This window comes from Notamacropus eugenii, chromosome 1 (genome assembly GCF_028372415.1).
Source record: "Notamacropus eugenii isolate mMacEug1 chromosome 1, mMacEug1.pri_v2, whole genome shotgun sequence".
Classification (NCBI taxonomy): Eukaryota; Metazoa; Chordata; class Mammalia; order Diprotodontia; family Macropodidae; genus Notamacropus; species Notamacropus eugenii.
In genome coordinates this window covers 700482757-700626935 of record NC_092872.1, presented here as the reverse complement: position 1 = coordinate 700626935, position 144179 = coordinate 700482757, and the positions used below count along the sequence as shown (strand labels likewise).

The following is a 144179-nucleotide window of genomic DNA, read 5'->3' as shown; positions in this document are numbered from 1 at the left end:
AATCACTTGAAGGCAAATCATTTACTAACTATGTGAACCTGGACAAGTCACTTAACCCTGTTTGCCTCAGTTTTCTCATCTGTCAAATGAGCTGGAGAAGGAAATGGCAAACCACTCCAATATCTTTGCCAAGAAAACCTCAAATAGGGTCAAGGAAAATTGAACACAACTGAAATGACTCAACAACAAAATTCTCATGTCCCCCTATCCCAGTCTTCTGTTTTCTAGTCAAAGCATCTCCAGTTTCTTTAACAGATCCTTAAATGATGGGGACTGGAGACTCATCATCATCCTGGTTGCCAGCTCTGAGTATCTTTCTGCTAATTAATTCTTGGGATACAGAACCAGATCAAGGGGTTCTGAAGTGGAATTGTATATATTGTCTTAGAATTACAAACACCTGTTAAATACCTAATGCATGCAGGGTCCTAGGTTAGGTGCTGGGGAATGATAAAATGGTTTTTTAAGAGAATGATGAAGCGGTTTTCTCACACTGATGCAAGACATTTTATCCCTTATTATGTATACATTAACCTGATGTTAGGTGACCATTTTACTCCTCTACTAAATAATCTCCAGAGATTCCCTACTCTCTACAGGATAATACATAAAAATTCTCTGCTTGATTTTATGCTGGAAAACTAGAAGCCTCAAATATAATCTTTCTCTGGTCACTCATCATGGCCCAGAGATGACACTGAGCTCTTGAAGGCCAAGCCAGGTGGGCACAAGCTCTGACAGGTCCCATCAAGATGGAAAGGCTTAGATGGACCAACTTTGTATCTATTGTCCAAGGTCTAGCTTAACCAAGTTCATTCATTTATCTAACATTCTACATTTGAGGACTAATCATTATCTTTCCCCAAAAAACCCTCTTCTCTTCTCTCTGCTACATCCTCCAGTAACTTCTCTGTTATATTCTTCTCTATTCTACATCCTCCAGTCACCCTGGCTTATAATCTTGGTATCCTCAACTCACACTCCACGTATCCAATCTCTTGCCATTTCTTGTCACGTCTACTTTTAACACATCTTGTAAAAATCTACTCTCCACTCACCTAAGCACCACCCTGGTGCAGGCCCTCATCCCTTTATCTTAATCTATTTCAATAACTTAGATTTCCCTGCCTCAGGTCTCCCCCAACTCCAGTGCGTTCTCCACAAGACTGACCATTTCACTTCCTTACTCAATAATCTTCATTGTCTCCCCATTACTTCCATAATGATATAAAAATTCCTCTGTTTGGCTCTTCAAGCTCTTCCTACCTTTCCAATCTTCTGACATTTCACTCTCTTCCATTGGCTCTAAATGTTCACCAATACTAACCATGTTGTTCTTCCTATACAATACTTCATCCACCAACTCTATGTCTTATCACTGGATCTCCCTTATGCCTGGAATCTTCTCCCTCCTTATCTCTGTCTCTATCCCACTTCAAGATTCAACTTAAAGTCTATCTTCTGCCAAAAGCTTCTGTTGTTCCCTTCTCAAAACCTCTCCCTCTAGTGCCTTCCCTTCTGCCATTACTTCCATTGACATCCTATTTTATGTATACATAATAATGGTTTGCAAGTTGACTCTCTCTAGAGCATATACTTCCTGAGGGCAGGGATCCTTGTTTTTTCTTCCTTTTCTCCACACTCAGCATCCTGTTAACAAGTACAAGTCTAAGCTAAGGAAGCAGACAAAAATAAAGGCAATCCCTTTGCTCAAGGAGCCTACCTTCTTCCTGAAAAAGAATCCCCAAGAAAACATGCCTGCCATTTGGTCACATTCACTGCAGCTGGAGAGTTGGGCAATATTCCCAAGAACTACCAAATCAGTACCTTCTTGGGGAGCCCACTCTCATCTAGTTTGTATTGACCTTTTCTCTGGACTCCTTAACTTTAAAGGGTGAGTACAGTGGATAGAGCAAAGAGCAATGAAAGGGAAATCAGGGAGTTTGACCCAAATCCTGGCCCTACCTCCCATCACCTGGGCAACACCATGAAAGCTGTTCAAACCTCCTTACTCCTCAGTTCTGTCTTGTACAAAATAAGGTGAGGAGAGGGAGAACACAATGTACACAGAAAATTAGGAGAAGCGCATTTTCAAATTGATGAATATTTTCAGCCATAATATCTCAGGGAAGACAGAGAAGCTAAAATCTATGTCAGTGGGGAGGTCTGTTGTCAAAATTTCAGGTGCTTGAAGTGAAACTTCTGAAGGCATTTTTTGTGTGGAGCTCCAGAGGGCAACATTAGGTTTACAGATTAAGAAGTGGAAAAGATTTCAGAGATCATCCAATTTGGCCTCTCATTTTACAGATGAAGAAACTGACTACCAGAGTGGTTGAATGCTCAAGAATAAGTTTCAGAGACTGGAATTTATGCCCAAATGATCTAATTCCAAATGTAACCCTCTTCCCACTTATTATGTGCCCAAAATCATGTAATTAATAAGTGGTAGAGGAAGAATTCCAAAGCAGATCATCTAACTTGAAGGTAAATGCTCACCAGCATACAATACTTGTCACATAACAGGAAGATTGAAAACAGAAAGGAACTTCACTGACCATTCAATCCATCCCCTCCCTTTCCTCCTGCTTTTTTAATAGATAGCGAAAATGAGACAAAATTAGGTTGTTTTTTTAAAAGAAAGATAAAGTCAGAATGAAAATGTGACCTTTGTTTCTTGTTTCGAAGAACATCTTGAAAAGTAATAAAAGTTTGTTGTTCTATTATAATTTTAATCCCATGTATCTTTGATGACCTTGACTTTGGGTTTGAGGAGGGCTATGCCTCAGACATGGAAGTGTGGTGAGATTTCACTGCTCTTCTTAAAACTTTGTCTAGTTTTATTCCTGTATAAAATGGGATGAGGAGCAGATTACTTGAGACTAGATAAGTGGAAGAGGAGGAGAAGGAAAAAGAAAAGGAGGAGGAAAAAGTAGCATTTACCTGGCATTTTAAGATTTGCGAAGCATTTTACAACTACTATCTCATCTTAGTCTTACAACAACCCTAAGAGGTAAGTTCTATTATCATCCCTATTTTATTAATAAGAAAAATGAGACTTAGAGAAATTACATGAGTAACCTAGTGTCTGAGTGAGCAAATGAACCAAAAGGCATTTAGTTACTACTTACTATGTGCCAAGCACATAGTAGGTAAGGTTTAAGGGGTTATACACAGAAAAGATGAGACAGTGCCTATTCTACAGGAGCTAAATTCAGCTACAAAGTAGATGGAAAGACTCAGAAATCCTGTGGGATCAGTAGCAGGATAGACCATACATCCTTAGCTTATAACAGCAGATCAAAGTGAGTCTGCCAACAATGTATTTTTTTTTCTAAAGCACAGGTCCACCCCTGTCAACCCCTACTCAGTAAACTCCACTGGCTTCCTATCACTTCCAGGATCAAATACAAAATGCTCCAGGTGGCAGAAAAAGCCCTTCATAACCTGGCCCCCACCTACCTTTCCAGCCTTTCCACCTACCTTTGGTCCGGTGACACTATCCTCCCAGCTCTTCCATGAACTAGACACCCCATCTCGTGGCTCCAGGCATTTTCTCTGACTGTTTTCTCCTGCCTGGAATATTCTTGGTCCTCATGTTCCCTAGATTCCTCCAGGTCCCAACTAAAATCCTATCTCCTTGCAGTAAGTCTTTCCTACTCCCTGTTAATGCTAGTGCCTTGCCTTTTAACTTATTCCCTATTAATCCTGTATATACCTTGTTAGTATATATTCATTTGCTTGATGTCTCCCCTGTTAGACTATATGCTCCTTGTGGGCAAGAATTGTCTTTTGTCTTTTTTTATATCCCCAACAATTAGCACAGTGCCTGGCACATAGTAGGTACTTAAATAATTATTGACTGATTGTGGTCTTGGGGGGCTTGGAAAGCCTAAAGACAGGTTAGATGGCAAAGCCTGTTGGCCACCAGAAGTAATAGAGCTGGTGACTCATTATCTAAGATGTTTCTTAACCTCTCAATTTCCTCAATCATAAAATCAACATAACTACCCCTTACTACCAGCCCCAAGGGGCTAATTGGAAAAAAAAAATAGTGCTTTGTAAACATTAATGTGTTATAGAATTGGGAATTGTTATTAGTATAAGGGACAAAAGATCTTGAGCTAGTCAGAATAATACTAACATTTAGTATAACACTGTAATACTAACAGAATAAAGCTAACATTTAAATGGCACTTACGAAGTACCAAGCCCTTCACAATGATTACCTAATTTAATCCTTACAACAACTCTGGGAGGTAGATGTTCTTATCATCCCTACTTTATAAACGGGAAAGGTGAAGCAAATAGGTTAAGTGACTTGCTACCGTCATATAGCTAGCAAGCATCTGGGGTCAGATCTGAACTCAGTTCTACCTGACTCCAGGCCCAACACTATCTGCTGCACCATCTAGCTGCCTAAATTACTAGTGCTCTGTCATTTTCATACCTAAGTCTTTGAATTCCTTTCAACCTTACTCCAAATAATATCTTCTCTTGAATTTATTATTAGGATATTGATAATATTTGAATATTTATGCTGTTATTTCAATAAAGGGTTATTATATGTATATGGAGAAAACCCCAAATGACTGGAGCACATGCTAAATGCTCTCAGACAAGTATTGATGAAAACTAGCCAGTGGTCTATGCAGCTATAACCCAAGTTACCACTCTTCAGGTGGTGTCAGCTACATGAATTTTACACACAGAGTCTAGCAGGTGTTGCCCTTTCACCCTCAAACCTACAGAAAGGAAACAAGCACAAATCTTGGTTAAAAATCATCAAACAGTGAGTTCTGTGCACTTAGTTCACATCATCAAATTATGAAGTCACTCTACTGTAATTGAGTTCAAAAAAGCACGGGACTTCCCGTCAAAAGATTCAAAATGCCAGTGTGTGAATCCAGCCATAACTACTTACTTAGCTAGGTCATGATCTTGAACAAAGTGCTTATCCTCTCCATACCTCGGTTTCCCCATCTGTAACAAAAAAAAAAAAAGGAGAGGTGCTAAATGCCCTCTAAGGTCCCTTCCAGCTCTATTATTCGGAGTGGCCTAAGACATCATTTCACTGAAGAAAGTAGACTGTCCCCATGTAGGCCGATGGTTTATAAATAAAGAAAAATAAAGCTTGGTTCAAAATTAGCACAAGACAGACACTTGACAGAGACAGAGAACACAAGACATGGTTTCCTGTCTCTCTTTCTCACTTTTTTTTTCAGGGTTTTTTTTTAAGAGTTCTAAGCGAAGGTTCCGCCCTCTGCACTAGCAGCTAAGACCCCTGGCCGGAAGACTCAGAACCCGAAAAAGAATATGAGCCCAAGCATTGCACAATCCTCCTCCATTGTCTTTATACAGTGTGGGAGAAGAGAGGGAGAGGAGGGGGTAAGGAGGGAGGAAAAGGATAAGGGAGGGAGGAGAGGGGGAAGGGAGAACACTCAACTGTAGGTGGACTCAGTCTGCCATAGGATTAGTTTGGAGTAAAAAATGTATAATATTAACAGCTCAAATTTTATGGAGTAAGGTCTGCCAAGCACTTCCAGCTCAACAAGTCTGTTAATCAGTCAACAAGCATTTACCAGGGGCTTACTTTGAGCCAGACATCACACTAAGTTGTGGAAATAAATGCAAAGAGAAATAAACCCATAGTTCTTGCTCCCAAGGAGTTCACCCTCTTATAGGGGAGAAAATATACAACTTCCTGTCCTTTACTATTTCTAGTATACTGTAAGCATCTGTGGGAAGATCTAGCAAGTCATGCTAACTCTATTCAAATATCTGATATTTTATGAGAAAGTTAAATAGAATGTTGGATTTGGCATCAGAAAGACCAGAATTTGAATGCTTCCTCAGACTGAGATCCAGATCAAATCACTTAACCTTCTTCAGTCTCAGTTTCCTCATCTGTAAAATGGTGATAATCATAGCACCTGCCTCCTAGGGTTGTTGAATAGAGTGATGAGACTGACCACGGAACATACTGGCTCATGAGGATGCAAGCCACTTGTTACCCAAAGCAATCCAACAGATGCCTGATGGGATCTGTTAAGGGATGCTATAGAAGGAACTCTTGCATGGATTGCAAGGTTGAACTAGGAGGCCACTAAAGTCTCCTACCAACTTTGAGATGCTATAGTTCTGGGAATCTCTGGATTTCCTTCAGTTCCAGTTTCTTTTTGTATCAAACATAAGGGTGTCAATTCCCTCTAAGATAGAGCCAGATAGGTCTCTCCACCTCCAGATGATCAGGATAAATAGAAAGCTTCCATCCTGTAAGGCAGAGCCAGCTTTGAAAGTGGGCTGAATCAGAAGTTACCTACAGTTTAATGGAATGAGCAGAAGATGTGGAGTTCAGGGATTTACATTATATTCGAACTTTTCTGATTATGTGATAGTGTGTATAAAGTACTCTGCAAACCTAATAGTACCATGTAAATGTCATTAATCATCATCATGATCATTATGAATACTAACTACAAATAATAGGCAGATGGATAGATAGCAGGTCAGAGGTCATTGCCCCATTTTGCAAATTACATGTCCAAAATTGTAAGCAAATTTTTGTCATTTTGTTATTTTCAGGTTACTGCTGGCCATATGTGGCAAGTAACCTGACACAGAAAGAGCAGCACTGAACACCCTTCCATGAAAGGTCTCTACTTCCCAAAACAGCTCCATTGTGTTTCTATTCCTCCATAAGGAGCATGACCAGCCAATGCTGAGATTCCTCTGGAGTCACGTGTTGACTCTTTGGTCAACAAGTGCATATGCATCTCAGTGTTTGATAATTTCCTATTTATCCTGCATGTAGCCTGTTTGGATACTGTTGTTTGTATGTCGTTTCCCCATTAGACTATAAGCTCCTGGAGAGCAGTAGCTGTCTTTTGTCCTTCTTTGTATCCCCAGCACTTAGCACAGAGCCTAGCACATAGTGAGTGCTTAACAATTTATTTTTTACTAACTGACACATAGTGGGCACATAATAACTGTTTATTGACTGAATAAATAAATGAATATGTATACATGCTGCATTTGACTTAAGAAGTCTGTATTCGGGGGTGGAGCCAAGATGGAGTAGAAAGATGCATATATTCTAGCACTTTCCCCACAGCCCACAAAATACCTGTAAAAAATGACTCTCAACAAATTCTAGAGCAGCAGAAGCCACCAAACAACAGAGCGAAAGAGGTTTCCAGCCAAAGGTAATCTAGAAGGCCAACAGGAAAGGTCTATCTCATGGAATGCTGAGCAGAGTGGAGTCCAGCCCTGGCTATACAGCACTGGGAGGAACAGGACCTGAATAGGCCTCCAGGGCAGAATCTCCAGCAGGGAGGGTCCTAGATCCCTCAACCCACAAGCAACAAAGAAAGCTCCAAAGGTCAGTGTGGGAGAACTTTCCCAGCTGGGTAAGAGGGGAACAGGTTTCTCACAGCACTGGCCTCAGGCTGTGGCAGCAGCAGCAGCAGGTGGCAGGCAGCTATGTGGAAGCAACCTGGATCTATTGTCCAGGCAGCTTAGCTTAAAGCCTCTGGGTGAATTGAGCAGCTGATTTGAACCTCAGCCCTCAGTGGCAGCCCTGCCCCCACCCAAAGTCCCTGGGGGAATAGAGCAACTGATCTGAACCTCAGCCTGGAGCACACTACTGGGGACAGGAGGAGCAGTAGGACCCTCCTCTTGACAAAGGATTCAAAAATCAAGTAATTGGCTGGGAAAATGCCCAAAAAAGGGAAAAAAGATAAGACCACAGAAGGTTATTTTCTTGGTGAACAGGTGTCTCCTTCCATCCTTTCAGATGAGGAAGAACAAGGCATACTGTCACAGGAAGTCAAGGCCTCTGCCTCCAGTACCTCCAAAATGAATATAAAATGAGCTCAGGCCATAGAAGAGCTTGAAAAGCATGTCAGCAGCCTGTTAAAGGAGAACCAAAAAAATGCTGAGTAAAATAACACCTTTAAAAAGAGGCTAACTCAATTGAAAAAAGAGATTCAAAAAGCCAATGAAGAGAAGGAGGCTTTAAAAAGCAGAATTAGCCAAATGGAAAAGAAAGTTCAAAAGCTCACTGAACAAAATAGTTCTTTAAAAGAGAGAATTCAGTTCCGGTAAGCTAATGACTATGAGATAAACCAAGAAGTTTGAAAACAAAACCAAAAGTTTGAAAAAATAGAAGATAATGTGAAACATCTCATTAGAAAAACAACTGACCTGGAAAATAGATCCAGGAGAGACAACTTAAAAACTATGGGACTACCTGAAAGCCGTGATCAAAAAAGAGCCTACATATTATCTTCCATGAAATCATCAAGGAAAACTGCCCTGATATTCTAGAACCAGAAGGCAAAATATTGAAAAAATCCACTGATTACCTCCTGAAAGAGACCCAAAAAGAGAAACTCCTAGGAATATTGTGGCCAAATTTCAGAGTTCCCAGGTCAAGCAGAAAATATTGCAAGCAACTAGAAAGAAATAATTCTAGTATTGTGGAAAAACAATCAGGATAACACAGGATCTGGCAGTTTCCACATTAAGGGATTGAAGGGCTTAGGATAGGATATTCCAGAAGTTAAAGGAACTGGGATTAAAACCAAGAATCATCTACCCAGCAAAACTGAGTATAATACTTCAAGGGAATAAAAGGTCATTCAATGATATAGAGGACTTTCAAGCATTCATGATGAAAAGACCAGAACTGAATAGAAATTTGACTTTCAAACACAAGAATCAAGAGAAGCATGAAAAGGTAAACAGAAAAGAGGAATCATAAAAGACTTTCTAAAGCTGAACTCTTTACATTCCTACTTGGAAAGGTAATATTTGTAACTCTTGAGACTTTTCTTAGTATTTGGGTAGATGGAGGGATTACACACACACACACACACACACACACACACAGAGTACAGGTTGAGTTGAATCAGAAGAGATGATATCCATAAAAAAAGGGGTGAGGGAGGAAAATACTGGGAGGAGAAAGGGAGAAATGGAGTGGGGCAGGCTATAACTCATAAAAGAGAGAAGAAAAATCTTGTTCAATGGAGGAGAAACTGGAGAAGGTGAGAGGGGAAAAGTGAAGTTTACTCTCTTCACATGTGGCTTAAAGAGGGAATAACATGCTCACTAAATTTGGTATGAAAATCTATCTTACACTACAGGAAAGTAGGGGAGGAGGGGATAAGTGTGGTGAGGGGGATGATAGAAGGAAGGGCAAATGGGAGAAGGGAGTAACTAGAAGTAAACACTTTTGGGAAGGGACAAGGTCAAATGAGAGAATAAAAAAGGGGGGGACAGGGTAGGATAGAGGGCAATACAGCTAACGTTACACAACATGATTATTATGGAAGTCTTTTGCAAAACAACATATATGTAGCCTGTATTGAACTGCTTGCCTTCTCAGTGGGGAGGGAGGGAGGGAGAGAAGTTGGAATTCAAAGTATTAAAAACAAATGTTGAGAATTATTATTGCATATAACTGGGAAATAAGAAACACAGGTAATGGAGTATAGAAATTTATCTTGCCCTACAAGAAAAGAGAGAAGATGGGGATAAGGGAAGGGTGGGGAGTGATAGAAGGGAGGGTACATTGAGGGAAAAGGTAATCAGAATGCAAGGTATTATGGGGTGGGGGGAGGGGAGAGAAAAATTGGAACTCAAAATATTGTGGAAATGAATGTCAAAATCTAAAAATAAATGAATAAAATAAAATAAAATTTTAAAAAATTAAATTAAAAAAGAATTCTATACTCTTGGCAGAGTCAAGATGATGGAGAATAGGCAGCAACTTAGCTAAACTCTTTCAATATTCCCTTCTAATCAATTTTAAAATAATGCCACAGATTGAATTCTGGAGTGGAAGAGGCAACAAAAGATTGGAGTGAGACATTTTTCTAGCCCAAAACAACTTAGGAGGTTGGCAGGAAAAGTCTGTGGTACCAGGGTGGACACCAGCTTACAACTCAGCATGCTTGGTGGCAACATTAGCAGTGGGCCTTGGAGGTAGCTGCGACAAAAGTAGCAGCACCTTCTGGAGCTCTCAGCCTAGAGACTGCTGGTCAGAAATAGATTACAAGGGACCCTTTGTTGGCCCCAGGTGCAAAACCCTGTTGCATTGCCCATGGGCAGTTCCAAGTCACAGCTCCAGGGTTAAGAGAAGCACAAGTGCCTGTTGCTGTAGGGGAGCAGAAGCCCTGGTCACCATACCAGGGTAGAGAGGGGCACTTATGGTGGCTCACAAATGAGCAGGGGCCTTGGTCTCAGTTCCAAGGCAGAAAGAAGCACTAATGCTTGTAGCTGCAGGAGAGAAGGGAATTTGGTCACAGTTCCAGGGCCCAGAGGAGCACTGGTTCTTTCAGCTACAGGAGAGCAAGGTTCCTTCCTCGGTAAAGAATAGAGCAAAGGTCAGGGAAAACGTGACCACACCTCTCCTTCAATCGTAATAGCTTGGGAGTATCAAAAACCTACAGATCCCCAGAACTAGCTCTAAAAACAGCAGCACAAAAAACCCTGAAGCTTGAGACAGTGCCCCCTCCAACATGAAAGCAGAGATCAATTTTAAAATAAAGTTAAAAGTTAAGAAATGGACTGAAAAATATGAGAAATAAAAACACCACAAAACAAAACAAAAGGAATCTGACCATAAAAAGCTGCTATGGTGATAGGGAAGATCAAAACACAAACTCAGAAGAAGACAGCAAAGTCAAAACATCTAAAAGTGAATTCTCAAAGGAAAAATGTGAATTGGACACATGTTCAACAGGAATTCCTGGAACAGCTCAAAAACTATTTTAAAAATCAAAAAAAAAAAAGAGGTAAAGGAAAAATCAGGGAAGGAAAGAATGCGAGTAATACAAGAAAATTACAAAAAGAGAGTCAACCACTTGGTAAAAGAGGTGAGCACGTGTATGCGCGCACACACACACAAAAATAAGACCTTAAAAAACAGAATTGGCAAAATGGCAAAAGAGGCACAAAAATTCACTGAAGAGTGAAGTTCCTTAAAAAGCAGAATTGTCCAAATGAAAAAAGAGGTAAAAAAGTTCACTGAACAAAATAAAATAATCATCTTGCTGGTATTTTTTTTAATTTTTGCAAAAGATATTTATTAGGGAAATTAATCTATACTTTTCTTTCCCTGTTTTTGCTCTTCCTGGTTTAGGTATCAGCACCATATTTCTGTCATAATAGGAATATGGTAGAATTTTTTCTTTGCCTAGTTTTCCAAATGGCTTATATAGTATTGAAATTAATTCTTCTTTAAAGCTTTGGTAGCATTTACTTATGAATTCATCTGGTCCTGGAGATTTTTTTGGGGGAACTCCTTTATTACTTGTTCAATTTTTTTTCCCCTAAGATAGGACTATTTAAGTATTCTATTTCTTCTTCTGTTAATTTGGGCAACTTCTATTTTTGTAAATATCCATCCATTTCATCCATTTATTTGCATATAGCTGAGCAAAATAGTTCCCAATAATTCCTTTATTTTCATCTTCATGGATGGTACATTCACTCTTTTGATTTTGATACCAGTACTTTGGCTTTCTTCTTTCTTTTTTAAAATCAAATTACTAGTTCAAAAGTGTTTAACTTTCAGTTTTATTAATCTTTCCTTTAATTTTCAGGATTTCCATTTTGGTGTTTAATTGAGGATTTTTAATTTATTATTTTTCTAATTTTTAAAATTGCACACACAATTCATTGATCTGCTCTTTATTTTATTGATGTAGGCATTTATAGATATAAATTTTTTTGCATGTTGTCTCATTGCTTTCATTGTCTTTAATGAAATTATTGTTTCTAAGATTTGATCTGTTTCTTTGATCCACTCATTCTTTAGGATTATTTTGTTTCCAATTAATTTTTAATCTATATTTCCACAGCCCCTTATTGAATGTAATTTTTATTGCATTATGGTCTGAAAACGATGCATTTAATATTCCTGATTTTCTCCATTTGTTTGTGAGGTGTTTGTACCCTGCAACATGGTCAATTTTTGAGAAGCTGCCATGTACAGCTGAAAAAAAGATATGCCTCTTTCTGTCCCCTTTCAATTTTCTCCATAGGTTTATCATATCTAACTTGTCTAAAATTCTATTCATCTCCTTAACTCCTTTCTTATTTATTTTATGATTAGCTTTATCTACCTTTGAGAGAGTAAAGTCAAAGTTCCCCACTAATATGGTTTTACTGTCCATTTCTTCCCATAACTCATTAACTTTTCCTTTAAAAATTTGGAAACCATGCCATTTGATACCTAAACCAGGATGAGTAGAAGCAGGAGAACTATAGGCCAATTTCCCTAATGAATATTTATGCAAAATTTTTAAGTAAAATACTAGGAAAGTGATTATAACAACATATTACAAAGATCATACTGTGACCAAGAGGGATTTATACCAGGAATGCAGGGCTGGTTCAATATTAGGAAAACTATTAACTTAATAGAACATACTAGTAACAAAATCAACAAAAATCATCTGATTATCTCAATAAGTGCAGAAAACTTTTTTGACAAAATATAACACTCTTTACCACTAAAAATCCTAGAAAGCATAGGAATAAATGGAGTTTTCCTTAAAATAAGTGGTATCTATTCAAATCAACAGCAAGCATTTTCTATAATGGGGATGAGCTAAAAGCCTTCTCAGCATGAGCAATGGTGAAGCAAGATGTCCATAATCATCACTGTTATTCAATATTGTACTAGAAATGCTAGCTATAGCAATAAGACAAGAAAAAGAAATTGGAGGAATTAGAATAGACAATAAGGAAATAAAACTATCACTCTTTGCAGATGATATAATAGTATACTTAGAAAATCCTAGAGAATCAACTAAAAACTAGTTGAAGCAATTACCTTTAGCAAAGTTGCAGGATATAAAATAAATCCACATAAAGTATCAGCATTTCTATATATTTCTGGCAAAGTCCAAAACAGCAAGATATAGACAGAGAAATTACATTTAAAATAACTGCAGGCAATATAAAATACTTGGAAATCTACCTACCAATACAAACCTAGAAACTATGTAAGCACAATTATAAAGCAGTTTTTCCACAAATAAAGACAGTGATAACCAATTGGAGATATATTAATTGTCCATCAGTAGGCCTACAATAAAAGTTAAAAATGACAATTCTACCTAAATTAATTTACTCATTCCATACCATACCAATCAAATTACCAAAAAAAAAAAAAAAAGCTAGAAAAAAATAATAATAAAATTCATCTGGAAGAACAAAAAGTCAACAATATCAAGGGAATCAACGAAAAGAAAATTTAAGAAAGGTGGCTTAGCAGTACAAGATTTCAAACTGTATTACAAAGTGGTGATCATAAAAATAATCTGGTACTGACTAAGAAATAGAATGGTGAATTGGTGGAATAGATTAAGTACATAATACACAATAGTAAAGAACTACAGTCAATCTAGTATTTGATTAAACTCAAAGATATAAGCTTTTCAGACAAGGACTTACTATTTGACAAAAATTTATGGAAGACTGGAAAGCAGTTGGACAGAAGCTAGACGTCAACCAATATTTCACACCATATACCAAGATAAGATTAAAATGGGTACAAGATTTAGATATAAAAGGTGATATCATAAGCAAATTAGGGGAGCATGGAATAGTTTGCTTGCCAGGCCTATGGATAAGGGAAGAATTTGTGACCAAAGAAGAGAATCAGAGTAAGTAAAATGGATAATTTTGCTTACATTAAATTTAAAAGATTTTGCACAAATGAAACCAATGCAGCAAAGATTAGAAAGAAAGCAGGAAATTGGAGTAAAATTTTACTGCAAGTCTCTCTAATAAAAACCTCATTTCTCAAATATTAAGAGAATTGAGCCAAATTTATTCAAAAAAATAAGAACCATTCACCAGTTGATAAAAGTTCAAAAGATATGAACAGGAAGTTTTCAGAAGAAGAAGTCAAAGTTATCTCTAGTCCTCTAAAAATGCTTTAAATCACTATTTATTAGAGAAATACAAATTTGAACAACTCAGTTACCATTTCAGAACTGTAAGATTGATTAACACAACAGAAAAGGAAAATAACAAATGTTGGCAGGAACAAGAAAATAAGGACACTAATGCACTGTTAGTGGAGTTATGAACTAATCCAACCATTCTGGAGAACAATATAGAATTATGTCCAAAAAAACTATAAAATTGTCCATATCCTTTGACCCAGGAATACCACTAATAGGTCTATATATCCCAAAGAGAGCAAAGAAAAAGGAAAAGAATCTATATGTATAAAAATATTTTATAGCAGCACTTTTTGTGGTAGCAAAGAATTAGAAATTGAGGGGATATCTATCAACTGGAAAATATTTGAACAAGTTGGGGTATATGATTGTGATGGAGTGTTATTAGAAATGATAGGCAGGATGATTTCAGAAAAACCTGGGAAGACTAATAGAACTGATGCAAAGTGAAATGAGTAGAATCAGGAGAACATCATACATATTTATAGCAATATAGATGATCAGCTATGAATAACTTAGTTATTCTGATCAAGACAATGATTCAAGATAATTCCAAAGGATTCATGATGAAAAATACTATTCACCTCCAAACAAGGAACTGATGAACCCTGAATGCAGTTTGACGCATAATTTCTAAACTTTATTTTTCTTGGTCTTTTTTGTAAAATGGCTAATATGGAAATGTTTTGCATGATTTCACAGGTATAATTGATATCATATTTCTTGCCTTTTCAGTGAGTGGGAGAGGGACAGGAACTCTGAGATATCTTTGAGCTCTAAAAGTATAGGATTCTTTTGTCCGCTACAATTTATTATTCATTTTTTTAAACATTTATTTTAAAAATTTAGGATTATATTCTTTGACCATTTATCAACTGGGGAATGGTCTATATTTTTATAAATTTGAATCAATTCTCAATGCTCAATGAAATGAGCAGAACCAGAAGAATATTGTATACAGTAACAGCAATTTGTGCAATAATCAGCTATGACTGACTCAGCTTTTCTCAGATCATATAATGATCCAAGATAAAAGACTCATGATGGAAAATGCTTTCTGTGCCCGGAGAAAGAAGTATAGAGTCTGAATACAGACTGTCTATTTCACCTTTTGGAAAGTTTGTTTTTCATGGCATTTACCTTTTGTTCTATTTCTTCTTTAACATGACTAATGTGGAAATATGTTTACATGACTGCACATGTATAATCTATATTGAATTGCTTGCCATCTTGGGGAGGGGAGACCTAAGAGAGGGAGGGAGAAAAAGAGTTGAAACTCAAAATTTTATAAAAAGTTAAATTTGAAAACTATTTTCACATGTAATTGGAAAATACTGTTTCTAGAAAAAGAAATTGAATCAGTTCTCTAAATATTTGAGAAATGAAGCCTATTTTCCTGCTTTTCTTCTAATTTCAAAGAGAATTCTATACTCTTATAGCTCAAAGAGATGAGAGATTATCTCGTCCAAAAGTTCTTAACCTTTGTTGTGTCCAGAACCCCTTTGCCAGTCTGATGAAGCCAATAGGTCCCTTATAGGAATTGTGCTTTTTAATGCATTTTTTTAAAAAAAACTGAATAGAATTACAAAAGAAATCAATTGTGTTGAAATACAATTAGCTAAATATGTTTTCAACAGGTTCCCGGGACCCAGAGTAGGAAACCTGGATCTAGTCCAAGAATCCTATTTTACAGAGGGGGGAAAAGGCAGAGTATAAAAGCACCATTGCGCAAGGCCCCACAGTAGTTTCTTGACTAAGGCAGAAGTAGAAGACATCTTGCCTCCAGGGTGTTTTTCCCTGACTTACAATGCCTCGCTTATCGTGGTACGCCTCTGACTGTTATCAAGGAATACAAGGTAGGGTTGTCAAAAGAGATAACAGAAGAGATAACAGATAGCATACCGGGAATTTGGATCATATGTGCCCACAACTCTGTTTCAAGGGAAAAAGAGGTGCAAAACGAGGTTAAAGGTCCCTTGGTCAAGGTTAGGGTAGAGGTGGGGAGGAAGTGAAGACGCCATTCAGCTTATCCTCTCTGGTCTTCAGTAACCCCATCTGCAAAATGAAAGTGTTTGAGTAGATGGCAACAAAGGTCATTTCTAGCTGTGATGTTATGGAATATGGGGTTTGCTTTTTATTATCTGCGTGATCTTGTGCAAGTTACTTCCCTCTCTAAACCTCCATTCCCTCATCAGCAAAATAAAGCACGATGGACTTGACAAAAGGATCTCTAAAGTCCCTTTAAATCCTATAAATAACTCTTAAGAATTCTGGTTAAAAAAATATGAATTATAAACCAATACAGTTCAGAATAAGGTCCCAGAGTTCAGAAGAATAAAGCAAGGAGGAACTGTGCATTCATCACATCTACTAACTTACACCTATTGGATTCAAAACACCATGTTCATTTCAAGTCACCAAGTATTTATTAAGCACCTACCAAATGTTAGTCACTGTGCTAAGCTCTGGGTATACAAAGAAAGGCAAAAACAGACACCTTAAGGAGCTCACATTCTAACAGGAGAGACAACATACAAACAACTCTGGGCAAACAGGATATGTTTACATATATATAAAAATACACATAAATACATATACATACATATACACACATACATACATGCATACCATAGATAGATAGACAGACAGACAGACAGACAGACAGACAGACAGACAGACAGACAGACAGACAGACAGACAGACAGATAGATAGATAGATAGATAGATAGATAGATAGATAGATAGATAGATAGATAGATAGATAGATAGATAGGATGGATGGATGGATGGAAGGATGGATGGATGGATGGATGGATGGATGGATGGATGGATGGATGGACAGATGGGTAGATGGATGATAGACAGATAGATAGACAGATAGATAGATAAACAGATAGATGATAAATTGTAGATAATCTCAGAGGGAAATTCTGGCGTTAAGGGGGAACCAGGAAAGACCTCTAGTCTAGGGGGATCTTAGATGGGACTTGAAGGAAGTCAGAGAAGTCAAGAAGTGAAAATGAAAAGAGAATTTTAGGGAAGGGAGACAGCCAGTGAAAAAGCACAGAGTCAGAAGATAGGAGGGCAATGTGTAGAGGTGTGCTGATAAATGTTTAACAATTTTCTTTCTCAAAAAATGTATACATGACTCACTTTCAATTCAATCAACATTTTTGAATTTCTCTCAATCACTTTCTTAAGTCTAGGCAATCAACAAAATGCTAAATCAGTCCCTGATTCGAAACATTTGCCTATTTCCCAGGTGTAAATGTTCACAATGAAAATTTAACAACTGACTATCTAGCCCATTGAGCTGCCTCCAACATATCCCCGGTTGTGTGCAAGAAAAGGCAAGTAGGCCGATGTAGATGTATCTTAGAATAAGAGGACTCAATGGAAAATGTCAGAATTAGTATCTTAGAATAAGGTTTCAGAAGACTGGAAAGGTAGGAAGGGGCCAGGTTATGAAGGGATTTAAAATCCAAAGATAGGATTTTATATTTGATCCTAGAGGGATAATCATTTGATTTCTCTCTAAGGGAAGCTGAGCAATAGCTATTTCATATCTAGCTCTTGAGAATTAGTGTCATTTGAGGAAAATGTCATTATTACCTGGTCTAATGGCTAGGGGCAGCTAGGTGGGCCCAGTGGATAGAGTGTTGGCCCTGATATTAGGAAGACCTGAGTTCAAATTTGTCCTCAGACACTTAGTAGCTGTGCAATTCTGGGCAAGTCATTTTACCCTGTTTGCTTCAGTTTCCTTATCTGTAAAATGAGCTGGAGAAGGAAATGGCAAACCACTCTTGTATCTCTGCCAAGAAAACTCCAAATGGATTCATGAAGAGCAGGGCATGACTGAAGCAACTGATCAATGATTGCTTTAGAAGGCTGAATTTGGAGTCAAGAAGACATTTTTTATTAGAAGGGGAGAAAGACCCCTAACATCGCTTGACCTCAATTGTCTCATCTGTAAAATGGGGATAATATAGTACTTATCTCACAGAGTGTTGGTAGAATCAAATTATCCTACAAGTGTTTATTATTATATGCTGTGGACTTGCTAAGCTCTGAGGATATAAAGACCAAAAAAAGAGATGTCCTGTGGTCAAGGAGCCCATATTCTAACGCGAGATGCTTTGAAAACCTTAAAACAATACATAAATGTCAGTAATTATAAGTCAGTTTGAATGCCCTGCGGAATTTATTTGATTGAGTTTTCACCTATAATTCTATAGTTCACATAGTGAGGTTTGGGACACTTTCCAGCATCTAGATGAGAATTCCTGGTCAACTCATTGGCACAGATTCACTAAACATTTTCAGGGATTTTGAAAAAATAAATCATCAGCTCCTGAATCAAATCTACCCCAATCCAAGATTTTTTGCTCTTTGATGTCTTCTCACTACTCAAAAGGCTCAATGACGAGCTTGAATGGGAACATCTCCAGGATGACATGAAATCAATGACTGAATCATCCTCAGTCCTGCTCCCCCTCTATCAACTTGTTGTTAATAACAGGATCACCACCACTATCACCATCATCATCATCTTTCATATCTTTTGCTTTTATTCTAATGTCTCAATGTGGCATTAAGATGACCATGGGCCCTCTGAGGCTATGCCAGCAGAGCAGGGGCCCTTGCATGTCCTGCCAAACTCAGAGACTTTGGGTATAGTCTAATGAAGAGCAGTACACCTGTTGGCTAATCACCAACTTAGGGGAGATCAGAGAGACTAATTACCAAATTGGCAACAAAGCAATCAATTCCACCTAGGAAACTTCTGAAGACCAAGTTGTAGAAGGGTGGGATCTGCCTTTGTATGTGTGGGGGGAGTAGGGAGGGGACAACCATACCACAAATGAAATTGTAGCTTTTGAAAAGCTGAAGAAAGTATTGGATTTAATTTATTGTTTTTACCTAGATCAGACATAGGATTTCAGTCATAAGAAATTCTCAATATGGAAACTGTCATCATCAATACAGATTGGCAACTCCTCCATAACTTCTAGGAAAGTCAACTGGACCGCTTTCCTTCCTTTGCAGAAGTGGAAGGACTGTGGTTATGGAACATTATGTGTAATGTCAGACTTTGCTAGTGTATTTGTTAGTTTTGCTGAACTGGCTTTTCTCTCTATCTTTTTTTGATTTTATCCTATTATTCAGTCAACAGGCAACAGTACCAATCCACTAACAACTCTTTTTAATTAGATGGTTTTCATTTATCAAGCATTCAGTTTTTTCCTCCCTCCTACCTTCCCCTCTAACAAAAGGAGGAGAAGGAGGAAGAGGAGGAGAAAAAGAGGGAAGAGGAAGAGAAGAATGAAGAGAGGAGGAGGAAAAAAGAAGAAGAAGCCCTTGTAACAAATGTATATAGTCAAGCAAAACAAATTCCCATTCAGGCTGTGTCCAAAAATGTAAGTCTCATTATGTTTATTAGTCCATCATTTCTCTGTTAAGAAGTAGGTAGCATGTTTCATTACTGATCTTCTTGAATTCTCGTTGATCATTGCATTGACTAGAGTTCTTAGCTCTTTCAAAATTGTTCATTTTTTAAAAAATGCTATGTATGCTATAATATAAAAAAATAACAAACATTATTATTAAGCACCTACTATGTGTCAGGCACTAGGGATACAGATAGAAAGGATGAAACCGTTCCTACTCTCAAGAAACTTACATTCATCACATGTGCATATATACATATAAATATGTATGGAATACTTAAATACCAAATAAATACAAGATAGAAGTGAGGGCACCAGCAGGTGAGGAGGATGGTGATGTTAGCATCAGGAAAGACTTTGAATAGAAAGTGTTATTTTCTAAAGAAAGAGAGAAATTCCATGAGGAGATAAAGAAGGCATTCCAGATATGGAGATTAGCCACTGCAAAGATACAGAGACCAGAGATGCACTACCGAGAGTGGAGAACAGAGAGAAGGTCAGTTGATTAAAAAGTATGACTTTTAATGGGGGTGATGTTGAGAAGTTTAAGTGAGAGTAATTTTTTAAGATATCAATAAAGTTGTTGCTGCTGCTACTATATAAGAACAGTTACCTAGAGTCCTGAGAAGTCAGAGATGAGAAAGGAGAGTGATAGAGGCTTGAAGGACAACACCCCCATAGTGCCTTATTATCATCCCCCAACTTTTACAAATGAAGATACTGAGATTCCAAAAAGTCAAAGGGCTCACTTAAGGTCACAGAGCATGAACTAGAAACCAAGTCATCATAGTTATTTCTCATGAGTTCCCTTTGCCCTATTTATAGACAGAGATTAAAGAGTCAGGGAGAGGAGTGGGTGACGGTTGAGAACGAAAGGGGCAGAAACCAATGGCTGAGTCACAGTCAAAACTCAAAGAACAGAAGGATTAAAAGCCAAGAAGAAACTTCCATTTGAGGCTAAACCCATACCAAGCTACTGAGCATGCTTAGTAAAGGTATGTGGTAAAGTCACCATGACAGCCAAACCACTTCTGGTTTGAAAAATGGTGGAAAATGGAAGCATCAGCCAGGAGAATCAGATTTTCCTATGACAAAACCAAAAGAAAAGGCTCTCATAAGATGTTGGAGCTAGAAGGAAGCTTTGGGATAATAGGCTCATAGATTGAGAGCTGGAAGACACTTGAAGATCATCTAATGAAAGCCTCTTAATTTTACAAATGAAGTAACAAAAGAGAAGTGACCAACAGTCACAAAGCCAGGATTCAATCACTGATCTTATAACTCCAGACCCAGAATTCTTTTCCTTATACCAAGTATGATTCCCCTTACTTTACAAATCAGGAAACTGACTGCCTCAGTTTCTCCCACTGTAAAATAGAAACAAGAACACCTTTCCCCCAAATCATGGTGAGGATCAAATGAGATTTTGTAAAGTTCTTAGAGGAGTGCTTGATGTATAATAGACACTTAATAAATTCTGGTGTCCTTCCTTCCTGCAATCTAGTCAGACTGGTTTAGTCACTGTCTCCTGGACATACCCCGCATTTTTCAGGCTCTATCTTTTGCTCATGTCCTCTCCTATTTTCCCTCTCATCTCCCTCTATTGAAAGCTAACTAATCTTCAAGATTCATCTCAAATGCTATTGTTTTCTGCAGCCTTCTCTGATCCTTTCCTTCCCTTCAGTAATGACTATTCCTTTCTTAATTCTCACATAGAATCTGGCTTACACGTCTTTTATCACATTCTATTTCCTATTCTAATTTCTTTTTTTTATTATTTTATTTATTTTTTTTTAGTTTTCTACAATCACTACCATAAAACTTAGATTTTTACCCCACACACACCTATCCCCCCCACCCCTCTCCCTCCTCAGGATGGCATAAAATTCTATATAGGATCTACATATACTTTTCTATTGAATACGTTTTCACTATAGTCATGCTATGTAGACGAACTAAAATAAATGGAAGAAATCATATAGCAAATCAAAATATAACACACACACACAAACATGATCTGCTACATTCTGAGAATGAATTCCATAGTTCTTGCTCGGAGTGTGGAAGGCATTTTGCCTTAGAAAACCACTGGGAATTTTTTTTTTAAATTCTTGCATTATTATGAAGTTCCAAGTCTCCCAGAAAAAACTCTCGCACGCTGTGGTCGTTGCTATGTACAAAGTTCCCCTGGTTCTGCTCCTTTCATTCAGCATCTCCTATTCTAATTTCTTTGTGTCTAGGTTGTATGTACTTCCATTCATCTGGAGGTTCTTTAAAGGCAGAAAAAAGGTCTTATTCATCTCTGTATTCCCCCAGTGCCTAACACGATGATGATGATGAAGATGATGATGATGATGATGATGATGATGATGATGATGATGATGATGATGATGATGGTGATGATGATGATGATGATGGTGATGATGGTGATGATGGTGATGATGACGTTGATGGCAGCTCATGATTCTATAGTATAATACTTTGCAGATAATAAGTGTACAGTTCATTTCAATAAATATATATTAAATTGGATAGAATTCAAGACAAAAGTTCTCTGTCCACATACAGTCACCTCTGACACCAGCCCAGGTATCCTTTTCCAGCAGAAAGTTTCTTAGGTCTTTCCTTGTACCACACTGCTTCCTGCCAGATTTCTCTATCCTCCCACTCTGAGGAACTGAGATGGTGGTGGCTAATACACCTCTCTGGATCCTAGCATGTGTTCAGGATCTGAATCCTGCCAAATAATATGACTCATGTTACCCCTACTAAATAAACTCAAATGGCCCTCAATTACCTCCACAATCAATTTCAGTCTTCTATTTAACTTTAAATGCCTTTCCCCACCCTACTCCTTCCTACCTTTCCCATCTTCCCCTTTACCCCTCCCCTTGTAGGCCTAACAACATTGGCTTCTTTGCTGCTCCTCGTACATAGCACTCAGTCTCCAAACCCCATGCTTTTCATTGGCTGTCCTTGGTACCTGGAATCCTCTGCCTTCCTTACCTCCACCTCTTGGCTTTTCTGCTTCCTTCAACACTCAATCTGAATCCCATCTTCTGCAGGAAGTAGTAACACCCCTCCCCAACTAATACTTTTGCTCTGAGATTACTTTCCACCATGTATATCTTTTTTTATATGTTTGCTTATTGTCTTATTCATTAGATTGTGACTAACTTGCCTTCCTTTGTATCCCCAGGGCTTAGCACATAGTAACCTTCTAATAAATACTTATTGACTTTTAACTGGCTGACCATGCTTCAGACAACTTAAAGACAGTCTCCTAAAGGTAAATACCTCCTTAAGACTTGGAATGTTTGTGTTTTGTCATAAGCAGAGATATACAAATCAGAGTCCCAACAGTCATGATCTTGTGAATTTCTGATGTCCAGAAGTATAAAAGAAAGATCGATGATCTCAGAATCTGGTTACCTGAAGCAAAACCTTGGACTCTACCACTCACCATGGCCATGGGCAAGTTGCCACATTTCTCTATCAACTGTCTTATCTCTAAAGTGTTGAGGATGGACCAGACTCCTCCTTTCCACATCCCAATCCTACCATCTTATTTGAAGATAACATACAGAGAGAAAGTAACAGAAGGTTACAGAAGGTAACATACGTTGCAGAAAGGAAGAGGTGATGTGATGATCAAATCTGAAGATTGATTTGTAAGATGTCTTAGGGCACCTGCATTCAATCAAACATACCATTTGTGACTTAATCTGATGGCAGTAAAAAGGGACCATCCCACAAAAACCTGAGGGAATATGTAGCCTGCCTGGCCCTGAAAGCGTAGAGTCAGAAGATATTTCACATTCTTAACAATGAAATCAACCTGAAAGTAGATTGTTTTGAAAGGTAGTGAGTTCCCCATCACAAGAAGTCTTCAAGTGAAAACTAACTGACCACTTGTCAGGGTAAATGTCTGAGGAAGGATTTGAACTCAGATCTTCCTGACTCCAAGTCTAACACTCTATCCACTGTACTATCTGAAATGTTGGTCTGTGACAGACTCATCTATCAGAACAAACCTCAGGGTGGTTCTTTTCAGACTATCCACCTTGGAGAGCTACAGTGATTCCAGCAAAGATGTCATTGTTTCTAACACCTGTTCTGAACACCCCTCTGAAGAGGGGTATGGGAAGGGCAGAGAGCACATTGGATGATAAAGTCATCCATTTCAAGAGCAAAGAGATCTTGAAAGACTTGAACACTGGACCACAATTACTACCATGTGGTTCGGTAAAGTTTATAATGGGTTCAAAACTTCACTTCGCAAGTATGATGGAGGAGACGTGACTAGACAATAGTTTATATTTTGAAATATCTATGGACTTGTGGGGAAAGGAGAGGAGAAAAGAGGAAGGGAGCAAATGGGAGAAGCAAGGGAGGGACAGGAAGACAGAGGAGAGGAGGGGAGGTATAAGGATATTCTAAAAATATTCAGAAGAAGGCAGAAGAAATTCAAAAGGAAACAGAGAAGCAAGGCTATGTTTATACTATTGTGTTAATTTTACTATATAATTTTTTTAATTGTCCATGATAGAGACTCACAGTTTCATGGATGATTCTCTGTCTGTTGTTCTTTTTACAAGTTCCTGTTTGTTGATGTTTGTCAAGTTCATGATAAAGATAGTTTCATTTAGTTTTGAAGGACCTTGGCATTTCCAAATCCATTTATTCTGAGATCTGCCAAACCACTCATCCCTGGAGCCTTCCCCACACTCATGCACAAAATAACAAGATCTCACTTATGTTCATCTCATGAGGTTCCAGGCTCAAGTGGTAGGTTTAATACATACTCCCATAGTCCAGTGAGACGATGCCAACAGCATAGAAGCGGTGGTGGCATCAGCAACAGACACTTCTGCAAAGAGTATATTCATATGGAGGAGATAGGTTTGGTGGAAAAGGAAGCTAGGTTGCCTGTTAACTGTCAGGAGCAACCAGGGAGTAAGTGAGAGATGATAATTTATCATAATAACAATTGCTAGCATTTACATACTGCCTTAAGATTTGTTTCAAAAAATATTACATTTTCTCCTCCCAGTAATCCAAGGAGGAAGGTACAATTGTTATTTCAATTTTATAGTTGAGGAAACTGAGGCAGACAAAGGTTAAGTGACTTGCCCAAGGTCACACAGGTAGTAAATGTCTGAGGCTGGATTTGAATTCAGGTCTAACACTCTACTGTGCCAACTAGTAGCTTCTAAAGGGAACCTCTTTCTTTGATGGAGACAGTGAAAAGCAAAAGGGCACTGAGAGGATATTCAGATATTACATGAACAGGTCCTCCCAACTCTTGATCTAGCCATACAGGAGTCATGTGTAATGTTCTCCCCATGTTATCACTTGGGTCTTGGAAGAGATGGCTTTCCCCGCTGTGACTCCAGAGATCAAACCCTAATCCCTAGAGTATGTGTATTGAAAGTACTTTCCTATTCCTTTACTGATTGTTTTACTTTCACAATACATTTTTCCCTTTCTGATCTATTAGCCCTTTTGAGCTGAGTTTAGATGACCTCAGAAATTCCCAAATGAATTGGGATAGGGTAATCAGCCCCCTAAAGTACACTTATTATCCAATAGATCCCTCACTGAGTCCAATCTTTTATTCAAACTCAGACTTCACAGACTCATAGGATCATAGATTTAGAGCTAGAAGAGATTTTTTAGACCATCTGGTCCAACCTTCTCATTTTACAGATGAAAAAGCTGAGGCCCAGTGAGATTAAGAGGTCAGACAGTAAGTTATAAAGTAGTATGTTAGCTACCTGAGCCTCTTAAGAGGATGTAAAACATGGAGCTGGGGGAAAGGAGCTGACTGCCATCTAAGTTTGACATTTCAGGTTAAATGAAAAAGACATAAACCTTTTTTTTTTAATTTCCTTATAACTCAAGACAATCTGTTGGTGAATTTAACTCAGATTTTCCAAATGAGAACTCACCTTTGGATGGAATCGAAATTCGTAATTCAGAATAATAGGGTATTTTCTTTTAAGAAAATTCTGAGCAACTGGAAAACGTGGTTTTTAGTGGAAATCTCTTTTCAGCCATGACTACATCACCACCCAAAATCCAACCCATCAAGAGGAAATGCCAGGTTTAACCTCAAAACAAAGAGGAAGATGGTCAATGAATAACTCCCTAGAGCTGTTTAGGATTGTGTGGCAAGTATTCATAAGGAGAGATTTCTCAGGCAGCAATCTCAGCTAAGAGGATAAAATAAAACAGATTGGAAGTAGAGTGCACAGTCAAAGGAGGAGGGAAGGGCTTGTCAGGACAGAGAAAAAAGAAAGAAGAGACTTGTCACTTCACTCTAGACAAAGCGCGAATGAGGTTGGAGTGAGACCAGGCAAACTATTGATGACTTTCCCTCTCCAAGGCCTTCTAAATACATCTTGAATGTACCTGGTTTTTCTATGTTTTCTCTTCCAGTAGAAAATAACCTCCTTTGGTGCAGGACTGGGAGATTTTTTTCCATTTCTTTGAATCCTTATAATTTAATCCAGTGACACATAGTAAGCCTTTAATACATGCTCATTGACTGAATGACTATTAGAACAAATTACAGCCACCATTTTTATCCTGAGTTCTCATTCTATCATGCCAAAGGACTCCCTTCCGAGGCAGCCCTCCACTTAGGCTCACCATGGCATGGAGACCTTGAATGCTATGCCAGTAGACCACAAACTCTCTCAGGTCCTACCAATCTGCTCAGGCTTCAAATAAAGGCTTCAGCCTTTCATCAGTTTGGTTCATATTGGAAAAAACTCATCGCAAAAAGAATGGTGATAACATTTTCAGGCCACGATAACCTCAACTGTAAAATGAAAATAATAACAACATCTACCTCAAAGAGTTGTTATGAGGATCGATGAGACAATATTTGTACAAAGCTCTTAGCCTACTGTCTGGCACATAGAAGCTCTATAAAAATGTTTATTCCCTTCCCTGCCTCCAGGTGCCACAGTCCCTTCTCATTCCAAGAGTCTGGGCTAAATTCCCTTCTGGTTCTGATGTTCTACATTCTAAGAACTCTTTATAGCTCTACCAGTCAATGGTTCAATGACCTTAAGAGGAAAAGCCTCTAACGGTTTAAAAAAATCCCAAATGTCCTGGCAGCTCTAAACACCCACACCCTGAGTAGAGGAAGATGCATTTCCTACTAACTTTCTGTTTGAAAGAAAGGCAACACACTGGCTATGCCCCGAGAGTGTCAAGTGTTCCATTGGTAAGGGAGAGAAAAGAATGAGCTTGCCACTGTTAACTGGGGATTGCCTCAAAATTCCTCAGTCCTACAAAAATCCATCCACGTGCTTTTGCAGTGGATTTCTGAAAATGATACGCCTTCCTCATCTGGAGTTGTCCTCATCCTGGAACTCCCCATTACAGAGTACGGAAGGAGATTCTTAGAAAATCATCAGATGTAATCTGAATGGTGCCAGTGACCCTGTGGGCTCTGCCACTTATTTCACTCTTATAGCCGAGACTGAGAAACTGCTTTTGATGGTTACAGATGGAATCTGGATCACTGACAAAATGGAATTAAATAGAGGGAGATGATTTACCCAAGGTAACACAAGCTAATTGCGTTTTCTATGTTACATTCTTTACATCATTGTGTATTCTCCCAATGGACCTTGAGTCTATATAAATGTAATTTAAGCCTATGTAAATGAACTGCAAACAGTGGACAAGAGTCAGGGAATAAGATAAAGTCAAAATTGCCTAGCAACATAGTAAGATGGTATGGGGACTTTAGAGAGCATGGAAGCTAAGTTGGATTCAAAACCATTTATTGTATTTGATCATGAAAACTTGTGACTTCTCATGGATGGGTCATGTTATGTTCAGTTGGGAGGATTTTTTATAAAGAGTGATTTTTATTTTGATGATTTCAAATCCAATTCTGCCTCCTTTTAAAATTGGGAAAACAAACATACAGAAAGGGGAAATGATTTATTTTAGGTTAAGTTAAACATTGAGTTCATTGTCAAAGAGGGACCAGAACTGGGTTCATTCAACTCTTTGCTCTGACTCTGGCTCCCCACGTGATCTTTTCTGAAACTCTCTGAATCTCAGTTTCCTAGCCTGTAATCATGAACATTCGTATTGTGCTTTAAGGTAGATGAAGCATTATAGATATAGAGATAGAGATAGATAGATATAGATATAGATATAGATATATTGTCTTATTTGATCCGCACAATAACAGTGAGAGTTAGAGGCTGTTCGTTATTCCTCTATTTACTGATGAGGAACCTGAAGCTAAGAAAAGTAAGGATACTTTCCCAAGACCACTCAGTTAGAAAGAATTTGGAGTAAAATTTGATATCAGGACTTCCTGCCTCCAAGTCCAGCGCTCTATCCACTGCACCAATTCAGTTGTTCTTCACTCATGTCCAATTCTTCATGACTTGAGAGGCAGAGGTGAGGTGGGAATATATTCTAAAGATGACATAGAACAGTCCAAAGACACAGACATGACTAGACCATTGAGTACATGGAAGGAAGTACTAAGCAAAAAAGAATGAAAAGGGGGAAAGGAATTAGGCTTTAAAGAGCTTTAAATGACAAACAGGAGTTTATACTTGATCTTAGAAATAATTGGGAATCAGTTTTTGAATAAAACATTTGTTGAGCAGAATAGAAATATGGTCATGGAAGCTAGGTGGCGCGGTAGATAAAGTGCAGGGCCTGGAGTCAGAAGGCCTGAGTTCAAATTTGGCCTCAGACACTTAGTAGCTGTATGACCCTGGGCAAGTCACTTCACCCTGTTTGCCTCCATGTCCTAATCGGTCATAGGATCTTGAAAAGGAAATGGGAAGCTACTCCAGTATCTTTGCCAAGAAAACCCCGAATGGGGTCACAGAGTCAGACACAACTGAAAAACAACTGAATAAGTTGACTGAAGTCATATGGTCAGATCTGTACTTGAGGAAGTTGGGCATTTGTTAACAAAGTGCTTCAGACGTTGTTGTTGATGTGTTTGTCTTTCGTTCTTAAAGAGGATCATGACATCATCTTTAGACCTCTATAGTTACATTAAATATATAGATATAGATATAGATAGATATACACATACACATAGTTACGTTGTAGAGAGAGTCAAGATGCCTAGGGTTCGAATCCCATCTCCAACATTTACCAGATGTGGAATACTTCACAGGTCACTTAAAATCTATGCATCTTGGGTATTTTCTCTAAGACTAATCTTCTAAATTATAGATAAGATCCGTCTTGGTAGGATCAATTATGCTGCCTGGACCCAAGTTAATGAAATCATAAACCATTGGTAAAATCATGACAATAATCCCTGCTACTAGAATTATTATTTCCACTTGATAGATGGGAAAACTGAGACCCAAAGGGATAATATAACTTGCTAACGATTACATAAAATCAGTAGTTGAATCCAGTCTCTTGGCTTACATTCTGGTGCTATCTCTACTATATTCTGCTGTCTCCCTCAGAAAAGCTAATGGCTAGAATGAGCTGTGGTTTGTGAAAAATGTTTCAGTCTACAAAAATGGAATTTTAAGCAATGACAAGAAGAAGTAAGGGATAGACCCACTGGGCAGAAGGTGTCATGTTAACAGATGGCAGACAGAAAACAGAACTACTCTATTCATCCTTTATTTGTTCCTCCATCAAGGAGAAAATCATTAAGCTATAAAAGGGTATAAGTGATATCATTAAGAGAGGATTCAAGCCCAGGAAAGGTGAAGTAATAATAAGATGCCCTAGCAGATTTAATTGAGTACATGCCTGCAACTCCCAATGGTCTCCCAATGGTCAGAGTAATAACAGAAATTGCAGGGATGAGCAAAGCACTACTCTCCATAATATGAGAAAAGGGATCTCAAAACACTTACCCAAGTCTAGAATGGTTAATTAAATGGATAATTTATGAACTCTTGAAAACACAATTACTAGGAATCAGGATGGATTCAATAAGAATAAATCATACCAGATGAATACTTTCCTTTTAAATGAGCTACTATGCTGGTCACTCAGGGGAATTCAATAGACATAATATATCCCATAGCCATCAAGACATGTATCAAAGTATCCCACTGGTTTTTGTGAATGATGAACCATTGAATAGATGGGGGAACATCTAGGTGCTTAGAACAGTGCCTGGCACATAGTAGGCATCTAATATATGTTTGTTGACTATTTGTTGAAGTTCACATAGTTAAATGAAAAGTTGGACTGGTAGGGAGGAAAATCTGGGTTCAGATGCTAATTCGGATATTATATGAGCAAACCATTTAATCTTTCTAAGCTGCAGTTTCCTTATTTGTAATAGTAGTACCCATCTGGACTCAGATGACTCCAGAGAAGAGAGTGAGGCTGGTGACTTTGCAAAGTCCTGCCTCACTTAAATCCAATCCACTTGCAAGTCATAGCATCACCCTTCTGATGTTATGGTCCTTTTCCAAAACAAAGAACAAACAACAATGACCCACTTCAAAAAGTCTTTGTAAGGATTAAATGAGACAATATATGCGAAATGCTTTGCAAACCTTAAAGCACTATCATATATTATCAATAAAATCAGGAAACCATTAAAGTGTTGATGTCCTAAGACTACAAATACTCTTTGTGTGTCGGACCAATGAGGTTCTTTGGGGGTTTTTTTACATTCAATTTTTTTTTTAATTTTGAGTTCCAAATTTTCTCTTTCTCTCCTGCCCCTTCCCCACCCATTGAAAAGGCAAACAAAATTATATCAGTTATACATGTGAAGTCACGCAAAACATTTCCATATTAGCCATGTTGCAAAAAAAAAGGAAGAAAAATAAAGTGGAAAATTATGCTTTCATCTGCACTCAGAGTTTATCAGTTTTCTCTCTAGAGGTGGATAGCATTTTTCATCTGTGAAGTTTTTGAACACTAAAAAGGATTCCATATATCTGAAAAGGCTGACCAGTATATTAAACAATTTCTTAGTTAACTCCAGTACCATGAGTCTATCATCCTATGATTTACATGAAACACACAGAACGCATTTGTCTTTTCTGAATCATTGATGATAAAAATAAAGAGAGAAACAATTAATAAATTGTATTACAGAAGCAAGATACAAAAATACATTCACAGACTGAGATGCTAGATCAAAACCAACAGGATGAAACTTAACAGATTTCTCTAAAGCTTTCAATAAATCTAGAAATCACTGGCACAAAAAAAAGCGAAGTCCAAAAGAGTCAATGAGGTTTAATGAGGAGCACACTGGATGGCACAGAGGATAGAGGGCTAGACTTGCAGTCAGGAAGACCTGAGTTCAAATCTGTCCTCAGATACATCCTAGCTATGTGATCCTGGGCAAGCCCTTAACCCCATTTGCCTCAGTTTCCTCATCTGGCAAATGATCTGGCAAAGGAAATGGCAAACCACTCCAGTGTCTTTGCCAAGAAAACCCCAAATGGGGTCACCAAGAGTTGGATACAATAAAAATAATGAAAATACAATGAAATACAATACAAATACGACGAAAAATAATGCCATGGCAAAAAAAAAGGGCTCTTTTCACCAATGGTGTCTAAGACCAAACAAACGGGACAACTGAAGGATACATAAGGATACCTATCAGTCACATATTGACTTAGAAAACCATAAGTTAATATTATCTATATTTTATTGCATTTATAATTGTTTTATTAAATATTTCCCAATTGCATTTAAATCCTGACCTGCCAGCACTGGGGAGCTTAACTGGCTTATATGCAGACAGCAGGCAGTATGTCTGACACTTCTGCTTTTCATTAGGCCAAACTGCCTCCTCCCCACCCTGCCAAGCTGTCTAGTTACATGAAGAAATCTAGCATGAGAAAAGTCACCACAAGAGACAGGATATGAAGCCATTCTGAATCAGAAGAGAGTCAGAGATGATGCTTTCTCTCCAATCAAATATATCACCATTCACCATCTAGACCCATGCAATATCAATCTCACTTTTTGCCCAGCCTCACAAGAACTGTTCTGTCATAGGCTTAAAGTTTCAACCTGACCACCCCATGCCTTTTCCCATAGCCACAATGGCCCTTCACTTGCTAGGTCCTTTCCTAAGGGTTGAATATGTGTTGGATAGGGGAATTACATAATACCAGGGCCTCCCTGAGTCTGGTCGGTTCCAGGAGAGCTTCCAGACAATGAGCCAAGCCTTCATCCTTATCTGCAACCTGGGATCCCTACAGGGCATGGCTTCATTTGAGCTCAGAAGATAAATATTGAACATCACACATTCTGTGGTCAGCTGGGAAAGAGGAACCGAGAGAGGGTGTTCAGAGAAGAGCCTTTTACCAAAGGCTCAGGAGGAGAAGAGGGCTCTGCTCAGAACTCCCAACAACTCCACATCTTTCTTTTGTAGTTCTGTCCAGTTGGCCAAGAACTACTCCAGGCAAAATTGGAAATGGATCCTGAAGTTAGTGTTCATTCTGAATCTGGGGAAGAGGGATAAAATATGTTTGTTGCTAACCCATCAATCAATAAGCATTTGTATGCTCTTACTGTGTGCCAGGCACTGTACTAACCAATGAAGATACTAACTCAAATAATTAATGGAAATAATACAAAGAATGAAACAATAGCTATCTTCAAAGAGCTTACAATTGAAAAGCATTAAAAATCAAATGAAGAAAAAAGATTTGGAAAGAGATTCATGACCTGGAACAAGAGGTACAAAACCTTACTCAAATTAAAAAATAAATAAACAACTCCTGAAAATTAGAATGGATGGAGTAGAAGCTAATGACTCCACAAGACAACAATGAGTAGTAAAACAAAGTCAAAAGATTGAAAAACAGAAGAAAATATTAGGTATCTCATAGCAAAAACAAATTGGCTATGACAAATGATTATTAATAACCAATAATTGGAGGGGGGAAGATTCAGTGCTCTCCCCCTTTTTCTGCGTTCCTTTAAAAATTTAGTCTAAAGAGTATTACTGATAATGAGATTATATTGATTCTCCTCAATTTGTTCAGACCACATCCAACTTTGCAAGGAATTTAGTCTAGGGTGAGGAAGCCCCAGGTGTTCTGCTCAGGTTTGATAGCCTGTGGGTAGTCTGGTATTCAGATACTTTCCCCTATTCAAGAGATGCTCAGCCCTTAATTTTAATACAGCCCACCTCCAATCACTTAACCAATTAGATTTAATTGCTATTTGATGGACCACCTACTGTTGTGAAGGGTATATAAACTGAGTCTGCAGCCATGATTGTCTTTGGTCTAATGGCCAAATGACCATTCTTTTATTAATAACCTGCTGGCCTTATTAATAAAATGATTAAATTACTCAGACTTTTTTTAACATCACATTAAGCTAAAAAACAGATCAAGGAGAGATAATTTAAGAATCATTGGATTAGTTGAATACCATAACAACAACAAAAAAGAAGCCTAGATATCCTATTTCAAAAAATCAAAAAAAGAAAACTGCCCAGACCTCTTAGAACCTGGGGACAAAGTAGAAATAGAATTCATTGATTACCTTCCAAAAGAAATCCCAAAATGAAAACTCCCAGGAATATCATAGACAAAATCCAGAGCTTTTAGGTCAAAGAAAAAATACTTCAAGCAACCATAAAGAAATAATTCAAGTACTGAGTAGCCACTGTCAGGATCATACAAGATAAAGCAGCATAGAAAGAAGCATAGAACTTGAAAAGTGACATTCTAGAAGACAAAAAGAAATAAGTTTATACCAGAGGATATCTTATACAACAAAACAGTATAATTCTGAAGGAGAAACAAAATGTAAGAAGATAGAAGATTTTCAACCATTCCTGATGAGAAGACCAGGACTAAGTAGACACTTTGAAATATAAACACAGGAGTCAAGAGAAGCATAGAAAGGTAAATACGGCATGAAATTATTGAGGACTAAATATAGACAAGAGCTGGATGTATTTTACTGAACAAGAAAATAAGAGAGAAAGGGAGGATAAGACACAGAGATTAAGGAAAGGATTAGTCTAAAGGAAAATTTTAAGGAGGGTAGATTTCAAAAAAGGGCTTGCTTAAAAGAGAAGAAAGGAGAAGAAGCTGTAATTGGGCTCTGGGTAAAGGAAAGAGAGGGGTAAGAGAAAGAGAAAAGGATAAGTAGATATAGAGAACTGGTGTCACTCTTCTCTCACCATCATCTTCTTTATAAAAAGGGAATAGGAGAGCTAGAAGAAAAAAATGCAATTGCTAACAATGAAAGCACAGTGAACAGTGGAGGGGGCAGGGAACAGTTCATTTCTATATCAAGAAGTGGCTTGATAGAGCCACAGAGAAGGGATTAACTCCTCATTTAACCTCCTCCCTCCTGACATAAGGGTAAAATAGAACTTGGATGAGTTGGACAGTTAATGTGGGTAAGGTGGGTCCTCTCTCACCCTGAGTGAAAATAAAGAGAGGTGCCCAGGATCAGTGTGAGTACAATATGTTACCAACCATCACTCTCACATCTCCGCCTTCTCTCTAGCCTTCTAACCCCAGGACCCCAAGGCAAGAGCTTAAGTGCCCAGTACTCAAGGAAAGTTGAAACATGAGAGTATGGTATGAAGATGGCAGAGGAGCAGGACACTAGATCTGCATTGCACTAAATATTTTAGAAGAACCAATCAGAATCCCCAGAGTTCCAGGGAACTAGCTGAGGTGCTAGGAAGGAGGTGAAGGCTGGGGCATCAGCACTTTTTCTGTAAGGAGGTAGCCCAACTCAGAAGATCTGAGGAGCACACTGGGCTACATCTGTTATAGTACAGATAAGGAGAATTGAGGCCAAGTAGGTAACAAGTAAGAGGAAGAACTATAATTTAAACAAAGGTACTCTAACTCCAAGCCAATTGTTCTTTCCTCTATAGCACTCTGTCTTGTGGGGAGGGAAGCAACAGGCATCTCCCCGCAACATTTAGAGGATTGTTCAGGTTAACCTGTAGAGTCAGTGTGACATATGGCAACCTACAGAGGACTTAACAGTTCAGGGTGGAAGAAGTGTGGTCATTACTAAAGAGGAATGGGGAAGAGAAAGAGCCAATTTAGGGAATTACCTTTTGTTTCACAATTGCCAGCATCCCTTACCTGCACTCAAACAGGCCTTTGCTGCAATGTCCTTCCTAAGTGAATCTGTTTTCTAAGCTAAATCACTGAAAAAAAAAAACCTTGTGTGCTTTTGCCTGCTGGAGGAGATGCAAGACTTTTGAAATCAGTTCCTTCTCTTGTAACTGCTCCAATTTGACTCAAATTTCTTTTTCTAATAGGGGAAGGGGACAAAGGGGAGATTTATACCCTATTTGTACCTAAGTAAGTATGATATAAACAGGAATGTGATGGTAAATATTTAACAACCAGCTTTCCAAGAGATAAAATGAAGACAGATTAAGTTTATTCTGTAGTATTAACATTTTCTCTGCCACTCTATTAAATCTAAAAAATGAATTAAGCTCTGTCTTAAAGGATTTTCTGATTTCTAAGGTGTAAATGTTCATGCTGAAAATTTAACGCTTTCTCGGTCATTAAGAACACTCCCCTAGAGTGGAATAGGAGAGGATAAATAGGAATAGGAGAGGATAAAATAGAGAGCTAGACTTACTCATTTAGGAGAGATTATGTTCAACTGAGAGGATGAGGGAAGGCTTCTTGGAGGAGGCAGTGGAGTGGAATTTTGGTGTCAAGATACTTGGAATCAAACCTCAGCTCTACTGCTCACTAACTGTATGGATTTATGGAAGGACATGGATAAGACTTCCACAAGGATGAAACAACAGACGAAGGTGAACCCTGAGCTCCACTGGGGAAGAGTCAACACATCTATGAGATTCTTAATCCTTTGAATTATAATACTCCCCTTTGATTACAGGTCATTAGGATCAGATTTGACCTGACGATAGAATCAGAGGAGGAAGGGACTTCAGAAACACCATCTAGGCAACTTACTTTGTTTCTTGGATCTCTGTGGCAGTCTGGTGACGTCTACAGATCCCTTCTCAGAACAGTGGCTTAAATGCATAAAATAAAATACACAAGATTACAAAGAAAAGCAATTATAATGAAACAGTTATCAAAATATTTTCAAATAAGTACATGAACAGCTGATGTAGACTAACTCCCTTATTTTATTAATGAGGAAATTGAAGCTTTCAGAAAGAAAGTGAAATGCCCAAGGTCACACAAAGACCTTGGTCTAGGTCTAGAACACGACCTCCAACTCAGTGGTCATCAGTTACTTCCTCCAAATCTGCCCATACAGTTCAAAACTATCCTCCTTTTAGAGGAAAAATTTCACATCACAAAGTAGTTGAAAGGTTGAAGATTAAAGGTAAGGAAAGGGTGGTGGAGAGAAGTTGGTTGTAAAGCCACTTAAAATATCTTTCTACCCTTTTCAAATAAAGTAGATGAGGTTCTTACACTTTTTACTGGGGATATCCAGAAAACTGGTTTTTGGGTAAACTAGAGCTAGAGATTTGTTAATCTTGTAAATTACTGCAACCTTTGGTCTGGCTACTTCAGATAATGAGCCATTTCCCAGGCCAGAGTTCCATCCAATTTATGGTACCTGATGAGGCCCCAGCTTTCCCCTAACATGTGCAAGCTAGGCTGATCCAAGCATTGAAATCACTTTGTGACTTCTCTTTGAATCTAGCCATGTCTGGAAAACAGCAGCAATGGTTAAAATACCTTGTTTTCCAGCAACATTTTCTTCTGGGAGCCCCACCAATCTTTCCCTCCCAACTCTATTTGCAGGAAGGTCTCCACATTCCAAATGAGAGCCACTAGCAAGAGGAAGAATGGCCCTAGGGTCAGACCACATCTAGAGTATTGTACTGTCTTCTGTGCATCACTTTTTAGAAAGGACGTGGACAAACTAGCCTAGACAAAGAAGAGCGACAGATGTGGGGGCCAATCAATATGGCCACAACTGAAGAAGCTGAGCCCAAAGAAGAGAAGGAGATGCAATCTTAAGGGAAATACAATCTCAGTCTTCGGGTATGGAAGAAATGTTTTACGAAAGGTAGCTTTGACTTGTGTACACATGTACTTTATGAATAGACCTTGAATTTGTTGAATAGCTCAGGATGGCCCAAGTGGGAAGAGCTAGGTTCCGCTCGATGAGAAAGGTGGATTGTCTTCTGTCAGAGATGTTGTTGAGGAAAATTCTATGGAGGTAGGAAGGAGAGAGTAGATGGTTTCTCAGGTCTTTTCTAACTCTGAGATTCTCTGAGGCTGAAATTCTGAGAAGGCCATACCCCTAACTGATTAGGAAGCAGTCCAGGGCATGAAAGTCTATAACTGCTTGAGGTTTCTGAACATAGACCAGCAGCATTTCATCAGTCTTAGTCTCTTGAGCCAATCAAATCTCAAGAATGATTGCAATACCTCTTAGGGAGAAAAAAAAAAGACTAACTTGCATGGGATAAAGGTGAGGAGGCACTTGGGATAGTTCTCTCACCACTACATCAAGAAGTTTTTCTGATCATTTTTGGTCAGAAATTATTTCAACCCTTTTGCTTTACAATGGCATTTGATGGACAGAATAGACACATTTCACCAGTGCTATAACTAAGGTGGGGGAATTAGAGTTTTATCTTAGGGGACCAAAAGCTAGAAGGGAAAAATCAATTAGAAGTAGTGATTTTTTTTAAAGATGGTACAGTTTTTTGAGTTGGCTGAGTTTATATTTGAGTTGAGTCTGGCACCTAGTTAGAAGACAAATTAAATAAAATAGGAAGCTATCAGAAGTGGCATTAATCACAGGTATAATTATAACCAACATTTATGGAGTGCTCACTTTGTGTCAGGCACTCTGTTTAGCACTTTACAATTATTTCACAATTCCTGGCTCATTCAAAGACTCAGAATATTTTCTGACCAATAAAGACTCCTGATCCACTTAAGCAGTAGAGCAAAGATATATAATTGTCAGAATTTGCCATGGCCTTCATTTTTTCTGTAAAGGCTTAGTAATCCCAAAGAGAGAAGATGGTACAAAGTTGGAGGCTTGATCTAAGAAACTCCAAACTCCTGCATGCTTCTCAGGAAAGTCTGTTCCCTCCAGCCAGACACCTATCCAATGACCCTGGCCTCAACTCCATATCATGGGTGATGGGTAGAGAAGTCCCTTATCTATTTTTGCTACCTGGGACAGGCTTGGGTAGCAATATGCTAGTAAATATTTAACAATTGGTCCTGAGAAACAAAATGTATGCTCAGTTTCAAGTTTAAATTTCATTATTATCATTTTTTCAATCATTCTTAAGTCTAGACTATCAACAAAACAATAAAATCAAGCCCTCATTTGTAGCATTTGCTTCCTTCTGAGTTACAAATATTCCTACTGAAAACATAATAATTGACTCTTGGTTTGAGGTGACTCTGCCACCTTCCCTGATTGGCCATGGCCAGCAATTGCTATGGATGGCTTCCGATGCTGGCACCCATGTTACTAATAATCTGACTCCCTAGAAGCCATGGGAATACCTTTTTCTAATTCAGGAAGCCAACATATCAAGCCAGGAAGTGTGCCAACTGTCAGGAGAAGCTCCCAATCTGCTCTGTTCTGAGGAAGTAAAGCCCTCTGAGGTCTCAGATACATGATCAAGCAGTGGTTTTACTCAGGTAGATATGTGAGTCCATCAACAAACACTTATTAAGTGCCAGGCACTCTCCTGGTATACCAAGAAAGGAAGAAACAGTTCCAACTCTCAAAGAGCTCACAGTCTAATGGAGCAGATAACAAGCAAACTCCTATTTACAAACAAGGTATAGAGAGCATGTATCTGAAACAACAGAAAAAAGACACTGAATTGAGGGATCAGGAAAGGCTTCCTAAAGAAGATGGAATTTTAGCTGGGTCTTGAAGGATGCCAGAGAAGCCAGGAGGTAGAGATGAGAAGGGAGAGTATTGCAGGCTGGCGGAAACAGGATACGGATTGTCTTGTTCAAGGAACAGCAAAGCAGCTGTTGACACTGGACTGAGGAGTACCTGGGGAATATAAGGTGTGAGAAGACTGGAGAGGTTTGTAATGAATGTGGCTGCCCTCAACTTTCTACTGTCTGGAGAGGTATGCTGAGTAACCCCAGAAAGGCAGCCTATAGGAAGGTGGATGCTGGTTCTGTCAGATCTAGGGAGCTCCAAGGGTCATGTGACCCCTATATGCTCCTCAAATTGGCCCCTCCTCCAGATGGCTGCCTATCTGAGGGCCCAGATCTGCACCTGGGAGGAAGTTCCTTATCAGCTTTTACCAACTGGTCATGTTTAAGTCAATTTCTAACCTACATACTTCCTCTCTCCTGTGATGGAATCTCAGGTAAGCCCCTCCCCAGACCAGCCCTGACGTTCCTCAGTCTTATGGTTAACTTCCTCAGCACTGGCCTTGAGGTGTCTGTGGATTTCTGAATGGCTGACCCTTTGCAGGATGTGGCCACCCCCACTCCCAATTTGAGTGATGATACCTCAAGTACTCCCCTCCTACCCAAATGGATATAGGATTTCAGGATCACAGAACTAGAGTTGGAAATGACCCCAAATACATTATGTACAAACCCTCATATTACAGATACAGAAACTGAGGTCCAGGGCCTCTGATTCACAGAGACCCACATAGCTCATTCCACTTGGCCCACACCCTTCCATTTTGTCCATCTTCTTAGATGACTTTGCCCACTGTGATGTGATGGAAAGAATGCTCAATTTGGGGGCCAAAAGGCCTGTGTCCGAATCATGAACTGCTACTTCATATCTGTATGACCTTTGGCAAATCACTTTTCATTTTTTCAATTAATAAGCATTTCTATTTTCTCCTTTTTCCTTCCCACCTTCCAATCAAAAAATAAAATAAAATTTTAAAAGAACCTTGTAACAAATATGCATAGTCAGCACAGCAAAATTCCATACCGGTCATGTCCAAAACAAACGAGTCTCGTTCTTCATATTCATCCATCAGTCTCTATGTCTAGAGGCAAGTGACATTATTCATCAGGGAGATTCTGGAATCACACTTAATCATGACATTGTTCAGCTGAGTTCTTCAATCTTTAGGAGTTATTTTAACAACGTTGTTGTTATAATCAAAAGTGTTCTAGTTCTGCTAACTTCACTCTGTGTCAGTCCACACAAGTATTCTTGGGTCTCTCTGAAAGTAATACCTTTGTAATTTCTTACATCACACTTCATAATTAGTTCAACCACTCCCCAAAAGACGAGACATATCATTAGTTTCCAGTTCTTTGCCACCACAACAAGAACTACTATAGATTTTTGTTTACATTATTTTTACAAATTGTTCTCCAAAAGAGCTGAACCAATGCATAGTTGCATTAGGCATTTTTTCCCATAGTCTCTCCAACAATTATTAATTTTTTTTTAGTCAATTTTGTCAATCTAATGAGTGAGAAAGTAATATAAGCATCCTACATCTCAGAAATCTCTGAAAAAAATAAAGGATTTTAAAAGCCAAAGGGAGGATTTTATATTTGATGCTGGAGGTGATGTCACTGGAGTTTATTGAATAGGGACATGGCATGGTCAGATCAAAGTGTGAAGAAGATCCACTTGGTTTAATAAGAATTTTTAATAGGAATACAATACAGAGCCTATATCAGATTGCATTCTGTCTTGGGGAGAGAGAGAGGAGAGAAAATTTCAAACTTATGGAAGTGAATGTTGCAAACTAAAAATAAATCAATTAACTTACTTAAAAAGAAGAAGAAGATCTATTTGGCAGCTGAATAGAGGACGGACTGAAGTAGGGAAAAATCTGAGGCAGAAAAACCAACCAGCAGCATGAACCAGGGTGATAGCAGTGTGAGAGGAGAGATAAGGTTATACACAAGAGATATTATGAAGATAGAAATGACTAGATTTGACAACTTAGATATGGTGGTGAGCTATGAGAGAGAAAGTTAAGAACAGCAAGGGTTTGAGCTTGAACAGCTAGAAGGATACTGGGACTCTCAATAATAACAGAGAAATTAGGAAGACAGGAGGGCACCGGGGGAAAAGGTAATGAGGTCCATTGGGGACATATTGAATTTAAGATGTCTACGAGACATTCAGTTCAAGACATTCAATAGGCAATTGGAGATCAAAGATTGGATACTGTAAGTCAGAAGAAAAGTTAGGGACAGATAAATTGATCTGAGAATCATCTCCATACAAATGATCATTAAATCAATGAGAGGTGATGAGATGGACCATTTTAAAAGCATATATTTGGGAACCTTGATTTTAGGGAGATGAGAAAAATGGATTTGAAGATGGAGAATCTAGCTTCAAATCTTCTTTGCTGTTATTTGCTACCTGAGGTCAATCTATATCTCTTCCATTTCCTCATATAGCAAATGAGCTGTCAATACCTCATAGCACTGTTACCGTGGAAAAGAGCACAAATTCAGGGCTGTCATTTAACTTCTCAGGTCTCATTTCATCATTTGTAAAATAAGGAAATTGGGGCAAAGACTAGATATTTTCAAAGGTACCTTTCAACTGGAAGGTCTATGATTCTATATGAGTCTTCAATTAGATGATCTTGGGGGCCACACACCCCCACTGTCCCCTTCAAAGCTAAACTTAAGCTCCATCTGCACAAAACCTTTCCTGGTCCCTCCTCTCCCCAACCTTCCTGTCCAAGGTCCCCTCACCTTTAGGTTGTATATATCTTGTCTATACTTATATATGTATGTATTGTCTTCCCCATTTGGATACAAATTCCTTGAAGGCAGGGATTGTTTCCAATTGTCTTTTGTCTTTGTATTCCCAGAGTTAAACACAGTGCCCATTGCATAGATAGCACTTAATAAATGATGGTTAATTGATTGATTGTACCAATAAGGATAATTACCAGGGGGCCCAGCCTAGAGCCTTGTCTAGTTCAGTGATAAAATAACCCATGAGACTCTTACAGTTGAGATATTCAGAAACAGACCTTAGGTCAAGTCTATCTACCTCCTCCACTTTCTGTCTTCCCTTTGACTCTGGCCTCCATCAAAGTTTGGAGAACATGTGCAAGAGTTATAAAATAAATAGCTATATGTATTTCTAGGGACACAGTTTTCAATGAGCTGGATTGCTCAATACCTTGTTTTAGCAAGGGAGACTAGGAGTTGCTCCTTGCAGTGAATGAGGGGTCCTGGGCTTCCCTGAAGGTAGAAGAGCTTTGCTGTCACAGAAAGGAAATACTGAATGAAAAGATAATAATCTACTTGTGACATACAAACTAGGATTGTTTTTCCCAGATTCAGAAGCCTTGGGATCATGTCCTTCAGGAGGGATTTTTCTTTCCATCTTCTTAATTCATTAGAATATCTAGGCTAGAAGGAGCTTTGTTCATAGCATAGAATGCCAGAAGTGGGAAGGACCTTAGAACATATGGAATGTCAGAGCTGAAAAGACTTAATTTTCTATATCCTTTGTCTTACAAGTGAAGAAACAGAAGCCTGAAGACAGAAAGTGATCTTCCCAAGGTCACAAAGGTAAAAATCCAGACCTAGGTAGGCTTACTGACTCCTCATCTAAGCCACTCTCCATTCCTTCCAAATTATGTTCCTTTTCTTGGGCTAAGTCTAAGGTAACTTGCTGGGAAGTTACCAATGGACCCTCTCTAAATATGGGCACATCCCTTATAACACAGTAGGTAGGATGGTTTAGTAGATAAAATATAGGAATGGGAGACCTGGGTTCAAATATCACCTCAGACATTTACCAGCTGTAAAATAATGGAGAAGTCACTTAATCTCATTTTCCTTCTCTATAAAATGGGAATAATAATTCTCGTCCTACCTACGTCATGGAGTCATTGTGAGAAAAGTGCTTTGCAAAACTTGTTATTGGTCCTTCCTTCACAAAGAGGACTGTGACATCAAGAAAATGATGCCATGACTTACAAGTGAATTGGATTTAAGTGAGGCAGGGCTGTGCAAGGTCATCAGCCTCACGTCTTCCTCTGGAGATATCTGAGTCCAATGGCTAGATATAGATTAGGGTGACTGGAGATGGCCCAGGATGCAATGGGAGACCTTGGCCACTTTAAGTTAAGGTCTTTCCCAGGTCTCTGTTTGACTAATGGACAATGCCTTTTCAGTGATTAAGGATAGGTAAGAAATGAGGCAAAGAATGGTCCTTTGACCATCTCTCTTGAAGGACTGAAGAAACCTGAATTATTATCAATATGTGCCTTTACTCTTTACTGGCCACTTGGAGAGGTTTTAAATCTGCTTTCAAATTATGATTTCTCTATCTCTTTCACAATATATCCAGTGTGGGTGAGTGTCCAGGGGAGAGCGTGATTAGAGATAAGAAGAACTTTCAGAGTTTCCTGGACCACAATAAAGGTTTTATGGTTGTTTCTTAATATACCCTCAATCACTAAATACTGTGGATAAAATGAAGCAATCCATAGATGCATGTTACCATGCTTCAAGAAATGTGTAATTTCATACTCTGTGTGCTCCCTCCCTGAGGCAGACCCCAGGCATCCCCACTCTAGTTACAGGTTTCCTAATAACTCCAGTCCAGCCTCCACTCAGCTATAAAATTGATCTTCCTAAAGTTCAGATCCAACCATGTCAACCCCCACCTTCCATTCAAGCAACACCAATGTCTCCTTATTGCCTACAAGATCAAATATAAAATCCTCTGACTTTCAAAATCTTACGTAATCTGACTCTCCTCCACATAATAACTAGCATTTATATGGGACTTTTGAGTGCCAGGACTGGACTCAGGAAGATTTTCTGAGTTCAAATCTGGCTTCAGACACTTGCTAGCTGCGTGACCATGGACAAGTCTCTTAACCGTGTTTGCTTCAGTTTTCTCATCTGTAAAATAAACAAGAGAAGGAAATGGCAAACCTCTCTAGTATCTTTGCCAAGAAAACCACAAAGGGGTCATGAAGAGTCAGACGTGAATGAAATAACTGAACAATGACAATATGGCACTTTAAAGTTTGCAAAGCACTTTACAAATATTATCTCGTTTTAACCTTACAACTACTCTGGAAGGTAGATGCTTTTATTATCCCCATTTTACAGATGAGGAAACTGAGGCAGGCATGGGTTAAGTGACTTGTCCAGGATTACCAACCTAATAAGTATCTGAGGTTGAATTTGAACTCAGGTCTTCCTGACTCCAAGTCTTTTGATCTATCTACTGTACCACCTAAGCTACCACATACTCTGCAATCCAGTGACCCTGACCTCCTTGCTGTTCCTTGTGCAAAACACTTCACCTCTTATCTTAGGGTGTTTTCTCTGTCTCCCAAGCCTGAAATGCTCTCCTTTCTCATCTCTGCCTCTTGACTTTCCTGACTTCATTTGGGTCTCAGCCAAAGAAGCTTTCCCCAATTCCCCTTAACCCCTTTGCCTGAGATTTATCTGTCCAGACCTTGTTTGTCTATGGTTGTTTCCATGTTCTATTCCCCCCAACCCCCACTGGACAATGAGCTCCCTGGAGGCAGGGGCTTTGTTTTCTCGTAGTACTGAGCACAGTGCCAGGAACATAGTAGGCACTTAGTAAATACTTATAGACTTGGCAACCTAGTTACTGTGGCCAAAAATGAATACATAGATAACATCAGCTGGTGGTCTGTCTTCCTCACTGACCCTCTCTGTACTTTGACTGGTCCTTCAGGGTCTGACACACAGTCTGTCACTAGCCTGCATTTATGGTCTTTCCAGTTTGATGGGAAACTTCCAGAGATTGTTCTCTGCCTTCAAGAGTCAAGACCCACTTCTGCGGGAGATTTTAATGGAGAAAGTGATAATTACTCTCATTTATATGGTGCTTAAATAATAGTAGTCAGTATCTATATAACCTTTTATGATTTGCAAAGTGCTTTACATATCTTATCTCATTGGGTCCTGTCAATAATACTGAGAAGTAGGTGCTTTCATTTTCCCCATTTTACACAAGAGCAAACTGAGGCTGAAAGATGATAATTTACTTGCCCAGGTTATGCAACTGATAAATGTCTGATGCAGGGTTTGAACTCTGATCTGGCTGACTCTTAGTCCAACAAATTCTTATACATATATGTGTGTATGTATATATATATATATATATATATATATATATATATATATATATATATATATATATATATATATATATATATATGAATGACAAAAAAAGAGTCTGGTACAGTGCACAGGATGCTTGGGGCTCAGATACTACCTCTGACAGTTACTGGTAGTGAGACACTAGACAAGTCATTTAATCCCTATGTAGCTTAAGTGACTTGTTGAGTCACAGTCTGGTGGTAATCTGCACTGGTGGAGGGAGTTCCCAATTGGTGTTCTGTTTTCTTCTTGTTGTTGTTCAATTTTGTCCGACTCTTCATGACCCAATTTGGAGTTTTCTTGGCAAACATCCTGAAATGGTTTGCCATTTCCTTCTCCAGCTCATTTTATAGATGAGGAAACTGAGGCACGTGGGGTTAAGGGATTTGCCCAGGGTCACATAACTAGTCAGTGCCTGATGCTGGATTTGAACTCAAGGAAATGAGACTTCTTGATTCCAAAACCTAAACAGGATCACAAATGATAGTGATGTCTATACAATGTCTTTTGGCTACTAGTTGTTTAGGAAAGCAATCACAGTGCCTCATGATCCACTTCCAACAGCCACAGCTTTGCTGCCCCAGCCTCTTCTCCTTTTGGAATCTTTTCTCAGAGATTACCTTCCATCTAAATGAATCTCAGATATACAATTCTTACACAGTACTTCCTCTGTTAGAATATGAGCTCCCTGGAAGCAGAGATTGTATTTTTTTATCTTTATAGCCCCAAAACTTTATCACAGTGCTTGGCATATAGTAAGCACTTAATAAATGATTGCTGACTGACTGATTGACAAAAATCCTAAAAAGATGGATGCTCGACACTTTTGAGCAGTATCATCTCATCAAGCAGAGAGAAGCAGCAGACAATAAACCAGTCAAAAGAGACTTGTTCGGCTTGGTCCCAGAGGGCAGATCCAGGCACAAAGAGCAGAAGTTAAAAGAAGACAGATTTGGGAGTTCAATAGAATATAGAACTTTGCAACAACTAGAGTTATCTTGCTGCGGAGACAGTGAGCTTCCTGTGGCTGAGAGGGTTTAAATGTAGCATGCATGAAGTGAACGTCTACTAGGGTTACCGTGGACAAGATTTGTGCATTGAACTGGTTGATCTCTAAAGAGTTTTCCAACTCTGGGATTCTATGATCATTTATAACCACTCCGGGTATCAGGGAGACCTGGGTTCAAATCTTACACCTTTCATGTGTACTACCTATATATAGAGAGAGAGAGAGAGAGACAACAACTCAATGAACTCCAAGTGCCCCAGGTAAAACTGGGAGATTCTAAGTTATAGGCAAGTTGTCTATCTAAACCATGGTGAAGTGTGGCCCAAAGGGAAGGAATCCAGGTCCTACTTACTTGTAAATGAGACTGCTAAGTCCTGCTGAGACTTTGAGACATGCACAACAGCTTAAAGGCCACAGAAATGGGAAGTCTGACGATGCTACAACCACAAATGTGTGGGCCACCCCCAGGAGTCATAGGTCTGTACACAATGTTTGTAGATCTGAGCAAGGTCTTTGATGCAGTCACTCATGAAGGATAATGGAAAAATATGTCAAAATTTGGTTGCCCAGAGAAGTTCAGCAGCATTGTGCATCAATTTCACCATGTCATGCTTGTCCAGGTTCTATTAAAAGGGCCATTCCCTAATTACTTCTTAAAGAAGTAATTAAATGGGCACTACTTCACTCTAAGTGAGTACCTGAATAGGCCAAGGTTTCCCATTGCATCCTGGGCCTTCTCCAATCATCCTGATTAATATCTGGTCACTGGATCCAGATGGCTTAGGGGGAAAGAGAGTCTGGTGACCTTGCACAGCCCTCCCTCACTCAAAACAAAGTCAGCGCAAGTCATGTCATCATTTCTCTGATGCCATGGTCTTCTTCAAAAACAAAGGACGAACACAGACAGATAATGGGCAATGCTCTCAAGCCTTCCCTGTCACCAGTGGAGTGAAGCAAGGCTGTGTGCTTGTTCCCATTCTTGTTAGCATGATATTTTCAGCTAGGTTGTCAAGTGCCTTTAATGAAGGTGAACACAGCATCAAGTTCATCTATAGCACTAATGGTAAATGCTTCAACTTGAAAAGGCAACAAACCAAGACCAGCTGAGGGAGCAATAATGCATTATTTTCTGTTTGCAGATGATGGTGCACTCAATGCAGTCTCTGAAACTGAGATGTAACAAAGTATAGATCAATTCTTTGTTGCTTGTACAAATTTTGGCCTAACAATTAACACCAAGAAAACACAGGTGATCCATCAGTCACCACCACACCATCCATATGTGGAACTATTGGTTATAACCAAGAATGGAGAAGTTGTGAATGCTGTGGATAAGTTCACTTACCTTGGTAGTGTACTTTCCAGGGATATACACATTGACAGTAAGGTTGACACATGCATTGTCAGAGCTAGCTCAGAGTTTGGGAGGCTCCAAAGAAAAGTTTGGGAGAGAAGAGGTATTAGACTGACTACCAAACTGAAGGTCTACAGAGCCATTGCATTGACCTCATTGTTGTATGCCTGTGAAACCTGGCACCATGCCAGGAAACTGAATCTCTTCCATTTGCATTGTCTTTGGAAGATTCTGAAGATTACCTGGCAGGATAAGATACCAGACACTGAGGTGCTTTCTTGAGTGTCAAAGCAATTTACTGATTACTCTGCCACTTGGCTCCCAGAAGTCTATGAGTCTGTGTGTATGTATCTACACACACACACACACACACACACACACACACACACTTATGGCAGAAACCAAACAGCATCTTCTCATTGGGTTTGGAAGGGTTGCATTACATTACTACACTATGGATTTAAATTCATAAAGCTGAGGATTGTTTTTGCTTGACTGTTTACTAAATCAGGGATCTAAGATAGATACTTGGGCAGGACACATTCCTTTGTCTAACACAAAGGACTGAGAACTGGGTCTGTGCCCAGACTGGATAGGGTTAGGAGTCAGAAAATTTCTGATAGCACAACCTATTAGCTTTTCACAGAGTATGCACAGTCCTTCATTGCAGAAATGAACTCCTCATATCTATCTCTTTGGAATGCAGCCTTTGGCACTCACACATTTCTTATGAAACCTGCTCTGTGAAAATGACAATTGACCATTGGCCTCTGCAAGTTCAAGAGAGCCTTGGGAATTCTCTCCCAGCCCTATTCTCAGTCTCCTTTCCTTTTCCTCCCTAAATTTCTCTCCAGATTTTCAAGAGGAAAACAATATTTAAAATGTCACCATTCTCATTTCTCTGTAGAAATTCCAGGGACTTCACAAAATAATGTTAATAATGATGATGCTGATAACAATGATGACGATACATTATGATGCAGAAGTGACTTTGGCTTCCTAGGAGTGTTGCCAGCAGAGATTAATTTATTTTTTGTTTGTTTGTTGAATTAAATATTGTATTTTCAAAAGAAGTTCTGCCTTCTCTCCCTCCCACCTCCTCTTCCCTCCCCCAATGACAAATCAATCCTATGACAAACAAGCATAATCAATCAAAACAAATTCCTGCATTGGTTATATCCAACAAATATGTCTTCTTCTGCGTTCTGAATCCTTCACCTCTCTATCAGGAGATGGGCAATATTTTTCACCATGAGTCCTTCAGAACTATGGTTGGTCATTATGCTAATCAGAGTTCTCAAGTCTTTCAAAGTTGCTTGTCTTTACAATATTGCTGCCATTAGGTAAACTGTTCTCCTGGTGCTGCTCACTTCTATATGGTTCTGCATCAGTTCATGGAAGTCTTCTAGATTTCTGTGAATTTGTCATTTCTTACAGCACAACAGGATTCCATCACATTCATATGCCATAACTTGTTTAGCCATATCCCAGTTGATGGGCACTCCCTTAATTCTGAATTCTTTGCCACTGCAAACAGAGCTACTATAAATGTTTTTGTGTATATGGTTCCTTTTCTTCTTTCTTTGAATTCTTTGGGATATATACCCAGTAATGGCATCACTGGGCAAAAGGGATAGAGTGTTTAATAGCCACATAGTCCCAAATGCTAGTTCATAGTTCCACCAACAATATATTAATGTCCTTGTTTTTCCACATCCCCTTCAGCATTTGTCATTTCCTTTGTTGTAGTTGTTAACTTTGCCAATCTGATGGGTGTGAGATGGAACCCCAGAGTTCTAAGGTTGGAACCTTAGAAAAGCATAATTTCTGGCAATCCCTACCAAGTTAAGAAGGCTTCCAATAGGATTACAGCAAAATGCTCTTTTGTAAGGACATCAAAAGACAAATCTTGATGAATTTGGAGATGATCTTCCCCAGGCTAGCCACACAGTGATGAATTTTTCAGTGACAAAAAAAATTCTTGAAGACTACGTTCTCTGTCCTTGGATCAATGAAGTGGCATAGGAGATACTGGACTTAACATTAGGAGTACCTAGGTTCAAATACCGACCTCTGACACAATAGCTGTACAAGTCATTAAACCTCTGAGTCTCAGTTTCTTAATCTATAAAATGGAAATTATAATACAAGGTTGTGAGTTTCAAGTGAAATAATCCATGTAAACCACTTTGCAAATCTTAAAGCACCATAGAATGTCAGGTTGAAGCATATACTTTTTTACAGAAGCATCCTATTATAATGCTGTGTTATGTAATAAAATGTAACACTATGATAATCAATGACATTGCCACACCTCTTTATGGTTTCCTCCTTGGAGCTACATAGCAACTTTGTGAGATTTCTAATAATACATGGATTTCACCTGAAAGAGCATACATTTCAGACATGTAACACTATCTCCTCAAGCCTCTTTATTTTTCTCTCCCTCCTCTCTTCCCTGTGCCCTTGAGGGGAGGAAGCGAAAGAAAAATAAATTTTTTACATCAAATGTGTACAGTCAAGCAAACCAAATTCCCTCAAAGTCTGTAAACTAATTATACATATACATTATACTACACACACACATATATAATTTGTATACACACACATATGCATATATGTGTGTATGTATGTATGTATCATTCTATACCCTAAATCCATTACTTCTCTCTGAAAAGGATAGCATGTATGATCACCTGTCCTCTGTGATCTTGGAGGATCTTTGTATGTTGTTCAGTATTGTTACAGTTTTCAAAGTTGCATGTCTTTACAGTGCTGTTACTATTAAATACATTGTTCTTCTTAATTCATTCTTCATGAGTTTATTTTAAAAAATCCAAAAAATTGCTCATTTTTATGATACTGAGGTCATCATATAAATTGTTTTTCTGGTTTCTGACTTCACTCTGCATCAGTTCATATAAGTCTCTCCACATTTCTTGAAATCATCTACTTCCTCATTTCTTATAGCACAATAGTACTCCAACACATTCATGTATACCACAACTTAGTCAGCTGTTCCTCAATCAATTGGCATTCTCATAGTTTCTAGTTTTTTGTCACAACAGAAAGAACTGTGGTAAATATTTTTATACACAAAGATCTTTTCCTCTTTATTTGATTTCTTCTGGGCATAGGTTTAGCAGTATTATAGCTGGTTCAAATGGCATGTACTACCTAGCAATTCTTTGTGTATAATTCTAAATTACTTTCCAGAATATTTACACCTATTTGCAGGTCTACCAACAATGCATCAAGGTGCCTGTTTTCCCACAGCCCTTCCAATATTTATCATTTTCATTTTTTTATCATCTTTTCCCCTTTAAATGGTATGAGTAGAATCTCAAGATTCCTTTAACTTTTAATTAATCGTAGTGGCACAAAGCATTTTTTTAAATATGGCTGTAAATAGCCTGGGTTTCTTACCTTGAAAATCGCTTGCTCATTAGACCATTTATCAACTGGGGAATGGTTCTTACTCTTGTAAATTTTAATCTAGTTCTTTCATTTCTTGGAAATGAGATTTTTATCATAAAAACTTCTCACAAAGATTTTTTCTTTGTAACTGATTTTTATTTCCCTTTTAATCTTAGTTTTATCAGACTTGTTTCTGCAAGGACTTTTTAATGTTATATAATTAAAATTATCTGTTTGATCTTCTTTGGCCTTGTCTATTCCTTGTTTGACCTTGAACTTTTCTCTTGTAAAGCTGATAGATATTTTTTCATATTTCTCTAATTTTTATGAGGTAACTTTTTATATCTAGGTCACATATCCATTCAGAATTCATCTTTGTATAAGGTTTGAGGTCTAAGGCTTATTTCTTCCATACAGATGTTAAATTATCCCAGCAGTTTTTGTCAAATAGTGATGATTCTTATCTCATTACTAGGATAGGAAATTATATGAATTTGTTTCTGCATGCTGTGTATCTAATCTGTTCCCCTCACTGATCTCTCTGTTATTTAAACTAATAATAAATTGTTTCAATAATTACTACTTCAGAGTTTAGTTTGCCACTGCTAGATCTCCTTCATTCCCATTTGTTTTCCTTATTTCTCTTGAGATTCTTGACCTTTTTTACCTCCATGAGAATTTTATTATTTTCTCTAGTTTTATAAAGCAATCCTTGGGTAGCTTGATTGATATGTCACCAACAAGTAAATTAATTTAGGTTGTATTATTATTTTTATTCTACTGCCTTGTTCTACCCATGAGCAATTGATATATTTCTAAATATTTTTGGTCTGTATTTTGGTAAACAATTGTATTTCCATAGTTCTTATGTGTATCTAGAAAAGCAGAGTCCCAGTATTTTATACATTTTGTAGTCATTCTAAATGGAATTTCTCTTAATTTGTAACTGTCCAAATCACCTGATTTGGACATAAAAAATATAAAGTTAAAATTTATATAAATATATATGTATGTATGTATGTATGTATGTATGTATGTATTATAGAAAAAAATAATTCCAATTCACAACAGTTTGAGCTAGTACTGAGGATCAATCCCTCATCCTCAATCATGTGTGAATGGACCAGGCCTAAATAATATCCTCAGCCTCTAAATGGGAACTATTAATGGGTGTGTTGTTTCACATATGTAGGGAGATCATAATCAAAGTTTCCTTATCCCACCCCCAAAAATGGCTCAACTCCTAGTAACTTCATCAAGTTGATTAGGCTGCCCTATGAGTCAATGATTCTGTCCCCATAAATCCTAGTCTTCTGACTCTAAATAGTTCTGACTTAAATGGTAGTAGCAGATCCTTAGGACACTGGGGATAAATTCAGTAGAATGTAAGTTCCCTGAAGGCAGGTACTGTCTTTGAATCTTCAGTGACTTGTACAGTGCCATTCGTAGAATAATTAGTGTTGAATTAATTGAAAAGAATTAGCTCTATATCATCAACCCTGATTCATAGGATCAGAGATTTAAAACTGGAAGGGAAGTTGGTGGTCACCTCCTCATTCTGCATATGTGGAAACCAAAGCAAGCAGAGGTTAAGAGACTTGGCCAAGACGGTCACACAGTTGGTAAGTGACTAAGGCAGGATTTGAACTAAGGTTTTCCTGAGTTTAAGTCCAGCAAACTATCACTGTGCCTAGATGCTTAAGTAGAATTGTGTTCCTTAGGCCTGTGACAGCCCTTTCAAACATTTGATGACAACAACTCTGTGTCCCCACCCTCCTCACTTCTTTTCTCTGGGCTAAATACCCCAAATTCCTTCAACCCATTCTCATAAGGTATGCTATTGAACCTCCTCTCATCCTGGTCATATTCCTCTGGGGCAGCTAGATGGGGCAAATGGGTAGATCACTGGACCTGGAGTTAGAAGGCTCTGAGTTCAAATGTGACCCCAGACATTTACTAACTGTGTGACCCTGGGCAAATCCCTTAAGTGCTGTCTGCCTCAGTTTCCTCAACTGCAAAATGGGGATCATAACAGCACCTACCTCCCAGGGTTGTTGAGAGGATTAAATGAGATACTGTTTGAAAAGCAATTGACATAGGCCCTCACACCTAATAGATGCTCAATAAATGCTTCTTTCCTTTTTTCCTTCATTTCTTCTTTCCTTCCTTCCTTCATCTAGAAATCTGTGTGAACACATCTTATCTCCCCTACCCTCCAAGAAAGAAGGCATCAGGTCCTAGACTTCTTCATATTCCCTGGTGTCAAGTAGAGAGGATTGTATAGAGCAAGTGCCTATGAAACATTTGTTAACTTAACCATTTGCATCTTTAGGTCATTTGTCTTGAGAGCATTCACGTTCTTTATTCCCTGGGATCCCTGAGGGAGGAAGCATTTTATCAGTTCCCTGGGTGTATCTCTAACTTGGGTATCCATCTGGCCAGTGACATGAGACACGGCTCCCAGCCCACTCTGAGGTTGCAGTGTTTGTCATCCAATTCCTTGCCAACACTTTCATTTTCTTGAGTTTCATTTGGCCCATAGATGTCAGAAAAGGGGAAAGAGGCCAAAAATAAGCTTGAAGAGGTGTTTGCATGACAAGCTCTTCATGTTAAATAGCTATGTTTTATCAAGGGGAGTGCCAGTTACTCAAACACAGATATTTCACTAGGTCTAAGCAGAAATCCTTTTCCTTTAGAAAACTCAAATGCTTAAAGCCAAACATCTTTGTAGCTTCTTATAACATCTAATAAAATCAACACACAACTCCCCTTGAGGCCCTAAATCCAGGTCCTGAAGCCAGGGCAATGCAAAAAAAAAAAAAAAAGCATGTGCTTAGGAAATCAGTCTCCACCTCTGAAATTTACTACCTGTGTAACCTTGGACAAGTCACTTAACCTAAACATCAGTGGCCACCAAGGACCTTCTGGGACAAGTCATTTAACCTAAACATCAATGGTCAGCATATTCCCTTCCAGGTCGATGACACTATGAACTAAGACGAATGGTCTAGATTGAATTCCTTTCAGTTCAACAAAGACTATTATATGCACAGCACTGAACCAGTCACTGAGAATTCCAAAATCAAAATGAAAACAAAGGCTTGTTCTCAAGGGGTGATACTGTAAATGCTGAAAGATAAAAAAAGGACCCAGGATTCTGTGAGTGAGATCCACTTCAAAAGCCAGGCATTGTTTGGATTTGGCCATAGGCAAACTTTTAGCTGCCATGACTCAGTTTTCTCAACTATAAAACAGAAATAATAGAACCATTTAATGATAGAGCTAAAAGATCTTGAAGATCACTAAAATCTTCATTTTCCAAATGGAGAAACTGAGGCTCAGTGAGGGGAAGTGACTTACCTGAGTACCCATGGTTAACTGGTGACCAAGCTGGGTCTAGAACCAATCCCCCTGAATCCTAGACTAATCTCAGATGCCCAACTACATCACTCAGTACTCCCCCTAATTAAATCCCAAGCAGGACAAAAGATGAATCAAATAGGGAGGATTGGTTAGAAGCTTCAAAGGGGTACTGCATCCCTGAACAGCATGTGCCACACAGAACTTTGGTGTCTGCCATCAGTTCGTGCTGATTGAATGGTCCATAAACAGTATTCTTTGTGTCAGTGTCCGAGAGTTAACCTGGCTTACAGCAGCCGCAGAAAACGTCAGCCCCAACATACTCTGAGATAAAAACTGCCTCAACCTCTCTTCTCCCCAGTCTGAAGGCTTTAGGGTTCACTTCCCCATAAACTTCTCTCTGTCTCTCCAAATTCAGAAGACAAAGACCTATGACATAAGCCAAACATTTTGGGGAAATTATTGTTACTAGTAGTAAACTGTCCTTGGTTCATCTTCCATCCAAGCCAAGTAGGGAAATAACATCTCACCCATTTGAAGTTGGTCTCCCTTCTTCAATCCTGTCTCAAGCATTCATGGTCAGAAAAACCAGTGTTTTTCTGGGTCATCTAAGTTTTAATATCCCTCTCAAATAGCATAGAAGCAAGACAGTAATTAAGAATATCATAAATTCAGCATGTGATTTCCAAAGCTATCTTATTTGTCAATGGTCCCTTCTAGACTTTCTTTGCTTCTCTTATGCATATTTTCTTAAATGTTTCAGTAATCTTTTTTTTTTTCTTTTTGGCAACCCTACTATAAGGACAGAGCAGCTAGGTGGCTCAGTAGATAGAACACTGGACTTGGAATCAGGAAGACTCATCTTCATGAGTTCAAATCCAGCCTCTGATCCTTACACATCATGTGACTTTGGCCAAGTCACTTCACTCTGTTTGCCTCAGTTTTCTCATCTGTTCAATGAGCTAGAGAAGAAAATGGCAAACCCCTCCAGTATCTTTGTCAAGAAAACCCCAAATGGGGTCACAAAGAATCAGATAGGATTAATCTACTAACCCTACCATAGAATATGATTCAAGACTCTTCTGTGGGCCAAACAGCTAACAAAGCAGTCTCTCCTCTAATCAGCACAGCTCCCAAAAAAAAAAAAAAACACTGCAAAGTCCTCCTCTTAGCTCTACTTCTCTTGACTTCTGTATTCTGCCTTCTATAAGCAGATTTTCTTGTTGCCTTTCATGTCATGTCTTTTCTTCTTCTTTTCTTCATCCACTCGTCTTCTGTCTCTATCTTCTAACATTTCAAATCAGACATTCCTCATGATCAGTGACTCATCTATAACACATGCAAAATGCAAATCAAAACACCTTTCTGTCAAGTATGTCCACAGAAGTTTACATATAATCTTTTCCATAGTCCCTAAAGATTTTTTTAATTCACAGTTATAAATTATAATCTTCCGTTATAACCTTTAAAACTCTGAAAATTGTCATATTAGATGAGCTGATGGGTCACAATGTGCTACAGCCAACATGACATCAGTCATGTTATGGACCTTTCTTCAAATGGATTCCCTCAGTGTATTTACATGAGGAACAGTTCTCTGGTCATCAGGATAATCTGTGTCTCTCCCTAACGTTTTATTTCTGTTTCTTCTTAAGCTGGTTTTATCCGTTTTCCTTATACAAATGCTGTTTTTCTCTCCCTTATAGCAACTAAAATATTCATAGATGAAAGGGATAGTACCTTAAAGAGATATGGAAATTGGTGCTGAGAGACAAATGATTTGTTCGTGAACACATAACCAATAAGTAGAAGAACCATGCATGAACAGAACCTAGGTCTTCTGAGCTTTCTTCAACCTGCCTCCTCTTGAAGCAAGGGATGATCATTGTGGGTTGGTGGGATGGAGGATGGCTTTAAGGGAAAAGTGGAAAGGAAGAAAGGCAGTGGAAAAAACATAAGACTTGCAATCAGGAGACCTGGGTTTGAGGCTGGAATCTATCACTTGCAAGCTATGTGACCTTGGGCAAATTACCTCCATTTTTGAAGCTATGGTTTCTCCAAGAATCTTTCCAAGCGAAGGGGATTGGACAAGACAGTCCCTAGGTACCTTTCATCTCTAATTTTCCATGATTACATGATCTGGACCTTGCAGAAGCGATAGGGCTCATATCATCCAAGAACAGTATTCTATGGAGGAGTAAATAATTTGTTATTGAGAATGTGAGACTGAATGAATGTTGCCTTCACAGGGATAGTGAGACCTCACTGGTAAGATTCCTGCTCATCTGTCCTTTTTCTTTTGTAATTCTCTTCAAAATGACTATCCACCTGTGCATGTTATTGATGGAGGGAGATGTTCAAGAACAGCAGTAGCCCACAAACAGAACAAAGCTGATTGGACCCCAGAGAAATAGAACCTATGACCTTTACCTCTGCCCCACAGCCACTAATCACCTGAGCCAACAAGCAAGAGGCATCATTCAATGAAATTCCGAGGTTCTTAACTTGAAGTCTATGACCTTTGAAAAATGTAGATTTTGATAACTATATCCTTTTCATTTGTAATCATTTAATTTTACATTTAAAAGCATAATTCTGAAAAGGGATCCATGGACTTCTACAGACTGCCAAAGAGGGTCAGTAACACAGAAAAGATTAAGAACCTCTAGAATAGAAGAAATATTCTGAAGAGCATGGGTCTCCAGCAGGAATGGGGTCTGCTATTAGCCAGATATGCCACTTAGGCCAGATCTGACTTTACCAAACCTAAGCAATGAGTCAAGGCAATTATCCAGATATTGCAAGCCCAGACCTGTCCTTATAAGTGCCTTCCTATGATGTTAAGAGATTTTTAAAGAATAAATCCATTAGGTTGAGATGGGATGAACCTGTAATTCATTATACGTAAGTCAGCATTTGGTTCTAATCAACTGTCCCTTCCTTTATTTGCTCTTGAGTCCCTCAGCCATTTGGTTTTGAAGCCCAGACTTCATAGGCTGCTACGATCTCTGATTACTAGGTTATTCAAACAGGTTTATATAAAACAACTGAGAAGACTTCAGAGGAAATTATTTTGACTATCACTGCTCTTTGTACCTGTATGAGAATAGGTTTGAATAAAAAGTAAGGCAGAAAAAGGAGGCATATTCATTCTCTTCTCTGGCCCCCACCTTTGGAATGTGCCAGTTCTAATCATACCTTTTCTCCTTCCATGAGTTTGTAAACCACGTGAGGGTAAGAACTGTTTCTTGTCTTACTTTGTATCTCCAGTGTTTAGCCCAATGTCTGGTGAACAGTAGGTTGTTAATAAATGCTTGTTGACTTGCCTCTCTCGCCACTCCTCTTCTTCAGAAAACAGTGTAGAGGAAGGAAGAGAAGGCAGATCACATGCCCCCACAGCCAGCATTTTCCCAGATACCAAAATGGTGCTCTGACTCATTTTTAACATAGGACTGTGGAAGAAAAATCCTGGATCTGGTTTTAGTCTACCTTTTGGGAAGTTCATAAAAAAAAAAAAACTAAAAAAGCAAGACTGTAGTATTCTCTCTCTCAATCTGAATCAGCCCTCAGGCAGGAAAAAGCTTGGTACTTTTGAATCAGGGCTGAAACTTTGGTCCTTTCTATATTTCTGTTTACCAAAACCCAAACACTTTTCCCTACCTGCTGTAGCCACCTGTTCACAGTTAAGGCAACACAGAGGTCTACAGCAATTAGATTTATTTAGAGGGCAAAAGAAACTTAAATCATTTAAACCAAAATTATAAAAGTAGCTTTTCTAAGGAGGGCAGGGAACGAAGAGGTATTTTATGGTCTAGTACCTGTTTTCCTAAATGGAAAGTCAGCAAACCCCTCCACCAAGATTTCTGCTGACCTCCGCAGTTCCCAAACACTTCCTCCCTATGTAAACCCATTCTGACCTCTTAACTGAATGCAGAGACAGCCACCCCACCCAGGGTTTAGTCAGCTGACACAGGCTATTGCACCTCAGATCTCAGCTACACAGTCTCAAGTCTCTCATCTCTGCCTCTGACATTCCATTTCCTCACAACTGTGGCTGCTGCACCCAGTAATCCCTTCAGCCACTGCATGCTCCTCCGGCTTCCATTCCCAACACTACACAAATGATTACCTGACCTAATATAGCCCGCTCCAGGCTCTCCTCTGGGTTTCATTCCTACATTATCATGACCATCATCATCAATTGACTATTGGACATTTCAAATTGAATATCCTGAAGACATCTTAAACTCAACGGGTCTAAAATTGGATTTATTATCTTTTGTTTCAGTCCTCCCCTCTTCCAAATTTTCTGCTCATCTGTTGTTGAAGGTTGCTGTTGAAGGCACCAACATCCTTCCAGTCATCCAAGTTTACAGTCGTGCATTAGGCTCCTCACTTTTGCTCCCTCCATGTTTCCAATCAGTTGCCAAAGTTCACCTTCCAACCTTCAAAACATCTTTTGCATCTGACCCCTTCTCTCTATTCACGCAGTAACCACCTTTATTCAGGTCCTCCTCACCTTTCTCCTCCCCAAGACTATTGCAACAACCTCCTACTTTGTCTCTTTGCCTCAAATCTGTCTCTACTCTAGTCCATCCTCTATACTGCTACCAAGATAATTTTCCGTACGCACGTTACTGGCCATGGAACTCTCCTATTAGATAAACTCTAGTGGCTTCCTATTTCCTCTTAGGATAAAATGTAAACTGTGGCACTGAATTTTTAAAGCCCTACATAAGCTGACCCCAGCCTATCCTTCTAACCTCACTCAAAAATGCTCTCCTGTCCTCCTAAATTTAGCCAAAGTGGTTTTCTCTGTGTACTTTATACACAGTACCCATGCCCCAGCACTGTCTGTCCCACATGCCCACAATGCATTCCCTCCTTACCCTTCTCTCAGAAAGGTCTCTCTCTTCCTTTACCACACAGGTCAGGGACCACTGTCTTCCCCAGTGGCCCCCCCCCCCAACTACTAGTGCCCTCCCTCCCAAGTTGCCTTATATTTAACTGCTTTGTGTGTATTTGTATGTATTCATCTCACATTTTTTGCAATATCTATTTTTATATGTACTTCTTTTCTGCCTCAATAGCATATAAACTTCCTGCAGTTCAAGATTGTTTGATTCTTTGTGCCTGAATCCACAGTGCCTTGGCTCCTAGTAGGCACTCCATAAGTACTTAGTGATTTATTTATGGCGGAACCAAATTCCTGGCACACAGATCTCTGTGCCACTGCCTGACTGTCTCATAGCTCAGGATAGTTTCAGTCCCTCCCAAGGAGGAAAGTAAATGTCATCTGTCTGAGATGACATTGTCCAGAAAGCCCCATATCCAGGATACAGAACGCTTCTCCATGCCGGCAGAGATCTGCCTCAAAAGCTGGCTATAGGTACATGCAGAATGTATGTGTGTATATAGAGAGGGATGGAGGAAGAGAAACAGACAGAAAAGAGAGAGAGAGAGGGAGGAAAAGAGAGGGAGAGGCAGAGAAGGAAAAGAGAGGGAGGGAAGATGAAAGAAACAGAGAGGGAGAGGAAAACAAGAAGGAGGAGAGAAAGAAAAAGAGAGAGGGGGAGAGAAAGAAACAGAGAGGGGATAGAGAGAGAAAGAAAACAGAAGAAAAAAGGAGGGAGAAGGCAAAAGGAGAGAGAAGAGGAGGCAGAGAGAAGGGGAGGGAGAGGGAAAAGGAGAGAATTTAATCAACAACCCAGTGAGGTTGAAAATGCAAATGTTATCATCCCAGTTGTATTCTATAAAACCGGCTTTACTTCATTCCTGTTTCCTCTCCCATTTTTTATATGCAGAAGATACCTAAATGACTCAAGCTCCCCCACAAGAAAAGAAAGTCCCACAGCTAGTAAGTAGAGGGTTGGGGGCTTGAAGACAAGCCTTCTAATTTCTCTCTTTCTTCTTCTACTCTACCACTGTGTGAAGAGGTGAATGGAAGGATTTTTTTTTTTTAACCCTCATTTATAAGGGTTTAGAGGTTAGCAGCTTTGGGGTTTTGTTTTTTAATTTGACCTCCAGAGTCCCCAGAGTATAGTAGAAATTACATTTTTAAAAAACACACAATTTAAAAAAAAAAACGAATCAACAAAAAAGGACAGGATATAAAACCAATACAAAATATAACATTTTATTTGCAAGGCCAGAGTGAGGGGAAGAGGGAACCAAGCTAACAAGCTATTTTTTAAATGGACATAAAAATAAATATTCATTTAGCACATTAAAGATGTACATTTCGACATTCATTTTTTAGCTGAAAATAACACAGATTAGAGCCTGCTATTACTTTACATTAGACTTTAAAAATAAGCTTGATTTTTTCAAACATTAAAATTTAATTTTCAAGAATTACAAAGCCTTTGCTAATGGTATATTACTTTATATACATATACATACAGAAATATACGTCCTACTCTTGTCCTTAAGCCACAGAATATTTTCCCATCACCCCCATATAATATGCCGGGAAAAAAAGTGAATTGTTTCTCTTTGGTTATTCAAATTTTAAATCAGAGCCTTCCCACAGTGCTCACCATGACCACCCAAAAATAGCTTCAATTTAACTATGATCTGTAAATAACCTTGCTGATACAAGTGTGTGTTTTCATATCTATTATTTATACACATACAAATGAATATGTACATATATGTATCCCAGGTATCTGTTCCTAGTTTTTAAAACCAGACAAGGTGATGAGAATTAAAAAAGGCTAAGAATGTCAGAGAAAGGCAATGTGTACCTCACCAGCCCCTGTTCTACCCTTTCACTCAGAACCCAAGTAAAGGTGGTGGAGAAGGAGTCAGAATGTATCTTCTTGCCTCAGTTTTTAATGTAGTTAGGACAAGGATAGTGCTGAGGATTTCACACTGAGATGATGAAAGCACCAATCTCCCCAGTGCTGAATAACAGGATAGTAGGCACTGGAATTACTTCTTAGAATTATAGGATTTATAACTAAAAGCATCCCTAGAAATGAGGGAAAAGGGAAGGAATTTTCATGAAATAACACAATAAGTAACAAGGACCAAAATTTGAACTATTTCCTGACTCTAAATCTCATGTTCTTTCTGACTCATGTGTATGTTTTTTCTTCTCTAATTAGATTATAAATACCCTTCAGTGAGAACTGGAATGTTGACTTACAAAATGGATTCACTAAGATGGGAAGGACCATCTTTTAATTAGGTCATTATTTGCAATAGATAGAATTTGTTATAAAATAAATCTATCCTGGACTCTGGAACAAAGTTTACTGACCCAGGCATATTGTGTGGCAAAAGTACCCACCGCATGACCTTAGGGAGACATCACTTGACCCCACTGCATGCTGGGAAGTTTCAAACGATATGTTCCTAAAAACTACTTTCAGAATCCCAGGATATCAAGACTTGAAGGAATCTTGGAACATAGAATATTTGGACTGGGAAGGCCTTAGACCAAAGAACAGTACTGTAGGGTAGTACAGGATCTGGAAACACAGGACAGACTACAATACTGCTGTTAGGTCATTCAAGGCTTATCTGACTCTTTGTGACCCCATTTGGGGTGGCAGAGATGCTGGAGTGGTTTGCCATTTCCTTCTCCAGCTCATTTTACAGATGAGAAAACTGAGGCAAACAAGGTTAAGTGACTTGCCTAGGGTCACCCAGCTAGTAAGTGTCTGAGGCTGGATTTGAACTCAGATCTTCCTGACTCCAAACCTGATGTTCTATCCACTCTGGTTCCACCTTTACCATATTACCCATGTAACCTTGGGCAAGTTATTTAACATCTCTGGCCCTCAGTCTTTTCATCTGTGAAAAGGGAGGAGTGGAATAGATGACCTGAAAGTCCTCTTTAGACTCTTAATCTATGAATAGCAGGGCTAGAAAGAACCTTCTGGACCTGGATGGAGTCCTTAAGGCACAGAATGGAAGCGTTTAAAGGGTCCTTCAAATAGCATCTCATTCACCAGTGTTTTCATTTTAAAGATAATGAAATGAAGGGAAGTTAAGTTGTCCAATGGCAAGCAGCTGGTTAGGGGCAAAGTCAAGAGCTGACTTTAGAATCCATGTCTTTTTTGACTCCAGGTCAGACCCCCTTTCTACTAAAGCTCCAACAATCTTTTGTCACAGCTGGGATAGGGTCTGAAAAATCTAAAATCCCTGTAAAAATGCTTTAAAAAGAACAAGGCACTTCAATCCACAAATCAGCATGAGCCTACACTTTTAACTAATGGAGAATATAAACTCCTTGAATGCAGATCCCGACTCGACTTGTTTGTTGGAATGTTTTTGGTGTTCCCAGAGCCTAGGACCACTGCCTTACTCCTAAGAGGCACTTCACGATTGCATGTTTCTTAAATGGAACAGAAATAAAAGGATGAAAACAGCTTAGCTACAGGTGGCTGACATTCACCAAAGTGTCCTTAGCAGCTGTTCAGTGGTAATAAAAACCAGGGTTTACAAAGAGCTTGAATATTAGCATGTACATAGCTTGCAAACTGCTTTATGTGTTATCTCCTGTGAACCTCACAACACCTTGAGGTAGGTGCTATACTAGCCCCATTTGACAGATAAGGAAACTAAGGCTGAGGGAGGTCAAGTCCCCACACAGGTCACATAGTGAGTATCTGAGGCAGAATGATTCAGGTCTTCCTAAGTGCATTACTCTACCCACTGACCTACACAGGCTACCAACAATGGATTTGTACAGCAATGCCTAAACACTGGAAATATCAGTTATCTTAAGATAAAGAAGGGGAAAAAATCACTGTAAATGACAATCAGAATAACTGCAGAAAATAGTAGATTGTCTTCACAATATCTACAAATCGGAACAGTCCCATCCCAGCTACCAAAAGGTATCAATAATTGGTTAGAGAGATGACCCCGTTTCTCTTTCAAACTTTACCTTTTCAAGACCCTTGGTTTATAAAGGACCTGATCAGAATAGTTCCTCCCAAATGAATTCCCCACAGAATCCTCCCCCCTCCCAAAAAATGCCTAGAACAGTATTATTAATACTACAGCGATGGAAAATGGGGTGAGAGGTGGGGTCCAATAGGATGAGGGAGAGGCACAAGGGTTCTCTAGACAGTGATCTGCTGATTTTCTCTAAAAAAGGGCCTTTGATGAGGTCCACAGATATCCTGGAATCTGAAGACCTGATCAGGCTGGGCTATGTCCTCGGGAGGCTGGAGCATGAGGGTATTGCTGCAGTTTTTTCCGGCCTCATCCCTCAGCTGCCTTATGTAGAGCTGCTCCACCTGGAGTTAAGCAAGGAATTAGAGGTTAAATCAAAAGCAACGGCCAAAATTTATGTAGCATTTTAAAGTTTTCAAAGTGCTTTACGTAGGTTAGGTTATATGGTCAGAACGTACATTCCTCATAGAATTCCAAAACACACTTAGCTAAGGATGGACTGTTCCTCACCTGAACAAGGATGAGTTTGGAGCGCAACGGAGCCATGTCGGGGAACTCTTCGCCAAAGCATAGCATCACTCTGCTGTCAGGAAGCTGACTTTGGTTGCTGTAAAACTGCTGCAGTTCTGTCAAAAGAGCAAAAAGGGACACTTCAAGACAAGGGCAAACAGGGTGAGTCCTCCTTGCCTCCTGCCCCACCCCTGAGGTCCATACTGCAATTGATCTGAAATCTCATAAAATTCAGATTCTTTATAAATTAAGGCCAGTCATATCACTAGCATCCTCAGATCAGAAAGCATGAAGTTAAGTCATCACTATTGCTGCTAATGGGTCACAAAACAGACTTTCCTTTTCTAAGAAGGTGGAGCATAGAGTCATAACTAGCATGGGACACCTGGGGCTTTGCCTAACATCTAAAGGGGAGGGAGACTACATCTTTCCCATGTAAGTTGTGACAAAAGCTCATGAGGTACAGATGACTTCCACAGCTACAGAAAGAAGCATATCCTCACTCTCAATCCCAGACCATAGCTCCATTCCCCAAGAGTCTCGTTAATGGAACACCCATCACCTGGCCTCCCTCCTTCTGCCTCAACTGCCACCTTGGCACAGTTGCATCTGACCAGGGTAGATTCCCAGGACTTGGTCTATCTTAAGGATCCATGCCACGAAGGGCACCCAGAATTAGCTCTGGGACCAGTAGTGATGGTAGCACTAGCTCACCATGGGGTATCCTGGGGGGGATTTTTGTTTACCCCCTTTTTCCCACAAACTGAATTTGTGCAGGTGCTAGTTCCTAGTTATGGGTCTAATTGAGAAAAAACAACAGTACAATAACCCTGGATGTTTCAAGTCATAGGGAAACATATGAAAACCTCCCATCTTTGTCCCCAACTATTCTCCTAAAAAAATAAAAATAATAATCCTGTACCTGGCACACAGTAGGCACTTAATAAACGCTTCTACACTTGTTCCAATCAAGCCCCTAAACCAGCCTTGTGCTCTCCCCTCTGGGTGATACTGAAAATCCCCTTCCCTTTCTACTCTGCCTATTTCAATCTCATCCATCCTTCAATGCCCAGCTCAAATCTCCCTTCTTCTATAAAAGCCTTCCTGAATGACCCACTGTGCACCACTGAATTCCTTATAATAATTTACATTTCTATGGCCCTTTACACTTTAACAAAGCACCTTCCCCATAAACAGCCCGGTAAGGTGGAAGCAGTGAAAGTTTCATTAGCACCCTGTAACAGATAGAGAGGCAGAGGGCTAGAGACACAGCCATGGGTTCAAGCCACCTCTGACACACGGCCCCAGGCTTCTCAGTGTCTCAGGCAGTTCTTTCATACCATAAGCTGCAAAACAGTTGCAAATCTGCATTGGCAGGAAAAAAAATGTTCTCAAAAGAAAGATGACCATGCTGAAGAAATCACAGATCTGGAGCAAAAATACTTACAGATGCAGAAACTGAGTGTAAAAGAATTGAAGTGTTCATGACCTTACTTACTCAAGGTCATACGGTCATAAGGCTGGGAGTCAGGAAGTGAGTTCAAGGCAAGTGATTCCAAGTCCCAACATTCTTTCTACAGCCTCATGCTTCCCCCCATTCCTACATTATTTGTAATCATCCATAACTTTCATCTGACACTCAGTATAGGCACTTTTTTTCCAAAGGCATACTTATGTTCTAATATTCTCACTAAAGAGTGTAAACTCCATGAGGACAAAAACCATTTTCTTACTAAATCTCCTATATTTCTTAAGTACTCAGCATGTTCATTAAGAATTACTTGGATTGAATCTTGGACACACAATGTGAACTCTCAGTTTCCAAATCCAACCACAGGAAGGGTTCCTAGGCAAAGGGCCATGATGAATGTAACAGGGGAAAGGCATTGTGTAGTGGGATGGATACTAAGTTAGGAGTGGGAAGACCTAAGAGTTAGGTGGCACAGTGGATAGAGAACCAGGCCTGGAGTCAGAAAGGCCAGAGTTCAAATCTGACCTCAAACATTTACTAGCTGTATGAACCAGGCAAAATAATTTAACCCTGTTTGTCTCAGTTTCTTCATCTGTGCAATGAGCTAGAAAAGAAAATGGTGAAGCACTCCAGCATCTTTGCCAAAAACCCCAAAAGGGGTCACAAAGAGTAGGACATGGCTGAAAAGACTACAATAAACCTAGGTTCAACACCTGTCTCTTCCACTTTCTCCTTTCCAGGCCTCCTTTTCCTCATCCATAAAATGAGGATTAAAAACACCTATCCTGTCAATCTCACAGGATTCTTGAGAAGATCCAGTAAGGTAACAGATGTGAAAGTGTGTAGAGGTAGTGAGTGGTTATACCAAAAGAGAGTGTAGTGTAATAGAATGAACACTGGACAGGGAGCCAGGAAACCTCTGCTCTTTGTCTTATTTGTTATGTGATCCTGGGTTGGTCATATCTCCTTTGAAACCCAAGCATTTAGAACGTTTAGCACTGGTACATAATAGGTACTTCATAAATAAGTAGGTACTTAATAAATGCTTGTTGATTTGCTGAATGATACTTGTACTACTCATCTCATGGGGGAACTGGGAGGGAAGTACTTTGTAAGCCCTATGGAAATGCAGGTTGGATTCCAGTATTCCCATCTGTCTGTATCTCCCTATGGCCCTGCTCCACAGCTCTATGCCTCCCAGCACTTAAAGCTTAAATGCTATACGATGGTGGCACTATTTCAAGTTCAAGGAACAAGACTAATCCTTATACACACCCCTGAAAAACTGATTTGTGTCAAAAATCTTGACCACTTCATCCCGTTCCAATTTGTTGGGCCTGTCCTTAAACATCATGGAGTTCCCACTGCAGAAGACTCTCCCTTGGCACAATCGCTTGATGAAGACACCATTTTTGTTACTGTGTAACAGGACTCCTCGCTCCAAGTGGCCAAACAGTTTCTTGGTGACCTGCTTCTGACGGTCATTTTGGATAATATCTGCAGGTGGGAAGCGAATGTGCTCCAGGCTTTCAGGGCCATACATCTTCTCTAGGTGTTGAGGTGGAAGGCTCAGGGAGATCCGGCAGCCCTCAGGGTAAGTGGTGGTGGTGTGGCCCACTAGTTTGCCTCCATAATAAAAGCTGATCATCATCTGGGAATAAGCTGTGGAAAAGGGAGAAACAAGGACCATTAGCCTATAGGTGGTGCAGAGAGCTGTAGCTAACAAGGACCACAGAGACCAGATACACTCAGTTTTAGGGTCAGAACAGTCTTTAGAGGTTATCTAATCCAACCCATACCTGAACAGTACAAACTGCCAATTTGACAAATGAGGAAACTGAGGCACAAAGAGATTACAGAACTTGACCTAGACCACATAGAGAACAAGCGTTTCAATCTCAAATTCTTTAATTCTAAATACAATTTGGGGGACTGGCAAAGAGAAAGAAGTGGTCTTTTCCCCTTATCATGCATCTCTTGAGCCCTGGGCAAAATTGATAAGTGGCTGAAATTTGTGTATTTGAAGATGAGTCTTCCTGATTCCAAGCCCCATGCTCTAATCCACTGCACCATCTAGCTTCCCTAATTTGTCAATATTATTTCTAACATAGGGAATTAAGAACTGAAAATGATATTCTGGATGTTGTCTAAGCAAAACTAGCACTCTGTCAATTCTATTAATAATTAAGAATAATATAAAATGACCTAAGTTCTTTTCATTGCCATGTCATAGTGACTATTATTAAGTTTATATTATTATTAATTAATTATTAATAGAATTAATATTAATTCTATTAATAGTGACATAAACATTATTAAAGCTCCACTCAAAACTCCAGATCTTTTTCCACACAAATTGTTGCCTAGCCATACCTCCCCAATCCTATACATGTGCAACTGATTTTCTGAGTTACTTTCTAGGACTATATGTATATTACTTGGTTCATCTCTCCAGGCTGTGGGCAGCTTCTTAAATCACTGTCTTATTAGCCCACATTATGCAAAGCAATTTTCATGTCCCTGAAGAAGGTAATGTCAGTTGACTATAAGAAGGAAAATTGGGAGTCCATTAGCTTAGCTGGTTTGAACACAATGCTAATGACATTGCACCTAATAACACATAAACTGTCTAATAAAATGCTTGTTGACTACTAACCATATAAATCAATTAGCTCTGCATTAAGAAAGGGGTCTCCAGAGTTGATTCAACTCACAGATGGCCATCAATGATTACACAGAGGACTTGATAACAGTTTGCGCACAGTTCAATACAAAACTATTATCCCCTCCCCTCCTCCCCATTCCTTCAGTCTCCTCCTTTGTCAAAAGACAGAGTTGAATAAGATTGTCTTGGAAATTTCTCTGATTGAAAGATGGAGCCATGAACTCCAAACTGGACAAGTCACTTCACCCTCTATGTCTCAGTTTCCTCATCTGTAAAATGAACTGGAGAAGAAAATGGGTAAACCACTCCAGTATCTTTGTCAAGAAAACCCCAAATGGAGTCACAAAAAGTCAGAACCAATTGAAAAGACTGAACAACAGCTCATAGAGGCACCCCAAGCATGATCAAAGAAAACTGACTGTGGAGAAATCAATACTAACTAGCCTCTAGTCTAGGAGTTCTTAATTTTTTATGTGTCATGGATGCCTTTGGCAGTTTGGCAAAGCCTCTAGACCCCTTCTCAAAGGATGGGGCTTTTTTATCATAATGGAAAGAAATGCTAAATTTCAACTAGAGGTTATTGAAATAAAGATGTATTTTTTTTCTATCCAAGTTCACAGACCCTCTTGCTCTAAATCATTTTTCTCTAAGGAACTTAATCTGCTTTCCAGATTTTTTTTCAACATTATTTTGTTAACTCTCAGAGAGGCCCATAGGGCTAGGAGGCTTCCATACAACCATGTAAGGGGAGACAGACTTTCTACTGGTTGGTCATGCTCTAGCATAGCTAAGCAACGGTACGCTCATCCTGAAAGCCTTTTCCAGATTGAAAGGTCAAAAAGCCTCACATTCCCTGGTAACAGTTTTGGAGTATTTCCAGTCAACACTGGGCCAAGAAGTATGAGAGAAGAGCTTTACTAGAGGACTCTGACATGTTAGCTAATACAGTCAGCCTATCTGCTACTTTACCTGAATGATGAGATTCATAAGCAGGGTACCCGGTCATCAAGGGTATGGCTATAAGAAGGAGAAAAAAAAAATTTACAGCCATACAAGATGGGTTCAGAAAACACATTCTTCCCTTCCCCCCCCCCTTAAAAACCAGTTTTCTTTAAAAATGTACATATAGCATGATCATTAGGCCACAGTACAGACTTCCGCTGAATTCTTAGTATTCCTCCCAACCATAACATAGACTCATGGTTTCATAAGAGCAGACCAAAGTCTCACCCAGACCAGAATAGAGGTTTATACTTCCTCTGTCCAGTGGGGAGGGATTCTTTAGATGTGCTCAAGTATCTTGGTAAGCCCTTGAAAAATATGACTGTTCAGCTGTTATTAACCCCACCTCTCTATCCCTATGACCTTATCCCCTGCATTCAAGAATTCAGAAACTACCCACACTTGTCCATTATCCATGTATTTTCCCCAATATGCAATTCAGTAGAGATGATTTTCTAGGACTAATGGAAAGATTTTCTTTACATGTCTTTATACTGAAGAGGTAGAATGATTCTCTATCCCCTCTCTCACCGCATGTGTCCCCCTCTCCCCACCCTAGACATCCACATGTCCACTTGACACCATGCCACCATAACAGCTGTCAGTATCCTTTTGGGAATTGCATATCCAGCTTCCAAACCTGGCTCTTGCCTTAAAAAGTAGGGGAAGGGGAAGCTGAGTATTCACTCTCACATTCGAGGGGGAAGGGCTGCCACCTGATAGCTCAAGCAGGCCCATCAGCAGGGGGATGAGCAGAGCCTCCTTAAATGTTTTCTCCTAGTATAATAGTAAACAAAGTCAGGAAGGTACAGCACATTCTCCAGAATGCTGTGGAGAGCAAGAGACACCCATGTCTTGTAGCAGCGGCTCCCGTTGACTTGTTTATTCTGATACTCTAAGGGATCTACACTAAAAATTCTTCAATGACACCTTAAGCAGTAATTGTAAAGAATATTATAAGTAGGATAGTAAATTGCCATGGGGCTCACCAGTTTTTGGGGGGGTGGTTGTTGTGAAGAAGGTTTTGAAGAGCAAAAAATGTTGAGAACCATTGTTGTAGCAAATACAACAGATACTATTTCTCACCTGTGCTTGACTGCTGTATCCACCAGTCTGGGATTGGTTGGTTCCTACAGGCCTCCTGGGGTGAAGGACTTCTTTTGATTATGCCAAGGTATTCATCTACCAAGGGCTGCCCAACGTTGTGGAGTGGAAGTGAGGGAGGGAGGAAGGAAGTACCATTACTTAGTTTTCAGTTTGTAACTCAGTGAAGACTTTGAATCAACGTCTTTATGTCATGTTTAGCAGTTGGTTTTTGAGAGGAACTTTTTTCTCCACTTCTGAGATATCAAGCAACAAGTATTTATTAAGCACCTACTAGGTGCCAGGCACTATAACCAACATCAGGGATACAAGGAGAAATAAGGAAACAATCCCTACTCACAAAGAACTTCCATTCTGACGAGGAAGACAAGTGTGCATAACAATATATACAGATTAAAAATAAAATGAGTAAATACAAATGTATGCAAAGGTAAAGGGTAAGGAGCAGCTGGTGGCTTAGTGGATAGAGTGCTGGCCTTGGAAAAGGAAGACCCAGGTTCAAATCTGACTTCAGACACTTACTAGCCATGTGACTCTGGACATATCACTTTACCCTGTTTATCCCAGTTTCTTCATCTGTAAAATGAGCTGGAGAAGGAAATGACAAAACACTCCAGTATCTTTGCCAAGAAAACCTCAAATGGGGTCATGAAGAGTTGGACATGACTGAAAATGACAGAACAACAAAAAAGCTAAAGGGTGAACAGTTGAGGGGATCAGGAAAGGCACCATACAGAAGATGGTGACCGATCTGAATCTAAAAGGAAGAGAAGAGCTCTCCATGAGTTGGAGGTAAGGGGGAGTGTATTCCAAGGATGTGGAACAGCCAATGCAAAGGCTGGGCATTGTATTCGAGGAACAGAAAAAAGACTTGTTTGGTTGGATCTCAGAAGGCAAGAGGGAAAGTAATGTCTAATGAGTCTGGAAAGGTAGCTTAAAGTCAGATGATGGGGGGCTCAACAGAGCTTATATTATTGTCCTAGAGGCAATAGGAAACCACTGGCATTTACTGAGTAGGAGTCACATATTCAGATCTGTGTTTACTTTGGCAGCCGTGGGAAGGATGGACTGGAGGGGAAAGACTCGAGGCAGGAAGAGCAATTAATAGGCTGTTGCAATAATCTAAGAGAGATAAAGAAGCCTAAACCAGGGTAGTTTCTGTGTAACTGAAATGAGAGCTATCGTGAAGACAGAAATAATAAGGACTGGTCACTGACTGCGTGTGGGGGTTGAAAGTCAAGGGCATTGCTGAAGTTACAAACTCAAGAGCCTAGAATGCTGGGGGGCTGCCCTTGAGAGAAATAAGTTAATTTAGAAGAGGGCAAGGTTTGGGGGAAAGAGGAGCTCCGTTTGCAGCATGTTGAGGTTAAAATATCTCCAAGTGGTTCTCTACACTGACATAACAGATGACCCACTTTGGAAGAACTGATCAGTCAATTCCATGAAACAATAATAAAAAAGTAATAACAATAATTTTCCCACAAAAGTCAATCTAATTTCACAAACATTTCTTTTAAGTACCTACTATATATACTCAAGGTGGCTCACTGGATAGAGCACTGGGGCTGAAGTCAGGAAGACCTGAGTTCAAAACCAGCCTCAGACACTTCCTGGCTGTGTGACCCTGGGCAAGTAACAACCTCTGATTGCCCGATAAAATGGAGCCACTGGAGAAGAAAACAGCAAACCCTTCCGGTATCTTTGCCAAGAAAATCCCACATGGGTTCAAGAAGGATCTAACACCGCTGAAATGATGAAACAAAAGTACTCAAGGTGTCAAACCAGGCACTAGGGAGATAAGGACAAAAAAATTAATTTTGTGGGAGTTTCTGTGCCACTAGAAAATAGAACATGTAAATAGATGTTCAAATATAGGACAACTTGAGGATAGGGAGAACAAGAAAGGGAATCAGGAGAGGTTTCATACAGTATATGGCTCCCGAAAGGAGGAAAATTAAGATTCCAAGAAGGATCACCAAGAGGGGAGGAGGGGAAGCCAATACAAAGGCATGGCAACAGGAGACAGAATGTGGAACTAGTTGAAAGGGAGAATGAATGAAGGGAACTTATCATCTTAATCCCTCCTCTCAACTTTAAAGCCCTCCCTCCCAAACTACCTCATATTCAACTATTTTATGTATGTGTGTATACATATGCATTTATTTATAAACAATTATATGTGTATTTATTACCTTTATGCTGTATATATATGTACATATATACATGCATTAGATAGAAAGATATAGATATGGATATAGAGATAGGGATATGTATACCGATATAGATACAGATATGAATATAGACATGGATATAGAGATAGAGATGTAGATGTAGATATATATTATGGCTACTTGCTACCTTCTCCATTGCATTGTAAGCTCATTTCAAGCAAGGAATGTCTCATTCTTTGTATTTGAATCCCCAAGATCTAGCAGAATATCTGTTGATTAAAATTAATTGATTACTTTGGTGTCTGTCCCACAGACATAGCCCAAGAACCCAGAATCACAGGACTTCCATGTTACAAAGTCATCCAGTCCAACAAGCACCCCAGCAGGTACAATGTTCCCCCCTCCCCCCGCACCATGCAGCTTCTGATTGAAGACTGAATGATGAGGACTTCATCACCTTGGAGACAGTCCATGCTACTAACTGGCAAAAAGTGTTTTTCCTATATTGACCCTTAAGCTGTCTCTCTACCACTCCCACTTATTGACCCTAGTTCTTTCATCTGCAGCTAAGGAATACCAATTTAATGAATCCCTTTCACATAACAAACCTTCAAACACTGCTTGACTCATCTTAAATGCTTAATAAATACCACTGAGAGTGCCTCCAATTTATCCTGTATATATCTGATTGTATGTAGCTGTTTGAATATTGTCTCCCCATTAGACTACAAGATCCTTGGGAGTAGGGGTTATTTTGTGTCTGTGTATCCCCAGTGATTAGCACATAGTAGGTGTTCAACAGATTGATCTGAAGAAAACTATTATGTCATCCTTGTCTTTTCTTTTCCAGCCAAAACAACCATCGTTTTTTGTTATGTTATCCAATTAACCCTCATATGATATGATCTCCAATAAGTAGTAAATTAAAAGCAAAGTCCTCTTTAACTTGCCAAAAAAAAAAAAAAAAGCTTTATTGTGTCACATTTCTACTATGAATACTTGCTCTAGATCTCTGCCCTGCTTCTGAAGTTTAAGTTATAAATCTGATTACAAAACATTTGGTAATTTGATTTTCTTGTGACCCTAATGTGGCAATCAACTTATCTTCCCTTCTGAAATAATTCAGTGGGAAAATAGTATGCACAAAACAGGAAATTTAGGGAGAACCCTTCGGCCTACATGATATAAGAAGTTAGGAATTAATACAATGGTCCTTTAAGAACCTTCAGTAGCCCTTAACTGCCAAAGGTTTTGGACTATTTGGGCTATATTAAGATTAGTGTCAATCTGATTGTTTCTGTGTGATAGCATAGATAGATAGACAGATAGATAGATACAGATAGATCCAATAAAATTCATTTTATGAATAATAATTTTATTATTAAAATTTAAATAATAAAATAACTGTCTAAAAAATTTCTTGTTGGCAATTGGCAATTTTATTGGCATTGGCACCTCATTTGACATGGGACTTGGTGCATTATTTTCAGCGTACTAGTACAATGTTTATCTGAAAGACAAACTTCCAGTAGCTTCAAATATCCACAACACAGCCAAGAAGGTAGAAATCAATAAAAAGAAACTCTGAGTAGTAAAAAGACCCAGGCATGGAAGACTGTGCATGCACTCCACATGTAGGAGGACCCTACACATGGCTCTAAATCATAGTCTATAGCCTTCATTTTATACACAATTTTAATAAGTGTGGCTATCTGGCTTCTCAGGCCACAAAAGATTAAATACAACAAATTAGAAGGGTTGTCACCAGAGGCAGCACATAAGCTTCCAGCTATTATTTTTATTGTTATCTAGCAGCAAGGGAGGAAAGCAGGAAAACTATAAAAAGTAGACATGAGACTTCAGAAAGAGAAGCTGTGAGGCTTTCAGTATATAGGCAGCTAGTCTCCTATACTTCAAATGTCCCTGAGGCCACAATAAGTGGTACCCACAAATAATAAACTTTTCAACCAGAAAATGTTTGATTGAGCTCAATATCATCGATTTAAAAAGCTAAGGAAGGATATGCTTCATTTCTGAAAGAAGTAATGAGGTGGTGGAAAGCACCCTAGATTTGGGGTCAGAGAACTTGGGTGTGAATCTCAGCTCTGCTTGTTACAAACTGTGTGACCTCAAGAAAAGCCACTTTTACCTCGAGGCCTTCATTTCCAAATCTGGTAAAACGAGGTGATTATGATTGGACTGGGTGACCCCTTAGAGTTCCGTCTAGTTCAAAATCCCACGAGATTTTTATAATTTCTAAAATTTCAGCATTTGAAATTTATTTATGTGGAACAGGCCTTCCTCATATCTGTCGAATGAAAGAGCTGTTATTGTAGTCTTAATGAGAAAGTTAGAAGACTAAAGGGTCAGAGTATCCTAGGATTTAAAGTTAGCTGTGTCCATAAACACCATCTCATTGAGACCCCTAATTTTACAGATAAAGAACCACTCTTTCCCTATCTCCGTCAAGCAAAAGAGATGGGGATAGCCTTTTCACTGCTCAGAACTCCTTTTCATTGACTTCTAGCTCCTTGGTTATGCTTTGGATGGTTGAGACGACTGGAAATCTGTCTTTTCAGATAAACATTGTATCAGTCCGTCAAAAATAATGCACCAGATCCCATAGCAAATGAGGTAATAATACCAATAAAACTGTCAATTACCAATCAAATTAATTTTAATCATAAAATTATTTTATTTAAATTTTATTTCTAAAATCATTATTCATTTATTGGTGATATATAGAAACTATATCACACCTGAACAAACCGGTCCCAAAGTATGTCAGAGTGGCACTAAGCTATAGGATGACGGGACCATGAGATCCCAGGATTTGGAACCAAAAGTAGCTATAGATGTCATCTCCTCCAGCCCCCTGATTTTACAGATACAGAATTTGTATTATGGAAGATTGCATATGAAGTACTTTGCCAATCTTAAAGCATTACGTAAATGTCAACAAATCTTACTGCCTGACCCAGTACAATCAACCATCCAATGAGCTGAATGTAATAGAGTTCAAGACCTTATCTTTGCAAAGGCACAACAGTTATTCCTCCCACATCTGGGGGGGAGCAGGGGAGAGGAGTGTTAGGGCACAGCATCCCCAATCCCCCAACCCCCCCACCCCACAGAAAACGTTTTTGACTCCAGACCTACCAGACCTACCAGAGAAATCTGAATTATTATATTAAATTATATTAAAATTACATTAAAAGATAAAATATGTTGATATTAAACAATTACAAATATACAATATGTACATACATGTATATGTATATACATGTATGTGTGTATACATATATGTGTGCATACATATATGTATATATATGTATTTGTGTAGGTATATATATTCTATGGATTTCTACGTTTCTAAACTTTTTCTATGTTGTCTACTCACCTTCGTATGTTGTCCACGGCTTCCACAAAACTCCCAAAAAATTCCCATTTAATTTTTCATGCTGACCCATGATATAGAAACCTCACTGGGGAAAGTTACAGTGTGGAAGGGATAACTGTAGAAGCCAGACTCCAGGGAGACCCCAAAGAGAAGGGACTTTCAGAGAATGAGTTGAGGAGGCAATCACCACTTACCTCTTTCATCAGATCCTCTATTTCAGATCGATTGCAATTCATATCAGGGACTTCATTCACAGTGCTGCTGTTTGCCATCCCTATTTTGCCTAAAGAAAACCAGACAAAACCATGTGAAATAGAGCCCAGTCACCATAAACTTTGTCAAGATAATGCCCAATGGGGAGATTCATAAGAAGCAATGCACAGTGAAGGAAGAAGAGCCAAAAGGACAATTTTCTCAGTGATTAACTACAGCGTAAATTAAGTCAGAATTTAAAGGCCAGACAACTCTGATCAAACACAATGATCAATATTAGTACCTTACTGCCAGAGTTAAAGGACACTCACTGCCCTCCCTTCTGTGAACGGTCAAAAAATGAATTATTTCCTGTCAAAGTTCTTTATAGGGGGATTTGTTGGGTATTCATTAAGCAGTATCCGTTGTGTCAAGACAAGTTGTACAGATATTTTTTCAAAATAAATAAATGCATTTTAGGACCCTTGATGTTAAACTTACTTGTGTTTTAAGAAGATATAATCTTTAAAAAATGAGCAAGCTTAGCTATTGGTTTGGGAAAGAGGTAATGATTTAGCCATGATTCTGTAAGTTGACCAAAGGCAAAAACATTTTTGGGGTTCAGTAACAATAACTGTTCACATTCATAGAGTGTTTTAAGACAAAGTGCTTTGCTTCAGCACAGGGTGGTGTAAATTTGGTGCCCATAGATTTGTATTCACATTCTAGCTCTGATACATAAACTATATGAAAAAAAAACCTTCACTGGACCACAGGTTTCTCATCTGTAAAACTGGGGTGATATTTGCCCTACCTCCTTAAAAAGGATGCTATGAAGAAAATATTTTACAAACCTTAATGCATTATGGGAATGTGAGCTATTATTGGTAGCAAGCCTCAGATGTAGGGTAATGTAAGTATCAGGAGTTTTTTTGGAGGGAGGGGATTTCATTGGCGTGCACAACTGCCACATAGAAGCATCCTCCCCTTACGCAGACCAGCACTCTGCATGAAACTTACATGAGTCTTAGAAAATTGTCCAGGGTACTGAGAAGTTAAAAAATGTCAGTATCAGGTTATAGATGAGGAAACTCATGAGATAAAAATGTCACAAAGCCAAGTGACAAAGTCCAAACTGAAAGTCAGGTCCTGAGACAACTCCAAGCCCAAGGCTTTCTCCGTTCCATATTGTCCTTTCTATTGTCTTCAAATTACAAAGTTTCTTACCTTGTTTTTATAAGGTTATTCTAGAAATTTCTTAAATATAATAACACAAGAGTTAAGTTTATAAACTAAGCATCTTAAAAATATACAAAGATTTTCTGCCAACTGTATTTGGCAATTTAAAAAATCGACTTGACAGGAAATCTCTTTTCAGTCTTTCTGAACATATGCACACACATACAATGCATAAAGATTTACTCATGCATAAAATTAGACCTAACTTGCTAACAAAGGGCCTAAATGAATGGAGATTTTTCTGGTAAAACATATAGGACAATTCATTACATTTCCTCACCCCAGTGCCACTAATGTTTCTCTCCCAGACTACCTCAATCTCCCAGATTGTTAGGAGGCAAAATACTACATCATAATAGACAGAGTTGACTTGGGGTGTCTTCCCTTCAGGCTTTGCCAACTTACCTTTACTAACTATGGCATAGACTTTTTGAACTACTCTGAGCTCTGGGCAACTCTGTAAGACATATCTCCATAGACTCTTGGTGGAGGAATCCTGGATGAACTGACACACCAATACTAAGTGAGTGGTTAAACTCCAATGAACTGGGGTGATATGCGTCTCAAAGGAAGGATCAAAAGTTATCGTCTAGTCTAGTTTCTTCATTTTAGAGACAAGAAAACTAGACTCCAGAGAATCAAAAGAATTTGCTCAAGATTAAACATTAAGGTTGAAACCAGGTCTTTTGATAATAATGCCCTTTGTTCCTTCCTCTACTCTGTAATGCCTCCCTAACTCATGTGTAGCAATGAGATTCTCTTATTTCTACAGAATATTTGTTAAAAAATAAATAAATAAGTTACTCATAAAGGACTGTAGAGAAGTACAGGATTTAGCCCAACACATATAACCAAGAAAACAAGCCTAAATTTTGTTTAAATAACTTATACTTTGGGTGGAATCAAAGAAATTCTCCCCATTGGATTCTCTGTCCCCTTCCCCCACTTTTTTTCCCTTGGGTATGAAATTCTGGGAAATTTACACATGCAAGGGTAAGGCTTGCAAAGTGCTAAAGCAGGGAAGAAAGTTTGGTTGTTTGGACAATATGCAAATGATTCATTTCCTTACCCCAGATAACCCAAATCTGTTACTTTTTGTTTTTTTAAATAGGGTATTTTTCTACATTTCCGGAGCCTGGCTGTTTATACAGCCACTCCATAGATACTTGCAAGCCTTGAAATGAAACATCAGAATAATGTTCCCCTTCCCTTTCAAAATAGTTTGCATTTCTTTGGCTTTTAATGCTTACCAAGTGATTTCCTCATAACAACCCTGTGATATAGGAAGCTTTAGTCTACAGTTTTCCTATCTGAGGTACCAGGAAACTGGTGGCCTAACAAGTCAAGTGATTTGACCAAAGTCATGCTATTAGTAAGTGATAAATTCAACAAACTCTAGATTTCAGTCCAATCTAGAGGTTCAGAGATTTTTTGACTCTGCTGTCTTATACTTCCAAAAACTTGGAGCTGGAAAGATCCTTAGAGATCATCAAGCCCTGCATTTCTTCTTTGGCAACATTCTGGTGAAGCCTATGGACTCTGTCTCATAATCATGTTTTTAATTTTTTTTTAAATAGGATTACAAAAGAAGTCACTTATATTTCAATAAAGTTATCAAGCTGTTCTTAATAAGTTCATGGAAACCAGGTTATGAATCTTTGATCTAGTCCAACCTCCCTCTTTTTTTTTTTTTTTTTTTTTTTTTTACAAATCAGGAAACTGAGGTCCAGAGATGCTAAGTGATTTTTCCCAAGATTCCACTGGTAGTAGCAGAATCAGGATTTAAACCCAGGTCCTTTGACTCCCAAACCACTGGCCATTCTGCTGGATACTTCTAGCTAAAAAGGCAGCTTTCCAAAGTCATTCAGAAGTCTTTGCAAATGGATACACTTAGAACTGCTCTTCCTTCTTGGAATCTAGATCCAGAAGAGCCTGCAAAACCAGGAGAGATCAATAGTATTGTCTCTCCTAAATCATCACCACTGATTCCTGCATTTGAGTAAAAGGACCAAGTCCAGACACAAAGCTGACATGCTGTTGTAAGTGTATTTTTAAAGGATTTATTTCCTATGAGTAGGCGTAGTGATGAGCCTCTGGGGGAATGCTGATAAGCTCCTGGACAAAATTTCAGTCTGTTGTGCCAGGATTCTAATCAGCATACTGAATTGTCCAGAAAAGGAAACTTCCTTTTGTTAAAATTTTTAATTCATTCTCAAATATTTTAATGGAATTTTAAAGCTGGCAAGGACCTCAGAAATTATCTATCTAGTCCAGTCATCCCCCAAGAATCTACCAAGAGATTGGAAAGTCTTACTCCAAAGATGGACAAACTGGTCATGATTGCCACACATCTCTGTCTACCGCATTCCATTCTTTGCAATTTTCAAGATTCCTCAAGGGAATGAGGAATAATAGCCTTTTCTAGTCATATCCAACCCCTGACACTTACTAGCTGTGTGACCCTGAGCAAGTCACTTAACTTCTATTTACCTCAGTTTCTTCATCTATAAAATAGGGTTAATACTACATTGCGGTGAGCACCTACCGCCCAGAGTTGTTGTAAGGATGAAATGAAATTATTGATGCAAATGTTATAGCAAACTTTAATGGGCTACGTAAATGTCAGTTATCATCATCATTATGAATCAGAGTAATAAACCTGGGTGAGTTCTGAACACTTCCACGACTCAAGGATATTTACATTTTTGCTCCTCTTCAGGAACTATTCGGTAAACTTTATACGGCTCAGAAATGTCCAGTTGGGATCGATCTGTCACCTCCTCAAAGTCTGGGCTCTTGTTCAATGCACAGCGTAACCTAGTCTTCCAAGTGGCTGGTTCAGCTTTGTCCCCTTCTTTAAACTTTCCTTTAAAAACTGCCCAGGCCTAAAAGAAGAAGGAGGAGGAAGGGGAAAAAAGGAGAAGGAGATATTCAGTACACTGGCCAATTCTGAGATCATCCAAGAGTGCCAGCCATGAAAACGCCAAACCAACATGTTGGTGGGAACCCTAGAGAGCCTCTTCTGCAACACATCCCCTTCTGCCATTTTAGTCACGTGGAAACCAAAGCAGGGGAAGTGACTTGCCCAGGGTCCCAACCTCATTTATGACAGAGCTAGCACTACGATCCAGGTTTCCTGACTCCCAGTCAAAGGTTCTTTCTGTTACAAGAAGACTTTCCTCCATAATGGAGCTAGAAAGGGCCTTCAAGAGGATCTAGTTACAGGATGATCATGGATTTAAGCTGGAAGGACTCTCAGAGGTCATCTAGTCTGATCCTCTCATTTTATATAAGAAGGAAACTGAGGCCCTTAGATGACTTGGAATCATAGACTTAGAGCTGAAAGAGACTTCAGAATCCATCCAGTCAGGCCCTCCTCATTTTACAGATGGGGAAACTGAGGCCCAGAGAGGTGAAGAGACTTGCCCAGAGTCACACAGCTAACAAGTGTCTGAGGCAGGATGTTGACCAAGGTCTTCCTGACTCCAAGCCTAGCTCTCTATCCACTACTCCCAAGCTAACTCTCCTAAGGTCACCCAGGGGAAAACTTGAACCCAGGTCCTCTGCTGGAGCCAAGGAACTCTTCACTGCATCAAAGCTGGCTGGGTTTAACAGCTACAAAGGCTGAGAGGAGTCAGGAAAACCAGGCTGGATTAACAAAAGAGCCAGGATTCAAATACGTGGCTCTTACCTCCCAATTCAGGACCCTTTCCGTAGTATCCTAGCACCTTTTAATAAAGACTATCCCTGCACAAAAGGGTCGAATCCCCTTGAGGTTACAATGAAGAAAGAGGAAGTTACTCTAGTTCAACAGGGTTTTTCACACATTGAACCTCTATCAATTTTTTTAAAAAACCAGACCCTGGCTACAATTTAGTCTGTAAGGGACATTATGCAAATAGTCTTAATTTAGTCAACTATCCCCCTGTTATTTTTAACAAAAAGGTGTTTTGCATTTACACAGCACCCCCTCTAACCCCTCTCCCAGGATCTATTTTAAAAAGACAATGCATTACTGCATTCCTTTTCTTGTTTGGGGGCATCCTCTAATAAACCTCAGGAACCCAAAAATCCTACCGTAGAGAGACAGAAGACGGCTAAAGTGTGAATGGGAAATTTTGTTTCAAATAAACAGTTTAAATGGCTATTCTGTGGCCTCCTAATCACAATGCAAACATACTTAGGAAGCAAGCCTGTGAGAAAGAGAAGTCAGCTTTCTCTAGGAGGATTGTGCCTACTGCCACTGGTCCGTCCCAAGATCTTAAGAGCACAGGCTTCTTATCACTTCATAGGGACCCAACCTCCGGATGTTTGACTGAATTTTTTTCAACTTTTCATCTAGAGAATTAGATGGTGTACCCACCATATCTAAAATTGGAAGGAGCTTTTGAGACCAAAAATCTGAGACCCAGAGAGGCAAAGTAAGCTGCCCAAGGTCACACAGCTAGGACAGGACAGTACATGCAGCCCAGGACCCCTAATCCTAACGAGCCAGAGCTGTTTCTCATTCTCTCTCTACCACAGCAGTCCTTATGACATACAGCTGTAGCACTGGCATGGTTTCATAAACAGATACAACTGGGAAATGTAAGGTTAAAGGCCAACATTCTGCATTCTGATTACCCTCTGAGTTCTGGCTTTGAAGGCAGCACTGCCTATGGGAAAAGCAACAGATCTGGCACCAAGGGACCTGGATTCTGCTCTTGGTTCTGTGACTAATCACCACCAACAACAGCTTTTGTATAGTACCTGAAGGCTCCCAAAGAACTTTATAAATATTATCTCATTTTATCTTCACAACAACTCTGAGAGGTCTGAGGCATTATTATCCCTATCTTACAGATGAGGAAACTGAGGCAAACAGACTCACCTATGGTCACCCAGCTAGTGTCTTGAGGCCAGATTTAAATTCAGGTCTTCCTCACTCCGAATCCATAGTTGCTAGCTATCAAATAGCTACATGAGACTAGTTCCCCCTCTCTGGGTCTCAGTTTCCTCTTCTATAAGGGGCAACTAGGTGATCTAGTGGATAGCACCTCAGCCCTCAGAGGGACTCAGACTCAAATCTGGTCTCTGACACTAGCTATGGGACCCTGTGCAAGTCACTTAATCCTGATTGCCTCAGAATAATAACAATAACAAACACCACGGAGGGACCAGATCATAGATTTAGAGCTGGAAAGGATCTCAGAGGCCAATTCCCTCATTTTACAGATGAGACAACTAAAGCTTGGGGAGGTTTGTTGACTGCCCCAAGATCACAGAGGTAGTAAGGATTAGAGAAGACTGTAGAACCCAGTCTGACCTCAGAACAAGTGTTCTTTCCTCAGTACCCTAATGATGTCTACACATTTAGAAGGGGAAGGGAACTGAGAGATCACCTAGTTCAATCCCCTCATTTTACAGGTGAGGAAACTAATGCCCAGATTGAGGAAGGATTATAGGACTTGGAGCTAGAGTGATCCTTTGCTTCTCTGGGCCTCAGTTTGCCCATCTGTAAAATGAAAACAATAACACTTAAACTGCCTCCCTCCTAGAGCTATCCTGAAGGTCCAAGGAAATAATGTCTGAGGCATACTTTCTAAATTTCATGCGATTCAAGTCACACTAACGAAGCATGTACAGATTCTCAACTGGGAAAGATGAAAAGTTTAAGTAGAATGAGATCACTGCCTTCATAGAGATTGTGACTGAGTAGGGCTGTGAGTTATTACTAACATTTACCTTAGGAGATCTCAATATGGAGGCATCTGGTCAAGTCTACCAGACGTTTTGTCTATGTGGTGCCAAGCATTTGACAGTGTGAAGGCAAGATTTGCTGAGGTCATCAATTTACTCCTTAGCTGTTATATCAGGAAGCAGTAGGGAATGGTAAGAGTCCTGAGTTTAGACTCTGAGGATCTGAGTTCAAATCTTAGTTCTTCTGTTTACTCCCTGTTTAAACATAAGTACATTCTCTCTCTGGGCCTCAGTTTCTTTATCTGTAAAATAGGGTATTTGGACCAAGTGCTCTATAAAGTCCCTTCCCAGATCTAAAACCAACGATCCTTGATTGATTGAAGATTTGAATAACACAGTAACTCAGTAAACAGAGTTAAGAAATGTTTGTTGCTATTTTGTTGTAAAGCAGAGATTCTTAACCTGGGGTCCATGGTCTCATATGAAGTGGGATGATATATGTATAATATGAGATAACATTTGTATTATATATTTTGTATTGTATAATAAATATATGTATAATATGATATTTGTATCTGTATAATAAATTGTGCATTATAGTGCATTATATATTTTGCATTGCTTAATACAATATATTTGTATTATACATTTTGTATTGTATGATAAATATTTTTATTTATATAACACATTGTGCAATACATTGCATTATATATTTTGCATTGTATAATACAATATTTGTATGTGTATAATATGAGATATTTGTCAAGAGCTTCATGAGCCTTAAAGTGGTACTTAAATGCTAGCTATTGTTATTATTTAATATTTGATAACTGCATTTCAATGTAATTGGTCACTTTTGTAATCCTCTGTAATTTTTTTTTTTACATTTGAAAACATTCATCTGAGGAGTCCACAAGTTTTACCAGTCTGTTGCCAAAAGGGTCCAGGACACACAAAAAGGACTAAGATACCTTGTTATAGAGGGAGCTGATTAGGAAGTATGTGGTAATAATGTAAGCAGAGAGGTAAGAATTAGGAGAACCAGATGGATTCTGCACCAACTTCCAATTCATCATGTGCTCTGAAAGCAAGTAATTGACATTGCCTGTGCTCCATTTCCTCCATCTGGCTTAAAGATGCTGTGTCATTTCTCATTCTTGTTCCTTTACCCCGTGGCTCGACAGTCTCTGAAACACTGGCCAAAAGAGTCTGTGCCCTGACTCTTAACCTGAGTGTAGGGTACGGTTCACAGAAGGACAATGGCAGACTTAGAAGGGACCTTAGAAGTCATCTAGCCCAACTGAGTCCAAATTACAGAAGAGATGATGTCAGAGCGCCTGCGTTCATATTCTGGTCCAGTCCCTTGCTACCTGTGTAATCTTGGGCAAAGTCAATGGGGACTGAAATACTTTCAATCCTTACCTCTCAAGCTAGCAATGAGAGAAGCAATTTAGAAACCTTAAAACATTATATGAAAGTTACGTAAACATTCTAGAAAACGCTACAATAAACATCCACTTTAAAATTATTAAACCAACAAAACAGTTAAAGCACACAAATATTAATCATTATGTGGAGTAATAGCAGTCAGATGATCTGGACTCGCATTCCAGATCTATCACCTGTAATGTCTGTGCAGCCTTAGGCACATGGCTTAACCTCCATTTTTCCATCTGTATAATGGGAATAATATTTTAGAATATTATTTGCAGTAACTATTTCACAGAGCAGTTGTGAGATGTAAATAAGGTCATATATGAAAATCATTTAATAAATTGTAAAGCATAAAAGATATATAGACTGGAGTTATTGACATGAAAACAAAGAAATCTTAGTTAAGGACTTACATCCCATGATCTTATGAGAGACTGCTTCCTGGCTCAAGAGCCTTAGATAATAAGTTTCTTGAGAACTTGAGAATTCACTCATTTCTGTATCTGATACCTAACACAAGACTTTACCCTTTTTACCCACACAGATATGATTTTATTGATATAGGGAACTCCCAGGTAGGAAACTCTCTCTCTCTATGCAGATCCATACCTGCTCAGAAAGTTAATAATCATGGATTATCTGGAAGCACCAAGAGATTGAGTTGTTTGCCATTTCCTTCTCCACCTTACAGATGAGGAAACTGAGGCAAACACGATTAAGTGACTCGCTCAGGGTCACTCAGCCAGAACGTGTTAGAGGCCAGACAGGAAACAAGATCTTCCTGACTCTTAACACTAGTCCTCTAACACTAAGTCAGGCAATTAGGGGACTCAGTAAACTGAGTGCCAGGCCTGGAATCAGGAATCAGGATGATTTGAGTTCCAATCCAGTTCCAATCACTTACTAGCTTTGTGACCCTGGAAAAGTCACTTGACCTCCATCTTTATCAGTTTCCTTAACTGTAAAATAGTGATAATAATGGCAACTCCCAGGGTTGTTAAGAAGATTAAATGAGAACCGTTTATAAAGTGTTTTATATACCTTACGTTCGCTACAAATGAGAGCTATTATTACAGAATTACATTTTTTTCTTATACTTAGATAGATATACACACACATACACACACACATATACACATATACATAAATATATACACACATTTATAAATATATATGTATGTGTGTGTGTGTGCATTTATAAATCTGTTGTAGGGCTGGCTCAATGAAGAAACCAAAGATTTAGCACTCATCTGGCATTTTTGGTTAGCACTAAAATCATTCAAATGTATCAGTTTTAGGTTAGGAACCAAGAAATATTTCCCAGTGATTTTTTGCTAACCTACCATCAAGGGCATGAATAATTGGGAAAGAACAGGAACAAGCACTAAGAGATAACAGATAGAGATATGAAATATAAACAGAACCAAAACTTCTAGCGTAGTAGATGGGTCCCCCATGAAGGATCTGGGGAAACATACAAACGCATCACATACGATAAGAACACAAGGATGGGTCCCAATCTCTCCTTGTGGAGGGAATACCAACATATCCATGAAATGAAGATGCTTGTTATCACAATATATTCCACAGATACAATAGGGAAGGTGAAGGAAACAAGAGAAAATGTTATTTCTGAATTTCTAGATTTTGTTTAAAGCAACCGGAAGACTCAAGAATTTAAAGAAAATTAATCATTAAATATTTCAACCTGCTCACTAAACTGAGAAGTGATCCCAATTCAGGCAGATTTCCCTAAGAAAGAAATGCTTCTCCATACCTTGAAAATAGAAGCGTCCACCTCCTGATTATAATCCTGCTTGCCGGCGTGTTTCCAAGGGATCCGAAACATACTTTTCTCCTCATTTTCCCAGATGAGCCCAGGATACATGTTACTGTCAATTTGTTCAATCAGCCACTGCCGGAGCCTTCTTCCACTATTTCTGTCACACATCCTGAAGGAAAGAAAGCAAAGGTCAAGCACTGTCACCCAGTTCCCTCCCTCCCAGGTGTTTTATCTAACAACCAAGAAATGCCATATGGGAAAATGGGGGCTTAAGCGTATAAGCTTCGTTCATCAGAGAACAGGGAGAATCCAGAAACCTGAGAAGTCACTGGAGGGAAGAGACAGTTGCTGACTCTATGATATCAAATGCTTCAGTAAAAACAAGAAATCTCATTTGCAATTGCCAATATTACAAATTACATAATGCCAAGCATCCAAATGGGAAGAAATTCTCTTGATTTTTTTAAGGAAAAAATATTAATTTTTCATGTTTTATCAGCTTGGTAGTAAAGTATAGACAAAGTCAAAGTCAAAGTATTTCAGTTCACTTTGTTACTGTTGTTGTTAGTGTTTTGATTTCAAAGAAGATGAGGGACGTCTTGGGTGATGTCTTGACTTCTGGGTGAACTGGATTTAAGTGAGGCACAGTTGTGCAATGTCATCAGTCCCATTCGCTCTTCCCAAGTCATCGAAATCCAGTGGTAGGTCAAAAGTCAGGACAACTGGTGATGGCCTGGGAGGCACTGGATGACCCTGGCATCTTTGATGCCTGACCAAACTCTAAACACTCCACGGTGCCTACTTCCACTGCCCTCATGGCCATTGGAACAAACTGTTGACATCAGCCCATTCTGTGGGGGGTGGTCTTCACTTGGGTTAGATACAGCCCCCCAACTCACCTCCCCACGCACTGGGTTTGAGGTCTGTCAGTTATCCTCAGCCTGCTTTAGCCATCTGCCCCCTAGACAGTTTTATCTGGCTGGCCATTGTGCATGCTACAGCTTCATGGACCCACTTCTTGGAGTTGGGTGAAGGTGGACACCAAAGGTGGATGAGCAGCCCTGAAAAGGGTTCACATCAGAGGTGCTCATTCTCCCTGAACACCCCATACACTCATTTTGTCCAATCTGACCACAGAATGAAAAAACTACTTTCATATTTAACAGAGAAAAACTCCAAAGTCTGCCAACCAACACTAATCCCACCTTCCTACTTGTGTGACTTTGGACAAATCACCCAACATCTCTGGGATTCAATTTCCTCAGTTATAAAATGAGAACATTGGCCTCCAGGTACCTTTCAGCTCTAAATCTGAAATCCAATGAATTTTTTCTTTAATGCATTCACTTGTTAATTTACCTGGGAGAATCTTGAGCATCCTTCAGATGCTTCCTCCTATAGAAAAGCTTTCCTGAACCCTGCTCACTCCACCCAATTGTTAGGGATCTATCCTTCTTTAAATTACTTTATCCTTGTGACATGTATTTACCGTACATGCAAAATCCCCACCTCTATCCCAACCCAGATAATATAAGCTCCTTGAAGGCAGGAAGAATTTCATTTTTGTCTTTCTACTCTGGCACAGTGTTTTGGACATAGTAATGACTTAATAAATGTTCGCTGAATAGAATTACCAATTGATTATAATTCAAAAATAGAATGAAATATTGTTCCTGACTTACCAAAATAATACCATTGACCTCATAGGTAGAACATGAGATTTTGAGTTTTTTCTTCCTACAATATCACATCCTGTCTAGTATCTTTAATTCTTATTAAAAGAAAACAATATATTAGGTGAAACATTATTACAGGAGGAGTCGATTCCATTAGAACAATAACAACAGTAATATGGATTCGTGATTACATAATGCTAGGATATTGACAAAATGCTATTCTAATAGCAACCCTACTAGGTAGTTGCTGTAAGTATTATTATTCTCATTTTATAACTGAGGAAACTGAGGCACAGAGAGATGACCTTGCCTAGGGACACAAAGCCAACAAGCATTAGAGTCACAATTTATAAGATTTATATAGGATTCAGAGCAGCAAGGGACCTTGAAATTCATCTCATCCAAACCCATCATTTCACATAAAAGGAAACTGCATGCCAGGGAAGGGAAGTGTGTTGTCCAAGATCACACAGCTGGTACAGAGCAGAGCTAAGATTCAGACCCAGGACTTTGTCATTCTTGTGGAGTGATCATACAGTGGAATTTGGTTATAATGTACTAACCATGTTCGTTAAAAACACAACACCGGCCAGGGCTACTTTAAGGCAAGGGATGCCTATAGATCCAATCAACTCACATGGTTCCATCCTACCCCAGCCTATCCAATTGTTAGTTTTTTCTCCTTCTTGAAATTACTTCATTTACTTTACATTTATTTACTTAATTATATATATGTAACAGTACTTCTACCTCCCCCTATAGAATATAAGCTCCTTGAAGGCAGAAATTATTTCATTTTTGTCTTTGTTTTCTCAGGGTCCTCCATGCTGTTTTTGCACATGGTAGTGACTTGTTAAACGTTTGCTGAATAGAACTGTTGGATGAATATAATTCAAAAATACCTGTCTCTTCTATGTCTATCAGTCATATGTACCTGGGATGGAGCTAGCCAGGACCAGGGGAGATAACCAGAGTATAACAACAGAATAAAACCAACTGGTCTCTTTAGTGATCAAACTCATTAATCTCTTTAGCAACATTTTCTAAGCAATTTGGGCTACAAACCAGCCATAGGAAAAAAACAGAAATAGCTCTCTCCAGCTCTCAGATCTATCTCTTGTAAGAAAAGTCTTTGGAATCTAAGCACCATGCCAGAACATGTCTATTTTCTCAAGAACCATATGGGTGACAACCATGCTTTATTATCTTACAGTCATCATTTACAAGAACAACAGCTGGAAATCCCCTAAACAGTTGCCAGGCGCCCACCCAAAAAATAACCTTTGGGCTGTGTGGAGTAAAATATAACCTCTTCCTGATGGGCAACAATCAATAGTTTCAAAGCACAAAGTAGCTCAAGATTCAATCCAATCCAGAGATAATCTAATCCCTGAGTCAGCACTGCCCATATCCTCAGGGAAAGGTTCCACTTTTCTGTAGCCTGGAGACCCACCTAGATTATAAGGACATCTTACATTGGATGAGGAGATGAAGAGTTTCCAGTGAAATTTCTGCCAAAACTGCTTTTGTCCAACTCATCCAAAAACTTGAGTTCATCCAACTCTGTTGCCCTCTGAACATAAAGAACAATGAAATAGGGAAAATGCAATCCCAGCGGGGCCACCAACTTGCACTGAAGCTTTCCCTATTTCTCCTGGTCAGCAGTGATCTCCGCCCCATCCCCCCTTGGACTACAGAGGATACTTCACTTAATGCCTTTCTGATGTCCTTATTACATATCCCATATGTCAGTTTTCTATCTTTATGTCTTTTTCCTTTACCAGACTATGAACTACCTAAGAGGAGGGACTAAGACTTCAACTCTGTTTCTCCTGGAGACAGGCACTGTTCTACCCAATAATGACTGATGAATGACTGACTGATACAATCTCACCAACTCCCAAGTTCCATTCCAGTAAAAGGAAAGACTTGAGAGCTAGAGAAGTCAAGACCTCTTGACTCCTCCAGCTCTAAGATCCAAAAAATCATCCACTGTGATTTTTTTTCCCATGATGGGAGCACTCAGCTTCCAGACTCAACACTTAGCAGCTGTATGACCTTGGCTAACTCACTTCACCTCTCTGAAACTCAAATTTCTCATCAATAAAATGAAAATAATACGTGCACTAGTGGGATTGCTGGGAAGACCTTTGATAAATTTAAAAGTGTTATGGAAATGTGAGATCACAGTGTAATTTTATTATATGCAGTCTTACTTGGAATAAGATTACATTCTTAATACCTTGTAACTACAGACTTTCAAATCAGGCTTGACCAAGGAGTTAAACAACTGAAAAATCAAGAAAAAAAAAGTCAAGAAAAAAGGGACTTTATCTCTGATGACAGCAAGATGATGGGGAGCTATGTTAACAATAAAACAATAAAAAAATAAAAATAAAGAGCTTCCCAGAACAGAATAACACAATATATACAATAAGAAAACGTCTCATAGAGGAGAGAAGGATTTCATGAACATTCAAAATTGTTGCTATTTGGAAGATTTAATGATCAGGGTGAGAGAAAGACAAGCAATATATGACTGAGGGTCCTTGCTTCCCCCTTTTACTAAATCAGCCATCCAAAGTCATTAGCATTTTATATTTACTACCTCTCTGCTTCTGCAGGATTTACAGAAAGGAAAAAGGAAATTTAGATGCCCTGAAGACTGAGTTCTTTTTTATTTTTTTTGGCAATCAGCTTAAGTGATTTGCCCAGGGTCACACAGCTAGTAATTATCGGAGGCAAAAGTTGAACTCAGGTTCTTCTGACTCCAGGGTGCATGCTTTATCCACTGTACCACCCTTAGTTACCCCTAAGACTAGGGGTTCTTAATCTGATGTCCAAAGAATGGATTTCAGAAAGCTTGTGAACCTGGGGGGAAAATATTTTGATAACTATTTCAATATTAGTTTCCTTTGGAATCCTATGTACTTTATTTTATACATATAAAAGTATCCTGAGGAGGTCCACTAGACTGCCTCTAAGAAGAGACATGACATCAAAAAAAACAAAAAACAAAAACAAGCTTGAGAAAAGCCCTGAGCTAGTTAAAGCTCCACCACACGATCCCACCCAACCCAGCACTTCATAGATATTGGAGCTGGGAAGTTAGGCGACTTGCCCAAAGTCATCCAACAGTTGGTTGGACCCAACCTGGTGTCATGACTCCCAGTCTAGTGAGTGTCCTCTATACTACATCAAACTAATAAAAGCAGCAACATGCAAGTTCTCAGCATGTGTACAGATTTATCTGGAGTGTGGTCCAAAAGAAGGAGGTCTGGATTTAGTCAGAGGAAAACTGGGTTGAAATTCTATCTCCAGCACTAAGGCGCAAACCACTTCCCCTCTTGGGACCTCACTCTCCTCCCCTGTAAAATGGAAGGGTAACAATCTCTTTCATATGCACTTATTGAGAGGAATGCTCTTTGGAAGCTCTGGAGCAATTATTATCATAGTTTAAGATGATAACGTCTCATATAGAGAGAGTTTTGTGTCATAAAGAAGTTCTTTAGATAACATTGGTTCCTCATTTTATCTTCACAACCTCCCTTTTAAAGAGGTAAAAGGAATCTCAAGTACTAAGGTAAGTTGCCCAAATCCACAGAGCTATTAAGAGATCGGATTCAGATGGAAATACTCCAGTTTCAAATTAGGAGTTTCTTCCAGCACTTCTGCAATGAAATTCTATGATTTTATTGTCATTATTAACTGTCAGGATCAAAATTCTATGTGGAGCACCCATAAATTTACCTATGCACCAACACTAACCCAATACATTGGCATGAACAATTCAGAAACAGGGTCATGGGCTTACAACAAACTTCCTCTTCCTTAATTTCAACATAATAATTTTTCCTATCTGCCAAGTCCTACCTAGCAATTATCTACATCCCTACAAATCTATCAGGTAGTAAAACTCCCAGATCTGGGATCAAAACAGCTCTATCCAATTTGAAATTCTACGTACTAAACAGCAGAGGTGTGGCTGAGGGATATTGTACTTACCCTATCAGGTACCCTTTGGACTGAATGTATAATTTCCCCTATTACCCTCTCCTGTTCTACCAGGAAAGCTTAGAAACTGTTTCAGCTTCTTCCCCTCTTCTTGGTCTTCAACATTCTTGAACTGATAAGCGATTTCCAGTGTTATTTCAGAAAACCTTGTGCCAAATCAAAAGTGACCAATCCATAATCACAGACCACTAAGCACCTTGTCCTTGAGAAAAACAACCAAGGAAGGCTCAGTTGAGATGATAATGGCTATACAGTGCTGTCTGGCAGTCAACAGGCAACAAGCCTTTATTAAGTGCTTACCCACTCACTAGCCAGCACTGTGCTAAGAAATGGGGATACAAAAAAACACAAAAACAGTTCCTGCTCTTAGGGAGTTTCCAGTCTAATGGGTAACATATATATGAGAAGGAGTAAAGCAGACAAATTTTTATTTAAAAGAATCATATAAATTGACTATTTCACCACCAAGAAAGTACATTACCCTGCTATTAAATATGTGAAATATGTTATTCAATCAAGCCAGAATTTCAGGTGATTTTACACAAAAGTTGATCAGGAGCTGTGAGACCAGCAAAGGAAATCATTTTTACACTATGGTGAGGAGGAGAGGGCCCAGTGCATACATCAAAGGATCTAAAATCAGATTGAAAAATACGAATTTTGGTAGGGTATCCAATCCCACTGTATTTACTATAAAAAAGGAGAAAAGGGGTGGGGAACCTGTAACCTCAAGGCCACACGTGGCTCTCTAGGTCCTCAGGTGTCCCTTTGATGGAATCCAAAATTCATAAAAGCCCAAAGGGATTTATTCAGTGAAGTTTGGATCCCATCAAAGGGCTACACCTAAGGACCTAGAGGACCACACACCCTACAGGGTCACCTCGAGGCTGAAAGTGCCTGGTGGTGCCTAAATGGAATAACCTCTATTATAATTCAGGTGATTGAAATATTAGGAAGATTGGGAAACATGATGTACTAGTAATAGATCTAAATTACAAAGAAGTTATTTAGTCAGTTAATCATGCCCAACTCTTCAAGACGCCATTTGGAATATTTTGGCAAAGATACTGGAGTAGTTTGCCATTTTCTTCCCCATTTCATTTAGGATGAAGAAACCAAGGCAAACAGGGTTAAGTGACTTGCCCAGGGTCACACAGGTAGTAAGTGTCTGAGGCCGGATTTGAACTCAGGTGTTCCTGACTCCAAGACCAGCACTCTGTCCAATGTGCCACTGAGCTGCCCCAAATTGGGAAGAAGGCCTAGATTCAAATCTTGATTCTACTACTTCACTACTTTCTCAACCCTAGGCAAGGATGGAAGGAAAGGGAAGGGAGAAAAAATAAAAATTTATCAAACACCGATTATGTGCTAGGCATTGTGCTAAACTAGAGTAAGTCACCTAACTTGAGATATGATTTTCTCATCTGTAAAATGGATTAGTGGATAGAATGCCAGACCTGAATTCAGGAAGACTGAGTTCAAATCTGGCCTCAGATACTAATTAGCTTTGTGACCTTGGGCAAGTCACTTAACCCTCTTTGCCTCAGTTTCCTCATCTGTCAAATGAGCTGGAGAAGGATGTGACAAACCACCCCAGTGTCTTAGAAAACCCCAAATGGGGTCATGAAGAGTAGGACATGACTGAAACAGCTGAACAACAACAACAACAAAATTCCTTCCATCTCTAAATCTTAGAACTCTCACACAACACAGTCATATATAGGGTAAGTATATATGGTTATATATATATATATATATTATATATGTATAATATATATATGGTAAGTATATGCCTGGAGTAATTTTCTTCTCCTTTCCCCATTATCATTTGATCCCTTTACAGAAGACTTTTATCCATGATAAATGTTGACTTCTTTGAAAACTTTTTAGAAAAATTGGAAACATATCTGGTATCTCTAAAATAGGAATCGGAGACTTCCCCAGATCCCATTGGAATGAATTTTAAAAGCCCACTGCATGGTCTTCAATGGAGTCTATATTCATTGTCCCATCTCTGGATTTAACACCAATTCCACTACTGGAGAAAAGTCCTAGAGTCTGGTAACAGTCAAATCCTAATAATGGACCTCAATCCAAGGTTAAGAAGTGGAGAGGTGGGGAGATGGAGAGAAAAGAGCTTACCTGGGCCAGATAAGTATGTTCATCTTTATATAATAACCTTAGATTTACTTTTGGATACTAGATGGAAAAAAGGCCAGCATATTAAATAAATTCGTATAGTAATGCAAATGCCACTTCTGGAATTCAAGGACCTGGGTTTAATTCATCACTCTTCCACTTCCTAGGTACAAGAGCCTACGCAAGTAGGCTCTCAGCACTCTCAGCCCTCTCTCGACCTCAGTTTCCTCATCTGTGTTGGACTGGATCATAGACTTCTAAGATCCCTTTCAGTTCTAAATTCTGTCATCAGGGAGATGGTCTGTCTAGTCACAATTCCTTTGGCATCCAAAAACTCCCTAAAAGAATTATTTAGGTATTACAGAAGATACAAGATTTCATCCTTGGAGGTACACCCTCCATCAATAAACACAGTCCCTCCGCACGTTAGTAGACAATCTTCATGAGTTGCTGGGGAGGAAAAATTCATCACCTGTTGGCCCACCTTAGGGGAAGGGGGCTCCCTGAGTTTAACTAGACTACTCTTCAGTCAACAGATACATATTAAATACACTGCTTGAAGCCACTCCAGCCAAAATCTGAACTTCACAGATACAGCCTTTGAAATTCCAGATCCACAGAATGATAAGAATTGGAGAAAATGAATGGAGGATTATTTAGACAATGAAAATCACTTCAGTGAGATTTAAGGTTTAGGGAGAGTAGGAAAAGGAAGAAGTGTACAGACAAAATTTTTTTAAAGCAAACATATGCTTAGACGTGGGGGGGTAGGGGGGTATAGAGTGATTATTTTTCTAAGTCTTTTTTTTTCTCTCCAGGTCCCAAATCTCTGTAGTAGGGCAATCCATTTCACCTTCAAAGACAGATGAGGATCTGGGACACAATTTCCTGCTCCTTGTAGTTTGTCACACTTGAGGGAGGAAAGAGAGCAGTACCACATTTCATTTTAATCTCCAACACAAATCATCATATGTTAGCCATGGACAAAGGTGCCAAAGATAGGTGAGGGTTGGTGATTTCCTTGTGGATAGCACTTTTTTCTAAATCAGGGTCTCTCAGGGAGCATACTTAGAAAAGTGGCTTTGGGTTTGCCAGGTCACTCCAAGATTAGGTATAAATTCCACTAATACAAGCAGGAAAAATTTCGTTCTTTATTCCACGCTGTCAGACTAGAAAGAGTTATACAAAATACTTACCTGCCTCATCTTTTAAAAGTGTTTTGATTCTGTACACATACACACACACACACACACACACACAGGTGAACCTTCTCGAGGAAATAGGCAATACTCAGGGTGCCTTTTTGATCCACAGCTTTCTGACAAGACGTAAGGTATCCCTGAGTGGGAACATTTCATCTCATCAGTCTAGTATGGACCCATGGAGGCCCAGAAAACCACTCTAAGCCCCTCAAATAATTAATTAATTAACTAACTAATGAAAGTCTTGAAAGACTTCCTCCCAAGCGCCACCCCAGTGATGCCTGAAACTATGTGATTTTGCCACCTACCAGGGAAGATACATTAAATCAGTTGTAAGATACCAATATAGCTCCTCTGAATTAATTGATTAGAATCCTTTACCCATTGACAGAGAGATAAGGGCAAGGAGACAGTATGGATGTCTACCAGAGCCTTCCTGAGGGATATACAGAAGAGAAGAATGATATTCAAAGGCAATATGATAATAGAGGGATAATCCCTAGACGGAGAATCAAGAAACCAGAGTTTAAATTTCTATTACTACATTTAACTGATAGTATGGCTTTGGACAAGTAATTTGGTCTTTTGGGGTTTCAGTTTCCTCATCTGTAAAATGAAGGGGTTGGACTAAGTGGTCTCTTTTATCCCTACTAGCCCTCCCTCACGCAAAACAAAGTCAAGTGCAAGTCATGTCATTATTTCTCTGATGGCATGGTCTTCTTTGGCAATGAAGGATGAACACACACTAGCTTATATGATCTGTGACTGAAAGAAGAATCTAGGAGTACAAAAGAAAGGCAAGCAGTTTGTTTCTTCTGGCTCTGTTGTTTGAAAAGACAGGAAACATAAGACTAGTTCCTATGATTATGCTACCCTGAGCAGAGTTCAAATCCCACTTCCAAAGGGGAAGTTAAAGCATTATTTTTTAAAAATAGTTGCACAAGCCAAAAAAAAAAAAAAAGAAAGAAAGAAACTTCCCAGAGCTGGGTGCTAAAGAACGCTTACAAAGATAGACTGAAAAGATGAGCATACTTCGACTTAAACATTTGTACTTGCAAAGCTCTGTAGCAGAGAAAGATACAAAGTTTAGATGAGTCTGTTTTCAGGGAGCAAGGACTCCTTATGAATCAACAAAGCACTTCCAAATCTTTAAACTAAGTGGCCATTACGGAGGCAGAGAGAGAAGTGGAGAAATACAGTATATAGGCATTGATAGATATTTCAATCATGGGATTTAGACTTAGAAAGGACCTGAAAGATTTAGTCAAATCTCTTCATTTAAAAAGATGAGGAAAATGAGGTCCCAAGATGTCAAAAGAAAAAAGAAAAAAAACGGCAAAACTATAAGAGACACAGAACACAGAATGTCAGAGCCAAAAAGGAGTTTCAAACAAAGAATATCGACCTGTCAGGGACTTCAAAACTGATTCCCAGAATCTCAGAGCTGAGAAACCTCAGAGGTCTCTAGTCTAATCCCTACCTGAATGAGAACCTCCACTACAATAACCCAGCAAGCGTTCATCCAGTCTTAGTTTGAAGATGTCTAAGTGAGGAATAACCCACTTTCTCAAGACAGCCCGTGCCACTCTTACATAATTGTTAGAAACCTTCCCCCTACCCCATAGGATGCCTAAATTAGCTTCTTTGCAATTTTCCAATCCTTGTTCCTTTCTGTCTTCCCCACACACACACACCTAACCCTCACCAAGCAAAACAAATCTAAACTCTTTCTCAGAAACTCTTTTAAATAAAAGCTATTATGTTCACCACTTCCAAGTTCTCTCTTCTCCGGCTAAATATTCCCAGTCTTTTCCAGCAGACCACCTGCCATGATACTGAGGACAGTCAATATCCTATGGTTGCCCTCCTCTGGAGGGCCCCAGCTTGTCAATGTCCTTCCTAAAATGTGACATCTAGAACGGAACGCAGTTATTTTCTATGCCTAACCGGGCTAAAGGGCAGTAAGACTATACCCTTCCTCTTTCTGGACATTTGGCTTTTCTCAGTGGAGCCTCATCATAGGCTAATATACGGTAATAAAGCTAGAAAAAAACATTTAGAGAGAGCCTTTAGACCAATCCCCTCATTCTACACATGAGAAATAAGTTGGCAGTAGCATAAGAGTAGTAGTAGAAGGAGATTGGCACCCAGGTCTCCAAATGTAATGCCACTACATATAAACATACATGTATATGGTCATTTATGCTGCCCATTATATTGGGGGGCACTAGACCGAATTGTGCTGGACAAGGACCCATTGTCAAATCTTTTCCTTGGAAAGCCTGGGGAGGGTCCCTACCTGTTAGCCAGAAGTCGTCAGAAAAAAGGTCTTAGCCAGAAGTAGCTTCGCCGCTGCGGTTGTCAGGAGCTAGAGAGTAATTGGGTAGTCCAGGGGCCCGGAGGGTGACAGTAGCCCCGGGCGGGGCTGTATATGAGCTCGGGGAGTGTCCCGACCATCCCGCCCCCTGCCCGGACTGACGGCGGCTCGGACCAATGGCTGGCAGCGGAAGGGGAGGACTGGTCCAATGGGTGCCCGCCATGCGGAGACCCTTCTTCTAAGCGAAGCTTTTCCGAGAAACCGGTCCAGTCCTAGAGGCCGCAGTGGCCGTGACTGTGACCGTGGAGGTGGCTGCGGGGGCTTCCCTCTGCTAACTAAGGGTCCCCATCCAGGACTGGGGGGGCCCGAGTCGCGTGAGGACTGAGGGATGGCAGCCCATGGGCGGCTGCAGAGGCGCGGATGAACCGGGGTGGTGGGGGTCCCGGGCAGCCCCGGCGGCTTCGAGGGATGGGAAGCTACGGCCGAAAGTGACTCCAGGCAGTGGGGCCCGAGCGGAGGCGGAGGCGGGAAATTCCCGGAGGTCAGAGCCCAGAGACCCTAAACTGAGTCTACCAGGGGGAAAAATAGAACCCGAGCTGATCACGGAACCTCCTCCACCGATGCCCCGATGCCGCGTTGGCATTATTCGGGCGACTGGAAATAAGCCGTCACCCTGAGCCCTTCTGGGGTGCTGCTTCGCTTAATTGTTCCCGGAATGAAAGGCGGGGGCGAGGGGTGGGGGAGAAGAGTAGGAAGAGGGAATTTATTTTTATAAACTTAAAAATGTAAATGTTATTTACATATAAATAAAATATATCAATTAAAAGGTTTGTATGATTTTTTTTTTTTAACCTAAGCAACTCCAACTACCTGAGGACCTGGAAAAGCCAGTTTCCCTTACTGGGCCTCAGTTTCCTCCTTTTGTAAAATGAGGTGATACATCTAAATAAGCTCTGAGTCCCAAAGAGTCCTTGGGGAAAAACCTTGCTCACCAAGTTAAGAAGTGAACCCAGATTCCAAAGCTGTTCCAAAGAATTAGGGGCAGGGGAATCAAGAGGGAACCTTTTAGGGGAGCTAGTAAACCCTCTTCCTCCCCTGTTCCTGTGAGTCTTTCAAAGGCCTTATAATTCATCTTAATGCACCTCTCACGGTGGGGAGTGGAAGAGGTCATTGAATGTGAAACTTGATTTTTAAATAATTCGGGGACATAAAAATTGTGTGACCTCGGAAAAATCATTTCAGGCTCCCTGGGCCTCCCATCTGTCAAAAAGAGGGAATTGGTGATCTCTGGGCCCCAAAGGCATTCAACTTCTCCAGAAAGCTACTTTTTACAGAACTGAAGGTGGAAAATGAGTTCTCAGAAAGTAAATACACACTATGATCTTCAATTTAAACTGTATCATCTCCCTCCCTACTACCTGTGTGACCTCAGGTAAATTGCCTTCCCTTAGGGTCTCTGGACTTCAGATTCGTCCCTCCTATAAAATGTACTTCTTGAGCTTCCAGACCCAAATCCATAGATAGATAGATAGATAGATAGATAGATAGATAGATAGATAGATAGATAGCTAGCTAGATGGATAGATGGATAGATGGATAGATGGATGTAAATATACATATATCCACACACATATGCATATATACACACATATATGTGTGTTTGTGTGTATATATGTATGTGTTTATACACATGCATACATACTTATGCACATACATAGTACACAACAAGTCTGTGTATACAGTGATGTTCAAAGCACTGACTAGCCTTATGGGGCTGGGGGATATCCCAACCAATGACACCACAGGAATTCATTAAGTAGAGATTCTGTGTCAGGCTTGACCAAGGAAATTTAGACTGTTTACTTCCCTCTTTAACTGAAGAGTCCAATAGCTTTAAGAGGTAACCAGAAATAAATTGCCCTAACATGGATGATGGCCTATGAAAAGTGGTCCCACCATCTTATCCCTTGACCAAGCTCAGCTAAGGACTCTTTTAAACATTGGTTTTGAACTTGGAGTGGGCTGGATGACTTCATAGGATTTCTCCACTTCAGGCTCTTGGGAAATTCATTAATTCATTCTGAGATCTAACGCAACTGACACCAGTTTAACAGTGTATTGCTGATTGGATTGATTTCCTGCCACCTTTGGCAAATCATTTAACTGCTCCAGGCCTCAGTTTTCTTATCTGTAAAATGGGAAGATGAAGACTTGCACTCATTACATGACACTTCATAGATTTGTTTTAAGAATCAAATTGAGTTTCTCCATGTAAAGAGTTTTGTATTCCCTTTACAAAATACCTTACCCTTCACAAAGGGGTTCATTTAAATAAGTCTTTATAGGGAAGTGTCAATAAAAATATTCCAAACGAAAGAGATTGGAGCCACTGCTAAATAAACAACAGCAAATTAAGATAAGCATTTCTGTAAGTGTATTATAGGTAGTCTTAGTCATAATTGAATCTAGACATCTTTTATTGTGAAATAATGAAAAGAGTGCTGGATTTAGAGGTAAAGGAGACAGACCAGTGGGGGAGTGGGGGTATGGGGTGGGGGGGGGGGGTGTGAAATCCTCCTTCTACACCTACTGGCTATGACTGGGCAAGTCACTGGATTTCTCTGAATCTTCATTTCCTTATCTATAAAAATAAGAATAAGAGTAATTGCACTTGCTTCACTGCTGTAAGGATCAAGTGAGATAATAAAGTATAAAGTACAGCTACTCATAGAAATTTCTAATATGCTATTTTACACCTTGCTTGATTCACAAGATTATTGTGGATTAGAAGAGGGAAGTGGGAGGGAAGAGGAGAAAAAGGGAAAGGAAGGAAAGAGAAGAGGAAAGGGAAGGAGGAATTAGTGGAGGGAAGGGGAGGGAGAGAAAGGAAGAGAAGGAAAGAAAAGGGAAAGGGGAAAGAAGAGGAGAGTTGCTGCTGAATGACAAATCAGTCAATCTATAGCATGGCTTGAAAAAGTAAGAGAGGAAATAGTCTCCTTCTGACTATGTTTATACGGGCTACATTGTAGTTGTTGCTGGTGTTGATTGCCCTGATACACCTATAGAAAGGTGGACTTTGTATAAGAGTCCGGTGGTCACCTTAGAATAGTTCTCAAAGATTATTTTGGTTCCATAGATCTCTACAGCACGATCAAAGACCCATGAATTATTTAGATTAATGCCCATTTTTGCTTGTCACCTTTAAACACAAACATACACACACACACACACACACACACACACACGGACCTCATCAAAATCAGCGCTAAGAATAGAGCTGCTTTTAATTATTCTCCAAATGAATGCTATCTACCTTTTGTTAAATAACAATTAGTTGTTATACCAGAACCTGGGAGAACCTAAAAGACAATTGTGGAGCCAAGAAAAAATGTCAAGTAGGTGATGTTGGTCTCAAAAGTTCTTTCGTGCCTTTTGGCACCCACGCAGAACCTATTTTTTTTGCCAAGCACTAGATTGGCCCTCTGCTATCAAGGGCATATCCCCACCATGTATTTCACCACCAACACCCAATACCACCACTGAAACTTACCTGTTCTCTATTTCATTTCCTCAGATTCTTTACTCAAAGTTAGTATCCAAGATTTACAACCAATCAATGAAACCAGCAACTCTGTGCCAATGTACTATTGGAAAAAGACCTAAAATGGAAGGCTTCCTCCACACCTACCCACCAAGACTCTCCTTTCTTACTTCTGCTCTAAAACACATTTTTAAATTACAGTGTCTTTCTGGGGACATTTTTCACATTATATTTTCACCCAAACCCTGCCCTCTTTTAAATTGTCTACTGTCCAAACCACCACAATTATTCCAGCCCCAGGCATACAACCTGGTTGTCATCCTTTATTCTTCATTCTCTCTCACCTCCCATTTCCAAACTATTGCCAGGGTTTGTCTATTTAATATCTCTTGCATAAGTCTCCTTTTCTCTTCAGATACTGCTGTCAACTTGGTAGGACCAATGTGGTGTAGGTCCCAACCACTTCATGCCCAGACTATTTCAATTGCCGCCTTGTTGGTCTGCCCATCACAAGTCTCTCCCCACTACAATTCAACCTCAACTGAACTGTTAAAGCGATCTCCCTAAAGTAGAGGTCACACTCCTACTCAATAAATTTCAGTGACTCTCTGTCACCTATAGGATCAAACAGAACATCCTCTGTTGGGTGTTCCAAGACATTAATAAATTTCCCCCCTCCCATCTTATACCTTATAGACCCTACACACACATCCACTCCAAAATGTACTTCTGTGTTCAGTGATCTTGGCCTCACTCTTTCTTAAAAGGATTCTCCATCTTCAAACTGGGTATTTTCATAGACTGTCTCTCGTAGGTAGAATGTTCTCCCTCTTCATCTTTATCCCTGCCTTACTTTAAGTTCAGTCTAAAATCCCAATTTCTGTTATTGGTTCTTTTTTTCTATTCTGTATTTGTATCCTGGTGTTTGAGTCTAAAAGAAAATTTTAAAAAAATAAAATAAAATCCCACTTCTGCAAGTGTAACCTGAGCTTCTCTTGGCATGCCCCATTCTAACATAGAGGTGTCCTTGAAGGGTCTTTTGAGTATGCCCAGTTTGCTTTAACATGAAGCCTGCTATGTCCCCTAGCACATGGGTGGGGTAGCCTCCTTTGACTGTCTGCCTATGTCTTTAAAACTGGCAAGATTGAGTCATTCAATCTCTTTTCTGTGCAGTCTTTTTCACAACTCTTACCTGATGTATCCAAAGGGTGAGGTCCTAGCTCAGTGCCATGAATGGAACTGGTGAGAGAATGGAACTGCTCCTTCTCTTTTCCTCCTGCTCCTAGATGGGTCGGGAGTATTTGTTTCTGTTCGATGTTGTTTGTTTTCAGTTTCAGGTATTAGAGGTGATTCCCCACAGATCAGGAGTTTAAGCCATGGTGACCTTACAACCAGGATTCCAGGAAGGATATTTCATCCAGCTAGTCTGTCACGGAAGCCCTAAGAAAGCAGGAAACCTTCAGCTTGAGGTGGAGGGTGGGAAATGAACTAAACCAGGGTGGGAACCTGTAGCTTTAAGTCCACATGTGGCCTTCTAGGTCCTTAAGTGCAGCCTTTTGACTGAATCCAAATTTTATGCAACAACTCCTTTTATATTTATTAATACATAGTTGTTCATCTTTTATATTTTTATTTTATTTAAAAAGCCAAAGAATAAAAGAAATTTCAATGAAATAATTCTCACAGATAGACCGGTACAATTAGAACATTAGTAAGCCAAGAGGGCTAAATTGACAGCTGATAAGCTTATTTTTTAGTTCTAATTTCTCTGACTGGCACCACTACCACATGAGACTGGTTGATGAGAGTTTATGGGGGTTGAGTAAGCCAGTCTGCTATCAATTTTTTTACAACAGTGTTTCTGTTTGAAATGGAATTTGTGAAAAGTTGCAAACCTCAATATTACTTTTTAATTCTGTCTGCTTAAAAGGCCATCATGTCAAAGAAGACCAAGAGAATGCTGAAGGAAGAAAACAGATTTTTTTAATGAGGATTGAGAAGTGAAATATTATCATGTTTCTACTAAAGATGATTTGCTTCCTTTGTGATACTGCAATACCAATATTAAAGAAATTCAGTGCTCAGACCAGGAAAACATTATACAGAGTAACAGCCACAGCGTGCGAAAACTGTTTGTGATAGACTAAGCCCTTCACAGCAATTCAAGGACCTAAAACATTCCCGAAGGAAAATGCCATCAACATCCAGAGATAGAACTATGGAATCAGAACACAGAATGAAGCAGACTGTTTTCTCTTGTGTTATGTTTTGTTTTGGTTTAGTTTTTTCTCATGGTTTCTCCCATTTGTTTTAATTCTTCTATGCAACGTGACTAATGTGAAAATGTGTCTAATAAGAAGGTATGTGTAGAACCCATATGAGACTGCCTGCTGTCTTAGGGAGAGAGAGGAGAAGGAGGGGAAGAAAAATTTAAGACTTCTGGAAGTGATTGTTGAAAACTGAAAACAAATAAATTAGTTAAATTTTAAAAAATAATAAAAAATAAAAATAAAAAAGAAATTCAATGCTCATCAGCATTATAATGCTCATAAGATCACACATATTTTAAATTAGAGGGAGAGGCACAAAAAGTTGTATTGCAGAAATTAAAAGATGAAAAGCAAAAGCAAAGACAATTCTTTCAAGTAGCAATAAGACCTGGGAATTGCCACTGAAGCAACTTATAAAGTAGCTTATATACTCAGAGAAGAAAGGGAAGACATTCAGTGATGCAGAAAATGTGAAAGAATGCATTCTCAAAGTTGTAGAATGTTTGGACCCCAATAACGTTTTAAAATACAAATAACTGCCTCTTATAGGGAGAACCATAACTGACCAGCAGCATGAATTAGCCTTTAACTTAACAGGGCAACTTCATGCAATACTTTGAAAGGAAAATAAGTTTTATTCATTTGCTTTGGATGAATCAGCTGATACTACTGACTCAGCACAGGTTTTACACTTCTTTTGGGTCATAACAGAAGATATTCTTTGCTACAAAGAGTTACTCGCTTCGCGCATTCTTGCAAACAGAATGCGAGAAATGTATATCTTCAACAACTTTCAAGACAAATGTCATCAAATTGGACTGAATTTGGTAAATTTAGTGAGTGTATGTAGAGATGGTGCACCTTCCATGACAGGAAAACATGAAGAGTTTATTGCACAGATTAAATAGTCAGCATTCAGACAGTGTTGGTTCTTTCTCTGGAGGACTGTATTAGATCGTTGTATTGCTAAGAATAACTAAGTCATTAATTCTTCATCATACAATAATGCTGTTACTGTATACAACATTCTCCTGGTTCTGCTCATTTCACTTTGCATCAGTTCACATAAGTCTTTTCAGGTTTTTCTGCAACCGTTCTGCTTCTCATCTTATAGCATAATAATATTCCATCACAACCATATACCACAGTTTATTTAGCCATTCCATAGTCATGGTTTCTTAAGTGTAGACACTCCCTCCATTTAACAAAAAAAAAACTGTTCCCATTCCCCCCACCCCCACCCCAGATGTGGCAGAACATACTTCATGAATTGCCATGGTCAAAAATAAGAAATCACCTAGTAGTCAAACTTCCTAGTAGCCTTGCCTGGTAGTACTGCCTCACAGAAATGAAGTCCTCAAACTTGGCAAAGAGGTTGATGATGGGACAGCAGACCCATGGAGTCACCGGTGTTCAGTCCTCTGCCAGGATGGTACTTGAAGCCACTCTATATTAGTAGAACTTGTCAGAGTTTAGATTCCATTGATGTTGCCTTCAAGAATCCAGGACTCTCTCCACACCATTATGAGGCATAGAAGAAGGACTTTAGTGCCTACCTACTAGCCTGGAATAGAGGCAGCCTAATTCCAAGGTCTTCAACCCAACAGTTTATGATTGCTTTTGATACCCATTATGTGTTATGCCTCCTTTTCTCCTTTATCTATCCAAATCCTAATTCCTCAAGGTCTAGATGGAATTGTTCAAAGTCATAAGGAGGCTACCTTCTTACGTGAATGCCTGTTTGGTATAGAATCTTACTTGTTTCCAAAAGTTTGTTTATCCTGTCCATCCCACTCCCTGCCCAATGACACTGTTGAGGTTATCATCGTTATCACATCTCTAACAAAGGAATCTCAAAGACAGAAGGGATCTGGGCTCAGAGTTAGGGAGATGAGTTTAAATCTTGCTTCAGGCAATTATTAGTTGTTGTTGTTCCATCCTTTATTCTTGAAGAGGACCAAGGACAATCAGGAGGGTGATGTCTCGACTTCCTAGTGAATTGGATTTAAAAGAGGCTAAACTGGAAAAAGTCATCAGCCTCTCTCCTCCAGTCATCAGAGTACAGTGGTAATACAACTGTCAGGATGACTGGTGATGGCCCAGGATGCCCTTGGCAACTCACTTAATTTCTCAACATCAATTTCCTTATCAATAAAATGGAGACCCTGAGATCCTCCAGAGCTCTGAATTTAGGTTTCTATGACCTCAGTACCTAAACAATACTTTACCACATATCCAATCTGGAGGTCATCTAGCCTTTCCTTGAGGAACTATATTAAATGACAATTAAAATTTTAATAGACTTCTTTCAACTAGCAGATACGACTAGTGGTAATGAACAGTTTTCTCCAAAGAAGTTGGTGGAAGAATTGCTTTTAATGAGAATTTTCCTAGAACTCTCTTCTGAACAAGAAGAAACACCCTAATGTTGGCAGCAGGTGTCACTCTATACATTATGAGAATTTTTCTCAAAGAACTGCCTAATATAATTATAATAAGTTCTTAAATGTTATCCACTGCCTTTACTGCCTGCTTATGAGTCAGTTGGAATACAATTTACCCCAATCCTAACTTATCTAAAAATGCAACTTTGGTGATTCCCCCTTCACTCACTAGCCCCTGTACTTCCTTTTCTTGATTTAGTGCTTGGAGAATGTGTCCTATAATGTCATACTATGATTTCACTCATTTTCCAACTTCCTAAGAGACTCAAATTGTACATTTTCAATCTCTTTCTCCACTAGTTCCTTCCTTTCTGCTTTCAAATATAAATGTAGATCATCTCCTGACTTGGGTGAAAAAAAAAACACCCAACTCACACCTTTTCATCCTCTAGGCTCTTCTATTGCCCTGTTCCTTCCCTTTCTGGCACTCTCAAACTTCTTGAAACTGTACTCTCTACCTCTTGTTTCCTTTTCCTCACCATTCTTTCTAACAGTCTGGCTTCTGTTTCTACCTTTGTACTAAAATGCCTCCAAAGAAATTGCTACTGGTGACTTCTTTATTGCCAAATTCGGTGTCCTCGTCTATGTCCCTATCCACGTTGATTTCTCTGCTTCCTTTTATAATATTGACCATTAAAGTCCTTTTTCTTTTGACATCCATGAAAGTACAGTATCTTAGTTCATCTGCAACTTCAATTTTTTTGTCTTCTCTAGCTTATCTTCTAAGAATAATAATAAGAAGAATAGCTATCGTTTATATAGCTCCTACATGCCAGGCACTGTGTTACATGCTTTACAAATGTTTTCTCATTTGATCCTTACAACAGTCCTAGGAGGGTACTAACTAAGAGGAATTAGAATCAATCTTCTCTCCTTCCTTCTCTTTCTCTGAACAGTCTTTCCTTAAAATAGTTCATTAATCTTGCAGTTTCAATAACCACTTATAACCTAATGATACTAAAAATCTACATTTCTAATATCACTTCCAGCCCTAGCCTCTAGCTGCCGACTAAATATCTCTTTTTTAACTATTCTGCTTTAACTTTAAATAAAAGTATTCAAAACCGAGCTCATGATGTGCCCCCCAAACTCATATTCCTTTTCTAAGTCTCTTCTTTGTCTGTCAATATTACTATCATTTTCCAAACCATTCAAGCTTATAGGATCATAAGATCATAGTTTTAGACTTGGAAGGGACCTTTAAAGCCAAGTTCAATAAGAACTATAAAATGAGGGGTTGAGCTTCAACTCCTTCATTTTATAAGTGAGGAAACTTTAATAACTTAATTCAATTTAATAATTTAAATCAATAATAATAATTAATAACTTAATAAATTGGTAAAATTAAACATTTTATTTGATAATAAAATTTAATAACCATGCTACTAAATGATTGGCTAAGTTGACATAGGTAATTGGCAGAGCTGAGATCCAAACTCAGGTCCTCTAATTCCAAATCCAGTGCTCTTTCCACTTTCAGGATGGCAACAACCACATCTTACTTATATCGTATTCAAATCTTATTCATTTCCATGCTGAGAAAAGTGTATTGCAAATAGCAGACATCCAATAAATGATTGTATGGCTTTAACTTAATAGCTTTTGAGGAAGTGAGTACATTAACCATGCTCACTTCTATTTTTTTTAATTTTTTTCCCAAATTGCATGTTAAAACAATTATTAAAATTTTTTAAACATTTTTCATTCCAAATTCTGTCCCTTCCTTCCCTCCGCTCCCCTCCTGTTTCCCCTCCTTAAGATGGTAAGCAATAAGATATAGGTTATACAAGTACAATCACATAAAAACATTTCCATAATATTAATTTTGTATAAGAAAACTTGAACAAAAGAATGAAAAAAGAAAGTGAAAAATAGCACGCTCCAGTCTATATTAAAATAATATGAATTCTTTCTCTAGAGACAGATAGTATGCTTCATCATGAGTCCTTTGGAATTGTCTTGGATCATTGTATTGCTGAGAAGAGCTAAGTCATTTACAATTCTTCATTGAACAATGTTGCTTTTACTGCATACAATGTTCTCCTGGTTCTGCTCACTCCACTTTGCATCAGTTCATCTAAACAGACTCAAATGCAGTTCCCTAAATTACTTTTCCACCTCTGCTGTAAACCCTCTCATCCTGGCAATACTTCCTTGCTTGTATCCTCCTCTTTCAATTGATGAGCTCCACCTCAGAGCCTCCATTTGAGGAGATGTCCATACTACCATACTCACTCGTAACCCAGCTCCACCTGGAATTCTCCAGATTATCTTCCTCCCCAACCCTGCTTTCCACATCCCTATTGTGTCTTTCTCCAGTAGAATATAAACTCTTGAGGGGCAGAGATTATCTCTCTTGCTTGTATTTGAATTCTCAACACTTAGCACAGTCACTAGCACATAGTAAGTGCTTAATAAATGTTTTATGTAATCTAATCTAATCACAATCATTGTTAATACTAGCACTGAGGGTGAGATGTCAAAGTAATGGTTTATTGTGGTTTAATATTAGGAAAACAATTAACATAATTATATTAAAAACAAAACTACCCCAAATCACATAATTATATCAATAGATATAGAGAAAATCTTTGAGAAAATATAATACTCAATGGTGGTACAGTGGATGGAATGCTAGGCCTAGAGTCATCTGCTTTAGTTCACATCTGGCCTCAGATATTTCCCAGCTGTGTGATCCTGGCCAAGTCACTGAACCCTGTTGACCTCAGTTTCCTCATCTGTCAAATGAGCAGGAGAAGGAAATGACTAACTACTCCAGTATCGCTACCAAGAAAACCCCAAATGGGGTCATGAAGAGTCAGACATGACTCAACAGTAACAACAACGATAACATTCATTTTGCTTTTTTAAAAAAATGCCCAGAATAGACAAAGAAAGCTCATTTTTAATATCATGAAAAGTATATATCTAAAAGTAAAAGTTAGAATCATTTGCAATGGGGATACTCTAGAAGTATATGGTGCTTTCCTGCTCTAAATCCTATGACTCTGACAATGACTGGAAATGTTCAGAGGTTGGAGTTGTACCTGCCATGTGTGTTGTTAAAGAGATGACTTCATCTGGTGATAAGCTAGGCTATATGACCTTGAAGATTCCTTCATAGTCAGTTACACTATAATTCCCTGATTGTACATATAACCTAAATTCCAAAGGATTTGCACGACCACTACCACTCCTTTCATATTTGTAGTATATAGAGTTAACACAATTATGGGAATTTTTCATTTTCCTTTTATTCCATTGAATTATGTAATTCCTCCTGAAATATTTGACTGAAGACTGTTTCCTGTTAATACGAACTTCACCTAGCTAAAATCTGACTCACAGGATGATAACATTAGAGGAAGATTTTTGATGTTTCTGAGATAAGAAACTAAAGAAAAGGAAGACAAGAAGGAAGGAAGGAAGAAGCATTTAAAACCTCTTAAAAGACTTTATTTGTGGAATAATTATCCTCATGGCAAACCTTTGGTTATCTCAGTGACATGTAAATCTCTGCCTCTCAATTAATTCATTATGACTTTTAAAATGTGCTCTTGTAGTTTTTGGATTATAGGACTTTGCAAGCTCAATATTTAAATTTGTAACATCCTTTTTACTATTTTTAAAATTAATTGTATTTTACTAAGAACTAATTGTTCTTAATTTATTCAACTTTAATTAAAGGAAGCATAAGATAATGAATCTCTTTGACTAGGCTCGTATGACCTATCGGTCCAAGAAGTCATTAAGATTGTTATAGGCTCAAAAAAACATTTCTCTTTCTTTCTGACATAATTTTCTCTATAAAGACTTTGTCAGAAACTCCAATATCTGTTCGGGGTTATTTTTTTACCTCCTGAACCTGTGCTTAAGCATAACAAAACCTAACTTTTTAACCTCTAAAATTTCTGTACTGTGATAGCTTTATTTGGCAGCAGTAAACTACCACATGAACTCGGTAGGAGTTATTTCTCTCCTAACAACACAAAGTTTCTTTTTGAATTTGTACTCCCTGACAGATTTGTAATTTGCAATATACACGTCTGTGCTCATCTCTGCATAGGCTTTTCTATTCTTCTCAAGGTGATAATGACATTTTATGAAAGATCAAATTCACATGATTCGAGTAATTAAAATTTCTTCTTTAGGAAAATAGTATCCTTCATATAATAAAATATTAAGAGTAACAGAGGGTCTGGCTTGGTGGTGGATGTTTGGTAATGCCTGCTACTGGGCAGCCTGAGGCTAGTGGATAGCTTGAGTTCTGGAGTTCTGAGCCACAGGAGAGCTAAAATGATTGAATCCATATATTAAGCACAGCACCTATATTGTGAGCCTCCGAGAGGCAGAGTGAAGGATGATTTACAACATACATGAAACTTAGAGAAAGTAATGAGTATTAAAACAAGAGGAGAATGGTCCTGTTAGAACTATGTCTGAAATGCTAAAGCCCTGAATGAGCTAAGGCTAATGATTACTGCTAAGGGGAACCCAAGGATCAAGTATTACAGAATCCCAAACGGAAAGGGAACAGAACCTTTCTCTAAGCTCTCTTTGAACCAAGAAGAAAGTTCTAAAAGGATTCTTGTTTAGGTACATGTTGGGCTATATGGCCTCAGAAGACCCTGCCCTCTCTATGATTCTATCATTCTATGACCTCAAAGGTCAACTAGTCCACCAGTGATCAGCAACTACAGTTTTTTTGCATGTCCCACAAGCAAAGAATCATTTATGTTTTTAAATAAAGGTATATTGTATTTTAAAATGCAATAACCATTCCTAGTTCTGGGACCATTCCAACAGGCAGCAGGTACCTTCTAACCTTAGTTTACAAAGGTTAAAGTGAACAGGAATCCTCTCCACAATCCTGAAAAGGACTCATCCAGTCTCCCCTTGAAGACAAAATCTGCTACCCCAAAGTATCCCATTCTGCCTTTGGTTAACTAATTGTTGGGGGACTATCTCCAGGCATCCTGATCCATATCTTGCCCCTGGACCCAGATGGCTCCAGAGGAGAAAGTGAGGCTGGTGACTTTGACCAGCTCTGCCTCACTTAAATCTAATTCACTTGCAAGTCATGACATCACCTTCCTAATGTCCTGGTCCTCTTTGAGAACAAAGGACAAACAGTAGCAACAACTAGTTGTTGGAAATATTTTTCCTTATATTGAGCTTAAACTGCTTCTCCATAGCATGCCTTGGATTTGCACCCAAGTATTCTATCTCCTCATCTAGTCTTCTGTCCATATATCAGTCAATAACCTTTTATCAAGCATCTCAGCATTTGCTCTCATTCAGTTGTGTCTGACTCTTTGTGACTCCATTTGGGGTTTTCTTGGCAAAGATACGAGGGTTGTTTGCCTTTTCCTTCTCCAGCTCATTTGACAGATGAGGAAACTGAGGCAAACAGGGTTAAGTGACTTGCCCAGGGTCACATAGCACTATCTGATGTCACATTTGAACTCATCTTTCTGAGCAGTGGTGCAGTGGATAGAGCGCAGGGATTGGATTCAGGAAGAGTCACCTTCTATAAATTATGTGGACCTGAACAGACATAAAGAATTAACCAAGCAGGCAGAATGTTGCTTTATAAATCAAAATTTGTAATCAGACTTTATAACTCAAGCAGCATATTTAATGTGATATGTTCAATTTGCTGCAATGAAGGCTTAAAACTTTGATCAGTTAAAAAGCAGAAGGCATATATCATTCCCATTGTCCCAGATACTACTCTCCTGAAATTTAAATCTAATTCCTAGAAACAACTGGGTGATATAGTGGGTAGAGCACTAGGCCAGTATTCAGGAAGACATGAGTTCAAATTCAGTCTCAGACACTGAACTAGCTGAGTTACCCTGGGCAAGTCACTTAACATGTCTGCTTCAGTATTGTCCACTGTAAAATGGAGATCGTAATAGCACTTACCTTGTAGGGCTGTTATGAGAATCAAAGGAGTTGAAGTACTTAACATCGTATCTGGAACACAATAGGAACTTAATAAATGCTCATTCCCTTCCTTTATTTGTATTTTGTGTACATTAAATGTTTCTCACTATTACAAAAACAGTGTAAGTGAAATGGGTGAGAGTGGAGACCAACAGGGAATAGTTAAAACAGGGAAAGAAAACAGCTGAATCTGTGGTGGTCACAGCACCCCAAGAATCTCTAACAAACATATTAAATCAATTAGGTAGCAAAATGGATAGCACATAGGACTCACAGTCAGAAAAACATGAGTTCAAATTATGTCTCAGACACTCTAGCTGTGTGGCCCTGGAGAAGTCACCTAGCCTCTTTATGTCCCAGTTTCCTCATCTGTAAAATGGGAATAACACCAGCATCTCCCTCACAAGGTTGTCGTGAGGATCAAGTATAAAACATTTCATAAGTATTAAAATGATTTGGGTGATGACGCAGCATTTACAAGGCACAGGGGGTACAAAGACAACCGTCCCTGCCTTCCTGATTGTGAGGGTTCCCCAAACCTCTGGCTGAATGAGAGGAGTCTAAGGATTCTTTACTGGTGAGAGATAGAAAAGGCTCCCAGTCTGAGGCTTCAGGAGCCCCCCAATATTCTTCCATCACCCCTGAGACATATGAGGAAGAGGAAGATGAAACAATTCTCCAACCCAAGGCACGTGTACTCTACCTGAGGAACAAGCTAGTCTGGGACTAGAGAGACTTTCATTTCTGAGAAAGCTGTAGGTGAAATTGCTTTTAAAATGAGAACTGTTTTAAGCTTTCATAGCTTTATCAACATCAATAGGTCCCCTTGCCTGACAGGGTCTCCCCCCGTCCTCTTCTACCTAGTGTACAAACACATTGCAGCATTTACTTAACAAGCATGAATTAAACGCCACCTCCCATGTGCAAGGCCAGATACTCACAAAAAAATTTCTTTCTCTCAAGGACTTTTCATTTTACTGGGGGGAGTGACATTTACCCAGGGAGGTAAATGTAATTAAATATTATATCACATAATATCACCTTACATTATGGTATGGTGTGGTATGGTATGGTATGATATATTATGGTATGCTATGGTATAGTACAGTATGTTGCATTGCATGGAGCTATGTTATGTTATACCATTCCATATTATCTTATGCTATATTTCCTCACTACAACTATGTTACATGGTATTATATTGTATCATTTCATATTGTATTATATTATACTATATTATATTATGTTATGTTGTGTTATGTTGCATTGTGTTAAGTTGTGCTACATTGTGTTATGTTATGTTATACTATACTATGTCATATTGTATATTATTCTTCACTCTCAGGGAGCTTACATTCTACTGGGAGGATGTGACATTTATACAGAGAGGTAAATATAATACAATTTAAATAATTAGTATAATTAATTATATCATATATCAAGCCATATCGTATCATGTCATATCATTTCTCCCCATACCAACTATATTCTATTACATTGTATGATATATCATGTTGCATGACATTATATCATATCACTTATATTATTCCTTTCTCTCAGGGAGCTCATGTTCTACTGGGGGGATGTGACATTTATGCAGAGAGGTAAATATAATATAATTTGGGGAAGGAAAGAGCAAGAAACCAGCAAAGACTTCTTTTAGGAGATGCACCTGCTCTGAGCCTTCAGGAAGGCTAAGGATTCTAAGAAACAGTGGTAGCGCTCCAGGCAAGTGGCACAGCAGGTGCAAAGATGCCAAGTTAGTAGATGGAATTCAGACTTAGGGGAAGATCAAGTTAAGTCAATTTGCCTGGAGAGTAGTGAGTGAAAGGAAGGAAAGTGGAATAAGGATAAGAAGATGGGGTGGAAGCCAGCTATGAAGGACTTTAAATGTCAAGCTGAGGCATTGGGATTTTGTCCTAGAGGCAATAAGTAATCAAGCTTCCTCAGGAGATAATGGCACTGTCACACATATACTTTGAGAACATTATGCTTGCATAAGACAGAGGAAGAGTGAAACATATGGACTCTAAGATCTGAAATAAACTATGCTTCTTCTCTTCCCTCTGAGATCTTGGGGCCTCACTAATGCATGGATCTGGAATTATTGAGGACAGAACATCACAGAATCACTGAATCCTAAAGCTAAAGTAGACTTTGGAGGGTACCCAGTCCAACTCTCTTCTCTCCTGACAAATCCCCTCTACCACATGACAAACAGTCCTGTGACTCTGCTTAAATACATCCAGGTAACCAAAGACATGAGGCATTTATATTTTCAGAGACCCCTGAGACCTTCTACTGAGTCAAAATCTGTCTGAGTGGATCTGCCCTCCATTCATCCCAGTTTTGCCTTCTGGAGCCATACAAATAAAGCTAATATCTTTTGCACGTGTCAGCTCTTCAATATTTGCAAATAGCTGTCAAATTCCCCATAATTCCAGATCCAAGAGTCTATTGATCTCATTCTGGCTCCCAAGGATTTTAAAGCAACTATTCATCTATTCTGGCCCTCTTTTCTTCATCCTATGCACTGTCTTGCTTGATGATCTCATCAGTTCCCATGGGTTCAATTGTCATGATTCTCACATCTATTTGGACAGCCCTAATCTGTCTGCCAACCTCCAGTTTCATGTCTTCAATTGCCTATTTGACATATTTTCCAGAGTCATCTCAAACTTGACAAGTTCAAAACTTTCTTTCACCCCAAAGTCATCTTATCTTCCTTATTCCATTTGGAACCAATATCAAGCGCACCACTATCCTTGGAAGTTACCCAGGCTGGCCACCTCAGAGTCATCCCTGGCCCGGACTTTCATTGCTTCATGCTTGGACTCATGCAAGAGACTCCCGATTGGTCTCCTTACTTCAAGTCTCTCCCCACTCCAGTCTATTCTCCACTCAGCTGCTACAGTGATTTTTCTAAAGTGCAGGTCTTGCCATGTCACATACCTCCCCACTACTATGCAGCTCCCTACTGCCTTCAGGATGAATGATAGAATCCTGTATTTGAATCTAAAGTGATTTATGACCTGAATGCTTCTTCCCATTCCTGTATTCTTTGACTTTACTTCCCTCCACATACTCTGTGATCCAGGGACACTGCTCTTCTTGCTCTTTCTCACTGTACAACACTCCATCTCTCAACTCCATGCTTTTTCATTGGCTGTTCCCCCATGCCTGGAATGCTCACAATCCTGACCTCTGCCTCCTGGTTTCCTTGCCTTTTTTGAAGACTCTACTCAAATTCCATCTTCTGTAAGACTTTCCCAGTCCCCTTTACCCAGGCCCCGGTTCTAGAGCCTTTCCTCAGAGATTAGCTCCCATTTACACTGCATGTAGCATACATGTACGTAGCTGAGTTTTCTCTCTCATTGGAATGGATGCTCCTTGAAGTCAGAGACCATGTTTTTACCTTTTCTATCACCAGAATTTAGCATAGTATCTAGTAATTAATAAATATTTGTTAGCTGGCTGACTGATTTCATCTTTTCAATTAAAACATTTATAGAGCACCATAAAGTACTGCTTTAGGAACTATAGGGGATGCAAATATGACACTGATACTCCACTTGGAACCCTTGGATTGTATGATATGAGAACTGCCTTTCTTAAGCTTATAGAAAAACAACATGCTACTGAATTAATTATCCAGCCAGGAAATACAGTACATAGTGTTCTGCTTGAGTCACTGGCCAACCCTGTTGTACAGTCTCTGTGATGTCTGTACTGTTAGCCTTCCTACAAAGCTACAATATCTCAGTTGGCCTAGAGTTGTTCAACCTACAAAAGTATAAGTTGTTGCCTTCATGGCCAAGCCCATATTGTGACTCTGGTGTAGTGCTAAATTGTTGGATTCATTCTCATTGACCAGGTCTGAAATTAATCTAGGAGATGAAATGAAATGTAGCACCTTCTCAGAGCTACTTTAGACTCTGAGGTTCCTTAGAGCAATAATTATCATTTTTTTGATCTTTGTTTTTTCCTCACTGATTGACTTAGGTTCTAGTGCTCAATATACTTAATGCAAATACTTACTGACTTGAGTTTCCCAGAGGGTGGCTACCACTCCCAGATTCTAGAGTATTCTGTACGTGCCCTACATAAAAATAGCTCACAAGTCCCCACCAGTGGGCCTCCCATTAACAGTCAGAGAGTTGACACAATTAACTCAAAGCAAAGGCATTTGTTAGGATTTCATAGAACAGTAGCTTCAAAAATTCATCAAATTTAAGGTCCTCTCTTCCCTGAATATACACAGTACCCATAGGAAGTGTGGGCACAAACTCAGAGTGGTCTGATAGGAAGGCACATATATATGGAATATTTGTGGTAAAAGCATTTTATGTCTTCAGTACTTCAGGGCCTTAATGTCTTTTATCAGCTCCTCCCTCCCCCATATTTTCCCCCATTTCCAAATCCCTGTAAGTATCTCTGCTGAGCAGGTGGCTCAAATAGGTTCCCAAGGTCTGTTCCTCTGTACTTTGATTCTCCATTGCCAAAGATGGTTCTTTTTTGAATTTACTGTCAACTCTCTCCCTTTTTCCTTTTTCCTCTCTCTCTCTCCTTCCCTCTCTTCTCTCTCTGTCTCTCTCTCTGTCTCTCTCTCTGTCTCTGTCTCTCTGTCTCTCTCTCTCTGTCTCTCTGTCTCTCTCTGTCTCTCTCTGCCTCTCTCTCTGTCTCTGTCTCTCTGTCTCTGTCTCTCTCTCTCTCTCTGTCTCTCTGTCTTTCTGTCTCTCTCTGTCTCTCTCTCCCTCTCCCTCTCCCTCTCCCTTTCTCTCTCTCTCTCTTTCCCCCTACTCCCTTCTGGTATAGGCACAGTAGTCATTCCTCAAAGCTGTTCCTGTCTGGACTCATTGCAGAGCAGGTGTGCTGAGCCTTTTAAGGGTCATCAAGAATTCAGCCAGTCTTTACGTAGCCAATGGTGTTCACTTTTGCAATTCAATCAAGGAAACTCCTTCATGCTTTGAAAAGAAATGACAAGGTCTAAGCTGTCCATTGTCCCTAAAATTCCATTAAAAAGAAACTTTTCACACTACACAAAGGGATAAAAGGATATTTTTGCGCTATGAGACATTCAGTTTGAGATATCCATGTGAGAACTGGTGATACAGTTCTGGAACTCAGGATAACCACTATCATCACACTGGACCTTGGTCAGAGGACCTGGGCCCTCTATTCCTTCTTCTATAAAAGAAGGCCATTATATCAGATGGTCTCTAAGGTCTGTTCCAGCTCTAAGTCCTGTGATTTTGGGTAAAAATTTTAGAGTGGACAACCTATTTGTGTTAAATAAATCCTTAAATTTGAAATCTCCTTCATAGGACCTAGCAGCCAAGAGAAAGAAAAGGTAGGCAGGATCAAAGGTGAGACAATCTTCATCCATATTAGGGCTGGATTTTGAACAGTTTTCATCTTTCAAGGTCTTATAGGTGTTTTCTTTCTCTTTAGCAGCCATTCAGTCTTCCCCTGAAAAGTATTATGTCATATGGAAAAATTTTCAGTGGGTGGCTGAGAAACTGGGGATTTCCAGGAGTGATTTGGGTTTCTTTCTCTCATCATCCACAGATGAGGCAGTATGTTATCAATTATATTTCTATTGTCCTAAGAATCTTCTATATACAGTAAGCTTTTTCAAAGTATGCAGCATTTTGCTTGAGATTACATTAGTGAAACATTTCTGTTTTTACTTCCTCAAATTTTTAAAGGAATAACATTTGAAGGACCCAAAAGATGGCCAACTGAGCATTTAGACATAATTTTCCATAAGCCCTCATGACTAACAGCATCAAAGGCCTTGATCAGATCTGCAAACATTGTGTACAGACCTCTGTTCTGCTCCTGGCATTTCTCTTGGAGTTGTTGGGCAGCAAACACCATATCGACTGTTCCTCAAGCCACACTAGCTCTCACGTATATAACCATCTTCCAGTCTATTAAGGAGGCTTTGGCCATAAATCTTGCCAGTGATGACTAAGAGGGAGACCCACCTGTAATTGTTGCAGGACAATCTGTTTCCTTTACCTTTATAGAGATGGGCAGTGGCATCATCCTTGAACTTCTAGGGGATAACTTCCTCTTGCCATATAACATGGAAAATTTCAATTAGCTTTGATATGAGCAATGATCCCCCTACCTTGTAAATCTCGGCTGGAATAGAATCAGCACCAGGTGCTTTGCCATATGGAAGGAGTCTAATGGTGCCCAAAAACTCTTCTTCAGGCGGAAGTAAGGCTAAGGAGGGATTGACTTCAACCTGAGGCAAACTGTCAATGGCCTCCGCACTGATTGATGATGGTCTGTTGAGAACCTTGTGGAAGTGTTCAGCCCATCATACTGTTTGTTGAAGAACTGTGAATGGCTTAGCCTTTCTCAGAAATACAGTGATCCAAGACAATCCCAAAGGACTCGTGATGAAGCATCCTATCTGCCTCCAGAAAAGGAAATGATATTGTTTCAATAGATTGAAGTGTGCTGTTTTCATTATCCTTCATTCTTTTTCTTTTATTCAAGTCTTCATGTACAAAGTTGCTAATATAGAAATGTTTTACATAATTGCATATGTATAATCTATATCTGATTGCTTACCATCTCAGGGAGGGGAGAGAGGAAAGGAGGAGGAAAGGACAAAATGTGGAACTCAAAACTTTAAATAAAATGTTTAAATATTGGGGTGAAAGGAGCCTATGTATAGTGTCCAGGACCAGGGAGCTCCCACTCACTGCTCTCCATCCTGTTCAGGTCGTACCTAGAGTATTGTGTTAATTCCTGGACCCCCACATTTGAGGAAAGGCACTGAGTAACGCAACCAGAAGGAATCCTAAGATTGTGTCATATGTGGTTCTCTTGAAGCAACTGGGGATTTAAGCTTCAAGGCTTTGGAGAGTCACCATATGAAAGAGGGACTAGGATGTTCTGGTTGGTCCCCAATGGTGGAACTTAGAAGAGTGGGAGAATGTTGCAGGACGTCAGAATCTGACTCAATGAAAGAAAAAAAATTTGCAATAATTAAAACTACCCCAAAGCGGTTGCTTCAGAAGTCATGAGTTTCCCCTTAACCAAAGGCTGAATAAACAACTGTCAAGAGTGTTGCCAAGGGAATTCCTATTTAAGTCAAATTTAAATTTGACAGCCGGTGATATCCGTTTTAAGTATGAGATTCCCAGCTTTCACAAATGAATGCTCCTGATGGGTTGTTATTACAACGGAGGCCTCAGAGTTGACTCCATCCCTGACTTTCTGACTAGCAATCTCAATGAGAATCTCTGAACCCCTCATCCCTCCCTCTGATAGGGATCTGCTTAAGTCCTACAAGGCCCATCTAACCCCCCTACTACTACCTAAGCAAACTGCATAGTATAGTAGACAGAACGCTATGGATAATTTAAGTTTAATTAATTTAATTTAATTTAAAATTCAACTACCTGTATGACCATGAACAAAGCTTCTTGAGCTTTAGTTTCTGGATCTGTAAAATGGGGGTAATTATAATACCTCCCTCAGAGAGCTACTGTAAGGATACATTAGATAATGCATATAAAGTACTTTGCACACATTAAAATTTGTTGAATGGTTAGACCAAAAGACTAGCCATTAATGATTCAAAGTCAACTCGACTGTGATCTATTATCACACGTTGGTGGCATTAATATTAGCGGTTTCAGAAGTGTCAAGAGCAGTGGATGTGAGGTAAGGAAAGGTGAGAGCTACAGTAACTCTATGACCAACAGACAGAATTAAACCACTCCTTAGAACATGGGTTCTTAACTTTTTATTTTGTTTCATTGACCCCTTTATTAGTCTGATGAAACCTATAGATCCTTCCTCAGAATGATGTTTTTTAAAAAATACACAGGATTACAAAGAAAACCACTTATACTAAAAGGCAGTTATAATTTTTTTTTTAATTTATGGATCCTATGTTAAGAACCCCTGCCTTAGGAGAAAACAAACAAGCCTTTCTTAAATTCCTACTATGTTCCAAACACTATGCTAAGTTCTTTACAGATATTATTTCAGTCAGTCCTCAAAACAACTCTGTGAAGTAGGTGCTATTATGATCCCTATTTTACAGTGGAGGAAACTGAGGCAGACAGAGGTTGTTAAGTTTCTTGCCCAACGTCACACAGTTACTAAGTGTCTAAGGCTGGATTTGAACTAGGGTCTTCCTAATTCCTGACTCAACTCTATCCATTGTGTCACCTGACAATTGCATCCACGTGTTGTGAAACCTTATCCCAAAGCACTGTGGGGTCATACTCCAGCTAAAGACATTAGGCAAGTGCTATCCTATAGGACATATGAAATTTATGTTCACTTTCAGCCATGATTTCCTGGTTCTTAAAATTCTCAAAGGCAGAATTTTCCTTGTGGGCTGTTGCCCTGACAATCCTGTTGTTTTAAGGAAAGAGAACTCCCACTCTTGTGCCCAAGCTGTTAAGGCTTGATAAGAGTCCCATTGACTTGGAGTCAAGAACACAAGAGAATGGTGACATCAAAACTCACTGAAATATACACTGTTGCTAGTTATTCCAAGATCAACAATCCCCTGTGTGCTGGAGGATTGTTATAATGTTACAATTAACCTTTATTTATTTTAAAATGGAAAAAACATTCTTAGCCTGCTGGCTATACAAAAGCACTTGCCAGGTCTGTCCTTTGTCACTTCTGGCTTTCCCCAAAAAGCAATTTGCTGGGCAACTTCTTGGCATGTGGTATAGGTCTGATATCAGCATCTGGTTCTAGGGAATCCTTATCTCTTTACTAACTGACCACTAACTGCTCAGTTAATACAGGGGTCCCAAAGATCATAAGAGCATAGATTCAGAGTGGGAAGAGCTCAGAATCCAAGCCTTTCACTTTGCAGATGAAGATATTAAGGACCAAAAAAGTGATGTATAGACTTCCTGAGGGCAGGGGCAGGCTTTGCCTCTTCTTGTATTCTCAGTGCTTAACATAATGTCTGGCACATAGCAGATGTTTAATAAATGTTCGTTGAATGAATGAATGAATGAATGAATGAATGAGTTTGCCCAGTATTACACAGGTAATTGAGTATCAAGGACAGGATTTAAATACAGATGCACTAAATGCAAGGCCAACATTCTTTCTACTGTACTACAAGACCTCCTACAATAAAATTTCTGGGGGGACAAAACTCGTTACCACAGGGCTAGCTAGGTAGCTTGATGGATAGAGCACTGGGCCTGGAGTCAGGCAGACCTGAATTCAAACCTGGCCTCAAATACTAGCCATGTGACCCTGGGCAAGTTCATTTAACCAGTCTTTGCCCCCGGCGCCTCATCTGTAAAATGGGCATAACAGCACTTATCTAGCAGTGTTATTGCAAAAAATCAAAAGAGATAATATTTGTAAAGCTTTTAGCACAATGCCTGCTGTGGCTGTGGTGTCTGGGTACTTTGAGAACAAATCAAGGCTGTGGAAGATTTGTGACTCGCTTGTATTATTGAAATTAAAGCTGAAGGCAATCCTAGTGGCCATAAGGCACTACTTTGTCTTAGGACCTGCCTCTCTTAGCCATAATGACTACAAGATTCAACAAACATGAAAGGGCCTTTAGAATGTAGCTGTCCCAACCCCTCCTTTTTATAGGCGAAGAAACTAAGAAATGCAAAGGATCCAAAGGAAAAATCTTAGCTCTGCTCCTCTAGCTCCAAGACTCCAAGGTGCCACGAGTAGAATGCCATAGGTGGCTCCTTGGGGCCCTGAGAGCATTCACCTACATCACAGGAGAAGCTAAGGGACATTCAAGGGGTAGGGCTTGAGGAGGTGGGTCAAGAATACCCCTAACAAGGAAATTGATTTAGGAATGTGTTTGCATATTTTCATCTTTTTGTCTTCCTAGTTTAGTATCCTGCCAAAAAGCCTCTAGATTATAGACTTTAAAGTTGGAAAAGAACTTAGAGAAGCCTTATAGTCTAATCTCCTCGTTATACAGCAAAAGAAACTGAGGAGCAGATAGATGAAATGGTTTATAGCCAAGGTCAAAGAGCTTGTAAGGGACAGATTTGAACTTGGGTCTTAATTAAACCTCAAATCTTTCTTCCATTAAAATATTGCACTGAAACCCTCAGTTGAATTTCGCATCTTCCTGAAGCTCCAACAAGTACTTATTGGACAGCTATCATTTTCAGTATATTTCCCAAGTCTCTTGCACAGGGATATAATGAATAAGACTCAGAACCTGAACCCATGGTGGGCATCCTCATTCACAGAAAGTTTTGATGTGGTTTACACAAAACCAGTATTTCTAAGCTCGGTTATAACTGGCAAGTAAAAGTCACTGGGACTGTGAGCGTTCTTGCTGGTCAGGCATTTCAGTTGTGTCAGACTCTCCATGACCCCAGTCAGGGTTTTCTTGACCAATGTACTGGAATAGTTTGTCATTTCCTTTTCTAGCTCATTTGACAGGAGAGGAAACTGAGGCAGATTGAGTTAAGTGATTTGTCCACAGCCACACAGCTGGTAAGTGTCTGAAGCCAGGTTTGAACTCAGGGCTTCCTGACTTCAAGCGTGGCACTCTATCCACCAAGCTACTCTAGCGGCCCTTTGGTCTGTGAGTAGACTGATAGAATTGCAGTCAGGAAAACATGAGTTCAAATCCCACCTCCAATGCTTTCCAGCTAGGGGATCCTGGGTGGGTGATTTCACTTCTCTTAGCCTCAGTTTTCTCATCTGCAAAACAAAGATGTTGGACTAGATGATGTCAGAGGTCCCTTGCCATGTCACCTGCTCTTCCAACCTGGATTAACACTCCTATCTCTGGGACCCTGGGTTCTGATTGGTAAGCATTAACTTTATCTTGCCTGGTCTTACCTTCCTCCTGGAGCAGCTAGGTAGTGCAGTGGATAGAGCACCAGTGCAGGAGTCAGGAGGACCTGAGTTCAAATATCGCCTCAGACACTTGACACTCACTAGCTGTGTGACCTTGGGCAAGTCACTTAACCCCAGCTGCCTCATTCTGGGTCATCTCTAGTCATCCTGATGAATATTTGGTCACTGGATTCAGATGGCTCTGGAGGAGAGGTGAGGTTGGTGACCTGTACAGCCCTCCCTCACTCAGAGCAAAGTCAGGTGCAAAATCATGTCACCATTTCTCTGATGGCATGGTCATCTTTGGCAACAAAAGATGAACACACCCTCCTCCCACTTTCCAAGTGTAGCTTTGAGAAAAGTTTTCAGATCCACCTCCTACTCCAAGAATGGACATACCAATCATTTTGCCTGTGACTCCCATCAACATTCCTGACTTCCCTGTCCAAAAGACTATTCCCTGCTCACCACATATGCATTACCCATTGGAAGGGTAGTTCCTTGGATGCAGGAACTGGCTTGTTTGTTTACATTTATCTCCTCAGTGCTTAGAACAGTGCCTGGCACATTGTAAACATTTATTAAATGCTTTCATTCATTCCCTTCCCATTTTAAATCTGTTATCTTAATGTACATAAAATGTTTTGTACACCTGAAAGGGCTATTATTATGCTGGCTATTATTATGAGGAGTTTCTAAATTTTGGTCTTATAATTAGAAAAGCTATACTGTCAGTGGTCTATCCTTGACTATAATTAGGGACCTAAATTTCTGTCAGGGACGTCTCAAAACAGCAACTGGAATTATTGAGGGGGTGGAGGAAGGAAGAGGAGAGAGGTGGGGGAATCTCCAATGCCACATTTTGAAATTTGTTTCTTGCCTTGGTTTTGGTAACTAACATGTGATACCTTTTACTGTTTCTCAAAAAAAATTTTTTTTTATCTCAGCCATCCCTGACTTTAAAGATGCTGACAGTTTCTCCCACAAGGAACTTGGTCTGTTCCAGTACAACCCAAGGCCAGATTTGCATAACCATGAGAATGTGATTCCCTCTGACCCAGATCACATGCTGTAGTCAGAGGATCTGGATTTGAAGCTGGGTGAGACCGAATTGGGCCCCTCCTCCTCTCCTTGGGACTCCCCCTCCTCTTCTGTAGAGGGAAGGAGCTAGATTAGATGAGCTCTTTCTAACAAGGGCAATTACAAACCAGACAGAAAAAACATCCTACCCCACTTCTCAAGCTCTTGACATGGAGGGCAGGACATGCCATGAGCAGAAGAGAATAAGGAGCAGTTCAACAGAACCTAAACTGTAGCTGCAGCATCTTTAGAAGTTCTTGGATTTTTTTTACAAGCATCCTCACAATAACATATGCTATTAAATGTATGTCTTCAGTGTGTATGCCTGAGTTTATATACTGTGATAGAGTGCAAGGTTGCAAACATTTATCAAATACCGATATGAGGTAATACCCAAGGCTCTGACTCATAGTATGCAAACATGGCACAATAAGGGGGCAGAGATAAGGGCATTAGAAAAGGGACAAATGACATGATCTATGGGAAGTCTGGGTCATGGGAGGTAGAGCAGGGAAGGACTCTTAAAGAGGATAGTATTTGGAACTGGGTGGGAAAGAAGAGAGATGCTTCATTTTCCCCCAGCTTCATTCTTTGATCTTTTTTTTTCTTTTTAAACTAGACCCAGGATTCCATTGATATTGGGAACTTCCAATAAAGAAACTCCCCTCAACCAATTCAAATCAACCCATTTTCTGCCATTTAAAAGAGCTGAGAGGCAAATGACTCCCTCAGGGTCACATAGACTATATGTATCAGAGGCAAGATTGGAATTCAGATCATCCTGGCTCCAATATGGGCTCGCTAGTCACTACACCAGAGCTACTTCTTATTTGGCTCATGTCTTTGTTAAGGCTTGTTTCTATGGATTATAATTATTTAAGTGCCAAATGCTGAAAAAGCAAATGGTCTGATATTTTATTTGGATGATCCAATCAAACAAGAAAACCAAGGAAACAAGAGAAAATCTCAATTTGAAATGGTTTGGAGAAAGTGAAACAAAATGCGCAAATATGTTTTTTTCCTCTTTTAAAGGACTATATATAGGTCATTATTAGGGGTTTTTTATGAATAGAAAAATAATTTGGGAAAATATGTGTAAGGGTGGGTTGTTGATTCAAATAAATCAATCAAGTCACTTAGAGGAAGAGAGCACTTTTATTCTGGCCTTACTTGGTTCTTCCCAGGTTTAACTGGATGAGAACTTGGTAAATTTCAGAGGTAGGGAGGACTGGAAGGTCTGAGTTGACTATCTCAATTCCCCACTTGCCCTAATGAGTCAAGTGCCCAGAGTATATCCATTACTACTTCCCCCCAGCACTCTAGGGAGAGTTGTTAGCCGTACTAATAGTGTATAAAGTGGTATAAAAGTTTCTCCAAAAATCTAGGACACACTCTCACCAACACATGCAGATTGCATTAAAAGTGAATTTAAATTTAGAGAGCCCGTATTTATGGTGAAGCTTCTTTGTTGGTCTCCTTATCAAGCTGTATATTTGTATAGAGCTGTAATTTCTTTTTCATCAGTACCAAGCTACTTTGTTAGAATGTAAATGGCGGTAGTTTTTGGTACAAATTATGAAAAAGTCAGATGCCTTTGACTTACAGTAAGACCATAAGCTCTACAGAGATACTGCAAAGATGTCAATGGGAACATAAAAAGTCATCTAGCCCTCCCAAGTTCATGAGGTTCCTCTATGGTCAGCAGGAGTCAAAGGGAGGAGACCAAGACCAAGCCCAAGTGCTTTTCTCCCCTGTTCTTACCCTACCCCAGGAAACTTCCTTTCTGGGGATTCAGTTGTAACATTCTTTCCATTCATTGCTCACCAGAATTTTGCTCTCTTGGTTGCCTACTTGTCTTCTATTTGTGAAGGATATGCATAGGACATGACTAGGTCTCCCCAACCAATCCAAACATTTTTCCTGTCAATATCACACCAGTTCATCCAAGAACTTTTCACATTTAATATAAAGTTTTGGTAGGATTGAGGCTTGTTCTCACATTAAAACATCTTGTTACTTACTCTAAATGGGGTGGGATAACTTTAATGATTTACTCAACAACCAACACCCCACCCATGGATGAAGCATTGGATATAAAGCACTTTATAAATTTTCAATATATAAATGTCAGTTATCATTATTATTAGCCACCAGGCCTCCAGTCTTTATTCTCTGAATCTTCCACTATATTCCTGCTGAGCTCAAGCAAATTTTATGGAACAATTTAATGGTGTACTGGCAAATGTTTAACTATCAGCTCTCCGGGGGGGAAGGGTGTATGTGCATACACTTTTAAGTTGAATTTACATTATTAGCACTTTCTTAAGTTTGGACCAACCACAAAACAATAAATCAAGCCCTGGTATGAAGCAATTGCTAATTTCTGCAGTCAAAATGTTCAGCATTAAAATTTAAAAACAAGCTTTCAAGATACAGCTCAATCCAGCACACCACTGTTCCCTCCCCTACATATAGAAATTAACCTTTATGTCAATCAATTAAGACCCATTCAACTACTATTTGCCAGAAACAGTGCTAAGAGCTGAGGATACAAGGAAAGGCAAACCACAGTCCTTGTCTTCAAAGAGTTCACAATCTAATGGAGAAGACAACATGTAAAAAATTGTACAAACAAGATACATAATGAGCTGTTGTTCAGTTGTATTCATTTCTTAGTCCCATCTGGGGTTTTCTTGGCAAAGACACTGGAGTGGTTTGCTGTTTCCTTCTCCAGCTCATTTTACAGATGAGGAAACTGAGGCAGGGAGAAGTTAAGTAACTTGTTCAAGGTCACACAACTAGTAAGTAGCAAGATTGAAATTCAGGTTTTCTTGACTATTTGCCCAATGTTCTATCCACCACACCTAGCTGGCCACCAAAATAGAAAAAACCCAGGAAGTCAGAGAGAACCCCAAGTCCTTCCATGTTTCTCAGTCTCCACTGCTCTAATATGGGTATATATATGTACATATATACATATATATACTTATATAAAACAAGAACATCACATTAGAGGGCTTCTCACTATTCAGTGACAAATTGATTCAGACAGATGATAGATAAATAGATAGATAGATAGATAGATAGATAGATAGATAGATAGATAGATAGACAGACAGATAAATAGACAGACAGATATAAAAATTTGATTCTCACAACAAATCAGAAGATACATAGGGAAGCTGGCTTTGTCCCCATTTTACAGATGAAGAACGTGAGTCTCCAAGATGGATTAGCAGCAAAGCCAACACTCAAACTCAGATCTTTGGATTGTAAGCTCATTCACTTGCATTCCAGGGCATCACATCCCTAATATCATGGTTTTCTTCAAGAACAGAAGACAAACAACAGTGACAGGTAGGAGAAGAAAGACTCCAGGTTCACAGGACTTAGAACTGGGAGAGACCTTGGAGATCACCTACTTCTAATCTAATCTTTAGAAGGGGAAACTGAAACCCAGAAAAATTGAGCAAATTATCAACATCACTCAGCTGGAAGCTAGCAGAGTTAAGATTCAAATACTGGGGACAAAGTGCATAGAGCACCGCCTCTGAAGTCAGGAGGACCTGAGTTCAAATCCAGCCTCAGACACTTACTAGCTGTCTGACCTTGGGCAAGTTACTTAGCCCTGATTGCCTCCAAAAGAATATTCAAATATAGGTCTTCTGTTTCTAAATCTACTAGTCCACTATGCAGACATACATAGATAAGAGCCTGAGAGATATCCATCAATATGCACCCCTAACAATTGAGGGAAACCTGCAGACTTCTGCTTGACTTCTGTGTTATGCTGGGATTCTGAGAAGGCATCTGAAACAACTATGTCTAGCTCGATTGCTCTTTTCTATTTTCTATTGCTACTTTCTCAAGGACACTCTCAATCTCTTCCCACTGCTACAGTCAAAGCCTCTATCTCTTTTCCCACTGCTAGAATCGTTCCGCCTTGTCCTCTTCCTAGGATATTAAATAAAAATTTTAAACCAATTACCCTTTCTCCTTCCCCTGTTATTAAATTCAGTTTCTCCTCTCTTCAGCCATCTGCCAGAAAAAAACATAAATTAAATCTATCCCTTATTCTCTCAGGTCAGTTTCCTCTCCTCCCACATCAACTATCCTTGCAACTCAGCTCCTAAACAGCTAAAGCAGGCTGGCAGCAGCCACTAGGATTTTTGCCATACAGATCTCTTCCACAACTGAACCAGATCCTGAAAAAAGCATTTCAAAATCTCTTTTAAGCCAAAACTAAGGACATAAAAATAGAAACATGATCAGCTCAGAGCTGCTTGGGAAATCCCTCAAAGTCATGAGCCTTCTCACAGCCTTCTCTCCTAGACATTTTGTTCCAAGTCAATGCTGAATAACCCTCCCTTTCAAAAAAAAAAAAAAAAAAGATCTCTTATGGCTGCCCATTCACTATACAACAAGATCCAACTTCTTTATCCTGGCCTTCAAGACCCTCTGGGATCTGTTTCCAGCCTGATCCCCTTCTCCTTTATATAAACCTTACCTCTCCACTTGCATTGCCCTCTTCCCTGTTCCCTCAAAATAGAAACCCTCATGTTTTCCAGTCTTTGCTTAGGCTGTTGAATCCAAATAAAATGCCCTTTCTCCTTCCTGCCTATTTAAACCAAACTCATTTTTCAGGACTCATCACCTAAGCACTCCAGCCTGAAGTGATGTTACCCTCTCCCAAACTACTATCGCATTACTGTTTTACCCCAAAGAGGTCATTGACAAGAAGAAAACATTCATATACATCAGCATATGTATAGCAACACTTTTGCGGTTGCAAAAAAATGGAAAGAAAGTAGGTGCCCATCAATTAGGTAATGGCTAACCATATCATGTTACATGAATGTAATGGAATATATTAATGCGCTGTAAAAAACTGACAGATTATATCAGATTGCATATCATCTTGGGGAGGGGAAAGGAGAGGGAGAAAATTTAAAACTTATGAAAGTGAATGTTGAAAACTAAAAATAAATTTATTTTTAAAAATTGGCTGAGTGGGTAGAGTGTCAGACCTGGAGTCAGGAAGACTCAACTTCATGAGTTCAAATCCGACCTCAGACACTTATTAGCTATGTAACCCTGAAACAGTCACTTCATCCTGTTTGCCTCAGTTTCCTCATTTGTAAAATGAGGAAAGGGAAAACCACTCCAGAATTTGCCAATAAAACCCCAAATGGGGTCAGGGAGAGTCAGCCAGGACTGAAAAAGTACTCAACAATAAGAAATCACAAATATGATGAATATAGAGAAGCATGATGAGACAGGGTAAAGTAATAAATATTTACTAAGTGATGACTATATGCCAGATACTATACTATGTGCAGGGGCTACAAATATAAGCAAGAAGAAAACAGTTCCTGTCCTCAAATAGCTTACATTCTAACGGAGAAAGATAACACAGAAAATGGAGCTGAAAACGGCAGATTTCAGGGTGAGATTGAATCTGAGGCATGGAGTTAAAGTCTGAAGAGCCAGAAGGACAGCTGGAAGGGGAATGCAGATTGGGCAGACTGGGACTGTCCGCAAAACGGAGGTCTCTGGAGGAACTCACCAATGAGGTAAAGGATGGATGATGTTGGTGAGAAGACTTCAAGAGCGGATGGATATTCCAGAGGGAGAAGACCCCATGCAACGAGCAAAGTTCCATGCTAAGGCAAGTACCATGACTTAGAAGTACAGCCAGGAGGGTCATGGGAAGACTTCCGAGAAGTTATGTAGAGTGAAGTTAAGTGGAGCCAAGAAAATAATAAGTGAAACAATTACAACAACGTCTATGGAAACAGCAACAATGACAGACCAGCCGAAAGTGAATGTTGCAAAATTACAAAGAACAAGCATGGACACAAAAAAGAGATATGAGAAGACACACCCTCCCACTCCTCTGCAGAGGTGCAAGGTCCAAAGATCCAGAATATTATGTGCATTTCAAGACTTTTTCAATCTAGTGATTGGTTTTACTTGTTATTTCCCTTTTATTCTTCTTTTTTTTAATTTAAAAAATTATTCATGATATGAGACAGCTCTCTGGGAAGAGGGAGAAGAAGGGATAAACAGAAAGAAATTTGGGCAATATAAAATAGAAGAGTTATCCTAAGAACTTACTTTAAAACTAAAAGCTAAACCCTTATATCATTAACTCTATGTACCATTCATTTGGCAGCTATTTTATTGGCTTTTCAAACAGGACTGGTATTCTCTCCCTCCTCATCTTCAACCTTCTGGTTTCCTGACTTCTTTCAAGTTGGGCCCAAATCCCACCTTCTTCAAGAAACCTTTTCTGAGAAAGACACAGAGAGTAATCACAGCTGTGAATATCAATGGCATGAATTCTCCCATAAAACAGAAACAGATAGCAGAGTGGATTAAGAAACATAATTCTATACAATATGTTGTTTAAAAGAACCACATTTGAAGCAAAAGGAAATATGTAGAGTAAAAATAAAAGGCTGAGGCAGAATATATTATGCCCTAGCTGAAGTAAAAAAAAAAAAACCAGCAACAGGGGTAGCAATACTGACATTAAATTGAAAACTTTTTGCACACACAAAGCCAGTGCAACCAAGATCAGGAGGGAAGTAGGATGCTGGGAAACAATTTTTACAACCAGTGTCTCTCGTAAAAGCCTCATTTCTAAAATATAGAGAGAACTGAGTCAAATTTATAAAAATACAATTCATTCCCCAACTGATAAATGGTCAAAGAATAAGAACAGGCCGTTTTCAGAGGAAGAAATTAAAGCTGTCTATAGTCATATGAAAAAAATGCTCTAAATCTCTGTTGATTAGAGAGATGCAAATCAAAAGGATTCTGAGGTACCACACTATACCTATCAGATTACAGTCTCTAGTAGTGGAGGGGGTACCAACACTGTAAAAGTCATCAATCTCTTGAAAATTGTCATTGTTCAGTAGTTTTTAGTCATATATGACTCTTTGTGTTGGGGTTTTCTTGGCAAAGATACTGGATTTGCCATTTTTATGATTGTAATCTCTCCATGGCTTAGTAGATGGTCTTTATGATCCGTTGTCCCCCTTCCCACCCCCAAATCAACCAGTGGCCAAGGTCCTGGTAATGAGTTTCTTTTTGCTTAGCTAGGCTTGTCCTTAAAGGACAACATCATAGCTGGTCCCATAAAATTAGATGCTAGCATTTTGCACATGGTGGGATGCTTGCTGAATTGAATTAAATTGAATTGAATTGAGAAAAATGAAGGCACTATGACCATCAAGCATATATTCAAAATACTTTACATCAATAAGTGGTACCTCTAACCTCTTTAATTACCATGATCCCAGCTTGAACTCCAGAAAGTAATGCTGCAAGCCTGGTGGGAAAAATACTTCTACGTTGTTTTAACGAAGTTGTGACCCAATTAACCCTCAGAGGTCTTATTCCCGAGACAAATTAAAGTGATTTAAACAAATTTTATTATTATCTGGTACAAATCCTTTAGTCTAAGGATGAGGAAACTGAGGCCAAGAAATACAACAATAATAGTCGACATTTATATGGAGCTTTCATATTTATGAAGGATTATTTTCTTCACAGTAATCCATGAGTTGGGGAGTTCAGGCATTCTTACCTGAGGTTTACCAATGAGAAAACAGAGGCTTCAACTAAGATGAAATGACTTATACTCAATGAGTAAGCAGCACAGCCTAGATCATATGATCAAATTAAAGATGTATACTACTATGCCCTGCCTTTACTACCTCTGTTCTTTAGGGTAATCTGCAGTATTTATTTATCCTCATTACAATTATCTTTCTTATAAATAAATGTCAGTTACTTAAATATGCATATATTTTACTATGTCTTTTCATTTTTTTAATTTCTTTTTTTTTCATTTTTTTTAATTTCGAAAGAAAATCTCAACAGGAGCAACAGCTAGCCTTGACCCAGAACTAAGCACAACACTTCAGCTGTGGTCTGATCAGCCTCCCACTAAGCAATCCAGTCTCTTGTGCTGAACACTGCATCTCTCTTGGTTAACCTAAGAGTTCACTTACTCTTTTGGCTACCATGGCACATTCATATTACATATGTTCTAGAGGCACATTAAAAGGCAAGAATCAGGGGAAGCTGGGAGCCATCTCTTATTCCTCTCCCCAAGAGCCTACGCCTCATCTATGCCTGAACCTCTCTGTAAGCCTTAGAAACTGCTTCCAATCCAGCTTATCTTTCTTGTCTCTATTTCATAGAACTTGGAGTATAAGATTCTATATTTGAAATAGAGAATCTCCCATATGTGGTCACCCATCCTCTTCTCAAGCACCTTTGATAAGGAAGAACTCACTTCCTCAAGAAGCATTGTTCATTTTTAGGTAGCTCTGATAATTAGAATGTTCTATTAACCTATAACTTGTGCCCATGGGTCCCAGTTTTCCTTCCCATTGGAATACGTGGAACAAAAGCATTCTCACCATCATCATCATAACTAGCATTTATAAGCTGTTTTAAGTTTTGAGACATTTTGCATACCTCATTTGATCCTTAAAATAATGTTGGGAGGTAGGTGCTATTATTATCATCCCCATTTTACAGGTGATGAAACTAAGGCTGAGAGAAGTTAAATGACTTACCCAGAGTGGCACATCTAGTAAGGTCTTAAATCAGGATTCAAACTCTAGTCTTGCTAACTCTAAGTCTATCACTCTATCCACTATACCACCAAGCTGGCCTTCCCTCTATCAGTCATCCCTTCATTCATTCACATGACACATGGTCAGATCTTTGAATAGTGTGATTATGTCCCATCTAAGACTTCTCATCCTTCACTTTCATTTTTTCAGTGAATTATCATATGCTAACCTCCCCATCTTCCTGATCAAACTCTCCAAAGAAGGCTCTAGCTTTCCAGGGTCTCTTACCCTCATCTGCCCTTTCTTTGTCTAGTCCAGGGATGGGGACCCTTCACCCTTGAAGTCACATATGGCCTAGGTCCTTGGGTGCAGCCTTTTGACTGAGTCCAACTTTTACAGAATAAATTCTTTTACGAGGTGGATTTGTTCTGTCAAGCTTGGATTCAGTCAAAGGGCCACACTTGAGAATCGAGAGGTCCACACGTGGCCTTGAGGCTGCAGCTTCCCCAACCCTGGTCTGTCTAATTGATATAGAAGATTAGCTGTGACATTATTGGCACTGTGTCCTCAGAACCCTCTGTAATCCAACTCTCTTCATGCAGTGAACCATTAAATCACTGAGGACTGATTGATTGCCTAAACAATAATCCCCTAAAGTTTCCGTTCTTTCGTGTTTTTTCCCTCCTTTTCTATTCCTAAGAATACTAAAGGGAATCTTGGGAACGCGAGGAGAGACAACACATTCTGAGACTCTAGCTTCTGCAGAAAAATCCTCTGTCCTGTATCTTAGGGACTTTCAAGCCATAGACCACTATTGTACATTCACCCTGAATGTTGTAAGGTCAATGTGGGATATAAGCATGAGTGGAGAACTCTATACATGACTTAAAGTGGAAGCTATGTACTTAATATGTGTTAGAACCTTGGGACATCTTTCTCCATCCTTGAAAAACTTTAATAGAAGAGATAACTATCTTTTCCTCAGCAAGAGGAAATACTTAAAATGTAAATAACTAGCAAAAGTAACACAGTCAGTTAATACATATTTATTAAGCACCTACTGTGTTCTAAAGGCAGCTAGGTGACACAGTGGATAGAGCACTGACCCCACAGTCAGGAGGACCTGAGTTCAAATCCAGCCTCAGACATTTCCTAGTTGTGTAACCCTGGGCGTCACTTAAACTCAGTTTCCTCATCTGCCTAAAGAGTTGGAGAAGAAAATGGCAAACCACTCCAGTGTCTTTGCCAAGAAAACCTCAAATGGGGTCATGAACAGTTGGACATAACTGAAATTATTCAAAAATAAAATGTACCAGGCATTGTGCTAAGGACAGGGGATACAGTGAAAGACAAAATACAATTCTTATTCTCAAGGAGATTACAGTCTAATGGAGGAGACTGAACAGTGACAAATTCATACTTCAGGATTAAAATTCTTTCTAACATCGAAGTCCATATTTCAGAAGACCCATTACTTTATCCATACATATGGCTCCATATGTATGTTTTCGTGAACAAAATAATCCCTTGTCTGGTTACCAAACTTCTAGCGATAAGCCTCTCTCTCTGCATTTAGCTGTCACCTATTCTGTGCAAAGCACTATTTGAAGTCCTGTACAAGAGGTACTATACAACATGTGTTTCCTGTCCTCAAGATGCTTACATTTAGGTGGTTTCAGTTTAGATTGTGTCTTCGTCCTTCGTTGCCGAAGTAGACCATGCCATCAGAGAAATGATGGCATGACTTGCACGTGACTTTGTTTTGAGTGAGGGAGGACATTGGCACAAATGCACAGGATCATTTCCTAACAGACAAAGCTGCCTTAACAATTAGAAGTAGCTGGTGATACAATGGATAGAGCTCTGATGCAGGAGTCAAGAAGATGTGAGTTCCAATCTGGCCTCAGGCATCAAACTGAGCAGCCCTGATAATAATAGCACCTGCCTTTCAGGGTTGTTGTGAGGATCAGATGAGATGCTATTTGCAAGGCACTTAGTACAGTCACACAGCAGACACTATATAAATGCCTATTCCCTTCCCTTGCCAAAAACGAATTGAATTTGGGCATTGGATGAAAGACACACAGTGCATTGCCATGTTCATGTTCAAAGACTCCAGACTGGCAGGACTTGCCAGAGCTTGTGTTCTGCTTATTTAACTTTCAAGTCTGCAGACCATAATGAGGAACCAGGGAAGGAGAGTGTTAGCGAAACAACTCACAAGTACACTAAGTTGCAAAAGAAAAAAAACTAACATCGGATCTTTTCCTGAAATTAGTTTTGATAAAGGAAAAGGAAAGAATGGGGGGAACAGGTTGCTGGAGCCAGCTCAAATCTGTTCTTGATAGCTGATTGCCAAATTTTCAGTGTGAGCATTCACACCTCAGAAATTGACCAACACTACAAATCAGGACTTGATTTATTGTTTTGTTAATTGTATAGATTTAATAAAATTATGTCAGAAAATGTTGCAGCTAAGACTTAAAAGTGTGTGTGGACTTTTGGGAGTGAGGATGAGAGGGGGATACCCACTTGTTAAGCATCTACCAACACCTGAAGGGATTAAAATAGGAGAGGCCAAGGGTGCCAAAGGCAAGCTCCACCTCCTGGGCATGCTATATGCCAACTTCTACAGCTTGAGCAATTGAAAGTCTTACCGTGGAAGAAATTCTCTACTTTAGTCACTGCTCCAGGCAGAGCCATTCATCTCATAGATGTGTCACAAAGCATAGGGGCCAGAAGGAGTCTTAGAAATCAACTAAACTAGCCTTCTCATTTTACAGATAAGGAAGATCAGGGCCTGAAAGGGGAAGTGTCTGTCCAAGGTCATCTAGCAAAGTCATGTAAAACAAGGACTAACCTCAGGCCTACTGGATCCCAGAGTTCTAATGTGTTTAAAATTTAAAGATCCAGCTGACATCTTGGTCTCTTTCCCAGCTAGTTCAATTCATTTCAATTGAACAAGTTTGTATTAAGTACTTGTTGTATGCTAGGTACTGAAGACACAAAAAGGAGACAGTCCCTTGACCTCATGGAGCTTATATTCCACTGGCAGAAACAAGACCTATATTGATGAAGAAATAGAAATTAAACACAATGAAATTGGGTTTGGGGTAGTAACTGGAGAAATTGGAAAAGGATACTTTTAGGAACAAAGATGCTTCTTTCTCCTGAGCTAATCTCTCATAAACGTTTCCTCTGTCTCAAACCTCCCCCAATCCCATAATATACCAAGCCAATACATTCACTTGGGTCATTCAGTCCCAGGATGAAAACCAGTGTCATTTCTTCTCATTAAAGACTCTGTGTGGTTACCAGTTCCATCTGAGTCAATATTATCCACCTGGAACTAACAGGATACAAGTATCTCAAGGGTATTTGTGTTTCCCCCAAGATGCCAAATCTTATCCCAGGGGTATGAAAGATACATCAAGGGCACGCCATCTTAGACAGTAGCTAGTCTGGGTCTCTAGAATAATCTTTACATTGTGTCATTGTATACTTGGAGATTTGGGAGAACAAAATGAAGGTGAAATATCCCCAGGTACCTCTGACTTCCTAAACTCTACCAAGTTATCTTAAGTTACAGGAATTTTGCTCAACCTTATTTATGGAAGTTGTCCAGTTCTGGAATGTACCCTTTCAAGGGTAACAGCAGCAACTATTCCCTTCTTTACATTCTGAAAACTCAAAGAACCAGAATTTCCCATCAGAGTGTTTTCAATGATGTCTAGGAGCAGTGGAATGTAAAAAAGTGATATAAATGGAAACTGAATATCAGGACCCATTTCTTATTAATGAGATTTCTTATATCAGGGAACTGGGGAAATCCTGTGGCCTGAGTCATGAGGGAAGAAGAGAGAGCCACAGAAACACCCATCAGGAACAGAGCCACAGGAGATACAAACTTTAAGCCATCCGATCTCTTTTAATCCTTAGTGTTCAAGCATAAAGAGAAATCTTTGCTTGTCACCAGACACTGGCCCTGGATGGGAGCAGACGTCCCTGCACAGTCACAGACCTGTAGAACTCAAGAGCTGAAAAGAAACATAAAAATCAATAAATAAATATTTATACCCACTGTGTGCCAGTGTTAATCATTGGGGTATACAAAAAGAGGCAAAAGACAGCCCCTGCCCTAAAGAAATTTATAATCTAGTGAGGGAAGCAACATACAAATAAATAGATACAGAGCAAGATATATAGAGAGAGATGTATATATATATGCATATATATGAGAGAGAGGTATAAATAAATATGAAATAATACAGAAAAGGCACTAGAATTAAGAGAGGTTGAGAAAGGTTTCTTAGAAAATATGAAATTTCAGCTGGGACTTAAAGGAAGTCAGTAGGCAGAGTTGAGGAAGGAGAGCATTCCAGGCATGGAAGACAGTCCGAGAAAATTCCTGGAGTAGGAGATTGAGCATCTTGTTCATAGAACAACCGGGAAGCTCATGTCTCTGAATTAAAGAATTACATAGTGCGAAGTAATCTGTAAGAAGATTGTAAAGGGAGTTAGGAAGTATTGAGTCCAACACAAAAAGAAGTCCGACAATGGTGACAGTAGACGGCAGTAATTGATGTTAAAGCATTTCTGGAAAGAGAGGCACATTAGATCATTATTGATGGAGCTGTGATGCAGCACAATTATTTCATAAAACAATTTAAATTATGCAAATAAACAATAGCTAGCATTTATATGGTGCTTTACAAATATATTTCTTGTCGTTCTCATAGCAATCCTGGGAGGTAGGTGTTATTATTATTTCCATTTTACATATGAGGAAACTGAGGCAGGAAGAAGTTAATTGACTTGCCCAGGATTATAGAACTAGTAAATATCTGAAGCTAGATTTGAACTCAAGTCTTCCTATCTCCAACTGCACCATTCTAACTTCTTCATCATCTAGCTGCCTCTAAAATATCCATGTCCTTTGAGCCAGAGGTTCCACCACTAGGCTTATACTCTAGGAAGCCATTAATAAGAAGAAAATCTCCACATACACCTAAATATTTATAGCAGCACTCATGATAGCAAAGATTTAGAAACAAGTGGTTGCCCATCAAGTAGGGGAAATGACTGAATGAAATGCGGCACATGAATGTAATACGATATTACTGTATTTGTGAAATGATGAATATGTGAACTACACAGAGAAGCAGGGAAAGATCTGAATGAACCGATGCTGAGTAAGGTAAGCAGAGCAAAGAAAACAACATATACCATGACTATAAGAATGCAAATGGAAAGAACCACCCCTTCCCCCCAAAGAAATCAAAAGTGAATGTTGCAAAATTCCAAAAAAAAAAAAAAAATGACACCAAAGACAAAATAAGAGAAGACATGCTCCTCTGCAACCACTTTGCTAAAATAGGAAGCCATAGATGTGGTACATTTTACAAATTTTCTGACTTTTTGACATATTGATTAGTTTTGGCCAATTTTTTATCTTTCTTTTTTATTTTGTCCTTTCAAAAAACTGTTATGAGATGCCTGTCTGAGAGGGTGAAGGCAGAAGGATACTAGGGGAAATTTTGGTGATGTAAAAAATGAACGGCAACAATAAAAATATTTATAGGAAACTATGACCACAAATATCCAACTATGGTATACTTTGTGTGGCTCCCTATTCATTTGTCATGTCATCCAAACTGAAACCAACTGAATATAAGCATCCTGAGGGCAGAAAACATATTTTGGCTCTTTCTTCATCACCCAAAGTACCTCAAACTGTGTCTTGCACATAATTGGTAATGAATAATTTTTTGTTGTTTATGATAAGGATGGTAACAGGAAATGAGAGTAAAAAGCAACCCTGGGAGGTAGTTCAGGAGGAATTCAGAAGACAGAAGCAGGAAGATCAATTAGGTCAGGTCTTGAAATATAGTGGTGGGAAGATGGAAATGAAGGGAGGAAATGAAAAATTGTTGAAGGGGAGAAGACTGACTGGGTATGTGAGATGAGAGAGCAGGCGGGCTTGAGGATGACACCAACGTTGAGAACTTGGATGACTCAGGAAATGGTGGAGTCCTCCACAAAGAGAGGGAAGTTCAGAAGTGGGTAGATTTAGGGAGAAAGCCAACGAGGTCCTGTTGTGAACAGGATATCCAGTTGGAAATGTCCAGTGGGCATTTGGTAAGGCAGTACTAGAGCTAAGGAGAGGGAGAGACAGGAGACTTTCCTCTTTTTTAGAAATAGCGCTATCACATATTCTACCCTACCACCCAGCACTCTCCAGATGTGTCCTCTTCTTCTCCTTCCTCCCCAAGTAAGGGAGTAAATAAGAATAACTAATATTTACATATTATTTTGCCATCTTAAATACATTATATCATTTGAGTCAGTCTCACAATTCTATGGTGCACAGATTGTATTATTCTCATTTTGATCATCATCATAATAGTATAATTCATATAATTGGCTGTTTTGCGCCAAGCACTTTACAATTATTATCTCATTTGATCCTCACAACAACCCCAGAAGGGATATGCTATTTTTATTCCTATTTTACAGTTGAGGAAACAGAGACAGCTAATTGATTTGCCCAGGGTCACATATCTAATAATGTTTTTGAGACCACATTTGAACTCAGGTCTTCCTGACTCCAGATCAGGTATGCTATCCACTGTGCCACCTCATTGCCCCATTATTATTATCCCCATTTTAGAGATGGGAAAATTTGGCTCAGTGAGATTAAGTGACTTGCGAATTTCATATAAACTGGGATCAGAGGTGAGATTTAAACATAGGTTTGCCTAACTCCAATTCCAGTACTCTATCCTTGATGCTGCACTGACTGATTCTAAGTTCTAGGATCAGTTATACAGGGACACAAAATTAAATTATCTGACAATAACCATAGCAAAACATGAAATGAAATCCGGCATTGGAGAGAGACTCGCCTTAGTTTGACCAGTAATATTCCATTGTACTTGACTAGAGGCAAGGTAAGTTAAAGAGAAACTAAAAGTTCTCTTTTTATATTAGCCCACCAGGCTGGGCAACCCCAGGCAAAAAGAGGGGAAAGACCAGAATGGTGACCAGTTTAGAAACCAGGGGATAGCTATCTTCAAATATTTGAAGGGTTTCCATTCACTTCTCCCTCTGTGGGCAGGCAAGGTAAGTCTAACCCCTCTTCATTATAATGCTGTTTTTAAAATGAACTTCACAATTATGAAAAGTTAACAGGGTCATTAGGCAAATGTTCACGTAGAAGGATTAAGCTTTCTTTTCTGGCCAAAGGGAGGAAATGATCAGAAGCTGCTGAGAGGCAAATTTAAGCTTCAAGTAGGGAAAAATTTTCTCACAATTAGCCCTATCCCAAAGTGAAATGAGCTCACAGAAGGTCAGAAGTTCTTCATCACCGACGGTGTCCAAGCAAAGTCTGGATGACCACTTGTCAGGTAGATTGTACAGGAGATTGCTCTTGAAGCATGGGTTAGACTACATGACCACTGAGGTCCCTTCTCTGTGTCTGATTCTATGGTTGTGTGGGAGATGAAAAGTGGACAATGAGTTAGAAAACTCAAATCCTGTCCTCTATAAAGAAAAACTTTGGCCCTTCAATCAGAATGGGGAGGAGACCAAGTAAGATGGAGGAACATGTTGAGTAACCAAGAACTGGTCAACAACAGGACAAAATTTCAGGTAAACCAGGATAAACTGGAAAGGGCTTAGCATGAAGGGGCTTAAAGAGTTTAAACTCCATGGAACTTAAGCCATGCAGAGCTGCAGAGAGAAAGGAGATAGTCATTCCTACTATCAGTTGAAAATAGAGAATTCAGAACAGTAATCAGAAGGGAAATTTGGGAACTGACCAACTGAATAAAAGTGTGATATATGAAGGTAAGATTTGGATTTCTGGACTATAGTTTAAAACATAGGAATGATGAATTCTGGGCCAGGGATGGAATACATCCAATGAAGGACAATAAAAATATATTTGCCTGGAATCTTGACAAATCTAATTTAAGAGGACTTTAAACATAAGAGAGAGAGGAATGAAGAAAACTGAACACATAAATCTGCTAAGGCTGGTACCATAAAAAGTAATATATACAGCAAGAAGAATAACAGAAGAAGGGTGGCCAAGAAGAGAACCAGCAATAAAATACATGGCCCCAGATATCTATCTATGAATACACAAAGGATGGGCAATAGTAGTGTGAACTAAGGATGAAGAGGAAGCAGGAGGAGGAGGAGAAGAAGAAGAAGAAAGAGGAGAAGAAGGAGAAGGAGGAGGAGGAGGAGGAGGAGGAGAAGGAGGAGGAGGAGGAGGAGGAGAAAAGGAAGATTTTGCTCATAAGTATTACTAAGACTTGGTGGGATGAGCTCCACAAATAAACTATGGCCTGGAAAAGGACCTTGATTCAAAAGAACAAACTAGGTAAAGGAGGAAGCAGAGTAACATTATATTATCTTCCCTGTTAAACACATCCCTACTCCAGACTTCCCTGTTTCTGTCCAGGCTCCACCATCCTTTCAAATATCCAAGTTCATTACATGGTCAACTCTTCCTTCCCCTTTAGCTCCCTCCAGTCTGATTGGTTGCTAAGTCTTATCTACCCTACTTTCTTGACACCTTTTGCATCCATTCCTCTCCTCCTCTCACACAGTTCACTTTTCTAGTTCAGTTGCTCATTATGCCTTGTCTTGACTTTTACTGTAACTTACTGTGATCTTCTTGTTTATAGTCTTTCTCTTCTCCAATCCTTCTTTCATCTACTTGTTAAGAAAAGAGTATATTTTTAAAACATACATTTAGCCATGTCACCATCCACTTAAGTGGCAGCTAGGTGGTGCAGTAGATAGAGCACTGGGCTTGGAATCAGGAAAACTCATCTTTATGAGTTCAAATCTGGCCTCAGACACTATCTGTGTGATCCTGGGCAAGTCACTTTAGCCTGATTGTCTAAATTTCCTCATGCACAAAATGAACTAGTGAAGGACATGGGAAACCAGTCCAGTATCTTTGCCAAATGGGAAGATAAAGAGTCAGACTGAAAAACGACTGAGCAACCAGTCACTGAAGAATTTTTAGTGGATGCCTACTGCCAGAGTTGTAACTAGGGAAGGGCAACCAGAGTTTTGTCCTAAGACACCAAATTTTAAAGGCTACAAGAATTTTAAATAATGATTTTTAAAGATTATGCAATTTTTAAAATTTTATATTTACATTTCAATAGGACTTGATCTCCTTTAGCAGTACACAAAAAAATTGAGTTTAGTAATTACTTAACAAAAATAATTAAAACAGGAAGCTACCAGATGGCATACTTCCTCTTGCCAACAGCTGCTGCCCAGGTGAGTTCCTTCCTGGCCTCGCCCCACCTGGCTCCTTTTTATGTAGCAGCCTCTGAGTAGGAATCTAATAAATGTTGTTGAATTTTGTTAAATTAATGCAATCAATCAATAAGTATTTATCAAGCACCTACTATGTGCTGGGCACTATGTTAAGCACTAGGGATGGAAATACAAAGAATGAAGCAATCTTGACTCCATAAGAGCTTATATTTTATTCAGGGGAAACAGGAAGTTGGTTGGTAGCTGTCCTTCATTCTCAAAGAGGACTAAAATGATATCGCCATGATAAAGTGAAGTTTCAGTGTGTCCAACTATGGCTGATCAGACCACTATGAGCTCAGAATGCTCTACCACACATTGGGCACAGGTAGTTCATGTGAATATTTGGGATGATTTTTACTCCAAATTTGTGTATTCTATGTTTCTTTGTGCTGTCTCAATATTGCTTTGCTCATAGAACATAGCACCTTTTCTAATGTGGGCATGCCATGCTGAGCAGTCCTGTGCCAGTGTCTCCCATGTCTCACAGTCAATTCCAAAGTTCTTGAGAGAGACCTTGAGAGTGTCCCTGTATGTCTTCTGCTGACCACCATGTGATTACCTGCCCCATGTGAGTTCTCCATAAAATTTTTGCCAAGCATACATCTTGCATTCGAACAATGTGGCCAGCCCATCAGAGTTGCACTCTCTGAAGTATAGTTTCAATGCTTGGCAGTTCAGCTTGAGCAAGGACTTCAGTGTCTGGTACCTTATCCTATCAGGTGATCCTCAGAATCTTCCTAAGACAGTTCAAATGGAAGCGATTCAGTTTCCTGGCATGGCGCTGGTAGACTGTCCATGTTTCACAGGCATACAACAATGAGGTCAACAAAACAGCTCTGTAGACCTTCAGTTTACTATACAGTCTAATACCTCTTCTCTCCCAAACTTTCTTTGGAGACTCCAAAACACTGAGCTAGCTCTGGCAATGCATGCATCAACCTCACTGTCAATGTGTACATCCCTGGAAAGTACACTACCAAGGTAAGTGAAATTATCCATAGCACTGAAGACTTCCTCATTTGTTGTAATGGATGGTTCCCCATATGGATGATGTGGTGGTGGCTGATGGAGCACCTGTGTTTTTTTGGTGTTAAGTATTAGGACAAGATTAGCACAGACAGCAAAGAATTGATCCATACTTTGTGCATCTCAGTTTCAGAGGCTGCACTGAGTGCACAATCACCTGAAAAAAAGAAAATCATCCACCAACATTCCCTCCACTTTGGTCTTCGCTTGTAGCCTTTTCACAATGAAGAACTTACCATCAATACGGTGGTTGACCTTGATGCCACGTTCATCTTCATCGAAAGCATTTGACAATATGGCTGAAAACCTCATGCTAAAAAGCATGGAAGTCAGCACACAGCCCTGTTTCACTCCACTGGTGAGTGGGAAGACATGAGAGCATTTTCCACTATCCAGAACCCGGGAAAACATGCCATCATGAAATTGATGAACAGTGCTGATGAACCTCTATGGGCAACCAAATTTTGACTTAATTTTCCATAAGCCCTCATGACTAACAGTGTCAAAGGTCTTGGTCAGATCTACAAATGTTGTGTACAGACCTCTGTTCTGCTCCTCACATTTCTCCTGGAGTTGTCGGGCAGCAAATACCATATCTACTGTTCCTTGGCCCTTTCTGCAGCCACACTGGCTCTCAGGTATATGACCATCTTCCAGGTGAAGGATCACCCTATTAAGGAGGACTCTAGCAAGAATTTTGCCAGCAATGACTAAGAGAGAGATCCTCCTGTGATTGTTGCAGGACAACCTATTCCCTTTACCCTTATAGTGGTGGACAATGGAGGCATCTTTGAACTCCTGGGGGCTAACCTCCTCTTGCCATATAAACTGGAAAATTTTAGTTAGCTTTTGAGCAATGGACCCCCTAACTTGTAAATCTCAGTTGGAATAGAATCAGCACCAGGTGCTTTGCCACATGAAAGGAAGATAATGGGATTCAGAACCTTCTCTTCAGTTGGAAGTGTGGCTAAGGAGGGATTGACTTCAACCTAAGGTAAATGGTCAATGGCCTCAGCATTGATTGATGATGGTCTGTTGAGAATACTATGGAAGTGTTCAGCCCATCTCTCTAGGATCATGTCCTTATCACTAATCAATGTGGCTCCATCAGCACTGAGTAGTTGTAATGCACCATAGGTTTTTGGTCCATAAATACCTTTCAAGTTATCATAAAAACACTTTGGATTGTTACTATCAGCATAAAACTAAACTTCATCTGCCTTCTTATTGAGCCAGGAATCCTGCATCTCTCTAAAATTTACTTGTATTTTGCTTTTGATAGAATTAAATGCTGCCTTCTTAGAGGTGGATGAACTATCCTTCTGGTAAATCCTGTGGAGTTCTTGTTTTTCATTTAGCAGCTTCTGAATTTCCCCATCATTTTCATCAAACCAGTCTTGGTGTTTGTGAGTGTTCTGACCCAGATGAGCAAATGCAGTGCTGTACACCAAATTCTGAGAACTGCCCACTCCTTTTCTGCTTCACTGTTGGCTCAACTTTCCCTCCAAGTTAACAACAAACTGTTCACACTCAGGGAAGAGCTCTAATTTGTTGACATTAATTCTTCTGGTAGTCATTTCGTCTTGGGTAGTACTTTTGATGAATGTGAATATTTAGCTTTGAAAGGATAAGTCTATGATCAGTCCAGCACTTTGAATCACATATTGCCTTTGTCATTCTCACATCTTGTCTGTCTCTTCTTCTTACAATCACAGTCTATTAGATGCCAATGTTTGCTGCAAGGGTGCATCCATGGAGTTTTATTGTGTTTAGGTAAATGGAAAACAGTGTTGGTGATGAGAAGGTATTGCGATGCACAAGTCTTCAGCAGTAAATGACCTTTGCTATTGCTATTTCCAACTCCATTCCTCCCTAGGACTCCCTGCCAAGTATGGTAATCTGAGCCTGCTCCAGCATTAAAGTCACCCAGAATGATAAGCTTGTCCTCTTTTGACACATTGATGATAAGGGTCTCTACATCTTCATAAAATTTTTCTTTGACCTCATCAGAATTCGTCATGGTGGGAGCATAGACACTGATGGTGGTGGCATAGTGTTTTCCTGCAAGTAGCAATCACATTGTCACAAACCTGTCATTCACTTCTTTTGGCAGGCATACCAACTTGCTGACTAGATTAGTTTTGATTGCAGAGCCTATCCCAACTTCACAGTGCTCCCCTTCACTGTGCCCACTCCAGAAAAATATTTATCCAGCTCCAACTTCAGTAAGCTGGCTTTCATTTGCCAGCCTTGTTTCCCTCAGGGCTGCTATTTGGATGCAATACCTGTTGAATTCTCTTGCAACAAGAGCAGTTTGTCTTTCAGGTCTACTGAATTTTATGTTGTCTATAAGTGTGCATGTGTTCTATGTGCCAATGGTGAGTGGAATCATCTTTGCAGATGTTTTTGTACATTTTGTACATTTTTTGTGTTTCAACCTCAGGGTGGGATTCCCTGCCTGCTGCAGTAACCAGGCCAGGGTTGGGCAGACAATTTTTAGGGCACCTTTTCTAACCCCCTTCCTCACACCAGGAGGTGATCAGTATGATCTTTGAAAGGCTG

At 39.3% G+C, this 144179-nt stretch overlaps 1 protein-coding gene across 3 annotated transcripts; it reads right to left on the bottom strand.

The window, feature by feature from the left end:
* Window positions 1-61741: 61741 nt before the first annotated feature.
* IRF8 (interferon regulatory factor 8) lies at window positions 61742-128323 on the bottom strand. Of its 3 annotated transcripts, none has more exons than XM_072636249.1 (9): window positions 128213-128323; window positions 85176-85350; window positions 78987-79170; window positions 75049-75137; window positions 69266-69371; window positions 68147-68194; window positions 65788-66174; window positions 63042-63157; window positions 61742-62875 (listed from the first exon to the last, which is right to left on the bottom strand). In XM_072636249.1, the coding sequence occupies exons 2-9, from the start codon at window positions 85347-85349 to the stop codon at window positions 62699-62701; spliced, it is 1281 nt and encodes a 426-aa protein (XP_072492350.1). In that variant the 5' UTR covers window position 85350; window positions 128213-128323; the 3' UTR covers window positions 61742-62698. The 3 variants fall into 3 exon arrangements, with proteins under 3 accessions (XP_072492350.1, XP_072492349.1, XP_072492351.1); XM_072636248.1 differs by lacking the exon at window positions 128213-128323 and adding an exon at window positions 96512-96605 and having other exon boundaries at window positions 62558-62875; XM_072636250.1 differs by lacking the exons at window positions 78987-79170; window positions 128213-128323 and having other exon boundaries at window positions 62558-62875; window positions 85176-85266.
* Between the last annotated feature and the right edge of the window lie 15856 nt (window positions 128324-144179).

Excerpts from the sequence above, each read along its gene's own strand:
- IRF8 (XM_072636249.1), bottom strand. The coding sequence starts at position 85,349 with ATGTGTGACAGAAATAGTGGAAGAAGGCTCCGGCAGTGGCTGATTGAA. Across the intron at positions 79,171-85,175 it reads TGGACGCTTCTATTTTCAAG|GCCTGGGCAGTTTTTAAAGG; the intron begins GTATGGAGAAGC and ends TTCTTCTTTTAG. Across the intron at positions 75,138-78,986 it reads TCCTGAAGAGGAGCAAAAAT|GCAAAATAGGGATGGCAAAC; the intron begins GTAAATATCCTT and ends GGTTTTCTTTAG.